The sequence below is a fragment of the Physella acuta genome, unplaced genomic scaffold, assembly GCF_028476545.2.
Source record: "Physella acuta isolate Inbredline_101_S28 unplaced genomic scaffold, ASM2847654v3 ptg000386l, whole genome shotgun sequence".
In the NCBI taxonomy this organism is placed as follows: domain Eukaryota; kingdom Metazoa; phylum Mollusca; class Gastropoda; family Physidae; genus Physella; species Physella acuta.
The window spans coordinates 661,178-786,706 of record NW_026731905.1 but is presented as its reverse complement, the minus strand read 5'-3'; the positions used below and the strand labels follow the sequence as shown (position 1 = coordinate 786,706).

Sequence of the window (125,529 nt, the reverse complement as noted above, 5' to 3'; positions counted from 1 at the left end):
GGAAGCCAGCTTACAGTCAGTGGCGTAGCTAAGGGAGGGCGGATGAGGCGGCCGCACAGGACGCCTACCCTATGGGTGCGCCAAAAGGGGTATACATTTGTTTTTAAAGCTGATGTTTTGAATTACACTCAGTCAAAGTAAGGAAAGTAAACGGCTACAAGGCTTTATACACTGGTTTCTATACCAATTGCGTGGTACTACAATGCAAACCTTTTCGGGATAGTGACTTATAAAAAGCGTCACCGACCTTTCCAACTGGTGTTGTGAAGCGCTTTTTCACCAACTTGAATAACTATAACTATAACTATAAATACACACACACACACACACACATATATATATATATATATATATATATATATATATATATATATATATATATATATATATATATATATTTACCGGGCGCCGTTATAGTTGGTTACGCTTCTGCTTACGTTTTTTTTTTTTTTTTTTTTTTTTTTTTTTTTTTTTTTTTTTTTTTTTTTTTTTGCTTATACATGTAAGTGTAAGACATGGGCGTCTGTGGCCGTTGTTTGACTTCTTGTCATTGATTAGATTGTGAGGACCTCCAGCAATGATCATAGAAACGATATCTCGCGGATGTTGTGGAGCCTGCTCGATGACCTAGATTTTGTAGACGACCTCGCACCTCTCCCACAGCAATCACCATTGCCAAAAGAGATAATGAATCGAGGAACAGATACCGATGGCAGAAGAAGAACTGGAAAATCAAGATCCACATTTATCCAACCAAATGACATAGATCTTAATCTTTCAACTCCAACGAGGAGTCTATTTTTTTAAAAATATAATATAAAGCCGACTTCGATTAGGCCTTGATGGTGACAAAGTTCAGCTATCGGGTGAGTTATGGTTACATGACCAAAAAAAAAAAAAAAACAACCAAAACCTCGACTAACCACTTATTTTAAAATCTCAAAAGTGATCATTTTATTATGTTTTTGTAGTCATTGTTCTCAACTCAATAGTAACAGATAGAGGTAACATCCTTAACTCTATGTTGATAGAGTTCAGACAAGATTTTGGAAAAATATCGTATTTTAAGAAAAATTCAATAGCCATTGTGAGGAGAGTTGTAGGCCGAAGTGTGACTTCATTTTTTTTTTGGGGGGTGGGGGGGGGGGGGGGGGTTCTGGCTTTTTTGTGACGATGTGTGACGGAGGGGATTGGTAAAAATCGTAAAAAAAAGCCTGACATCATTTATGGATGACCCCTAACTGTGACCTAAAATGTAACTTAATTAGATGTTTAGTTAACTTTTTAATTAAAAATTAATCAATGTTTCTTATATAAATTACTAATTTTCCGCGCTATTTTACAGATATTTTATGCGTCATTTGGTGCGCAATCCATTTATGTGTTTACAAAATTAAAAAAATAAAATAAAAACATTTCTATATTTCTATTGCAATGGAACTGATTTTTAAGTCAATGTGGTTGATTTGCTTTGTGATCTCATCAATTGCTAAATATTATATAAGAGTGAGGAATATGATGAATCGATTTTCAACTCGTGTCAGTATTGATACTGTTATACTTTTCTATTGTGACGATGTATGACGAAGAGGGCTGAGATATTGTCACCCCCCCCCCCCCCTTTACTGTCGTTGATTGACTTATCTGTTATTCAACATACTCAACAAGCCTTTATTCCTCTCTAAATTTTGCAGTTAGTGTCACCCCCCCCCCCCCCCCCCGGGTGATAGTTTTTAAGTGTGCACAGCTAATAGTAAAGCTGGTTATCTACAGTCAATTATTAATACATGTGGATTAACTCTTATTAATCTTTAATTGAACTGGCAAAAACATTTTTCTTCTATATATTTTGCAATTTTTTGTCATGGTGCCATCCCCTAAATGGTGTCACCCGGTGCGGTTCGCACAGCAAAAAAAAAAAAAAAACAAGTTAATAAAAAGTCTAGTGACAATTTTGGCGCAATTTCCTTATGTTATCCATAACAATTTTAAATCGAGATAAATCATATATTCAGCAAATAAATAATGCAACACAAGTAGTTTCAATAATTCAAAACAAAATAGAAAAAATCATTTCGAACCTCCGCTCATTCGCTATGGAAAAATCCTTTCGAAAATTTTCTTCGGCAATATTGTTCTAAATTATGGCAGAAATCGATTGGCAAATGTTTCAAGTCGCTAAGTGGTCTGGTTGCCGAGATATGGGCCAAAAACTGCATTTTTTTCAAGGTTTTTTGGCTTTTCCGGGAAATCCAGGAAGGAATTCCGGTAATTTTTTTGGCCTATGTTCATCCTCGGAACTTGCTTAACATATTTGCTCTTGGAATTTATCCTCGATATTGCTTCGTTGAGGAGGAGATACGACTTAAAGACAACTTAAAGCTGCGGACACACATTCCCAGAAATGACGAGTTAATAAACGCAATTCTCCAGAATGGAAATTGCGCTAAAAAAAAAGCGTTACGTCTTTTATGAATCGACCCCTTATAAAAAAATCTTTCCATCCTTATAACTCACTCTGCCATGACTAAAATATCGTGCTTAGTGCTCTGTGAGTAGTATAGTAGGTCGTGTTTGGGTCGTTTTTGTGCAGACATGTTTATATAGTAAAATATTGAGCAGCCAGAGCAGACATGTTATATAGTAAAATACTCCAGCTGGAGCAGGTGTTCCCCCTCCTCCTATTGTCTTCCGTGACGCTCCATTACGGCCGCGACGACAAACAATAGAGTATCGATTTTTTTTTTTTTTTTTTTTTTTTTTTTTGAAAGATATGTTTAAATAGTCATTAAAAATAATTTATTCAGCTAGGCTTGCTTTACAATAGGCCATATTTCTCATACAGTTGATCTATAAATAGCCGTTACTATTTACTATCAGTCTGTTTTTGTCCTCTGTTTTTCGTCTAGTCGTGTTAATTATGTTAAGTGTGATTGCTTTATTTGTTGTGGGTGTTTGATTGGTGGTTTTTTAATATTTAGTATATTAGAAGTATTATATTTAAGTGCTAGGTTGTTGGTTTATTGTACGTTTATGTACATAGTTGAGGCTATGGTGTAATCACGACTTTTTAAGTTTTCCTAGTGACGATTTCTTTCTAAAATAGTGACCAGGGTTAGACATCAAAGAGTATATTAATCAATTATCTTTAAAAAAAAATTTTAAAAATAATTATTTTATTTAGCAAGGCTTGACTATATTCCTTATTTCTCATCCAGTTGATCAATATATAAACGTTACTACCAGTCTGGTTTTTTTTTTTTTTTTTTTGTCCTGTGTTCTTTGTCTAGTCCGAGTCGTGTTAATTAAGTTTAGTGTGAGTGCTTTATGTGTTGTGGTTGTCTTCTCTTGGCTTGTCTGCTTCGTAGAGTTGTTATATTTTGATTTGATAAAAGCTGTTTGAAAAAAGATTATTATTATTTATTTATTTTTTTGTGGTCGGCGGGTTCTTTCTTCTTGAGGAAACATAATATTGACTTGATCAATCATTAATGAAGACATTGAATAATTAGCGTCTTTAGAATAATTAGACCATAGTCTGCGCTATTGCTGTAAGGTCGTGTTAGGTTAGTTCCTTGCCCATTTCAGGATTATCTTTTATAAAGTGATGGTACAGTTAGACCACTAATCCGAAAGTCTAGAGTTCAAATCCTGTTTCAAGATAGTAGCCCTGAGTTCACCCAGCTCTGATGAGTCCCAATTCACGTTAGGAAAAGTAAAGGCGGCTGCGTATAATGCTGACCACACTACCACTTCATATACCATTTGGTCTAAAGAGGAAACTTTTTTTTTTTTTTTTTTTTTTTTTTTTTTTTTAAGAATATTTCATCATCAGTATTTTTATCTTTTTTTAATAATATTTTTATTTCTATTTTTTGTTTTATTTTTAATAGTTATACAACAGCCAACAGAACAAATAGAATTATTTAATAAAGACATCCTTGTATATCAAATTCTCTCCCTTTAAAAATTATGTAACGACTTTTAAAGTAATGACAAAATGGTGAGTTGACACGGTGGTAATCCGATAAAATATATTCAAAACACACTCACGTCATTCACTTTATTGATTTTTTAAGGAACACAATGGCCCTAAAACTCCACCCTTTTGTATTCCGTGAGGACAAAACTATTGTGCGCAATCGTGGCGTGTGAGTATAGAACAATAGCTATACCCCAACGCTCATGGACGGCTAGATAATTAGTGATGCATCTTTTCCGCGAAGCGAGCCGTGAATTGAAAGAAATTAGCTTTTTGACTTTATGTATCAAGCAGGTGACGGGGTATTTTTTCTTTGTAAACCAAGGATGGTAGTGGGGTTCAATGACCTCCAAATCTGCGTGACGCACGCTTGCATAATTAGACCAATTATAGAATGATAGTCAGGATTTTTTTCCCCACGCGTTCATAAAGTATAAATTCAGACGAAGTTTTACTTTAAACACTACTGCTCAGCACTGCAAAACATCTACACGTCCACCTAACTAGCTACACAACCAGCTACCCTGCTACGGACCGAGCTCACTCCAACTTAGACATTCAAATCATCCAGCACTAAGGTAAGGTTAATATTATTTATTTATTTTTTTATTTATAATTTTATTTTTTGCTTTTAAGGGAGTTAACGCCATTAATAAAGATATACCATTTAATTAAATCTTATTGTACACCCGACCCACCCACTAGTCCACTAATAAAAAAAATAAGCTTAGACCCTTTAATTAAGTCTTATTTATTTTTTAAATAAGTAGTCAAATATATTCGCTTTAATTTTTATTGTACAGCCAACCCAATTACTGAACAAGGCATTGAGCTAGCCACCCACCCGACCCAAACACATCCAGCTGCCCAGTCACATACAACTAACCTGCTACGGACCGATCTCACACCTAGTTAGACATTAAAAGGTAAGGTAAATATTTTAATGGATTTAACCCCGCTAATAAAAATACGATTTTACCCTTTAATTATCTTATTTATGTTTTAAATAAGTTTCAAATGTATTTACTTTAATTTGTATTGTACAATCGACCCACCCACTAGACCACTAATAAAAAATACGCTTATACTGCCTTATACCCTTTAATTAAAGCTTATTTATTTTTTAAATAAATAATCAAATGTATTCGTCTTAATTTTTTTTTTTTTGTACAGCAGACCCATCCAGCCGACCCAACCACGTCCAGCTACCCAGCTATGGCCCGATACACATGTGACATATGTGAACGTACATTCAGCCGTAAAAAAAATTTGACACAACATTGCAAGACTGTACACGGCCGAGAAAGGCATCGATGTATAGAATGCTGGCAAGAATTTACAAGAAAATTTAATTTAACGAGACACTATAGGATAGTGCACACCAACCTACTTACACCAACCGATGCCCCATCAGCATCCGACAGACAAACCGAACAACCGACATTAACATCTGACAGACTAACTGAACAACCTACATTAGCAAACGACAGACAAACAGACAACCTACCTATACAATTAAAGAGACAAAGGACCTATGACGACACAACAAACAAACGCCTAAAGACATCTCACAACGACAGTAACGTTAATTTAAACACCGACGCTATACTTGTAGATGACCTAAGGGGAGATGTGGTAGACCTACATTTAGAGGACGTGAACGACTTAGACTTACCGTTAGACGAAATTGACACCCTTTATAACCTAAACAGCGAATTACAAAACATATACATTGACAATTGGCACTCCATACAGACACATACAACTACAGGCAAACATTTATCCAGATTCAATTTTTTTCACAACCCACTACACACTACTCCAATAGATTGGGATACAAAACTTGTAGATACCGTATTTAACACACAAACTAAGCGGTTCAAAATAAATTATAGTCACCATACCATTTTAAAACATAAAGAAACAGGAGAATATAGGTTTTTTCACTCAAGTAACAACAATGCATGCGTCTTAGAGCTTCCTAAATTAATTAACAATAGAGTAGATTTTAAAGATTTTTTAGAACACTTAAACACATCAGACATTCTAAATTACGCACAACACGATAGACCGAATACAAAATACGCTGTTGAGATCATTCCAGCCACCACATTCTATCTCTATCACCTCAATGAATTTCCCATAGGATGACCTCTCACAAACATCCCGATTTTATTAATCCTTAAACCACAACACACTAGACAAATAGTCATTTATACTAGTCCTCACGATAAAGGAACCAGGTGATGTAACAAATACAGGTTTCAGGGCATTCAACACAGGGATTTATACATACACGCAATACAGAAACGCACTTTCTTACATTTATATTAAAAGACAAGTACAGTCAGACAATGTGACAACATCTCCCCTAAACATATAATGCTTTGACATTTATAAATTTAACCATGACTTTAACGACACCTTATACTAATGTAGATATATAAATAACACATTTTTATGACTGTATGTTAATGGGGTTGTTTTTAATAAATAAAATTTAAAATACATTTTAAATCGCCTTTTGTGATTAATTGTGTTTGTTAATTGTGCATGAAGTATAACTTGTATTGAGTATAGATGTATAGTGTTTAATATTTAATGCATGGAACACATGGAAAAAAAAACCATCAGATTTACATCACCGCAACATCCGACATAAGGGTTGGGATGGGTACGGGGAGGGCGGAGGAGAAGAAAAAAAAAACACCATAAAATGTATAACGCTACAAATGTTTGGCTTTATTCAACGACTTAAGAGTAGAAATGTGCTATAATTTTATGTATGTCTTCATTGTAACAGTCACCATAACAAATGATTAAACTTTATGATTTTTTTTGTGTGCGAGAAATGCTACCAGTGTGATTGCACCAAGTCCTGCCACAAACCATTTAATTAATGTTTTAAAAGATGCCCAATCTCTCTGACTTTCAGTGCGGCGTGAATAAAACTCAACCAGACCTTGCTGTAGAAGATAAAAATAAGAGAGACTCAATTTCTTAATTTCTCTATCTTGAAGATGGGTAATCAGTATACTTTAAAGTCATGGGGAGAGGGGTGATAAAAGATGATAGAGATAAAATATAGCTGTAGCATACATAACAATTATCCTAAACGCAATATGCATTCTAATGAAAACACAGCACATAAATTTGAGTTAATCAATATTCTGTTGTTCAAATGTATCAGTTAAAACAAGTCAATATACTGATTTAGATTCTTCTTAACAGGTGATATAAATTTGATATTATGATGTATGCAAATAGAAACTATTCTTACCCATTTATCATTAGACGTCAACCATTCTTGTAAGTTAGTGTCGATATATGAGGTAACCCATTCAACAACATTATCCGCCAAATGGCTTTTATTATGTACGAAACAATATACCACAAAGCATCCAGCGAAGCCTAAAAGCGCTACAATCCTGCCCCAGTTAACACCATCAGAGAAGGTTTCATCAACTATTATTTTAAAAGTATCATAAGCGTTGTTATCAGTAATATTAAGCTGTTCAATCAAATCATTGAATCTATTTCGAAAGCGTTCCTCAAATTCATCACCAAGATTACGCATTGCCGCTTGGACAACATTTGGAGTAACACTACTTTGTCGCCCATCATTTTCCCACTGAAAACCTTCCTTCGCTACTCGATGTTTGATATAATCCATTACTATCGAACGAGTATTATAAGATTCCATGTTTTCAGACAATTCACTCGAACTTAACACATCTGTTTTTAAAAAACCATCTCAAACTTTAAATGAGATTCATTTATATTACACAAAAAAACAAAAATACCTAATTCAGCAAACAAACAAAAAAAAGTGAAGACCTTTTGTTATTCGTAGCAACTAAATCGCCAACCAATCTTACGGCCACCTGCATAATCGATCAAATTATAGAAAGAACGTGGTTTGCATCGCAAATTTAAAAACATGGCGATGTTTACCTATGCTTACAGACCTCAACCAAAAAAGGCAATGAAACTATAAGAAGGAGGAATATATATCTTAGTCATGCAGCAGATTACCTGCCCATGTTCGCTTTAGTATTACAGTTTTCATTTAATTTCTTTTTGACTTGAACTTCTTTAATTTAAGAAGGTTTACTTATACATAATACATTACGTCTAATTACAATTTTTTTTATTTTTACCACTCAATGTAGTTTGTTTTTTCTATATCTTGCATTGTCATCTTAATTTTTGATCACCTTAGTAAAAATTTGCTTAAGATTATAAACTTCAAGTTTTAAAAAACATCAACGTTATAGTACGTCGTGTCAAATGACACACCGTTTAAAATGTCTACATTTAAAGTTCACCAACATAATGACGTAAAAACTAAATATGATATGACGTTAGCATACATATCATTCAATCTAATCACTCTAAAGTACAAATCAATAATTTTTATTGATTAAGGGGCTGGGTGAGTTATTTTTATCACTATTCGCCCTTCCCCTTCCCTTTGTCCGCAACCCCTTTCCCCTTCTCCCATTCCTAACCTCAATACCAACCGTTAGATACACAGACCGTACCACTACCCATTCTATTCCATTTAAGAGACAAAGGATGTATGACAATCTTACAGACAAATATTTATTTAACTAATATCACAACTCCTAGACACTACTCCAACAGACTGGGATATTTAACTTATAGACACCACTCCTCGTTGAATATCTCTTGCAGCCTAGCCACCTATGTCCGCCGCCCTCGCCCCATCCCTAAACACCCGCTAGATAAACAGACCGTACCTCTACCCACACTATTACTTGGACAGACAAAGGACAAAGTAACAGACAAACTTGTATCTGTATTCAACTAATGTTACAAGTGACATCGTTCCCATCCAACTCCGAAACATTCGTGGCCCAATTTCGAAACCAGCCTTGTTTAAAACTCCCCTGACCCTAGTTTAACTTTGCCTCACCGATTCCAAAACAGTCCTGTACCAAACATCCATGTACCAACTTTGAAACCTGTCTTGTTGAAAACAAAGACCGTCCCACTCTAGTGTAAACTCTAACACAACCAATTCCGAAACATCGATGGTCCCAGTTTGAAACCTGTCTTGGTGAAAACGAAATCCATCCCACGGTAGTATAAGCTCTTCCCCGATCACTTCCAAAACATCCATGTACCAAGTTTGAAACACGCCTCTGTGAAACCCAAACTCCCCCGACGCTAGTTTAAACTCTACCCCCATCAATTCCAAATCATACCTGTAACAACTTTGAAACCTACCTAGGTGTTAACAAAACACCTCCGACCTTTGTATAAACTCTGCCCCTCACCTATTCCAAATCATACCTGTAACAACTTTGAAACCTACCTAGGTGAAAACTTCACCGACCCTATTACGGACTCTACACCTACCGATTCCAAAACATGAATGTTCCGAGTTCAAAACCAACCTTCACCGACACTAGCATGAACTCGGCTACCAACAATTCCTAAACATGCATGTACCAACTTTGCAACCTGCCTCGGTGTTAACAAAACTCCCCCGACCCTAGTATGAACTCGACTGACAACAATTCCTAAACATGCATGTCCCAACTTTGTAACCTGCCTCGGTGAAAACTTCACCGACCCTAGTATGGACTCTACACCTACCGATTCCAAAACACGCATGTTCCGAGTTCAAAACCAACCTTAACCGACACTAGTATGAACTCGGTTACCAACAATTCCTAAACATGCATGTACCAACTTCGAAACCACCCTCGGTGTAACCAAAACACCTCCGTCCCTAGTATAAACTCTACCTCATCCAATTCCAAAATATGGATGTCCCAACATTGAAACACGCTTCAGAGAAATACAAACTCCCACGACTCTCCTATAAACTCTCTACCTATCAATTCTAAAACATGGATGTACCAACTTTGCAACCTGCCTAGGTGAAAACTCCCCCGACCCTACTATAGACTCGAACCCTAACAATTCCAAAACATGCATGGTCTAGCTTCGAACCCTGCCTCGGTGAAAACGTCACCGACTCGTGTATAAAAATCTGTCCCAACCAACCCCAAACCTTCCCTGGGCACCCGAATAAAAATAACTCACCCAGCCCCTTAATCAATAAAAATTATTGATTTGTACTTTAGAGTGATTAGATTGAATGATATGTATGCTAACGTCATATCATATTTAGTTTTTACGTCATTATGTTGGTGAACTTTAAATGTAGACATTTTAAACGGTGTGTCATTTGACACGACGTACTATAACGTTGATGTTTTTTAAAACTTGAAGTTTATAATCTTAAGCAAATTTTTACTAAGGTGATCAAAAATTAAGATGACAATGCAAGATATAGAAAAAACAAACTACATTGAGTGGTAAAAATAAAAAAATTGTAATTAGACGTAATGTATTATGTATAAGTAAACCTTCTTAAATTAAAGAAGTTCAAGTCAAAAAGAAATTAAATGAAAACTGTAATACTAAAGCGAACATGGGCAGGTAATCTGCTGCATGACTAAGATATATATTCCTCCTTCTTATAGTTTCATTGCCTTTTTTGGTTGAGGTCTGTAAGCATAGGTAAACATCGCCATGTTTTTAAATTTGCGATGCAAACCACGTTCTTTCTATAATTTGATCGATTATGCAGGTGGCCGTAAGATTGGTTGGCGATTTAGTTGCTACGAATAACAAAAGGTCTTCACTTTTTTTTTTGTTTGCTGAATTAGGTATTTTTGTTTTTTTTGTGTAATATAAATGAATCTCATTTAAAGTTTGAGATGGTTTTTTAAAAACAGATGTGTTAAGTTCGAGTGAATTGTCTGAAAACATGGAATCTTATAATACTCGTTCGATAGTAATGGATTATATCAAACATCGAGTAGCGAAGGAAGGTTTTCAGTGGGAAAATGATGGGCGACAAAGTAGTGTTACTCCAAATGTTGTCCAAGCGGCAATGCGTAATCTTGGTGATGAATTTGAGGAACGCTTTCGAAATAGATTCAATGATTTGATTGAACAGCTTAATATTACTGATAACAACGCTTATGATACTTTTAAAATAATAGTTGATGAAACCTTCTCTGATGGTGTTAACTGGGGCAGGATTGTAGCGCTTTTAGGCTTCGCTGGATGCTTTGTGGTATATTGTTTCGTACATAATAAAAGCCATTTGGCGGATAATGTTGTTGAATGGGTTACCTCATATATCGACACTAACTTACAAGAATGGTTGACGTCTAATGATAAATGGGTAAGAATAGTTTCTATTTGCATACATCATAATATCAAATTTATATCACCTGTTAAGAAGAATCTAAATCAGTATATTGACTTGTTTTAACTGATACATTTGAACAACAGAATATTGATTAACTCAAATTTATGTGCTGTGTTTTCATTAGAATGCATATTGCGTTTAGGATAATTGTTATGTATGCTACAGCTATATTTTATCTCTATCATCTTTTATCACCCCTCTCCCCATGACTTTAAAGTATACTGATTACCCATCTTCAAGATAGAGAAATTAAGAAATTGAGTCTCTCTTATTTTTATCTTCTACAGCAAGGTCTGGTTGAGTTTTATTCACGCCGCACTGAAAGTCAGAGAGATTGGGCATCTTTTAAAACATTAATTAAATGGTTTGTGGCAGGACTTGGTGCAATCACACTGGTAGCATTTCTCGCACACAAAAAAAATCATAAAGTTTAATCATTTGTTATGGTGACTGTTACAATGAAGACATACATAAAATTATAGCACATTTCTACTCTTAAGTCGTTGAATAAAGCCAAACATTTGTAGCGTTATACATTTTATGGTGTTTTTTTTTTCTTCTCCTCCGCCCTCCCCGTACCCATCCCAACCCTTATGTCGGATGTTGCGGTGATGTAAATCTGATGGTTTTTTTTCCATGTGTTCCATGCATTAAATATTAAACACTATACATCTATACTCAATACAAGTTATACTTCATGCACAATTAACAAACACAATTAATCACAAAAGGCGATTTAAAATGTATTTTAAATTTTATTTATTAAAAACAACCCCATTAACATACAGTCATAAAAATGTGTTATTTATATATCTACATTAGTATAAGGTGTCGTTAAAGTCATGGTTAAATTTATAAATGTCAAAGCATTATATGTTTAGGGGAGATGTTGTCACATTGTCTGACTGTACTTGTCTTTTAATATAAATGTAAGAAAGTGCGTTTCTGTATTGCGTGTATGTATAAATCCCTGTGTTGAATGCCCTGAAACCTGTATTTGTTACATCACCTGGTTCCTTTATCGTGAGGACTAGTATAAATGACTATTTGTCTAGTGTGTTGTGGTTTAAGGATTAATAAAATCGGGATGTTTGTGAGAGGTCATCCTATGGGAAATTCATTGAGGTGATAGAGATAGAATGTGGTGGCTGGAATGATCTCAACAGCGTATTTTGTATTCGGTCTATCGTGTTGTGCGTAATTTAGAATGTCTGATGTGTTTAAGTGTTCTAAAAAATCTTTAAAATCTACTCTATTGTTAATTAATTTAGGAAGCTCTAAGACGCATGCATTGTTGTTACTTGAGTGAAAAAAACCTATATTCTCCTGTTTCTTTATGTTTTAAAATGGTATGGTGACTATAATTTATTTTGAACCGCTTAGTTTGTGTGTTAAATACGGTATCTACAAGTTTTGTATCCCAATCTATTGGAGTAGTGTGTAGTGGGTTGTGAAAAAAATTGAATCTGGATAAATGTTTGCCTGTAGTTGTATGTGTCTGTATGGAGTGCCAATTGTCAATGTATATGTTTTGTAATTCGCTGTTTAGGTTATAAAGGGTGTCAATTTCGTCTAACGGTAAGTCTAAGTCGTTCACGTCCTCTAAATGTAGGTCTACCACATCTCCCCTTAGGTCATCTACAAGTATAGCGTCGGTGTTTAAATTAACGTTACTGTCGTTGTGAGATGTCTTTAGGCGTTTGTTTGTTGTGTCGTCATAGGTCCTTTGTCTCTTTAATTGTATAGGTAGGTTGTCTGTTTGTCTGTCGTTTGCTAATGTAGGTTGTTCAGTTAGTCTGTCAGATGTTAATGTCGGTTGTTCGGTTTGTCTGTCGGATGCTGATGGGGCATCGGTTGGTGTAAGTAGGTTGGTGTGCACTATCCTATAGTGTCTCGTTAAATTAAATTTTCTTGTAAATTCTTGCCAGCATTCTATACATCGATGCCTTTCTCGGCCGTGTACAGTCTTGCAATGTTGTGTCAAATTTTTTTTACGGCTGAATGTACGTTCACATATGTCACATGTGTATCGGGCCATAGCTGGGTAGCTGGATGTGGTTGGGTCGGCTGGATGGGTCTGCTGTACAAAAAAAAAAAATTAAGACGAATACATTTGATTATTTATTTAAAAAATAAATAAGCTTTAATTAAAGGGTATAAGGCAGTATAAGCGTATTTTTTATTAGTGGTCTAGTGGGTGGGTCGATTGTACAATACAAATTAAAGTAAATACATTTGAAACTTATTTAAAACATAAATAAGATAATTAAAGGGTAAAATCGTATTTTTATTAGCGGGGTTAAATCCATTAAAATATTTACCTTACCTTTTAATGTCTAACTAGGTGTGAGATCGGTCCGTAGCAGGTTAGTTGTATGTGACTGGGCAGCTGGATGTGTTTGGGTCGGGTGGGTGGCTAGCTCAATGCCTTGTTCAGTAATTGGGTTGGCTGTACAATAAAAATTAAAGCGAATATATTTGACTACTTATTTAAAAAATAAATAAGACTTAATTAAAGGGTCTAAGCTTATTTTTTTTATTAGTGGACTAGTGGGTGGGTCGGGTGTACAATAAGATTTAATTAAATGGTATATCTTTATTAATGGCGTTAACTCCCTTAAAAGCAAAAAATAAAATTATAAATAAAAAAATAAATAAATAATATTAACCTTACCTTAGTGCTGGATGATTTGAATGTCTAAGTTGGAGTGAGCTCGGTCCGTAGCAGGGTAGCTGGTTGTGTAGCTAGTTAGGTGGACGTGTAGATGTTTTGCAGTGCTGAGCAGTAGTGTTTAAAGTAAAACTTCGTCTGAATTTATACTTTATGAACGCGTGGGGAAAAAAATCCTGACTATCATTCTATAATTGGTCTAATTATGCAAGCGTGCGTCACGCAGATTTGGAGGTCATTGAACCCCACTACCATCCTTGGTTTACAAAGAAAAAATACCCCGTCACCTGCTTGATACATAAAGTCAAAAAGCTAATTTCTTTCAATTCACGGCTCGCTTCGCGGAAAAGATGCATCACTAATTATCTAGCCGTCCATGAGCGTTGGGGTATAGCTATTGTTCTATACTCACACGCCACGATTGCGCACAATAGTTTTGTCCTCACGGAATACAAAAGGGTGGAGTTTTAGGGCCATTGTGTTCCTTAAAAAATCAATAAAGTGAATGACGTGAGTGTGTTTTGAATATATTTTATCGGATTACCACCGTGTCAACTCACCATTTTGTCATTACTTTAAAAGTCGTTACATAATTTTTAAAGGGAGAGAATTTGATATACAAGGATGTCTTTATTAAATAATTCTATTTGTTCTGTTGGCTGTTGTATAACTATTAAAAATAAAACAAAAAATAGAAATAAAAATATTATTAAAAAAAGATAAAAATACTGATGATGAAATATTCTTAAAAAAAAAAAAAAAAAAAAAAAAAAAAAAAAAGTTTCCTCTTTAGACCAAATGGTATATGAAGTGGTAGTGTGGTCAGCATTATACGCAGCCGCCTTTACTTTTCCTAACGTGAATTGGGACTCATCAGAGCTGGGTGAACTCAGGGCTACTATCTTGAAACAGGATTTGAACTCTAGACTTTCGGATTAGTGGTCTAACTGTACCATCACTTTATAAAAGATAATCCTGAAATGGGCAAGGAACTAACCTAACACGACCTTACAGCAATAGCGCAGACTATGGTCTAATTATTCTAAAGACGCTAATTATTCAATGTCTTCATTAATGATTGATCAAGTCAATATTATGTTTCCTCAAGAAGAAAGAACCCGCCGACCACAAAAAAATAAATAAATAATAATAATCTTTTTTCAAACAGCTTTTATCAAATCAAAATATAACAACTCTACGAAGCAGACAAGCCAAGAGAAGACAACCACAACACATAAAGCACTCACACTAAACTTAATTAACACGACTCGGACTAGACAAAGAACACAGGACAAAAAAAAAAAAAAAACCAGACTGGTAGTAACGTTTATATATTGATCAACTGGATGAGAAATAAGGAATATAGTCAAGCCTTGCTAAATAAAATAATTATTTTTAAAATTTTTTTTAAAGATAATTGATTAATATACTCTTTGATGTCTAACCCTGGTCACTATTTTAGAAAGAAATCGTCACTAGGAAAACTTAAAAAGTCGTGATTACACCATAGCCTCAACTATGTACATAAACGTACAATAAACCAACAACCTAGCACTTAAATATAATACTTCTAATATACTAAATATTAAAAAACCACCAATCAAACACCCACAACAAATAAAGCAATCACACTTAACATAATTAACACGACTAGACGAAAAACAGAGGACAAAAACAGACTGATAGTAAATAGTAACGGCTATTTATAGATCAACTGTATGAGAAATATGGCCTATTGTAAAGCAAGCCTAGCTGAATAAATTATTTTTAATGACTATTTAAACATATCTTTCAAAAAAAAAAAAAAAAAAAAAAAAAAAAATCGATACTCTATTGTTTGTCGTCGCGGCCGTAATGGAGCGTCACGGAAGACAATAGGAGGAGGGGGAACACCTGCTCCAGCTGGAGTATTTTACTATATAACATGTCTGCTCTGGCTGCTCAATATTTTACTATATAAACATGTCTGCACAAAAACGACCCAAACACGACCTACTATACTACTTCTGTGCCCTAAATGTTGCTAATATTCTATTATAAAAATGTTTATGATAAACGTGTTTTTCTTTTTTCACCTTCTCGTATACGAAGTATATAGAAAGTATTGTAATCGTGCAAAAAAAAATTGAGATTTGTACAAATCTCGATGTTTTACACCTCCCTGAGTCGGAAAAACATAGTTTTGCAATTTTGTCCTTACGTCTGTGTGTGTATGTATGTGTGTCTGTAAACACGATAACTTGAGTACCGTTACAGCTAGGTTGATGAAATTATATATATATATATATATATAGGTATTATATATATAGGCCTATATCAAATTTGTAGTTCTGTATAAACTTTTCAGCAATTCCCGGTAACCGGAAGTGGAACTGTTTCTACTTTCAATTTTTCAAAAGCCTATAACTTGAGTACTATTTCAGATAGATGAGCGAAATTTACATATAAGTAAAAGATCTACTTTTCTGCCTTCTATCAAATTTTGAGTAATTTCCGTTGACCGGAAGTAGTAATTTACGCTATTTCCGGTTTCTCAAAAAACGCATGTGATTTATAAAGTAGGGCCTACTAATAATATTCCGCACTATTATACACAAGACTAAAAATGTTTGCATTAAAAACCCGATAAATTTGCGATTTTTATACGCTAATTAGCGGTCATAGGTTTTGTAAACAAAAGGTTTTAGAGCCTTCACACTTGCTCGCTTGAGTCCTCGCTCATACTTAGATCTAAATCTAGTAGCCTCTCCTTTTCGGGAATAATGATCTTTATATTTTTTATTATATTTTTTTTTCAGGAATATTTTAGTATCTAATTAGATTGGATTGCCAGTTAGACATTATTCCGATAATGGGACGACGTAGCTTAGTGGCAGAGCACTTGATTACTAACCCAGAGGTCTTGAGCTCGGATACAGAGCACGTGCTAACAATAGGCCTTACGTCTAAATAATAAATTCTGAATATACTATATATGTATATATATATATACAGAGTTTCTTCCAGGCATCTCTTCAGGGGGGGGGGGCGAAGCCTCCCCGAAATTTTTTTAGCGCCCCCCGAACGAAATGAAATTTATATAATTTATATAGAAAATATATACTTTTAACTGTATCCGCCCCCCCCCCCTGAAGAAAGTCTACCCCCCCCCCCCCGAAAATTTCAAGTGCCCACCCCCCCCCCCCGGAGAAAAAAGTCTGGAAGAAACACTGTGTATATATATATATATATATATATATATATATATATATATATATATATATATATATATATATATATATATATATATATATATATATATATATATACACACTAGCCGTCCCGGCCAGGCCCTGCTCTGGCTTCTGTTTAAAACCTTTCTGTTAAAGACCAACCATTACCTGTGTGTTAAGTAATCATCATAAATCCGGCATTTCCCATCCAAACCACAACCAACCACAACGTCCACCAGAGAGTGGAGCATGAAGACGTCCACCAGAGAGTGGAGCGTGAAGACGTCCACCAGAGAGTGGAGCATGAAGACGTCCACCAGAGAGTGGAGCATGAAGACGTCCACCAGAGAGTGGAGCGTGAAGACGTCCACCAGAGAGTGGAGCATGAAGACGTCCACCAGAGAGTGGAGCATGAAGACGTCCACCAGAGAGTGGAGCATGAAGACGTCCACCAGAGAGTGGAGCATAAAGACGTCCACCAGAGAGTGGAGCATGAAGACGTCCACCAGAGAGTGGAAAGCGAAGACGTCCACCAGAGAGTGGAGCATGAAGACGTCCATCAGAGAGTGGAGCATGAAGACGTCCACCAGAGAGTGGAGCGTGAAGACGTCCACCAGAGAGTGGAGCGTGAAGACGTCCACCAGAGAGTGGAGCATGAAGACGTCCACCAGAGAGTGGAGCGTGAAGACGTCCACGAGAGAGTGGAGCATGAAGACGTCCACCAGAGAGTGGAGCATGAAGACGTTCACCAGAGAGTTGAGCATATATGTGACGAACAGGATATGCGGGTGCTGATATTAATTCGGGGATCGGCAAAACGATACCCACTTCCATCCAGCTGAAATAGGCTATTTGATCTGACTACTTAGAGGAACTGAAGCTTTGAAAAATAACCATTGAAAGATGTCCTTGACCTGTAGGCCTGCAAGTGGTCTGTAAACCCCCTACTCGAAAGTGATTAAGAAGGAAATCACGATAAGGCTCTATGTGGCTAGTGTACGTTGAAGTTAACCTACGTAACCAGAACTTGAAACTCCAATGATCGCTTATGCCTGGCGCGCCTCGTGGCGCCGGTGTGTGTGTGTTGAGGGGGGGGGGGGGGTGGAAGTTAATATGATCAATTTTTAAATACTAATTTAAAAAAAAATAGAATAGAATCTCGTAGAAAAAGAACTGCGCACCAAGAGAACGGCAAACAATGTGTGTATAATAGTGTAGAACATTAGTATTAATTAGTACTTTATAAAAACATACGCGGTTTTTTTATAATCGTTAATAGCGTAAAATACTAATTCCGGTCACAGGAAATAACGCAAAATTTGACAGAAAAAAGAAAATTAGATCTTTTATATGTGAAATTTCATTTATCTACCAGAAACAGTACTCTACTACTAGGCTTTTGAAAACCCGAAAGTAGAATAAATTATACTTCCGGTGACCGGAAATAGCTGACAAGTTGATAGAGAACACATATTTGATGTAATACATGACATTTCATCAACAGAGCTGAAACGGTACTCAAGTTATCGTTTTCCCAGACACACATACTCACAGACATACGGACAAAAATTGCAAATCTAATTAGTTTTGCAATTTTAAGTTTTTCCGACTCAGTGAGGTGTAAAACGTCGAGATTTGAAAAAAATCTTGATATCGCTTTTTTGCACGATTACAAAACTTCCTCTATACTTCGTATACGAGAAAGTAATTAGATCATTTTAAAAAGTATTATCGAACAGCTTCGAAATCATACATTCTGAAAAACGAGGTTTTTTTTTCTTTTAGGTAGTTGGAGCTTGACATAGTTTATTTGTTTAAACAATGTGCCACTGCCCTGGAATGGTCGCTGACAGAAGCTTCCGAGTGAAGTGGACAGGTCTAGATCTACACATTTTCATTTCATGTTTAATTTGCAATCTTCGGTCAATCTTATATTAACATACAGAGGTTTAGGTAACAAGTTTTAAAAGTAAATTGACAAAAGTACTACAGAACTACCCAAATAATCAAGTGCTAGATGTAGTTCTGTACGCATATTAATTTTTTTTTATTATGCATCTCTCATAACGTAGATCTATCGGCAACTATACAATAGAGAAAATGGGAATTCTAAAAAAAGTTACAAGAGAAGAATGATTATATCATTTTGGTTTCTCTTATCGAGTCTGTATTTTTATGACTATAAAATGTCAAACGATTAACAGTAAACCGACATCTTCCAGCTGTTGATGGGACTCGCATCAGGGGTCTTTGTTTGGCTGCTGAAAATCAGAAAATAGTTATCTATCTATCTATATACTACTAAAAGTCAAGTTTGTTTACATGTTTGAATATTTATTTGTTTGTTTGTTTGTTTGCCTGATCAAGTATCCTGATATGTTCGGCTCTATCTGGAAAGCTGTAAAATAGTATGTAGGTAGAGAATAATTTTTTAATGCAGACAGACTGTTAATCACACATTTATTTAAAGACGTTAATTAATTTATTGATTTATTCATTGTTAAATTAACCGTATTTTTTTAAAAATGTTAATACTTTGAATAAACTTTGTGGGGATAGTGACGTCCCTTGATGTGTTTACTTTTTGGTTCAATAAAATGGCGGACTCCATCATCGACTTTGTGGCCCATTCAAAAGTTTAACGCGTTACAAAGCTAATTTTCTGCCGGCTATAACTTAAACAATACGTCCGTTTGCTGTATTTATTACGTTCCAACACTTATATCAATTTTAAACTGTCTTTTTTCATTTAGTTTTACAATAAATTTCTCTAGATCTAAAGATCAGCTGTCGAAGTAAAGTTATGAATCTAGCCTAGACTCTAGATCTAGCCTAGATCTAGGTCACTACTAGACTCATTGTAAATTCTAGATCTAGACTTAATGTAAATTCTACATCTAGAATCTATTTCAGGCCTTAATATATCTAGAATCTATTTCAGGCCTTAATTATTTTATATAAATCTTTGTTTGGCTAATTTAAGATTAAATTTAATTTGAAAGTTACTACTACTAGCCTAATATCTAGATCTATGCGCGGAGACTCAAAAGTATAGTATAAAAATTCAATTGTGACGTCACGAGTAAATAGCTAAGTTGGTAGCGTAGCCCGCTCTCATGTGGGTGGCACAGGTTCTAGACCAATATGTCAATGATATTTTTTTTCAATTTTTTTTTTAGATGTGAATGATAAAGTTGCCTATCTGAACTTGCCAGGATACAGGGCAGGTGAAGTAGAGTTCATCTGTTTCTTTGTCCTAAGCATATGAAAGGATAGTGTGGTCAGAGACATGCTCGGCTGGAATCGTTTTTTAAACGATAAAAACATGTTGTCTGAGACTTGGCGGGACACTGGGCAGGTGAAGTAGAGTTGAGTAGGTCACATGTGACGTCAGTATATGAAGGGATAGTCCGAAATCGGTGTTTTCGGTGTTTTTAAAAGATAAGAAACATATTTTTGAATGTGGGGTCTGTTTTTTGTGACGATAAGTGACACTGCAGTAGCGTAGCGAGGAGGGGGAGGGGAGGGGAGGGGGGGGGGGGGCGGGAGGGGAGGGGAGGTGGGGGGGAAGGGGAGGGGAGGTGGGGGGGAAGGGGAGGCGGGGGGAGGTGGAGGGGGGAAGGGGGGGGGGACATATGTTGGGGCGCCAAAATGGTTTGGAAAAAAAAATTGAAAGGTTGAGGGGGGTTCAAATCGAAAGTTTGAGTGGGGGGGGGGGGGGGGGGGTGCACATCAAAAGTTTGAGGGGGGGGGTTGAAAATCGAAATCTTGGGGGGGGGGTTAAAATCGAAAAGTTTGTCCCCGGGCGCCGGGAAGGCTCGCTATGCCTCTGAGTGACAGACGTGATGTTTTTTGATGGATGACCCCCCGAAACCCACAGTTATCCAACGGATGACGGGTATTCTAGTATACTACTAAAAGTCAAGTTTGTTTACATGTTTGAATATTTATTTTTTTGTTTTTTTGTTTGTTTTTTTGTTTGCCTGATCAAGTATCCTGATATGTTCGGCTCTATCTGGAGAGCTGTAAAATAGTATGTAGGTAGAGAATAATTTTTTAATGCAGACAGACTGTTAATCACAAATTTATTTAAAGACGTTAATTAATTTATTGATTTATTCATTGTTAAATTAACCGTATTTTTTAAAAAATGTTAATACTTTGAATAAACTTTGTGGGGATAGTGACGTCCCTTGATAGTGACGTCAGAGTTTTTTTGTTGACTCTTTAGTACAATAAAATGGCGGCGTCTATCGAAGAAAATTGTGTTCCCATTCCAAAGTTTAACGCGTTCTAAATCTAATTTTCTGTCGGTCATAACTTTAACAATACGTCCGTTTGCTGTATTTATTACGTTCCAACACTTATATCAATTTTCAACTGTCTTTTTTCATTTAGTTTTACAATAAATTTCTCTAGATCTAAAGATCAGCTGTCGAAGGAAATTTATGAATCTAGCCTAGATCTAGATCACTAAACTCAATGTAAATTCTAAATCTAGACTTAATGTAAATTCTACATCTAGAATCTATTTCAGGCCTTAATACATCTAGAATCTATTTCAGGCCTTAATTATTTTATATAAATCTTTGTTTGGCTAATTTAAGATAAAATTTAATTTGAAAGTTACTACTTCTAGACTAGACGCTCGAAATCAAGTTGCATCAAAGTATAGTATAAAAATTCATTTGTGACGTCACGAGTAAATAGCTAAGTTTGTAGCGTAGTCCGCTCTCATGCGAGTGGTACAGGTTCTAGACCAATATGTCAATGATATTTTTTTCAATTTTTTTTTTTTAGATGTTAATGATAAAAAATGATTTTTTTTTTCAATTTTTTTTTTTAGATGTTAATGATAAAGTTGCCTATCTGAACTTGGCAGGATACAGGGCAGGTGAAGTAGAGTTCATCTGTTTCTTTGTCCTAACCATATGAAAGGATAGTGTGGTCAGAGACATGCTCGGCTGGAATCGTTTTTTAAACGATAAAAACATGTTGTCTGAGACTTGGCGGGACACTGGGCAGGTGAAGTAGAGTTGAGTAGGTCACATGTGACGTCAGTATATGAAGGGATAGTCCGAAATCGGTGTTTTCGGTGTTTTTAAAAGATAAGAAACATATTTTTGAATGTGGGCTCTGTTTTTGTGACGATAAGTGACACTGCAGTAGCGTAGCGAGGAGGGGGGGGGGCGGGTGGGGAGGCGGGGGGGGGGGGGGGGGGAAGGGGAGGCGGGGGGGGGGGGAGGGGGGGTGAAGGGGGGGGGGGGGGGGCGGGGGGACGTATGTTGGGGCGCCAAAATGGTTTGGAATAATAAAATGAAAGGTTGAGGGGGGTTCAAATCGAAAGTTTGAGTGGGGGGGGGGGAGAGGGGGTGCACATCAAAAGTTTGAGGGGGGGGGGGGGGTTGAAAATCGAAATCTTGGGGGGGGGGGTTAAAATCGAAAAGTTTGTCCCCGGGCGCCGGGAAGGCTCGCTATGCCTCTGAGTGACAGACGTGATGTTTTTTGATGGATGACCCCCGAAACCCACAGTTATCCAAGGGATGACGGGTATTCTAGTATACTACTAAAAGTCAACTTTGTTTACATGTTTGAATATTTATTTGTTTGCCTGATCGAAAATTGTGATATGTTCGACTCTATCTGGAAAGCTGTAAAATGGTATGCAGGTAGAGAATAATTTTTTAATGCAGACAGACTGTTGATCACAAATTTATTTAAAGACGTTAATTAATTAATTGATTTATTCATATGCATATTAACCCATTTTTTAAAAAAATATTTGAAAAGCCACTAGACTCGGCGGGACCGTGACGTCACAGGTTTTTGTTTACTCTTTAGTACAATAAAATGGCGGCGTCTATCGAAGAAAATTGTGTTCCCATTCACAAGTTTAACGCGTTCTAAATCTAATTTTCTGTCGGTCATAACTTTAACAATACGTCCGTTTTCTGTATTTATTACGTTCCAACACTTATATCAATGTTCAACTGTCTTTTTCATTTAGTTTTACAATAAATTTCTCTAGATCTAAAGATCAGCTATCGAAGGAAATTTATGAATCTAGCCTAGATCTAGATCTAGCCTAGATGTAGGTCACTAGGTTTCTATGTAAATTCTAGATCTAGACTTAATGTAAATTCTACATCTAGAATCTATTTCAGGCCTTAATTATTTTATATAAATCTTTGTTTGGCTTATTTAAGATAAAATTTAATTTGAAAGTTAGTACTACTAGACTTATTTTTAGATCTAGATCTAGAATCTATACGCCGTAAATCAAGTTGCATAAGGAGATACATACTATAGTATAAAAATTCACTTGTGACGTCACGAGTGAATAGCTAAAATGGTAGCGTAGTCAGCTCTCACGCAGGAGGCACGGGTTCTAGACCAATATGTCAATGAAATTTTTTTTTTCAAATTTTTTTTTTTTAGATGTGAATGATAACGTTGCCTATCTGAACTTGGCAAGATACAGGGCAGGTGAAGTAGAGTTCATCTGTTTCTTTGTCCTAAGCATATGAAAGGATAGTGTGGTCAGATACATGCTCGGCTGGAATTGTTTTTTAAACGATAAAAACATGTTGTCTGAGACTTGGCAGGACACTGGGCAGGTGAAGTAGAGTTGAGTAGGTCACCTGTGACGTCAGTTTATGAAGGGATAGTCCGAAATCGGTGTTTTCGGTGTTTTTAAAAGATAAAAAACATATATTTGAATGTGGGGTCTGTTTTTTGTGACGATAAGTGACACTGCAGTAGCATACCGAGGAGGGGGGGGGGGACGGTAGGGGAGGGAAGGCGGGGGGTGGGGAGGGGAGGCGGGGGGTGGGGAGGGGGAAGGGGGGGGCATATGTTGGGGCGCCAAAATGGTTTGGAAAAATAAATTGATAGGTTGAGGGGGGTTCAAATCGAAAGTTTGAGTGGGGGGGGGGTGCACATCAAAAGTTTGAGGGGGGGGGGGTTCAAATCGAAAACTTTGTCCCCGGGCGCCGGGAAGGGTCGCTATGCCTCTGAGTGACAGACGTGATGTTTTTTGATGGATGACCCCCGAAACCCACAGTTATCCAACGGATGACGGGTATTCTAGTTGACTTTAATGGGCGGGGGTTGTTTTTTTTTCCTCCTCATCATGATAAAGGTTAGATAAGATATTGTGCTTATCGTAACTCCAACAAAGTAACAATGATCCGACAATTGGAGATTTTTTCCATATTGCTAGATAGATGCATAAGTACTTCATTTGTAAATTATAGAACAACTCATTATTAATCAAACCAAAAATACAATCTTAGGCCCTACTATTCACTACATTGTATATTCGGAGATTATTCAGGGCACAACACCGTTAACCTAACACAACTAAGTCATGTGTCTATTAGAAGGAGTCTCATTCGTCGATGAATTAGTATGCCGTGCTATATGTTAGTAATTCTGCAATTCTATTGGTTTGAACTTGACCCGCGAATCCAAAACAAACCAATCAACGCGTTCTTTTTAGGCCACTGCTAGACCGAAAACATTCTGGCGTGGGGTCGATTTTAAGGCTTGGTATAAGGGACTATCATCGTAGCTTGTTAGGTAAGTTATATCATTATTCGCTTTTAATTTCCTACTACATATTAACATGTACTTGTTGAGAAAGAATTAACAAAAATATTATGTGAAATCGACAATCATATTGGAGTAGATTATTCACCTTTTCTTTTTGTGCATTATGTATTCTTTAAATATCAAAGTTGGCATTGCTCGCTCTGCACGAAGCGGGAGTACGCCATGTTTTCCCTACGAGATTTTGTGTTGCAAGATGACGTCCGCTAAAACGTCTTTTTGACTGTGTTTTCGATGGCGCAGTATGTTGCAATTTACTGATATGTTGATCCTTTAATGTTACAAAAGGAATTTGAGATTGTTTTGGAATCTTATCTTATCAACTCGTTACAGGATCGATATTAACGGAGGTACCCACCCCTGTTCACACAGCATTGAGCCTTCCTTACTGGCCAAGCTTCCATTGCGTCTGCTGCAATGAAAGGCAGTAGGGCTGCCGTAAGCTCAATGCTAAAACTGCCTTGCACAGGTCCATTACTATAGCATTGTTTGTATGGGTGTGCGAAAAACTAGTTTTATAGTGTTGGCTCGTATTATTTTCAAAACTCAAAGAATGAAAACTTTAAAATATATGTTTTTAAGCAGTTTTCAGTATAATTTGCGATTATTTGACATTGAAAAGTAGGTTTTGAGGTCGTTGTTCGCCGGGATAAACTTGCCGCCATATCGCCGCTCTTGTAGTCTAGTAAATGTTCATACTTCATACACTAGTCAAGCAGATTGCCGCTTGCTTAGCATAGTAACGCCAGTGTTGGGTTATTTTGTATAACTTTAAAATAGTAATATAATATTAGTATTCTAGATCTACTTTAGTACTTTTGACTGATAGACTCTAAATTCTAAATGAATTCTAAAACTAGTCTAAAACTAGACTACACTACAAAAGAATTTCTATAAAATTCATAGGCTAAAATAGAGAAATCTAGATTATTATTCATTTCATAGGTCTATATTGAATTGATATAGAATCTATATCTAGAATCTATATTATATAATATTATATTCTAGATTCTAGATCTAGGCCAACAAAATAAGACTCTAGATCTAGATAGCCTATCTATCTAGATCTAGAAGATCTTGATCTAGATCTAGATCTATATTAAATAATATTATTATTAGATCTAGTCTAGATCTAGAATCTAATAATAAAAGAATCTTGGCCTAATGTCAATATAATTTAATATATAGAATCTAGCCTAACAGTCTAGATTTGAATGCTAAAACAAAATATACAATTTATAGCCTAATAAAAGTATAATCAATAATCTCTATCAAGTCTTGGCTGATTTTATTTAGATCTAGATCTAAGATTGGTTTTATTTAGGTAGATAGATCTAGATCTATAGGAATCTAGTTCTTCTAGTATGGAAAAATAAAATCTAGATCTAGGCCCCTGCATCTAGAATCTACAATACTTCATGCACCATCATACTCATACACATTTTTAGATTAGATCCAGATTTCTATCTAGATTCCAGATCTAGAAATCTCTATATCCCAAGATCTAACTTGTTTTACAGTGGAATTTGGTGATTTTAGCAGATAAGATGGGTGGGTCTATCCATACTTCCATATCCTATAGTCAATATCTAGTAATCTAGTAGACTGTAGATTTGATTTTTCTCCCTTATAAACTAATAGATTAGTATTAATTAGTCTAGTGGTGAGGAGAAAATAGGAAGTTAATTTTATAGGAATACAAAATGTTGAATCTATATGGTCTGAGACAAAATAGCAAGTCTTAACCCAATTTTCCTTTATAAAAAATAGAATCTTTAACAAGGACTAGATTTACATGGTTTTGGCATGTTAAGAGTAACTTAAGAGTAATGGTTATTTTGAGGCTTTCTGATCAGCCACTTTATAATTATACAAAGTTTATTGCTTGGTTTTTTTTTTCCTTCAGTGTAAGGCTTTACAACAGACAAATTTATTGTGATATATGGCTAGATTATCATTTAAATGATGTAAGCTTTTTGGGATTTTAAGTTTTTGCCTTGTCTGCAACACTGTTATTCATGGCATTATCATAATTACAAATGAACATTTTAAAATTATTGGGTATATCAAATACATACTACAAAGGAGTTCAGCGGAAGGATGTTTAGGTTTAATCTGGTATTTTTGCTATTATGTGTGAACTTAAAAAGATGTACCTCGAACAATTTTTAGTAACCAATATATAGGTTCTATATCTTTAATTTTTAATTAACCATTCTTAAATTAACAAGTGTTAACATTTTACTTTCAGTGCTAAATTCAAAATGGGGAAAAAAGACAGTGAAGGAAAACCAAGAGGACGCATGTCATCTTATGCATTTTTTGTTCAGACCTGCCGTGAAGAACATAAGAAGAAACATCCTAATGATACAGTAGTTTTTACTGAGTTCACAAAGAAATGTGCAGAAAAGTGGAAGGTAAATAATAAATACTTTAATATCTTTAACAAACCTTGATATTAATTTAGGTCTGTTTGGTTAAAAATGCCCTTTTTTTTTTAGGAGATGACTCCTAAAGAGAAAAAAAGATTTGAAGACATGGCTGAGAGGGATAAAGCCAGATATGAAAGAGAAATGTCATCATATGTTCCATCAGGTGGTCAATCAAAAAAGAGAAAGAGGACTAAGGATCCCAATGCGCCAAAAAGAGCTTTGTAAGTAATATTTTAACAATATTCATTTTTAATATTTGAACAGTTGATATTCCTTAAGGTTTTTTTTTTGTCAGTTGTAACATGAGTTAGAATTTTTGTTCTTGCAGGTCAGCCTTTTTCTTTTTCTGTGCTGAGGAGCGACCTAATGTGCGGGCAGCAAATCCTGGTATAGGTGTTGCAGATGTTGCTAAAGAGTTAGGCAAAAAGTGGGAAGTGTGTCCAAATAAGTCCAAATTTGAACAGCAAGCTATTGAAGACAAAGCTAGATATGAAAGAGTGGGTGTTTCTTTTAAACTCATTGTTATAAATTATGATCATTTGATAAAGTCTCAAGGGATATAACTCAAACATTGGTTTTTAAACTTACATGGATTGTTTTCCAAATTATTTTGTATTTACTTATAGCAGACTGATCAGTGACTAGAAGACGACTCAATGACGTATTATTGCTTAAAGTTTAAGCTTCTATTGTGACACCTTTCTTAAATGTGGCTTATATATTTCTGATATGTTAGGAAATGCAAGCATATCGTGGTGGTGGTGGAGGTGGAGGAGCAAGTGCTGTTCCGAGGGCATCACCAAAAAAGGCTAAAGTTGAGGATGATGATGATGAAGATGATGATGACGACGATGATGACGATGAGTAAATTTGTACTGTATTGGTTGTTTTATGATGTAAATTTTATTTCACATGAATCCCATCATGTAAATAGTACATAGAATCATAACTTCATTGGTATCTGTCATTGCTTCATGTTTCCACTTTACTTTTGCTCATTCTTGTTCATTGATTTTGGCAAAACAAACTACATCGCCATTTAATCTCCATTGATTTTGTGACTTAGAGAGTTTCATATATTAGGTAACCCTTAAGGTAAATTTTGGCTACCTATAAATGTTTTCATTTGATATATTTCAACACTAGTTCCATGACACTTGCTTAGTGTAAAAGTGCAAAAAAAAAAAAACTATTTGCATAGAATTTCTAATTAACTATTAAATTATACAAGACTTCAATGTACTGTTTTTTCAATGGCATTAGTTAGTAAAAGTATTGTGTATAGGTTTTATCTGTATACTTTATCTCATCATCAATGGGTATTTACTGTAACATAAGTAGTAAGCCACAGTTATTTCTCAAACTTACGAGTGCAATGAGCACTTGTAGAGGTTTTAAAAATTGTTTGCCATTTTGTTTCTTGTGATGAATAATGTAAATTTATTCTCCATTCAATGAGCTAAGTTTTATCTTACTACACATTTACAGTGATTTGATAGCATTTATTGCTGTTTAAAAAAAGTTTGTAATTATTTTAAATTTTTACTGTTGACATAGAAGTACTTTTTAAAAATTGGTTCAGTTTAATTGCCAGGTAGTTACAGCTTTCGATACCTAAATGAATACTCCTAATTTAAAGGAAAAGAAGTCTTAAAACATTTTCTTTATTGTGATTCTTTGCCTTCATAATGCACGTCATATTTTAACTTCTCACTTCAATGTACATTTTGTTTTATTGGTCAGCATTTGTCTTGATGTTGCAACTTATATAAATCCCTATTGTGTTTATAAACTGGAATCTAGGTATCAATAAGATCACTCTGGCATTTGTGCCCATTTTCACTGATGCCTAATTTTTTTTCAAATTGAAAGTTAATGAGTTGTGTAAACTGTAGGTTATATTTATTTTTCATTCTTGCCAAGCAGCAGAACCATAAAAGGTTTCTGAATGACCAATAGTTTTATGTGTTCAGATTACATCTTTGGGGATTGTAAAATAACATTTGGTCATTCTGAAATCCAACACTGCATGCATTTTTATTTCTTGTAAATTTCTTGACCAAAATAAAGCAAGTTTTAAAATTTTATATCTTGTTTGTTATGCTTAATAAATAACCTTGAAATTAAGTGTGTGATGGTAAATAAATGTTACAAACAAAAGTATAACTCATGTTAGATTACTTTATTTCATGGCTGTTACAAGAAGGCAAAAATGCACAACAATGCAACAACACAACACTTATCACATTCTTCACATAAAATTTAGATTAAGTATTTTGTATTATAAATTAATCATCGTTAATTTTAAATTTAAGCTTAAAAAAAATAAAGGATCGAAGTACACCATCAAGCCTTTGCCATCGTAAGATTTTAAAAGACTGCAAGGAAAATAAAATAACTGGACAAACCTCTCATGTATTTCTAATTAAAACATTTTGATCGACATGAAAAAAAATCTTTGCACATATTATAAAACTTAATTCATAGTACATATTTGACAAATTTTAACTGAAAATACATGAATGTTTAATTGTAGTTTTACAAAATGTGTATATTTTCAAATTGAAACAAAGAGGGATTTTATTTTACCTGGTTCTGAATCTGCTATGAATTGAGTACTACTTTAGAGCATACATATATATTTTGGAAGCCCAGAAAGTGGTAGATCTATGTAGTTTTCATTAGCATCTCTGTATGGTATATGCTTAGACGTGACTACCAGGGTGAAAAATTATTTTGCTTTTTAACAACATATTTTTAGGAATGTTGAATAACTAAAAGAAACAGGAACATTCCTGAAGATACCATAAAAGATGAAAAATATTCCCAGAGTTCCATTCATCACATGAGGCCATACACAGACTTTAAAACAAAAGGAATGGCTGAACTAAATACAATGTGGTCACTTATTCTGAATATGTCAAAATTACTAGTTTCTCTATATTTAAGGAGCTGGAAATCTAACTTGTACATCAAAGTTCCCTTGTAGGTCACTTTCAGGTCCACCCACTCATCTGCACATTAAAGCTCTAGCGAGTTATTCTGGTCACATGAATTTTACAGGGTACTCTTCTGTCAGAAAACATTGGTACTTGTACAGAACACCCCAGGTATCAGTGCCCACATGTGGGCACACCTCCCCCCTGAGTAGAATGGTCTTTTAGATATCTACCCAATGGAGAAGATGCTTATTTCTTAAAATATTTGTCCCCACAAGGGGAGGCAGTGCATTACTGTCACCTAGTTAATCGGGAGATTCATTATTTCATGCTTGTTCAGTACCTGATCAGTATGGATCTTATTAGACAAAGGGGATACCAGGTTAAAACAGTTACCAGTTTTTAGTTCTCACTATTCAGACATTAGTTCTTAAAATTAAAAGGATTTTAACACTTATCAATACATTTAATAAAATCACTGCTTGTTTAACTAAAATTAAAAAATTTAAGATCATTGACATAGCTTTACAAAATAATCTTTTAATGATAAGATCAACTGGAAATTGAAACAGCACACAAATGTAACAATCAAAAACGCTGAGAGATAATTAATTTAAATATATATATATATTACTTTTATAATAACCACAAGAAATTGTGTAATACTTATCTTAGGCCAACACTTGAGAATAAGTGAAATAATGGCCTATTGAGACACATTGATATGGACAACACATAAAACTTTCTAGAAAAAAATAGAGAAAAATTTATTAAAGATCTGACCAGTAATTTAAGTATATGCAGTAAGTAGGAGTTCCAACGCTATTGTAAACTACCAAAGGACAAAAACAAGACAAAAAATGTAATGAAGAGGTAACCTACTGCAATAAATGGTCTGTAACAGGTTTGGAAAAAATGTGTGAAATATTTATAAAAATTTAGGAAAGATTAATGGATAGATGCTGTTTAAGTTAAAAAAGAGATCATATTCTCCTTTAGTCTCTCTCTCAAACACACACTTGTTCAATTTTTAATTGACACAAATTAAGATTATAAAAAATTAATAATATAAGAATCATGGCAAATAATTGAGCATTATTAAAATACTGCAAATTAAAGTTTAGAAAAATAAAGAACACTACATAAATGCATCACATTTCATAAAATTAATATAACTACTAAACATGAGAAATACTTTAAAATGTGTGAAATACAATTCAAATAATACCTTAAAAAAAAGATTTTAAATGTATTAAAATTATAAAAATTCAATTCAATTGATACAAAACTTATACTTCATCTGCAACAAATGGCTTGTATCAAAACAAACACCCATATCATGCTACAGACTGTTTTTAATGTTTGATCTTAGGAAATAAGTTAAATGAAGGTGCCAGACAAAAAAGAAGAGTCTTGGAAGAACAACGCTTTTAGCAGTGTGATAAGCCGTAGGAAAGAAAAGAAAAATAAAGTCACACACAGCACATTGGTTCACAGGATCCTTAGTTCAGTCCAGGCACTCCTTCGTGTATTGCTTTAAATAAAACTTGTTCGTCAGATAAGTATTAAAAAAATTTGATTAAAGAAACAGTTATTTGACTTCACAAAACACTTTTATCAGAGGGTGTAAAATGTGTAGGAGTAGGAGTATCATACTAGGCTTGTTCACGGTTGTTGAGTGTAAAAAGACATAGGTTATCTCCCATGTCTGTCATGCATTTAATTAAATGACTAAAATAAAAATAAAGTAATTAGAATTTCTAATTATATTATTATATAAATCATTGTTGCTGGTTAATTAGAAAAATTCCAACTATTAAAAAAAGATACATTAATAATTAATAAATTTTTTAATGATAAAGGAATTATTTTAGTGTTAAAAAAAAGGGGTCTGACATCAAATTGCAATGACTAGAAAAATCAAGGGGTTAAGTATACACAGCAAAACATACTTTTCACAAGGTTAGCTTTTAATAAATACACGTATTAAAGCAAAGTTCAGGAATGATGAACTAAGTAATAGCAACAAACCATAAACAAAACATCAGTCACAATTGTCTAAAGGGCTTCAACAGTAAGGAGGCTTTACTCTAAAACATTTTGTCCACAAGACCACATAGACACAAGGATATTTCTTCAGGACAGAGAGTAGAGAAGAAAAGAATCAATATAGAATCTTTGGTCCTAGTATCCTTCAGGCTTAGCTTGTCTTGTATCATATGCACGGATGTACTCAGCCTGAAAATATAAAACAGAGTTTCTAAGTTTTTAAGCCTACCTTTTTTGAAAAACTAACAATCTTAAGCTTGAACCTTTATTTACAATTATCTTTTACTTAGTAGTTTTTTTTTTGCACCATCTTAAACTTGAAGTTTAGTTACAACCACTATTTACTTTGGCTATCACTTCACCAGAATCTTTCAGAAATGGATAATGAAAATATTAAAGAAAACAAGACAACTAATTTAACAAAAATTCACCAGCTAAAAATTTTTGATTATTGCCTTTAACAGAGTTTTTAAACTACTATCAAACATGTACCCAATGGTATAAAAGTTATTAACATGATGGTTAGATTGAAAAATGTGTGTCATTAACCTGATTCACTACACCATGTTCTTCTTGGGAGAAAGCAAATCCATCTGGGGAAAACAAATTTTAAAAAGTTATATCAGACACTCAATTTTAGAAATGTAAATTAAAAAAAATATGCAGCTGTCTTCATATTAAAAAATAAAACAATCCTTTTCAGGATTAAATACTGATTTTTAAATTTTAAAACTAGCAAATAATTAATTTTATAATTTGTATCTTATAAAAGTTAACAAAAAATTGGATACAATAACCTTAATAAAGCCACCACTTAATTAGGTTTGGTTTCAAACATAATGTGTACTTATAAACATGTTTATTATGAAGCTTGTGTATGTGATCTTCCTCTTCTGGTTATTTAAACATGCAATTTGATTCCTTTAGGGATATTTGAATATAATTTAAAAAAAAAAAAAGGAATGAAATATAATCAAGCAAAATTTTAAGTATCATTTTAAATAATTATAATAGTTCTTAACTTAGAGATCTGTTAAAGTGCATTTTTGTTTAATTGGGAATAAAAAAGGAAGAAATTGATTTATGCAAGCATAATATAGGTACATACATGTGTGATGAATCAATTTTTTTAAATAGTATAAAAATCAACATTTTTAATTAAAATTCGTTTGACTGAATAGGTATGCATTAGGAAGTGTACACTTAATATTAATACTTTGCTGTTGCTAAACACTTGTAATTCTTGAAAGAATTGTAAACTATTAGAAACTCCACAGGAACCACTTAGCAGCCTTGAGCAGAAGAAGAGCTCCATACACTGCAGTGTATAGAGACTTTAAACACATTAAAAAGTCAATTCAGATGAGAGAGACATTTGATAATCCCAACAACAGTAAGTGTTAAGTCAAAGAGACACACACTTGTTTTTGTGTGAAGGCATGGAAGGTAAAGCAAGATTTTAGCAAATGTAAACCATATCAAATATTTACTAAAACAAGTCCCGCCAAATTTCTGCCGTAGTGATAAGGCATTAAATGTAATATTATAATATTGATTTATGCTTATTACAATAAAAAGTAACAGTATAAAAATATTTTGTGAGTGTACACAAAGGATAACTGTCAAAAGGGTCAAGTTGCAGGCATAAAATATGACCAACCTTAGGAGAAAAGTAAAATGTCTGAGCAGCATTCTCAGTTGATATTTGAAAATAACATCAAAATATAAATGGTTTTATCAATGCAGTAGGCATATACATGTGTGGTTAACCAAAGAGTTACAGGATATTTTATTTAAAAAAAAAATCATTAATGAAGATACATTAGAGGAGAACAAAATTGGCCTAATCCCTATAAAATTAATTGTTGGCCTGTCAATGGTTACATTTTTAAAACTTGAGGCTAATAGAGCTCAATGACTAGAGTACAATTTATAGATTTATTAAACAAATAAATGAATTTAATGAGCTAACTGAAAAGCATGAACATTTATGTCACTTGTGTATACAAATTTAAAGATGTTAAAGTGAAGACATATATGATTGACATTAGAATCTATAACTATAACATTTTATATACTTAATTCTTGTATTCCTTTTAAAACAAAATAAAACAATCTTTTCAAGCAGCCTGGACTCATCAAATTCTTAAAATAATTGACACTTTAAGGTCTCCAAGCGAAGCATTAAATTACAAGCAGGAGGGCAATCAAAATTCTGTTTGTGAAGCAATGAATGAACCCTGCGAGGTACAGCAACAATACTAGGGGCATCTTTCTTCAAGCTATCAGTTAAAGCTGCCTGCTCTCTTTATTTAAACTCAACTGTTGGCAATGTTAGAGACTGCGATAGTGAATTATTTTGCTTAGTCTACAGAAAATTGTTTTAAATATTTATAAATGAGGAAATAAATTAGGTATTTCATTATTTCTTAAGGGTATCCATTCCTAAATATTTAATTTTAAAAAATTTCTGTTTATGAAAAAGGAAAGTAAAATAATTTAAAAAACATATTTTTACATAGGCCTAATCGTATCCGGAAATGGATAATCTGATTTGTGCTGATGCAAATATTAACTTCGTGTAAATATAGGAAAATTTATATTTAAAGTTTTTTTCATGGTTATAGATATTGTTATAAAATTAAAATGCTTCTGTTTAGGAATTAAAAAAGGTATTTTCCCTGGACAAGTAAGGTCTTACCTCGCTAGGCTCTTCTATTTCATCCACAACACACTGAATATTTTTAGCTGTGACAAACCATCAGTTTTAAGATTAGAAACAAAAGAAGAAAAACCTGCTAGACCTATATGAAGGGGCAGTTATTACAACCTGCTAGACAGGCACCTGTTGAACCTACTAGACTTAATAGTTTAGCAGCCAATGGAAAGAACCTGTTAAACCTATATGAAGGGGCAGTTATAAGAACCTGCTTGACAGTAGGTATTCAAAATGAAATTTTTATAATGAAATTAAATAAAATTTAACACTTCCACCTGATAGAGACTGTTTTCATCAGAACAGAAACACCAAATTTATTGATGTATGTCCATTTTTAAAAAAGTTATGAATTTTTTAAAACTCAAAAAATGCGTTCGCTTTTTTAACAGTAAAGGGTCTATTTGAGACCCCTACTAACTTTTAAAATAACTAAGTTAGAACTCTCAAATTTCTTGCACACACAGCCAGTAATACAAATAGCAAACCCAATTTTTTTCAAGGTAGTCAGACAGATATAAATAGAAAATTTATTCACATAAAAATGAGCCAAAGCACAATTTTACCAAAGTACAAAAAGGGAGACAAAAAGTTAATTTACAGTCATTTTTAAAAAATCATAGAAAATCAACTAATTAAGCCACATTAATAATATAAATGTTCTAAGAAAGGAAATTCAAAGCATGTTAATATGAAATAAGCAGGTAAAGAATTAATAAAGAAAGTAATTAGCGAGACCAGATTCAGCAAGGTCAGTTTATAAAAATTAGAAATTTCATCCTTTTTCAAAAAAATGATTAAAAAATATTTAAGTAAGGTATCTCAATAAATTTTACACCAACTTAAAGCACATGATGTTCTTAATATATAATAAACACAGAAACATAAAATAATCATTCTGCAAAACAATACAAGGCATCCTTCCTTAATGCCCAAAATCAAGAATTTTCATTACCTAACATTTTGCAAAAAGTGTTCTTACTTTTAAGAAAGTAATATAAATTGTGTAGGAAACATGTTAGCATTACTTTGTTATGAAAAACTGAATAACTCTACTATTTCTTTACTTATATACTATAAAAAGAAGAAATTCCATGCATTTTAAAAACTGATGAAGTAAGATAACTAAACTAAAATTCTTTTTAAATGACCCTAATAGAGTTGTGATGTTCATCTAGTTTTGTTACTCTGGTTCCTAATCATGACTTGTTTAGCATAAATTTACTTGTTACTAGTATATTTATTTCTTCTAGTTAGTTATTGATCAAAGTCAACTTCTGGAAATGTCTAGGTCCTAACTTATACAATTATCAGAAATCTTAGAGCAGGTTCAAAAAGACAGGTCAATATTCTGATTGGGAAAGTTCTCTATGAGGTTGGGTAGCATTTTAATTAATAGTCAAAATCCTGGTTGAGTTTGTCTTCTTCATGGTTTGGAGTAGCATTGTAATAAATGATTGTGAACTGGCAGCACAGATCAAATTATGGAATCGTAGTAGTAAGGGATCCTTCCATTGGTCCAGAGTATAGAAAATGTCTGTGAATTAAAACAATTAATTATACTGACTTATATAGCAGGCCTGTATATCTTTATACCAACTTAGATATCAATCATGTAACATTACATCATTATAAATAATAAGCAAAGTGCATACAATACTAACATTTGACATATGGTTTCCTTCAAAAGTATTCAGGAGTCCTGTTGTTGCTTACACAACAATACAAATTGTTTGGTAGGCCAATGAGTTTCCCCTTTCTTTTATGCTAATATCTTGCTCTGTAAATAGAATAATAATAATAATAAAAGTAATGCTGCTCAATGCTTTTTAGATATTAAATGTAAGCACTATAGATAGTTCTACTACTAAATATTATTAATATGAAAGCAATAGTGAATCTAACTAATCTAAGTAGATCTAGACTAAATCTAGAAACAACTTTGGACTAAACTATTATGGAAGGGGGGTTACATTTTATTTTAAGTCGTCTGTACAATAAATCTAGAGATAAAAAATGTAAAAGATCGTAATATTCTAAAATTTAATGTAACTGCTGCACATATATAGAATAGTTAACTATTATTAAACTAGGAAAGACAGAAAAGCAATGCTACAATAAATTGAAAGTATGCTGTTAACCGCTGCGGTAATATAATAGTTGAACCCGACACTACGCGAAAGTAAGAAAAAACATGGCGGACAGTCGGCTTGAAATATCGACAAAATATTGATAGTTTAATGGGCCGATGTTATTAACTAACATAATTTACTAAAACAAATTAAATTCTATCATCCTTTTAAACATCTTTTTGATTTAATTGTGCATTCCTTTTTTATTTCAGTGACCATAAATTAAATACAACGGACTTTTAAAAAAGGCTAGATAATTTTTTGGAAAAAATTTTTTTAAGCGTGGAGCAATTACCGATAAGCGGACACTAATATTCAAATGTATTAAAGCAGCAGTTAATCATAAATAAATAGAATATAGCTAGTAATATAATGTGCATTCAACTTACCTGCACGTGCTTTTAAATCCACTGTAATCAACGAATAAACACAAAATCTTGCTCTGAACCGAGGTCGGGTGTTCCGGAATTCAACAAAATCTTGACTCAAGCCGGCGAAATTTAGATGCGGGTCGTCGCGATTTGTATACATTGGTTTCATTTACTGCGGTCCGACCCCATACATGGAGTGTTCATTAAATCGTAACAGTTTTATGGCAAATTGGATGCCCTTTCGGAATATGCAACTTTGGCGGCTGTAAAATTATTTTTTCATGGAAAAAAATCATTTTAAAATTTTAAATTGAACATTTTTAGCATTTAATTATATTATACAGCTGGTAAAGTTATACCATCTTACAGAGCTACCATTCTTCTTTCTAAATCAGTGGTTTCTAATTGCGTATGTGTTATGGGGTCGGACCGCCGCGCGATGCCGCAACGCGACCAAAAATTTAAAAAACCGGCTTAAATTTTTCGGCTCATTTAGAATACCTATTGACAGGCACTCGTTGAACCTACTAGACTTAATAGTTCGGGAGCCAATGGAGCCTGCTACTGCTAGAGCTATGAGATGGGCAGATAAGTTTTAACTATCTTGACATTTCTAGCCGTGGCTAGCAGCACTTCCCTTGCTTTCAAAGAGAAATGCCAAAAATTATAAAAACAGAAAAACCAACATCTTTCAAAAATATAGATTGACAAAACATTACACTACATGAAAATTTTGCACAAGGTCAATTCCTGAAATGTTTTCAAACTACATTCAATGACAATAACCGTCAACAAGAATAACGTACATTTTGTATGAAAAAAAAAAAATCATTCAGGATCATGTTTTGAGTTTTTTTTATGCTTGTATGATATGATTGGGAGGATGTGAATTGTTGAAAAAAATCATTAAAGTATACATTGTAATAATAAAAAATTAATACAGGGAATGTTATTTGTATAAGCCAGGCTAAATGGTTTGGGAGGGTTAATGATAATGTAAAAAAAACAAAAGCAGCAACAACATGAACAGGACATACAAGTCAACAGTTGTGGGTTTGGTCAGATCATTTTTTTTTAAATGAGAAACTACTCCTGTTCTCTCCCCTCATCAAGAAGTTTTAGTTAATGGTAGATAATTAGATGAAATATAAAACCAAGGTGGGATTAGTAACATTACCCCTTCTTGCCCAGATTCACAAGATAATTAAGTTATCTAAGGATGCTAGATGTATTTCAGAAAAAATGCAAATAATTTTTTACTTTATTTTTGAATGATGAAGTAATTTTTGAATGATATAAGGACAAATACTAGGTTGCTAGACATATTCCCCCCCCCCCCCCCCCCGTTAAAAATAAAAGCATTTGTTTAGATTCAGTTGACTGATATGTTGTGAAGTCAGCTAAAATTGTTTAAATTCAGGGTATTTGTGGCTAAAAAATTTGCTAAGATTACATAAGAAGCTCTTATGTTATGTTGAGTGACAAATACATGTGCTAAATGAGCTGCTTGCCTACCAATACAGATATCATCATCACCAGTACACAACTCCAACTACAGATACCATCATCACCAGTACACAACTCCAACTACAGATACCATCAGCACCAGTACACAACTCCAACTCCAGATACCATCAGTATCAGTACACAACTCCAATTACAGATACCATCAGTATCAGCACACAACTCCAACTACAGATACCATCAGCACCAGTACACAACTCCAACTACAGATACCATCAGTACCAGTACACAACTCCAACTACAGATACCATCAGCACCAGTACACAAATCCAACTACAGATACCATCAGCACCAGTACACAACTCCAACTATAGATACCATCAGCACCAGTACACAAATCCAACTACAGATACCATCAGCACCAGTACACAACTCCAACTACAGATACCATCAGCACCAGTACACAACTCCAACTACAGATACCATCAGCACCAGTACACAACTGCTTCCAGACCAGAGCTCATTAGGGCAAGCACATAGCTGAAAACCTTCCACAGTACCAATGCAGACTGTGTGGAATTTATGTGTGCCAGGCATTTGACAGAAAGCCATTTTTCAGAATGGACGTTTGCGCCAATTAAACTATTTCTTAATAGCCGAATTACCAATAAGTAACTAATTTTTACTTCTTTTAATCAACTAATTATGACCCTTCGTTCAATCAACAAATTATGACCCTTCTTTTAATCAACTAATTACGACTTTTCTTTTAATCAACTAATTATCACACTTCTTTAAATCAACTAATTATGACTCTTCTTTTAATCATGAACCCAACATTGTATTCCCTTAAATAATTTAAAAAAAAATTATATTTATTTTAAATATATATATATATATTTCTCATTAGCAATTATTATTTGAATAAGCTTACAAAAATGATGCTACTAAGATGAAAAAAAAATGCTGCATAACTGGTAAATTAAAATGGTTATATGACCACACACAAGCTTACAGCAAGTAGTCCAATCACTGTTAAATTGGTCAGTTGTTGAGGAGAGTATGCACGAAGCACAGTTAAGTAAGAAGCTATTGCTTTATCATGCCAGTTATATTTCAGAGTTTATGAGAGATTACACTTGAGTTAAGCTAACAGTCATTTAAAAACAATGAAAAAGTTTACCATTGTAAATACCAAACAGACCACAGTCCTGGCCTATATGTTGTGCAAGTTCCTGCCCTACAGTAAATGGGGGCTCCTCTAAATCATTGCTATCTATAGTGTAATGTAGAAAGGGAAGTTACTCAGAATGTTTATTTATTATCTTCAACATAGGTGAGGAAGATAATTTTAAATTATTTTATAATAAAATCTTATTAATAAATTAGTGTACATCTGAAAAATAATTTTGAAATTTTTTTTTGTTACTTATCACTTGCAAAGGCTTTTAGCACACAAAAAACATTTTAAAAACAGCAGTAAAACAAACACATTTTACAGTTTTGAATTTTAAAAGTGCAAGTGGAGAAAATTGTCATCTATTCATAAAAAGCCAAATTTTAAACAGTTTATGAGTTTATGCAACAGAGTATTCTAAAACAATTCTACTATGTTCTTAGAACTTTAACAACCGAGAGCTAAAATATTTCAGAACTGAGTGATTATCTCTCACAGAAGTCATGTTTCTTAAAAAAAATGTTTAATTGGGTAACTTATGGTCCCCATCACCACACTACTGAATGCAAGGTACACACGACTAAAAGTAAAAGGGCCACCAAAAATAAATCTCTTCGAGACCTGCAAAAAGGATTTTTACAGTTTATCCAATACTCTCTGGTCACCAATAATCATTAAATTACACCAAACTTGTGTTGCTTTGCTAAGGCTGCTAAAAATTATTATTATAAAAAAATTAACTTACTAAATTTTATATAAAAAAACAAATAAAACGTATTTAAAAAATAAAACTTTGGTTGAGTTATAAAAATAATAATTACAATCAATGTTATATAAAAAATACTCCCAAAAAAATATTTATTGTGCATATATTGTTTTAGCAGGATGTGGTGTGCTAGAATGGGTAATCATTTCACCTGGTTTTGGGCAGGGTTAGTAAAACTTGTGAAACTACGTAAGGCGTTTAGTGGAAAGTTAAAAGTCTGAGGCAGCTATTGTACCAGTTAGAACAACAATGAACCAAAAGCCGTTGTGAAAGGGGTACACACGTTATTTCTGTTGATATATTTATTAGACTGTTAGATTTTAGTGAGACAATTTGAATAGGTCATACATAAATATACAGCATAACAGACAAGGCAATGCAATAATGAGAGACCACCTTTTCCTGTTTGTTAATGTACACTGATGCTAGGTTATATAGGGTACAGTGATTTGGAACCAACACTAAAAACAATGGGTATGGCCATCACTACATTAAGACAAAACTTGCCATCAAGCAAAGCTAAACTTACATGCACGGGCTGTGCCAGTTTCTGGAGCTTTAAAAGAAAAGAAACAAAAAAAAAAACATAGGACATAGCTTTAAGCAGCTGGGTTGGTGAATATTGTGTTCAAGTAGGCAGCACTTTCACTGGTTGTCTCCCTTCTGTGTCTAACAGGAATAACTTACTGTGCCCAAAACAAAAATTAAACTAATGCAGCACAAAGATAAAAAATATGAAAATATTTTTATCTTAATTTTTCTTAACATGACAGTGTCTGTTACTAAATGTTTATTTGATTATTTATGTTTAAGTTTGATATGCTCTATTTTCGTTATTAGATTTTTTGTGAAATAACAGTAACTCAAAAAAAAAAACCATTTAACTAAAATTTCAAAAGTTGCTTTTAGGTTGAAGAGAATCAAATGATTTTATGAATATTAAAACATATCAATAAATCTGCAGAACAGCTGGCATTGTTATCTAATTCATCAGTGAATAGCTGACAGAAGGTTGTGATTCAACAAAACAAGAACTGACTAAATAGGATATCAATACATCAGAGAACAACTGACAAAACAGAATGTCCTGATAGGTGAGAGAACATCTGACAAAACAATGTCCTTATAGATCAGGGAACAACTGACAAAACAGAATGTCCTGCTAGATCAGGGAACAACTGACAAAACAGAATGTCCGGATGCACCAAAGAACAGCTAACAAAATAGAATGTTTGCTGGTGGAGGAGTATAATTTAATTATTTCTTGATGCGCTAAAAAATAATCTAGACTTACAGACATTTTTTTTTTATGTATCTAGGTCTAAGATTCTAAATATCTCCTACCCTTCTGAAACTTACAAATGATACTTTCACTCACAAAACAATTAGATGAGATTTAAGCATGATCAAATTGTTTTTAGCATACAAAATGTGCAACTAATATAGCAAAAAGCCATCAAGAAAAAATGTAAATATATTGAGACATTATTTTAAAATATAGCCAACAGCTAAAAGCTTTGAAGAGGTGCAGTGTTAAAAACTGTATCAACTTATATGCTTACATATACTTGGAAGATTTTTATTAGATATGATTTTTCGCTTTCACAACACTAAATATAAAATGTTTAATATAAAAACACTATAAAAACGTAACACTAACCATACATGCTAATCTAAATATGTTTTTTCTGCCACTGCTAAAGCTACAGTAATGCAAAAATTAAAACACTGAGTTATTAAAATTTCACATCTACACCCAAGATGAGTACGCATTTGAAGAGACTTACAAGCATTGGCCTGGCTCCTACGTGCCCCACCCACAATGCGGTCTCCGAGGTTTATCAAGTTTCTGCTTAACAGTCTTGCTCTCTCAGAGATTGGTCTGAAAAATAATGACATCAATAATTACATCAAATTCCCTAAATCATCTCATTATATTATTATAGCATAACAAAATGTCATTAATTACAATACCATGAACAATAAACATAAAATAAAACAATGAATAATAAAGTTTTTTAAAAAACCTGTTTCAAATATGAAACAAAATATTCTGAGTTCAAATATTTTTAGTATTTAAATCAACAGCTATGTCTATTATTAATCAAATGCTTGAATTTATATGAAATACAGCCCTAGAGTGTGTATTAACTAATATTTGAATGTAATTTGTTTGATTACTGCTAAATAACCCAAACCACAACTATTATTGTACTTATTGGTTCCCAGAAATATGTGCATCTGAAAACCGCGCAAGGAGAAAAATGTGCAAATACAAACTATACTGATACACTTTCAATGAGTAATATTTTGATGAAAAATGTTGTATTATGCTACAATGAATGTTTAGTCATTCTTTGCTAAGGTCTATAAATGATTGAGTTAGAGAAAATAAATTCCCTTGCACACATTGTATCTGCAGTTTTCCATTGCACATTTTTCCGTTAGCGCATCTTTCTGGTCCATCTACAAAACTGATTTTCAGCAACTAAAACAACCACTTTTTTTAAAAACTATAGAAACAAAAAAAGGTATTTAAGTAAAAAAAAAAAACAGCAACAACTCAACAGAAACTATACACAAACAACTTGGAAATGTGGCAAGTGGAGGACATAAATGTAAATAGAACTGTTAGAACAATCTTTGGAACAACTGTTCCCAAATTTCTGTAGGTGTTGTAGGACAACCTATAAAACTATATAAAAAAATAAGGAACCGGCTTTAAAGTGAATTAAAGTAACCATGAAATATGGAGAACCTGCTTTAAAGAAGATAAATAACTGTTAACAGAAGTATCAATCAGTTAATTATTGAAGGTGTCATATTAAGGTTTAAGACCTAATACTGAAAAAAACCTTCAATAATGGAATTGTATTGATAATAACACTTAGTATAAAAATATAATTCATACATAAAAAAAGTAAAATGAACATTTCGTCAATAGTTTTAACATTCCAACAATAATAGCAAAGATATCATTCCGAAAGTTAAAAAAAGTTCTCAAAATTAAAACCATAAAAATGTAATCAAAACAAAATCATGTGAGTAATTTTAATCCAGAAAATTCTTAAAATCAAATATAAAACCAAACTAAAACCACCAAACTGATGTAAGTAATTGTCAACAACTATGCATCACAAGTTAAAGTCAATTCATGCGCAGCAAAGTTTATTCAATATATCTTGGAGTAGCAATCTTTATTCTATGACTGACAATTTAATACTGCAATCTTTATATACATAAAAGTTATCTATTTACAAAGTGCAAAAATTTGCCTTATAAAATGTGTATGAAAAGAAATGGAAGTATACACTTTTAGATGGGTAGAATGTACACGGCAAATATTTTATAGAACTACATGGCACAGTTTGAGGTATCATGGTGAATTTTACTGAAGGAAACAATGACAATGTTTAAATTAACAAGTAGGAAAATGAATCATTGTTTTTTTTATTAACTGTTTTTCTCATTATAGAGATTCATTCATTTCCTTTAAAGCAACAGGCATGATTTATGTAACAGCATTCAGGGGCCTACCATAAATAAAGCCATATACAAGAGGAAGAGAGGAACGAACCTTTGTGATGTAGCATGACTGATGGTTGTATTATAACATTTTTATTACCATATAGTTTTAATAATATCCTAGTTTGGTTTTTTAACAAATAACATCACATGACAATATGCTTATCTGAATCAATTTGCTATTAGCAACTGTTGTGGATAAAATATAAGTGTACATTAAAAAAATTGCAAATAATTTGATTCTGATTATTTTAGAGCCTACATCTATAACTGTTTTCCCCTTAGCTTAACAATGAAGAAGACTAAGCCACTAAAGTATTGTCTATTACATTAAAAACAAGTTAAAAGCATATTAAGTTAGAAAACATTTTATCAGAGAGGGGGGGGGGTCTAGTTTTTTTGTGAGTGAGGGGGTTAAAATCTTCCCAAAAAAGCTTGACGTCATTTATGGATGGCCCTTTTTATTTTATCTTCTATCATATGGATATTGCTCAAGAGCTGAGACCTTTGGAATGTTATGATGTGAAACTCTCTTACCTCAGGAGATTTGCTAATGGTCTGCCACTCTTGGTTGAACCAAGAGTGTTTAGACCACAGCAATTCTGTTGGGATGGGTTGTGAACCTCCTACTGTGGTTAACAAGAGTGTGTCAGTAATTATTTACTTTAACATTGGCTTCACTAACAAAAATGATAAAGAAAACTACTCTTCTTGACTACATTACTTGGAAGGAGTAAGAGAAACCCAACTTAGTACACTGAGCCTGTAAAATATTAGCAAATCTGTGAGCATGATTGAGAAAAGACAGAAGTTTTAGAATTATTGTTTCCCAACAAAAAGAGTTGTTACATTTTTTTTTTAGTTTTGATTTATAAATGCTCTTCATGTGCCCTACCCCAATATCACAGCACTTTAAAACCAGATAACCAGTGTATTACCTTACAAGATGACGTTGTGACGAAGGCTTCCTTTTTTTCTTATGTTGAAAACATTTTTGTAAACTTACTGTTAATTACTTTGAAATTGAAGTGATAATAATATGGAAAAATGACTTAAAATGCTACTTATATTTAAATTTTCTTTTAAATCTTACAAAACAAAGTACCGGCTAAAAATGGATGATAACATAATTGAATGGTCCCCTTTTATTCAAAACATTTACTTAATTTGGTTGTTAAATGCTCTGTAAGCAAGATAGGTGGTATTTCATGATATGACTTATTAAGACAGCCAAAATGGTGACAGAAAAATACTAAAACAATAATCTCTAGAGGTTTTTTACATTGCATAAAATAGGGCTACGTTAAAATTAAAAGCAATAAGTGTCAGATATATGTTGTAAAAAATGAGTAATGATCAGAAATGAAAACTAAAACTATTTTTTTGGTTTATAAACTTCTATGACTTTTTCTTAAATCATGCTCACATATCAGCCAATGTGTTCAGAGTGAAGGTTGGAGATGTACCACTTCACAACAGGGGGTGTGATTCCTACGGTAACGAGACCTCTCAATGCTAATGAGTAAAATAACAGATCTCTTCAATCAGTTTAAACGGAGGTCTCCGTACTTGGAGCACGAATTCGAACTGAACACCTGTTTCTGGAAACACAAAAAAGTCAGTGTCAATGTCTAGAGCTCCACGTGGGTTTACTACTACTTCACAACAACAACACAAAGGAATGCTGGGAAGCTACCAGAGAATGCTGGGATACTACGTTACTGGTTAAGTACTCCATCACCAAATGCCTCTGAGACATTCCTTGAATTTTGTGTTGAACAAATACATTTTAAAACATTTGCCACTGCATATATTATGATGATCTCATTTCCAAAAGAAGCAGATGAAATCTAAATATTTTAATATAATTACAAATGTAATGAACAATAAAACAAACTGTATTTACAAGACCAATTACATCTCAAGAGACAATTTTCTTTTACAATGATTCATTGAAAATTTTTGTTACAAAAATAAAAAATTTAACAAGTATACAAATCTATTTTACATATAACTTACTGACATGACAAAATTTAACCGATGACCTAAAAAAAGGAAGTTTTGTTCAATACTGGATACTATATTTCTGACCACAAATCAAAGGTATTTTTTTATATTTTCAGGGAGTAAATTATAAATTTGAAAGGGAACATTTGATTAAATAAAACCAAAATTGATATATTTAACAAAAATTTCATTCATCAAAACTTGGGGAGGAAAAATTTGTCGAAATGGGATTTCCATTAAAAAAAAAAGACAAGTTACATCTTCAATTACTATACAAGAAACACAAATGAACACAACTAACTTGGTAAATAAAAATATTAATGCAAGAACAATTGTGTATTCAATCAAACTGTAGCATTTAAATTCGTTAGACAACTATGTTATCAGTTGCCTAAGCTTTAGATATTGCTAGCAAAAAATAAAAGTTAGAAAATACAAAGCTGACATCAAAATAGCATAAAAGAAAAACGAAGCACAATACTACATAACAGGTTAACAAATCATGGGCAGATAATTAATAGCAGTCCTTCAATCTAACCTACTAAAGCAATGTTTCATTAATGACCTACTAAGGACCTTCCTTCAACCTTGATCTAAGGCAAATTTTTCATCAGTGACCTACTAAGGATCATCATTCAACCTTGACCTACAAAGAAACTGGAAAACTACTCACTGGATTCTGTTCAAGCTAGAAAGATTTACAATAAAAGTAGTTGAATATTTGTCTAACCTACCAAGGCTGTGGTTCAAGAAAATCAGTTTGGGTAAAGATCATTCAATGAAACAAGTTACTGTAAAGATTAGGAAAATGACCAGGTTATATAATAATTCTTGTTAAAGTAATAATAAAATGTTTCTCTATTTCTTCTTGCTAAGGTAAAAAAAAAGAAGCTTTAACTTTAAGAGAAAAAAAAAGAACCAAATGGCTTTTCTGTCTAGGATAGCCCAAGAGATCAGCTCCCTGGTCACATCATCCTACTATCAAGCTACACAGAACAACACAGGGGCAGGCAAAGGAAAACAGAGGAAGCAACAAAAGGAGAGGCAAACTGGCTCACCTCAATCTTTTCCTAAGTGCCGACTCTATCTTGATTTCTTTGTGGGCCAACTCTAATTCTTGCACTGACTGCCTATGGGTCTTGAAGAACTCTCTCCTAAATCTATGGTTGTGCAACAAAAATAAAACAGAAAATCATTAGCTTTGTCTATTGGGAGGATATATATTTCTTAGATTAATAGCTGAAAGTTGTTTAATGACTAAGTTACAATTCATCCGTCTAATGTACATCTATTATGATTTAGGGACATTTTTAATAGGTAACACAATTTATAGCACAATACATAAATTACAACAAATGCAAACAATGAAGATGGGACAGGGTGGTCATATGGTAGAGCAATTGCCTGTAAACCTGAAAGCCTCATGTTCAGGTCATGGGCTTGAGTATGTAGGACGTCTTTGAGTTTACCCAGCTATGATGGGTACCCTACTCACACAAATAGGCAGATGTCACAGAAACAGTTAAACTCTACTTCACCAGTTCAATAGACAAGTTTCAAAAGGGTAACTTTACTTTTTTTTTGTTTATTTTTTTTTTACAAAAGAAGAAGACTGGGTAAGAGTATTATATTAATCTTAGGGTTTCTTATTTTATTACGGACATCTCATCTTCTGTATCTTTTACACCCCACTTGGCTTGAAATATATGAACTCATCAACAAACCAAGTGAAATCTCCAGGTGAGGTCCTTCAAACCATCTGGTCTCACCACCAACCATCTGGTCTCACCACCAACCATCTGGTCTCACCACCAACCATCTGGTCTCACCACCAACCAACTGGTCTCACCACCATCCATCTGGTCTCACCACCAACCATCTTGTCTCACCACCAACCATCTGGTCTCACCACCAACCATCTGGTCTCACCACCAACCATCTTGTCTCACCACCAACCATCTGGTCTCACCACCAACCATCTGGTCTCACCACCAACCATCTGGTCTCACCACCAACCATCTGGTCTCACCACCAACTAATTACCAGGTCTCACCACCAACCATCTGGTCTCACCACCAACCATCTGGTCTCACCACCAACTAATTACCAGGTCTCACCACCAACCATCTGGTCTCACCACCAACCATCTGGTCTCACCACCAACCATCTGGTCTCACCACCAACCATCTGGTCTCACTACCAACTAATTACCAGGTCTCACCACCAACTACCTTGTCTCACCAGCTACCAACTACCTGGTCTCATCAACTACTACCTCACTGCACAAACACCACACCATTTGTTGTGCATTTAAAAAAAAAAGTTAAATTTTCTTCATAAGAGAGTGACTTAAATCAGCGTACACCATTCAATTTGAGTACTCACACTTTCCATACGATATCTCTCAGCAGTGCTGTAAATGGAATGATTAGAAGACCCAACCAAAATAATGAACAGCCGAGTACATATTGATCCTGGGGGAGAGAAAACATTCAAAGGTCATCAGATGATCAATGGAGTCAATCATTACAACCTTGGTTAAGTCAGCAGAATAACCAAACTAGCATGACTGCTGACTTCTGTTAGTTGACTGCTTTCTGGGGTTTAAAGAACAGGGTGAGTTTTGGGATAGGGAATTTTAAAAATTAAATTCTAGAAGTTTTTTGTATATTTATGTTGGAATTATCACAAAACTAGTGATCTACTAGGTTTCAGATTACAGGCATTAATGTTTTTATACTTTTTCAGTAGGCAATGCACATAAATGTTGACACACAATTTGAACAGGCTTGACCCTACCCTCCTCGGTTAAGTTCAAATGTTTCATCCCCACCCAATTTTAATTCTAGTGAAAATTAAAGTTATGGGTAATTTATTTTTTAAGAAATTTACTACATTACATTTTTTAAATCCACTTTTCAAGTCCCGTCAAAATGACACAAAGTCAAAACAAAAAGCTTTTACTATACACTAAATGTATCATTGATGGATGACCCTATGCCTTTTTAAAACTAAGTACACAAACACTGGTTTGTTCAACAGTTTTTTTAAGTCTTTATACAGCAGCTACATAAGTTTTAAATTTAAAAAACAAATGGTCATTATTTTACTTACTAAGCTTTTGGTTATTATTTTACTAAACTTTTTCCAAATTAAACTAAATTAAAAAACAAGAAGAGAAACAAACCATTCCAATCATTTCTGGAGAGAGGCGCACTATTTCATAAATATGACTGTAGCAGACCAGGAATATAAACCAGCATGCAACGCTCCCCCAGATTGCCAGGTGGGTCAGCTAATTTTAGGAAGACAATCATTAAAATACATTAGATCTAATTTTGGGAAGACAATAATTAAAATACATTAGATCTAATTTTGGGAAGACAATAATTAAAATACATTAGATCTAATTTTGGGAAGACAATAATTAAAATACATTAGATCTAATTTTGGGAAGACAATAATTAAAATACATTAGATCTAATTTTGGGAAGACAATAATTAAAATACATTAGATCTAATTTTGGGAAGACAATAATTAAAATACATTATATCTAATTTTAGGAAGACAATAATTAAAGTACATTAGATCTAATTTTAGGAAGACAATAATTAAAATACATTAGATCTAATTTTGGGAAGACAATAATTAAAGTACTTTAGATCTCCAGTCATATAGAGATGTAACTAACTAAAATAGGGCGGGTTAGATTAATAGAATGTCTCATATTTTATGATGAAACAAGAAAATTTTGAACATTTAAGAGCAGAGGAAAGAACCAGGCAAAAGGGGTTGGTGTGTTTGGGTCAGTAAAGCTCATGGTTGCATAGCTGTAAAGTCCTAAGTTTAAAACCCCGGGCAAATGAAAATTGATAGCTGGGGACAGCAACTCAGTTAGGAGAAAACTCTAAAATAAACAACTGCTGCCTGAAGTTTGTTCTTGGATTGACAAAGGCTATGGAAGCAAACCCAAAAAGAAAAGCAGGCTGAAATTGTATTCAATGGCCTATATGGAGTATAACAGGTTATAATACTCAATCTGTGTTGGAGGAAATCCCATCCAACATTACAATTTAGAACGAAGAAGAAAGAAGATATAAAAGAAAAAGTAAATGATAAATAATTAGCCAAGATATAATTTAATTAATCACACAACAAAAGAGATATAAGAAGTAGGCTTTTATTATTGCCTATATAAGCATAACAGAGATAACGAAGTCAAACATTTCTTTTTTTTTTTTAAACATCAGATGGCTTGTAAAATATGAAGATTTATACACACACACTACTTAAGAAAAAAGAAGTGGAATATAAAATGTTACACAAGAAGATTTAAGGTGCTCATTAGAGTAATTTGCCCACAACGTAATGTAAAAGCTTATGAATCAAAATTGATATGACATACCCAGGTCCAAGCCACTATTTCCAGTCCAGCTTTAATGCTTACTGTGATGACAACATACTGTGAAATATTTGCAAATGGTTTTAGTTGATTAAATCAAGAAACTAGTCTAGTTAAACAGCAAGTCCTGCTCACAACACATATTTATGGTTCAAGGGTTTTATGGCTCTATTTATACATTCAGTATTGTTAAGATGTTTTATTTTGATTATTAAAGATTTGTACTTGCTATTTTGTCATAAACTGAAAAAATCTTAAAGTCTTAAAAAATTTAGACTTACTGTATAGATAAAGTTTCCTAAAAACAAGTAGTCTCCAACTTTGCCATCAGAAAATGCTATATCTAAAACCAGAAAAATTGCCATCAGCTTTTCCACGAGTCATATTTATGATCATGCAATCCACCTTTTTTTACGTCTACAAATAATTTTTTTTTGGTAAAATTACAATTATTTTCCCAAAGCTGGTATTTTCCAGATATTTTAAAAGTTTGGAGAAACTAAATTTATCATGTGTGCCATTGAGCCCCGCCCCCCCCCCTCCCCCCACCAGAAACCATACTAGCAATGGTCAGCTAGCATTACATACCAGTTCTTAGTGTTGCTACAGTCATCCAAAACAGCACCACTGCATGGAAAACAGCATTGAAGATCCAGATCCAAAATGTCTAAGGAAAGAATACAAAATCTGTATTATCAGAAATGACAGTTAACTTGACTGTTTTTTTTATTATTTTACAAATTCTTTGACAGGGGTCCTTTAGTTCTCTCCCATCATGAAGTTAATGATTGTACTTTGGTAACATAGTTCTTGAGTATATGGCTAGCCCCAAAGAGAAAAATGTTCAAACTGCAAACATACCAGAACATTGAAGAGGACGCCATTTTGTGAATCTTTATATAAAATAGGATTTTTCATCATGGTCTCAGCAGAACAGAATCTGTCAAACAAGCCCATGGCTAAAGGTGGTGCAGCAGTGAATATCTAGGCAACCAGATCAAACAAGACATTAGTACACACTTTCCTTAATAGCTGGTTCACTTTTCAACATACAAGTTACTTACATTTATAAAATTTGATTGATGCAAAACTTTCTAGAGCATAACAATTAAGTGTTTTAACTTTCTTGAGTTCAAGTGCAAACTGACCATGCTTTTAACTATCATACTTCAACAGGTTTTCTTTTTTTAAAAGGTATGCAACTTTCCAAGTTAACATTTTAAAAAGACTGCGACTATTATAAATCTAGCATTTCATTCAGAAACACAGAAAGAAAGCATGCAATCGATTGCGTGCAACACTTTAGCATGCAATTATTTGCAATAAAAAACAACTAGAGACTGGTATGAAAAAAAAAGGTCATTTTTTTTTAAAAGGATGGCTTTTTAGGTATGTACTACACATACATCTGAGTAGCATTATATTTGTAATGATTTGGAATTAGCTAGGATTTTTTTTATAAGATTGTGGTTTTTAAGATTCAATATTTATAGGCTACTAAAAATATAATACAGCATAAATAGAAATTTTTATTTTCTCGTGTTAATTAAATTAAAGGGAGCTACTATAATATTTAAATGAACTGAGAGGATGACAATCCAAAGGCATACAAACATGAAATAAACACAACAAATGATGTTTCAACCAAGTCTTTTAGAATAAACAAAGTAAAAAAGATCAATAATAAATAGCTTAAAAAATCTTTATTACAACCTTTTCTAAATTTTTCTTTCAAGTTTGAAATCTCAGATGTTGTGTTTATCTTGTGAGTGTTTAGAACTATATCTTTTTCTCTCTAAATGTCAGATTGTGTTTATTACTGTTTTCAGAGGGGTAGTTAGTCACTATTTAAAAACCAAATAAAGATAAAATAAAGATACATACCACATTATAAAGACCTAGTGACCACCTTTCAAAGAGAATCTGACCTGAATAGCCATTGCTCAGTTGAAACCAAAACTGTCACATGGGATAAGGGGAAATAACCATAAAACAAAAATACACCAAATAAAATTATTTCAAGACAACTAAAAGGTGTTGACTCTTCAACTTAGACAAACAATGGAATCAGCAGAACATCATTGTTATTGCGTAGGCTGTGAAAATATTTAGTTACTATTTTATAAAATCATACATTAGTTGTGTAAGCATTTAAGGAAAAAAAAAGTAAGTATTGTTGTCAGCTGATTAGATTGTAGGCACATAGTAGAGCTCAGCAACACCTTACACTTAAGCTAGAGATAGAGAAACACAGTAATGAACGTCATAGTGGTCACTATCTACACCTGTGATCTTGGCGGTGAACCTCTGGCTTGCTAATGAGAATTAATGGGTCACACAAAAATAAGAACCAGGCTCAAACAAAGAGAACAAAACAACATTGCAACAAAAACGTGCAGTTCTAACACAACTTGTGTTGAAAATAATGTTAAGCTTCAAGTTTGTCTTACCAGTTAATGTACAATTTGTCAATCAGGTAAATTTAGGTTATAGCAAGTCTATTGTACATCTATGTATATGCATGTAGCAAATCTTCATTTAATTGGGTATATTTTGTCTGTACAAAAAGTTTAATACAAGAATAGCTCTGTCTTTGGAACCTAGCTAATATTTATTTGATTTGTTAAATCAAATTTGTGAACATTTAAACTTATTTACTACTGATTTATTTCAAAGATTGATTTCGCAACCTGAAATTCTATGCTATTAAAATAACAGAGGCCTCATATCTACATAAATAACAGCACTGTGAAAATCAAGTGACACAGACTATCAACTAGGAATATAGGAGATGTAAAAAAATAACACACACAAAAGAGAATCTAAGGTACAAGCATGGGGCCCAGTTTTTCTCTTGGGCCACATACCACATTGTATAATCCAAGAGACCATTTTTCAAACAGCGCCTGGCCTGAAAAGCCATTTTCCATTGTGAACCAAAACTGAAAGGAATTTGTTTGGTGTATATTTTGTCAACAAATTAGGGTTAGCATGAACACACATCCTGGCAACAAAGCTGGTTATTCATATGTAACATTTGTATAATAATAGCAAAAATAACTTATAACATGAAATTTATACCATTAAAAATATTTTTTAATAGTAAAATCAAATCAATGAAGTCAATACAATTTATATATATATATAAAAGAAGCAGAATTTTATTACAAATGAAAGAAATGTTAAGTTCAATATTGTACTAATATAACAATTTTAATATTTTATAATACCGATTTTCTCCTGTCTAAACAGCTATGCCTAAACTGGTTGGATATAGTAGTGACATAGTCACCTCCCTTGTATAGTGACCATCACAATAATTAAATAATGTATGTTATACTAATAAGTTAAAAACACATTACCTGTATCACATACAAGCATATGTTCTTATAGAAGCTGTAAAGTATAAGTTTACAAACACGGCTGTAGCTCCACGCTCCGTGAACCAGCAGCAGTTTTTGAAGGAAACGGAACTGTGAGAAGAAAAAGTTAATTTTACTTGAAATTGAATCAACATCAGATGTTATGTTAATTACTTTAAATGTATTGTATCTATTATTTATGTTGTTTACAAATATACCTGGGCTATTGAATAATCTGATGCACATGCTGCCTGCAGACCCTCTTCTCCACTGATGCCAACACCAACATGGGCAGCCTAGAGAGATGAATTTATTAGGAATTGTATGAGGGTGAGTTTGTCAGGAATTGTTGAAGGCGAATTTGTCAGGAATTGTATGTAGGTGAGTTTGTCAGGAATTGTATGTAGGTGAGTTTGTCAGGAATTGTATGAAGGTGAATTTGTCAGGAATTGTATGCGGGTGAATTTGTCAGGAATTGTTTGAAGGTGAGTTTGTCAGGAATTGTATGTAGGTGAGTTTGTCAGGAATTGTATGAAGGTGAATTTGTCAGGAATTGTATGCGGGTGAATTTGTCAGGAATTGTTTGAAGGTGAGTTTGTCAGGAATTGTATGTAGGTGAGTTTGTCAGGAATTGTATGAAGGTGAATTTGTCAGGAATTGTATGCGGGTGAATTTGTCAGGAATTGTTTGAAGGTGAGTTTGTCAGGAATTGTATGAAGGTGAGTTTGTCAAAAATTGTACAATGGTGAATTTGTCAGGAATTGTAAGAGGGAGAATTTGTTAGGAATTGTGTGAAGGTTAATTAATTCATCAGGAATTGTGGTAAGCTGAATTTGTCAGGAATTGTACAATGGTAAATTTGTTAGGAATTGTATGAATGTGAACTGGAACAGGGTTAATAATTGAGCATTTCACTCAACTATGCTATGTAAACTACACACAGAAAAGTGCATTTATCCCACAAACAGCTTCTATGAGGTCTTAGCCAAGCCAAGAAATGCCATAGTTACCTGTATCATGCCAACATCATTAGCACCATCTCCTATGGCCAGTGTTATAGCTTTTTGTGACACTTTGACCAAGTCAACCAGCTCAGCTTTTTGTAGTGGTGACACTCTTTAGAAGAAAATTATTTGAACATTATACATAGTTGAATAACAAAAATGATTGAGAAAAGTTTAATATTGAATTAACAACCTATGATGAATACAAAACAGCAGTTTTGATTGATGGAGCTAACAAGACTTACATATCCACATAGTGTAACAATTATGTATTGGACTGACCTACAACAAATAACAGCTTTACAGCTTAATGCTATTTCAAGGAAGTCTTGCTTGCAATCACAGGTTAGGGCATATTTCAGAGACTTGAAAAGAAAAACAAGTTCCTTATTAGTCAGGCAATTCAAGTACACAAATATGGATATTATACAGAGCATTTGATTATTCTAGAAACAATAGCAGTCTAGTATCAAGCTGATTTTTTTTAACTTTTAGGGTTAGAGTCATGGTTGGACTAGGGTTAGAGACACCGGCAAATAATAACTGATACACACCCAGGTGGCACAAACTTAGAACCAGATTATTTTAATTAATCACACCTATTTTACTACCAATAAATGATATTAGTTCTTTAACTTACTTGGCTCTCATTTCTGGAACTTACTTAGCTATTACTCTTACAATTTAATGTCTATGTTCTATAACTGACATGAAGATCAAGGCTTTAACTTACTTGGCCATCAATTATAAGTCCTACATAATTCTCCTTCCCTAAACTTTCTCCAAACTGGCCCTTGTGGCGAATTAAAGCATCTCGTGTACTCTACAGAACAAAAGCAGGTAACATTAATGTGTTCACAACAAAAACCTTGTAATGTGTGTAAACAGAACAAAAACATGCAGCATCAGCACAGCACATACTCTACTGCATTAAAATAAGTAATTAGTGTGCAGGAGGATAATTTATTATGCATACATTTTAGAACACCTTTATTCCTACAGATATTCTAGCATTATTTAGGTAATGTTTATACACAGGATATTGCGTTCTCAAAAAAATCATAATAAAGTTACATCCTGTAATACCATTTTGTGTTACTCTATACTATATTTCAGAATAACTAAACAAAGAATTACAAATATATATTAAGGCTCAATTGTTTATGAAGCCAAGGGGGTAGCTAACCATTAAATTACCCTTAAGACTTACATCTAATGAGGTCTCATTGACGATGATCAGATCCATATTTTGATTCAGTAGTTTACAAGAGTATCCTGGAATAGTGAAGCAAAATGTTTTATCAATCAAGGGAATAAAATAATAATCATACATTTAAAACTATAACAGAAAAATTTAAAGTGATACATTTATAACCAGGCGTATATATCAAAATAAAATTAAACCAGTCCCCTTGAATTAAATAGTTTTTTAGGACAAGATTTTGGAGCAGTTTTTTTTTCATAAAAAGGAATCATCCCATTCTTACCCAGACCTGCCTTTAATTTTTCAGCTACTGAATAAATAAATAAATCATGCAGGCCATTTGTGGTATGCAGCCAAAGTCCTACCTCTATTGTAGGTAGTGTACAGAACAAAGTCCTACCTGAATTGTAGGTGGTGTACAGGTGTTTATGTATAAAACAATGTCCTACCTATATTGATGGCAGTTTCCTGCTTGTCCCCTGTTAGGACCCAGATCTTGATGTCTGCTTTACTCAGGGTGTCAATAGTTTCAGGCACACCCTGAAATAACAGATTTGTTAATTTATGTTGATGAGGAGAACAAATTAATTATGCTAATGTGCCATGATTACATATTTATTAATGTTTGTATAGCAGATTAGAGACTAAAATTAAAACATGGCAAATACATGACAATACTTGGAATACAGAGCAAAATACATGAACTAAAATAATTAAATATATCAATATATAAGGGGTCATCCATTTATGACGTCCACACTGCGGAGGGGGGGGGGGGGTGGTGGGTTTAGTCGGAAAAAAATTGACTTTTGTGGACGCGTATGGACTTTTATAAGGGAAATAAGTAGATTTTTGTGGACAAGGGGGGGGGGGGGGGGGGGTGGGTGGGTGTGGGGTGGGTGGGTGTGTGTCCAAAATAAAAAAAAATGTGTGGATGTCATAAATGGATGACCCCTAACCAGTGATTCACAGTTTGTAACATCATTCATGTCTTTTCAGGTTACAAAAATTAATTCAGGTAAGAGGTTTCAGATTTTAAAGAGATAGCAAAACAAATGATTAAAACCTATAAATTAACAGCATTTTGTAAACAAACAATTGCTTACATCTTGTAGCCTATCTTCTATAGCTGTTGCCCCGATCAGGCGTAAATCCTAAACAAAACAATAAGAGAAGTTTAGTTAGATTAGCAATAATAACAATAAGGCCTAAGTACAGATAATTTTTTTCACAAGAAAAAAATCCTGTTCTAAAAATAAATACTATTTTAATTTAGTAAAAAAAAAAAAAAAGTAATCAATGTTTCTTTCATTTATAAAAGTAGTCCTACTTTTTCAATAAGTTCAGCAGCTTGTTCTAGCTTCTCTTCCCTGTTTTGTATGGAGGTGCTGGCCTTGTGGAAAGTGTGAGACCAGTCATCATAAAATTCCTCAGTAATTTCAGCCATTGCTATACACAAGGTCCGCAGGCCTGAAACACATGAGAAACCTTTGCTTTTTTTTCCCTTTTTAAAATTTTTTGAAACAATATTCATTACAAAATAAACTTTCAATGTAGCTGTCCCTTTAAAACTTTTACTTTCAATAATTATAATAACGTTAAAAATTGTGTAATTGTTTTTCCAACTTATTTCCATTCTTGACATTTACATAAAATTTTATTTTGAGAATTATTTAAGGAGTCATTTCCCCTTACCAATGCTGGCAAATTGTTCTAAATGATTGAGGGTTTCTTCTGTGAAGTCCTGACTTCCTAGTCTTTCATAGATCACATTGTCCTACAATATAAGACAAAACAATTATGGTAGTCAACAACACAATCTAGAGAACAGACAACAAAATTATGGTAGTCAACAACACAATCTAGAGAACAGACAACAAAATTATGGTAGTCAACAACACAATCTAGAGAACAGACAACACAATTATGGTAGTCAACAACACAATTAAGAGAACAGACAACACAATTATGGTAGTCAACAACAAAAATAAGAGAACACAAGACAATTATGGTGGACAGATAACACAACCAGCTTCCCTCAACCCTTTACCAACATAGCTAAGCCCATTAGGCCACACAAAAATTACTTACCGCGCCTTTACAAAATAAGACAATCTTATTTTCTGGTGTCCTCACTACCACAGACATCCGTTTTCTTTTACTGAAATTAAACAAGCAAATTTGAAACAAGTAAACTAAGTTATTATTTTTAAATGAATTAACTAATTAGTGATATTGCTTTCTATGGTCTTCCCAATCAACTCTCAATATTCTTTTTTGGGTATATCTTTTTATAAGCAACATGACTAGTAAACAAGTTTATGACTTATACATATTTCTATTAGTAGTCCATGAGATAATTGTCTTACCTTGTAAATTCTAGAACACTAAGTATTTTATATGTTTTAGGCTCCCCCATCTGAAAGTAGAGATTTTGTTACATTTGCAGTCAAACCTTATTAAATAAGTAAAGCTGCCATGGCAACACAAGCTTACTGCATATTCTGGTGTTAAGTAGAACAGCTAACACAAACTTACTACATTGACAATGACATTTTCTGGTGTCCGTGTTGTAAAGACATACTGCAAATCTTTAGCTGCTTTCACTAAAGCTGCTTCATCTGCAAGTTTCAAACAATTTGTATTCGTTTAGTTAAAAAAGTTATTTTTTTAAATTTAAAAAATAAGAAAATAGCAGGGATACAAAATTATGTTGAATATCTTTAACAAAAAACTTTATTTTGAAAATAAAACCTAAAAATAAAAAAAATACTTTGAATTGTTTTGTTTAATTAAGTAATTAACACAGATATTTAATTAACACCGTATAGTCTCATCAAAATACTTTTCTAAAACAAAAATCTAAACCTCAAGTTTGACATTTAAAAACACTGAGCTTTGTTTTGCTAAAACATTACTATAAAATACAAATCAAGTAAATATCAGATTATAATAAAAAAATACTGTGCATTGCTTTTGTGATAAACCAATCAGCAGCAAGCTATGTAAGATTGTTGCAATACCTGGTGAGGAGGCCAGGTAATTCACCTCGCCTGTTGTGGCATTCACCTGAGGTACAACGGTGTGACACACAGACAGCAGGGTTAAAAAGTCATTAATTTCTTGAGCTGTAGCCTGTTAAGACATACATTTATAAACTGATTTATGTACATTAAAACTGGAATTATAGCAGTTGACATTTACAATTTTGGACATAAAATTCAAAATATTTTTACATATGCATATAACGTATTGATTAAACTCAAAATTAAACACATCACATTGACATTTATTTAAAAACACAAACAATTTTCTCTCTCTATTCTATTTGAATAATAACATCTCAGAACTGTGCAAACATTAAAAGTTAACTTTCAATTAAACAATCTTAAACCTGTGTAACTATTTTACAATTAATAATGAACTAGGTATATGAAGAAACAAAGCATACATGGCCGGACTTGAGATTCTGCAATATCCTGTCATCTTTGAACTGGACAGAACTCTCAGCATTGTCCCTAGGGATCGATAAAAACCACGTTCAACAAAAGTGATGGTTTATATTAGATAAATGATTAATTCTAATGACCACTAAATTTAACAGATGTGATTCAAATAAGCTGATGATCACACCATTTAATATAGATTTTTGACACAAAACATTTTCTTTTATCAATAGCTTAAACCCCCATGTTCACAAGTTAGAATTAATGCTATGATATGAGGGGTAGCAATGGATTTGAGGGGGGATTAAGTATCCTTATCAATAATGCTAGTTATGCAAAACATAAGCAAAGTTGACTGGTGTATTGTGTCTAGTCACCAACTACCATGGAGTGGTCTAGCTGTGGAAACACATGCTTATAACCCACATTACTCAGAATCTATTCCACCACCAACCCAAATTCCAAAACCAGGAGGCTTGAAACTTGAGGGAGGAAGTTAAAACCTAAGTGGCTGGCAACAGAGATGAAGCTAATATTAGAATCTACATCCTGCTGCACTGTTCTAGCATATATACTTAGTTTAAGAGAGAACTATTCAGACAGGCAATGCTAGATTATCAATGGACACCAAAAAAAAAACAACCAAGATCTATATGGAGGTAGTCCCACCAAGTTCTAGTAAAGTAAATGTAGAGCACTGTACCCGTAACAAACTCCAGCAATGGAACATTTGCTGAACCTCATTATGTTCTGTGTTAAAGTGCCAGTTTTGTCAGAAAATATGAACTTGATCTAAAAGAACAAAACAACACAAATTAAATTATTATTTGGTAATTTAAATTTTTTGTTGTTGAAAATTTAACATTAATTTCTTTACAACATTAAAATCTTATTGAACCCACCTGACCAAGTTCTTCATTTAAATTTGATGTTCTGGCATTGGCATGCGTCTTGGTCTTGGCATAATACATATCTAAATCCTGGATGTCAGAGAAAAAGCCAGCACTTGTATTAGGACTAGTTACATCTTCACTGTTAAAGCCATACACTTTAATGAACACAACAAATATTAAAACAACAAAGATACAAAAAATGAAATGAGTGCATTTTAATCACTATCACATTTAAGATACCAGATGACAGGAGTGATAGAGGCAGCAGTTCACGGCAACAATGGACCAAATCAACAAAGATGGACCAACGAAACAAAGATGGATTATTGCAACAAGATGAACCAACTGACCCAATTGATGAAGATAGCTTGAACAAACTTGACCATTTCTAAGGTGACTTGCAAGCTGATTGGAATTAAATTGTTGTACAGGATGATGAAGGTCAGCAGATTGTAGCCAAAATTGGTTTTTACTAGTTCTGGCAGAAGAAAAAAACAAAAAATACAAGGTAGTATGAAAACAATCATTACTGTCTTAAGCTATTTTTATACCATTTGTTATACTAGGTAATAATTGATGTCAAAAATTAAAATGTTCAAGTCTTTGCTTTAAAATAATTCTGAATACGCATAAGTTATTTATGAGTGGAATCATTCTCTAAACAATAATCAAACATAATGTATGTAACCATAGCTGGTCACCTTATATGTATATGTAGGCAGCTTGGCCACTGTGGATTAGTTTGGGGGGGGGGGGGGGCTCTCTTAACTTGGTCATGTACAGGTTTTTATGTGCTAAATTTTAACTGATTAGGGTTTGGTGCTTTTGTTAACAGTGACAGTTGTGTACCTTATTAATAAAGTGACAGAATTGTCTGCTCTTGTTAACAGTGACAGAGTTGTGTACCCTATTAATAAAGTGACAGAATTGTCTGCTCTTGTTAACAGTGACAGAGTTGTGTACCCTATTAACAAAGTGACAGCATTGTCTGCTCTTGTTAACAGTGACAGAGTTGTATATTCGTGTTAGGAGAGTGGCTGAAATGTGTGCTCATGTTAATGGTTAGAGTCATTACTAAGTGACAAGGTTCTTCTGTTCAGAATACATATCACTGACTTGGTGATAAGATTCCATGGTGAACATACTAACTTCAAGATCAACAAGCAGATGCATTTCTTAGTACACACAAATCTTGCCATAACATTGGAGGAGGGCAGGTTGTATTTTTTTTTCAAACATTTTTTGGCTAGATCAAGTCCAGCCCTATATTTATGCAAACATGGGAAGCAAAATAAGAAGTCTATCCTGTTGAGTTAAGCATCTAGCTACGCCACAAGGAATGTCACCATAGAAAACATGCACTAGCCAAGCAGGTTCATGCAATGATGACAGCTTTGTTAGCATACATTATGTTTTTGTAAATTTAAGTGAAAAATTTTTTTAGCACGACATGTTAACATAGTGGCTTTGTAATGGCCAAGGCAAAAAGAAGTTACAGAAATCAGCTTTGCGAAAAAAATTAAAAAATTCAAACAATAAAGAAAATAAAGCAGGAAGCAAACGTGTAGCAAGGTTTAGATTCTGTGTGTCATTACTATACAAAATGAAATAAAAACAGAAGCTCAAAATATTAGCTTGAAAAATATTAACTGAAAAGTATATATAAACGAAACAAAGATCTGAATAAAGGTGACTGACAATGCATAACAACTCCCTAATCCTCAACACAAACATTTTAAACTCCAAACAACATTTTTTGGGAAACCTTACTATTTGGTGAGTTTTATTTTTGCTAAAGGTGGACATTATTTTAAAATTATTCAAAACAAAATTTTCGTTTCAAATTTTGAAATATAGAAACCTCAGTGTAATTAACTGTACAAAAAAAAAATCATGAAATTTATTAGAATTCAGTGTGTTTAGTTGTCAAGCAAAACTTTATGAAAATCTGTAGCAAAAATTGTGATAATAGCCCAATGATTTGAATCTTCAAATGACTGTTTTGGAAGAGGAATAGAGAGATTGTAGCATTTTATCAAACTTTGTCTCATCTTACCAGTAATATTATCTGTAAAAATTCAGTCTAATCATAAGCAACTAGCTGAATGGATTCTCATAAATATAAGACAAAATAAAATCTACTGACTGATGCCAATGGAAAATTGAAATACAATGTCAAACATGCCATACATTTACTCAGCTTACAACTTACTAGATTGGAAAATACTATTTAAAAACAGCAAGACTAGTGCAAGAATTCAAGAGTGGTTAACAAAGTGTTTAAGGTATTTCTCAAGTATTCTTGTGTTTCAATAAGAAAGAAAGAAAGATTTAGTAGAAAATTTTCACAATTGAAGATTTAAGATTCAGATACTGTCAGAATTTTGATCTAGAACCTAAAGACACCAAGGAGTCCATAAAAAGGTATATGACATAAGAATTAGTGCTCAGACCATCATATAAAAAAAAAATAACTTTATCCAGATTTCAGTTTTGATAAGGCCAATATTAATTTATTGAGCATTTTCAAAATATTTATGCATTTTTATTTATCTTAATTTTAATACAAGCTTAAAGAATAAAAATTTTAACAGTCTTTTCTAATGCCACTCTAGTAAATTGTATTCCAAAAAATGTTGCATGGAGCTAATATTTACAAGCCTTTGTTTTCTAATCATTCTTTTATTTATATATCAAACTATACATTTATTTACAGACAATTTTTATTCTTTTTTGAGGAACTAATTTCGCATCTAAACCTTGCTATGTAACATTCTTTTTCTTTTATTGAATGAAAATATTAGTTTCGGCTAACTGCAGTGTACAATATTTACCATAATAATAATTACGAAGTTTTGCTATAGGGTAAGAATGAAAGAAAGTTTAATTGTTTAAAATGTATTAAAAGAACAAAACAATAGATTAGTAAGTACTGCTTTTATAAAAAATAACTTATAAAAAAAAACTATTTAAAATCACAACATTTTAAAAATTAGTTTTGTTTGAAACATCAAGTGTGATAAAACATTTTTTTTCCATAATGATGAGGACATACTGTCTAACATTTACTTCAAACTAATGAGGACGATTGTCTTACATTTACTTTAGACTAATGAGGACAGACTATTTTACATTTTGTTTAGACTAATGATGACACACTGTTTTACGTTTACTTTAGACTTATGAGGACAGACTGTTTTACATTTACTTCAAACTAATGAGGATGATTGTCTTACATTTACTTTAGTCTGAGGACATATTGTTTTACATTTACTTCAGACTAATGAGGATGATTGTCTTACATTTACTTTAATGAGGACAGACTGTTTTACATTTACTTTAGACTAATGAGGACAGACTGTTTTACATTTACTTCAGACTAATGAGGATGATTGTCTTACATTTACTTTAGTCTGAGGACATATTGTTTTACATTTACTTTAGACTAATGAGGACAAACTCTTTTATGATGGTCTTTTGCCTAATGATGAGGACAGACAGTTTTACATTTACTTTAGACTAATGAGGACAAACTCTTTTATGATGGTCTTTTGCCTAATGATGAGGACAGACAGTTTTACATTTACTTTAGACTAATGAGGACAAACTCTTTTATGATGGTCTTTTGCCTAATGATGAGGACAGACAGTTTTACAGAGACAATCTGAAAACATTTTCCACTTAAAGACCACAACCCAGCAAAGAACTCTGACATACAATTTGATCAAAGAATAAAATTGAGTTCAGGTCACTAACTGAAATGGAGGTACATGATGATCATTGATGAAGGTGACACAAAATGGAACAACATTCAGAATTTTTTTTAAAGTTCAAAGATGTAGATGCAGCATTTGATACATTTATACATCTCATTACTGTTAAAAGGACAATGACTTGAAACTTGAACTGTGGCAAAACTAGGAACAAATGGAACAGGATGACATTAGAACAACTAATACCTTCTAGATGGGATGATAACAGGATAGAACATAAGTAACTATAACAAAAGGGGTAAAGCAGGGGAATAGGCTGAAATATAAGAAAGATAAGTATGAAACAAAGGGGGTGTTAACAAGGCATGAACAAAAAATAAATAAAGTTTCTCTCCAGCATGTAAACTTCTACAAACTGAAACATTCCAAATTGTAAGTGCTACAACATAGACTTAAGAATAATTGGTGATTGATAAGGACAGGTTTAATGATACCCTTGAAGTATATTGTTGTAATACATTTATCATAGCAAAGTGTAGACCAATGCCTGCTCCTTAGTGCATCAAACGATACATTTGTTTGTGTGTGTGACTTACACAGTAAGTCTTTGAAGAAAATATATTACACGGTTATGATCCCACACTTGAGTCTGTAGGATGTTCCTCAGCCAACCCAGCTCAAGTTAGGGAAAACTAAGGTGGCAGAACATAGGTTAGACCACAACTATCCCTCTGAGTGCAGAGGTAATTGAAACAGATGAACTCTACTTCATCTGCACCATGTATCTTGGGAACTACAGGAAAAGTTGATGATTTGTATATTACTGCCTTATGTACTCAATCTGTAGGATAATTTATTCATAGAACAAAGGCCACTGACATCTGTCTCATATTACTGATTGTGCTGAAAATTTTTAAATATAATTTTTAAGACACAGAAATGTTGGATGTAGTCTAAATGCTGTATTACATTGAATTACCTAGATTGGATTATTATTAATTCTAGCTCTAAAATAATTAAGCATTCAATACAGACAACATAGAAAGCATCTAAAACAATCAACAGTAAACTTAGGACTAAATAAAAGTGTTATATACACCTCTCTTAAGTGCAACAAACCACAGTGTTAAGCTTAAGGGACATTGAACCAACATACCATGATAGAAGAGATACCAGTGCTCATTTTCATTTTCTTTTACCCAGATGTGATTAGCCACAGAGCAGACCAATGCCAGGATGACCAACATGAGGAACAGAAGTAATATCTGGAAACAAAATAATAAGAAGTAAAATTAGCATCAGGTGAACATTTAACTGGGTACAGAAATAAAAAAAAAAAGTAAAACTGAATGACCAACATGAGGAACAGAAGCAATATCTGGAAACAAAATAATAAGAAGTAAAATTAGCATCAGGTGAACATTTAACTGGGTACAGAAATAAAAAAAAAAAGTAAAACTGAATGACCAACATGAGGAACAGAAGCAATATCTGGAAACAAAATAATAAGAAGTAAAATTAGCATCAGGTGAACATTTAACTGGGTACAGAAATAAAAAAAAAAAGTAAAACTGAATGACCAACATGAGGAACAGAAGTAATATCTGGAAACAAAATAATAAGAAGTAAAATTAGCATCAGGTGAACATTTAACTGGATACAAAAATAAAAAAAAAGGTAAAACTGAATGACTAACTGGATACAAAAATAAAAAAAAGGTAAAACTGAATGACTAACTTGCATAACAAAAGAGTATCTGGAAACAGATTAAAAAATAGAAACAACTTATAAAATGGTTGCTGACTCCTGGCTGAAGAATGAAATGTGTACCTGTTTATTGGTCATTTTTTCCACATTAGACCTTTTAAGAGGAGTACTTGTGGAGTTGAGCATCAACTTTGACTGGGGTCCAGTGTAGATGACGAGACCTGCCAAACAAAAAAACAAACAACAGCATCATATTTGAGTGCAGTGGTTCTACATGTGTGTTTATCAGATGTTTTCACTTTGTTTCTATATTGATGTAAAAGATTTTGTTTAAATACTAGTGTAGGCTAGCTGTACATTTACAGTTTAATAGTGTATGGGAATTTTTAAGATGTAAACTGGACCTCAGCAAACATGAGTTTACTTATGTATTGAATTTCTAAGTGTAAACTGTCTGACCTCAGTTAAAAGTGGCATGACGACTCACCATAAATCCAGCTGGTGTTTTTTAAACAAGCGCCTCTCAGCAGAATCTGATCTGGGCCCAATGGTACAGGTCTATAAAATTACAACAAAATTAAAAAAAAAAAAATTGTGACATTCATTAACATTGTTCAATGATTTTCTTAATAAAAAAACCCAAGACAGAGTACAATAAAATTAATAGCATTACAAAAGGAGTAGAAAATGATTTTATTTGATTAAATTTAAGATGCTTGAACTATTTTCCCTGCGGATTTTTTAAAAAAGTTATCCATATTATTATAAAACTAGAAATACTAGGAGAGTACTGAATATTTTTAAAATTTGAAATGGGAGAAATCTGCAAAAATAATATACTATGAATGTTTACACAGAGAATAGTATTTTACATGTGATCAGCTATTATTGCACTAAAGTAGAGATTTTCTTAAGATGTGCTTTATTAACTACACAAAATGTTTTTATTTAGATCTTGAAACTTATTTAAAATAAACTAAATCAAAACTAATTAAAACATATTTTAAGAAATAAAACAAATATAGAACTTATAAACCTTTACTAAACAAGCTTTTTAATGCACTAAAAATAAAGAAATTCATTTAAAAATATTTTCTTTTTTAAAATGGTACATTAATGAGATTTCCTGGGTGATGAATGATAAATGGGTTAAAAATTGAGTTCCTAGAATTGAACACAAACAAATGAACTTGGTGATGAGAAAAGCTTGTAAAAACAACCACACTAAATTAAAAAATCAAAACATTCATTACATTACTGCAAAAAAATTATTTTCTATTTATAAAATTTGAAAACCTAAAAAAAAAAAAGCAACTTTTAAAACATTTTTTGGCATTTAAAAACTAAATTCAGTAGAAGAAAAAAAACATGACTAACAAGAACTGTTTATCATAATAAAATATGAACTACTTGAGAACCAACATCTAACTGGAACTGTTTGTAAAGAAACATGAACTGTTTATAAACCAACAAGAATTCAGTCAAGTTTGAACCACTCACTTCATGCTGCTACACATTGCATTATTGTCACGTTTGATGCTCTTACGGGTACGACGCCAAAAACTTGTGTCATTTTTAAGAGAGTTCCTGATTCAATGGGCGATTCATTTACATTTATCAAAGTTAATTTGGATGCCTTCACACGTATCAAAATGGCTTTAAAAGTTTTAGCATGTGTCAAGAAGTGTGAGTGAATTTAATACTAGACCATACATATTCAGTATTGGTCAATTTCACATTTACAGTCTAATAAATCTATAAAAGGAAGTAAAGGAATTTTAAAATTTTGAGGCTTTCTATTATGTATAATTTTTTGTTATGGTATAATTAATGGCAATATTAAAACTAGCCAGGAGGTTAAAACATAATTATTGATGATTCTAGTAATCAAATACAGAGTATGACTAATGGATAAAATAGAATAAAGGAGGCAGGCTTAGAACCTGAGCCTTTAGCTATGCTGAACAAGAACTTTATGGTTAGTATGTTAGTATCAACAATAAATGACTCAATAATTTTCTTTAACTCCAAATAACAGCTACAGTTGAAAAAGAAGACTAGTGATTTTGATACTACATAAGTAATGTTAGTTGTATTAGTGTTTGACTGAAGTGGTGACACCTACTTTTTGCTGCCAATGCGAATGTTCCCCACAAACTCATACAGGAACCTGTTTGGCTGCTCACACTCCACCATCCCTCGGAGTTCTGTTAGCTGTTCCCCTGTCACGATGTTGGAGGTAGCCGGAGAACCCTGCGCACATTGGGAGCGGTTCAATTTTTACATTATATGCTATTTAGTTCCTGCATTAAATAGCCACTAAAATAATCAAGACCTTTGCCAGAGAGCTCTGTGCCTAAAAATAAGTCCTTATCATTAATAGCTTTGAAGTCAATAAATAATTTCTGATTTAAACTTAAATAACTAGCTCCCATTTAAAAATACAAAGTTTCCTTCAAACACACTTAACCTACTATTATGTTGGGAGTCAGAATTTAAAACAAGAGACCAGTTGAGAATTTTTTTAACTAGGTCAGCTTGCCCCATTTTGAATTAAGAATCACTGGCCATGTTATTTTGTGACTACTACAGTAAATCCAAGTTAGAGGTGTATGAACAGCGATCAGTCATGTGATAAAACAACTAACCTGCCGCAATTTGAGATTTGTTTCTCCATCAAGGTTAGAAGTTTCTATATAGCACATAGCTTGAGGCTCGCTGATCATTCAAGACAAAAAACATTGCATAAATTTATAAATTTTAACATGAACTCATTTTTATTAGTATACATAAAAAAAAACATTTATAAGTTCTGACATACTGTTTTAAAAATTAAAAAAAATAAACACCTGTGATTTTTAAAAATTATAATAAAATGTATTGTTTTTATCACAGGGCTGTTACTTTAGGCATGTATAAATAGATTAAAAATGATTACAAACAGATAAAAATAATATTAGAAATAATTAAGACAATCTCGTCACATTAAAAATTATATTTTTTGAGCATGGCGTAAAAATAAATCCCCATTTAAAGATATAACTGAGCAAAATGTTTTTCCTGTTTCATGACTTCTAAATAATGCTGAAGCACTAGAGGTTTCTGATTTAAGGTGGACAGTACAAATACTGCAGGTACCCACCTAGAAGACAACAAGATAAGGTCGGCAGGAAAATGTTCACCATCATCTATTTTCACAATGTCTCCCACAATGACATTTTTCCACTTCACCTCCATCCATTTGTTACTTCTATGAACTAAAAATAAAATATTCAAGCAAAGGTGTAAAAATAAAAATAACAATTGTTCAAATTAATTATAAGAGTATTAGAGAAAAGGCAGACGTAAGTGATAGTGAAAGTGGTTTACCATGTGTTGCTCTGTTATTAAGACTCCCATCCGCTCTGTGTCTTTTCTGTTGATAAAATTTGTCATTATATCATAGAAATTATAAAATATCTCTACCAAATCAATCACAACACAAGGTTTTTATCTATAAGAGAAAAGTTTAATTGGTACATATATGAATTTCAGCAGGGAAGCTTTTATCCCCTAGTAGCTCTACTCTAACCCTTCCCAAAAAACAACTAGTATTCTTAGTGTAATACTGTACTGTTGCCCATTTGGAAACATTTGGTAAAATAAAGTGAAATGAAAAGACTCACAATGTCCTCAACAATTTCCTTGATGGCTGACACAGAGAGGATGAGCATAAGAGGTACTGCGGTTGTATATCTCCCCGTAGGTGATACATTAGGAATTTGCTGAAAGTATTACATCCATTTTTAACATAGTAACAGATAACAGATAGGCTAAAATATTCAATCAATAGTACAGTCTACATCAGCTGTATACTAACTGGGAGATGTGATTCCTTAGGGAGGAGTGCTCTAGTGCTAGCAGGGGCTTGAGAGGTTTCACAGAAAGGTAAATGTAAATAGTTAAAAATATACAGCTAGAAATAATTAACAGCTAATATAGTCAAAATAATGACATGTCTCCAGAGACACAATTTTCAATAAAGTTTGCAATGACTATCTCATAGTTGAACCTTGTTATTCCTTTCTTAGTTTTAGACATGTTTGAACATGGATGGTTATCTCCTTTGAAGTATAAACCAGTAAGGATTATCGTTATTTCAATAGCTTGCATTTAATTGGGTAAAAAGGCACCTATGAGGTGAGAGCGGACAGGAGATACGCCAAGGTTTTTTGTTTTTTCAAGGGTGACGCAGTGACAAAATGTTTGCACACGGCTGTGATAAATTAGGAAATAGTTGAAAATACTGCATCATTTTTTTCATCAATATCTATGAACAGCAAAATACAAGAAATACATTTTTGTCAAGGTAGAATTTAATTAAGAAAAAACTTCCACTAGATCTAATCTTCAAATAACATTTTAATTTAAAAATAAAAGCTAGTCACCTGCATAAGAGCAATAAAGAGGAAAAAGATGTTGGCATATTTTCGGAACTGTTCAAACAAAAACTTGGGTAAAAATGTGAATACGTTGTACTTGGCAGTGCTGTGTGGAGAAAAAGTTAAGCATGGTACATAAGTATTGAATGGTAGAAGTAAAGACGGCACATTCAGCAATAGAAAATTTATTACAAATCCCACATTCTTAATTAAGACATGGGGGGGGGGCTGCTGATGTTAAGATCTTGTTTTTATAATCTACAGCTACAAGAAAGAAATCTATGGTAGGAAATAACTAGACATCAATAAATCTTTTAACTAAACAAAATTACTTATTTGTTTTGTTGATGTTTTTTTTAGACAGAAAATAATTAATGAAATAAAAAGGCATTAAAAAAAAGGTACAGAGAATTTAAAAAATTACCTGATTTCATTTGAGCAAAATTTCTGACATTCTGCATTGATGAAAATTTGACGGTTTTGGGCGGAGGCAGGGTAGGACTGGGTGGAACTGGTCCTGGAGAGTACAGTGCTCAAATCTGGATCATGTAGAGGCTGGTAGTCTGCGCAAATAAACAAACAAACACATCTGTTCAAAAGTTAACTGGATAAGGTTTCCACACAATTATTTGCATGACTAAAACATAAGGGATAAACTCCAGCCAGACCGTATGACCTAATATAAATTTCTCTCAATGATTCCATTGAAAAGGAATTAATTAAACTTATTTTAGATTTATTTTATCAAGCATCAATGCTCCAGTAAACAGAGCCATTCTGTTTTATAGAGCAAAGCATTGGAGAAGGGTGCTGTACAAAACCAAGTCTATAGTGCCATCTTGACAAAAATATGAAAAATATGCAATGTCAGTCACCAGACATGTCATGTGTAACTTCACACCAACTGTGATGTGTCATGACACAAGTGAGCTAGTGAAAAACTAATGTAAATTGTAATCAAGATCTGTACAGTGAGACGGCAGGTACAACATGTGTAATAAATGTGTATTTACTGCAACAAGATCTGTAATATGAAATAACACAGGCAATAAATAATGTCAGAAGTGTTTCTTTACATTAGCTGTGCCCCCACCCCTCCTCCCACTAGATGCCTGTGTTTATGCAATTGAGTTCATTTATTGAAGCCCATGCACCTAAAGCATGTTACCTTCCCATTTCCCTCTATCACACAAAACCAGGCCATCAGACTATAATATCTCCGAACCCTCCCACCCCCACCCAACTGTCAGTACTGTGAAATGTCATTAACACGTTCGTTATCGGCACTGCACTCTTAAGATTGCAGAAGAAGAAAATACTATTAGAAAGAGCTTCTTAAAAAGGCTGAAATTGGCAGAAAATTGAGGCTCGTGCTGATCACATTAAGTCTAGAGGAGCTCATGTTCGGAAAGCGTAAAGTTACTCCAAATGTCATTCCGCCATTCTGACGTCCCATTTATTTATGGTGCATAATCCTCCTGACGTCATTCATGACAGATTTATCGCTAGCCTTGTGTAATCGTAATGGATGGTCGATGCAAAGTTTTTAAAATGTTAAGACTTCTCAGTATTACATGCTCTTTTTCGCCTTTGAAAATGGGAATAAGACTAAATAATTCATTTCTAATTACAGCTTAAAGCAAAAGGAACGGGAATTTCAAACTTTAAAAATTTCGGCAAAAGAAACTTAGCATTGGCCTACGTCAGCAAGTATGGCGGACAAAGAAAAAATAACTCTAAATTACTGTCGTTTGTTTACACAATGATTGAACGATTTGTGAGGGAGTTTGCATTGAACAAAAACCACGACGGCTAGAAACCGTAGAGCATTAAGCGACAGACGCCTGCACTAATATCAATAGCACAAGTTTCAATAAAACGGGGTTTTTATGCACGTCTTAATGGTGGATTGTGTAAATAATGGCGTGAGCAGTGGGTGGGGCTTGAGCAGGGGGTGGAGCTTGAGATTATAGGAGGATGTGTACAGGTTGTGGTAAAGAGTAATGTCACGTGAAACGGAGAAGCGATAACGTGAGACGGTAAAGAGAAATGGCAAGTGAAACTGAAGAGAGAAAATGTGAAAAGTCACGATCTATCATGAATAAAAAAAAAAAAAAGCTTTCAACTAAATCTTCTCATCATCTATTATAATCAGGCTAAAAAATTCCACCGCAGCCCTTATATTTTGATACGGTGGCCCGTACAATGCTGACAGGAATCAATAATGTATAGCGGTTTTTATGGGACATTTTGCCTCCATTATTCGAGAGATTATTTTTTGTACCAAAGTCTGCTTAGGAGGAAACTAGACGGTTTAATGAAGAGCAGTAGAATAAATGATGTCAAGACTGTGAACTATACACGAAATCCCTTTTTGCTTCAACTAAAATAACGAACCATCGAACGAATCCTATCATATGGCAAGTAGTTTCATTAAAACTGTACCATAAATCATGCCGTGCCAACCAGGCAGACGTTACCAATCAGTCTAGTTGTATCATTAACCAGACTGTACCAATCATGCCAGTTGTACACTTTGCCAGAGTGTGCCAATCATGCACAATTAACCAGACTGTACCAAACATGCCAGTTGTACACTTAACCAAACTGTACCAATCATGCCAGTTGTACACTTAACCAGACTGTACCAATCATGCCAGTTGTACACTTAACCAGACTACCAATCATGCCAGTTGTACACTTAACCAGACTGTACGAATCATGCCAGTTGTACACTTAACCAGACTACCAATCATGCCAGTTGTACACTTAACCAGACTGTACCAATCATGCCAGTTGTACATTAACCAGACTGTACGAATCATGTCAGCTGCACCATGGGACAAAATTTACAACGTCCTGTGATCACGCTGCTCGTAATGTCAACAATAGACACAGCTGTGACCCCCCGATGTTATCAGCCACCACAACATAAACAATCAACTGACCCAAATCGTGGGGCTCAAGATTAAACACACACACACCCTACACATGTACAGAAATGTCCACTAGCTACCAGAATACTGGGTGCTTTGTGAGGGCGGTAATAAATGAAAGCTAATAAAGTATAAGCCCTACTGGCAATACGTTTATCTTTGGTGGGAAAGTTTTTAAAACGCCTCGCGCGTGAAACTTTTTCTCAATTCATACTTCCGGTTCACCTATTATCTAGGCCTACCAGTTTAACATAATTTAACGGCTTGAGGGTTTAGCAGCTGTTAGAGCATAACATCTACCCGTAGAGAAGTGTAATTTTCTTAGTGTTGTACTGCATTTTTTTCAGCTTTAATTTTTATAGCGGCCACTCACAAGACGAAATTGACAAAAACATGTTTTAGCTCATGTCAAATAACGGTCGGGTTTCTCTAAGCACTCAACAAACAAAATCAGAGCTTAGAAAATGCTTTTTAAAATAGGCATTTGTTGTTAAATGGCTACCGATTTAAACCTCTGTTCTTTTGTGATGCAATGCTCGCTTTTTGCCCACCTCCTCATCCCCCCCCCCTTTATTAAAAAAAAAGACAAATTAAGCCTTAGTTCCCAAGCTTTCTGTATTTCGTCCCGTTTAAATAGCCTATATGTCGAGCTATATGTCTGAGATGACCGTCGTCTTGTCCAAGTTAGTACAATCTTTCTTCAATGTATTCCACTATAGTATCTTTTTAATGTACGGAAGAAGTTAGGTATAACGTGACAATGTTTTGGTGGGACATAAACGATTTTATGTTATATCTAACGTGTAATTTTATCTCTGCTCTAGTAGATATGACACATATAAACTACAAATGGCGGCCGTTTCAATAGGTATCCCAGTTTTGTTTCAATTCATTTATCTAAGTTAAAACCTAATGATCTATGAAGCTATTTTACAGTGCTTTAAAATTCTTTAAAAAAAAAATGAAAATAATTCATTATCAAACAAAAAAATAGGATGAGAAAGACTACTTGCTGTAGTGGTATATTTTCATGCTGAGTGTTTAGGTTTGTGTCGGACGTGAGCTGTGTGTTAAAGTTCACGGGAAACAGCTGGTGAGTAGCGAGCTAGATAGGACTGATCAAACGGCAATGATTGATTCTCTAGTGCAAACTACGGTAGGCGGAGCTAATCGAAATATTTCATCTGTCACTGTAGAAATAGATGGGGCTCGACCTACCAGTGTAGTCTATGGGGTGACACGTAATGTAAGTATATCCCTATGCATGTAGATGGTGTATGTGTATTTACCCAATTAGTGGCTTAGGCAGGAACTTGTCATGGGTGGGGGGGGGGGGGTTATTTCAACAAAATGTTCATCCATCCATCTACCTATTATATTGATTTAAACTATGTAAAATTATTTTTCTTTGTTTCATTTTGGAGGTCCATTGGGAGGGGGGGGGGGGGTAGCCCTCTGCCAACGCCACTGTGCTGTATCACAGCTTATACACTAGAGGTTAGAACCACCGTACCAGTGCTGTTACAATGAAGACAGATCCGCCTATGGACCCAGATGTTATGGTAGAGATAAACAAGCTGACACATGGTAAAGGGTTTCTGATGCATAGAGCAAACACTCCACGTAATTAGTTGTGTATTGATTGTCTAGACGGTGTAATAGATGATGACACAACAATCAAGAAGATAGAAAACGATGATTCCGTGTTTTTAAACCAATTAAGAACATTAAACACTAAACATAGGACAATGTTGGACCAAGTCTAGATAGATCTATTCTGATTTTGCTCACATCTTTGTAAGAAGATGGAACATTTCTTTCAACAAAACTCGCATCCCCGATAAGCGATCTAATTCAGTAAACACTCCTGGGACAGTGAAGATAACAAATTTGAATTGGCATAAAACGTAATAAATTCGTCTCTACCCTCTCTACAGTATTATATGCCAGTAAATAGGTTGAAAAGACCAGAGACTACTGTAAACGTGTTAAAAGACCAGACACTACTGTAAACATGTTAAAAGACCAGACACTAAATATGTTAAAAGACCAGACACTACTGTAAACGTGTTAAAAGACCAGACACTAAATATGTTAAAAGACCAGACACTACTGTAAACGGGTTAAAAGACCAGACACTAAATATGTTAAAAGACCAGGCACTACTGTAAACGTGTTAAAAGTCCAGACGCTACTGGACCAGTCACGAGGACGGAAGTCTGGAAACTTCTTTTCCACATGACCAACACGATCAATCGATACCCGCAGATTACAGATCGATCGAATGATGAAATATTCAAGGCATTATTTGTTTGAATACCGATCGCACCGATCTCCGACTGGCCGAGTACTGTCAAGACGTGCGAGAAACGGCGAGACGCGACGAGAGACCGGCACAGCTTACCGGAGCCGGCATAATGAGCAAATAGTTCCAACAGGAACCTGGTCCACATCAGCTAACAAGATTAGGTGAGCAAGGTCTGTCCTTAGATTAGTTGAGGAAGGTCTGTCCTTAGATTAGTTGAGGAAGGTCTGTCCTTAGATTAGTTGAGCAAGGTCTGTCCTAGATTAGGTGAGCAAGGTCTGTCCTAGATTAGGTGAGCAAGGTCTGTCCTAGATTAGGTGAGCAAGGTCTGTCCTAGATTAGGTGAGCAAGGTCTGTCCTTAGATTAGGTGAGCAATGTCTGTCCTAGATTAGGTGAGCAAGGTCTGTCCTAGATTATGTGAGCAAGGTCTGTCCTAGATTAGGTGAACAAGGTCTGTCCTAGATTAGGTGAGCAAGGTACGTCCATCAGTTTTGTAATACAAGATTTGGCGAGGAAGGTCCGTTGAAGCAAATATTTTAAATTTAAAATTATTTCTTTTTCATTGGGAAGGGGCTGGAAGGCGGACGTGCTCCGGCCCGGGCTAGGGACAACGCCCCCCCCCCCCAGAAGCATAAAAGATTCATTGGTGAGTTAAGGAAAAAGACGTTAAAATGTAAGAGGATAAAATATCTTTTTTTAAAAAGTGGGGGGGGGGGGGATATGAATAGAAAAACGATAAGATATTCATGAGTTAGGAAGATGATGTAGATCTAATTGGTATTGGGAACTACAAGAGAATAGACTACTGTAACACAAGCATTCGTCCAAAACAGTTGCAAGAACATAATAGAAATTACAATGTTGGGACATAATGGAACATATTATGTTGGGACATGATGGAACATATCATGTTGGGACATGATGGAACATAATGATACAGTTGGGACATAATGGAACACTATGGAACACACAAAACATGTATAAAAGTGTCGACATAAAATGTATAACAAGACTAGCATCAAGACACAAATGACACGATGTAGTGTTGAATGAAATAATGAGAGTAAGCTAAGAAGGTGACACAAAAAACAACAAGCACAAGTTGGTATACGATCGATACCTATGCCAGGGAGGGCAGGCCAGATGCCAGAGAGATGAGAGGTATAGAGTCACGTGACCAGCATTTAATCAGTTCCTCATGTGTACTGTACAAAATGGGGGTGGGGAGGTTGTGTGGGTGGGTGAGGCTGGTGTGCTGCATTAAGTAAACCATAGATGTTGTCGATATTCGAGAACTTTCTCCTTCAAACAAAGGTATGTACAAACGTACACTCTATACACAGTCAAAAATTACAGTACCATGATATATCAAGCATGTCATTTGCTTACAAATCTCCAACCTTCATCGTGCATTGTAACTTATTACCAAGGATCCAAATATCAGTCACTGATTTAGGCTGATAATTCATAGTTAGCAAATAGGGTGCTTTTTAAACCAGTGACAAGAAGTAATCAAGTATATTTAATTTGTTGCTATTATCGCTAACCTTACCCTAACCCCAGTCCCAAGACCTAAATTTAACAGTAGCCCTTACAGTTACAGCGGTTGAAAAATGCCGTAAACTGATACAGCAAGCTAAGTCCCCGCTGGTAAACTAATATTCAGAGGTAAAGTCAGAGCTGTGTATCCGGTATATTTATGACATAACCCATTGCTAGTCCTATCATTGCTAGGTGAATATAGACATATACACATGGACATGTAGCATACAGCTATGAAACTCAACGAGCTTAATGAGCTAACTGAGTCTGGTAGGAAACTTGATACATAAAGGAGGCTAAACACTGTAATAGACCTGCAGACATTGAAAGATTCAATAGGACAAGGTAATATCACATGACAGGGCGGATTAGCATTTCAAATGGTAGGCAACAGCCGTAGGGCTTGTAGTTTAAAGCCATCTCATTTTATCAAGGGAGGAGTCTTATTTGCTGTCAGTAACACAACCCGATTAAACCTAACACTAAGCCGCGTTCATCTGCTCGTAAGACAGAGATTATTATCTCGTCTTGTAAATGACAAGAGAACAGTTATACATCTACTTTTGTTGGGTGTGTAGGACTTTGAAGAGTTGTGTTGTAATTCATTGGTACTAATCAAGTATGGTGGTACATTTACACGCTATGTAACTCAACGTGGTGATACAAACAAGCTATAGGTAAGATGTGGTTATCTTTTCGAACCTCGCGGTCGATGGAGCAGATGAAGTAGAGTTCACCTGTTTCTGTGACCTCGGCCTATAAAGCGATAGTGCAGCCAGCACGATGCCCAGCCGCCTTAACGTTCCCTATTAGTTAGGTACCCATTACAGATGAGTTAGCTCAGGGACATCCTACGAACACAATTCCGGGATCTGAACTCTAGATTTTCTGGCTAGCAGTCTAACACTCTACCACCCAACCACCAGCTAAGGTGGTATAAAAATGGCACAACCAATTAGTATAGTGGTACATCTACAAATGGTGCAATTAAATATGGTATCACAGCTACGTGCATTTCACAAATGCTACAACTAAAGCTGGTATAGTTACAAAGGGTAAAAACTATTTTTTAAACATAAAACGAAGTTGTATCTGACGGCTGGACAGCTTTGATGTATGTCGGACAGCTGTGATTTATGTCGGACAGCTGTGATATATGTCGGACAGCTGTGATGTAAGTCGGACAGCTGTGCTGTATGTCGGACAGCTGTGATTTATGTCGGACAGCTGTGATATATGTCGGACAGCTGTGATGTATGTCGGACAGCTGTGATGTATGTCCCCCACATGTGCCTGACTGCTCGACTCGTGACGACAGCCTGGTCACGTGATAGGATGCGCCCGCTGGCCAAGGGGATTAGATCGATACTCCACTGCCAGTTTCCTTAATATCACATTCAATGTCTGCCCCAGTCTCTGTTTCACGAAAACACCAAGTATTTATGGCTGACTTCACCACAACACCAAGTAGGCCTATCTATGGCGGACAACACCAAGTATCTATGGCTGACAACACCAAGTATCTATGGCTGACAACACCAAGTATATATGGCTGACTTCACCACAACACCAAGTGTCTATGGCTAACAACACGTAGGAACTTTGGCTGACAACACCAAGTATCTATGGCTGACTTCAACACAACACAACACGAGCATCAAAACTTAACTACTGCCTATTTCAAGTATCTACACATATTTCCTCACTTCACCTTAACATAAACATATTTGAGTTTCTTAAAATGATTATCCCAGCTTATTTACCAATAATCGATGGCTTGCTTTAAGACTTTAAAATTACTTTAATACAACACACTGACCAAGGAACAAATATTATAAAGCTATCGTTAAACTTGGAGCATTTCCACCACTACTGTAGGGGGGAGTGGACCCCTTGCCAGTACCTCTCTAATTCAGGACAGTTAGATAGCGAAACATCTAACACACCTGAACACCACTTCCGTAAATGAGAGATCAAGTATACACTGTATCTCTGCTTTATGAGAAATCAGAAATCAAGCATAAACCATATCCCTGCTTTAAAAAGGACGACCCGGCATAACTACTCACCAACGCTTCTAACAAAAACGGCCAACATTAAAAAGCAAAAAGTAAACAACAAAAAATAAAAGACTCTACATCCCCTATCTATCACAGACGACATCTGTAGAGGCCTGCTCTAGCTACAAACCACACGAAGCTCAATACACCATTTGCATGGCTTAAGGGATCCAGAAGGAAATTGAGAGCTCTGAAAGAAGATCTCATTCGATAAACTTGCAGTGGAAGTGTCGCAACCACGTCATCTCGACGGTACTATCATTCAGAGGGTACTAGCAACACGGTGCGTAACGGGACTTGGGAAAACAAACAACCCACTTCAAAAGGTACATGCTAAAATCTTTCCCGTGGGGGGGGGGTGGGGGGGGGGGGGGGGGTGGGGTGGGGGTAGCAAGATGTTTATGTTCAAAGGGGGAAGGGTTATAAACATTTTTTTCTTCTTCTGACGGCAGCCGCATACAATGGCAGCACAAAATTTTAAGATTAAAGAGACTGAAAGTCTACGGTCTCGAAATCTACTAGCTGGCAAGTACTAGAACGAGAAGTTGTGACCTACTTACAGGCCCTATTGCTGACCAGATAATGTGAATTTGAATGGGAATACAAATGAAGCGATCACAGGATTCCAAGGGGATCATGAAATAAAGTTAGTTTTTTTTACTTGCAGCTATTGTCGTCTTTTCGTGTGTCTCTTTAAACAGTTTAAACTAAGCTCGATTTTCATACTAATTGAAATGGTATGTTTTATCACATCAATAAAACTATAATCAACTGGGGTTTTAATCGATTTTATAACGCACATTCATTTCACGAGTTTATTTCATACTGTAGAACATTTTAAATATTATAATTTCTATTTTAATGTCAGATATGTTACCTTTGCAATTTAAATGGAAAAAAACATATTTTTAAACTATTAAAATTTAATTAAACTTTAAATTTAAAAAAAAAATGGTATCGTTTAAAAAAAAATTAAAATGAAAGTTATAATAAAAAAATTACTTTAAAATGATTTGTAATACATGTGGTTATGTTTTAGTAGCATAGGCATAGACACAAAGAGGTTAAGTTAGCAATAGTGTAAAGGTTAGCACAGAGGTCATATGTGGGTTAGATTGTAAGCATCTTTATCGTAAGCCTGAGTGACATTAGGCAGTAGTAGTACACCGTGATACGCTCTGGACTGACAACAGCAATTAGAAAACATTTTAGAACATAAAATCTAAAGTATTTTAGGTTTTTTTCTGGTGGCAACTTAACAGTTGAAGGAAATGTTTCTGTAAATAAAACCTGATATAGATCTAGATATTAAAAAAAAAAATAATTCACATCATTTAGGTTACAAAATTTCCACTTAGGGGAAAATATTATTTCCTTTAATTTACTTTAAACAAAAGGAAAAATGAAATCTCTAATGACCAATTGCGTGTTTTCTCACCTATTTTGCTATGCCAAGGTCACATTGTTGTTCTCACCAGTGTTCTAGATAGACAGTGGATACATTCACACACATACATATTATATATCATGGCGTGTGAGATTTTAAAAGATGCCACGGAGTCATAAAATTTCCACAATTCAGGTTAGAGAAATAGGGTCAAGGTTATCACCCTGACCACCGACGTCCATCCTGAAAGGCGATGACGTCATACTGGCTTACTGGGTCAGCTGTACTATAAACAAACACCCAACCCACATACTCAGTGGGACGTTAAAGCCTGTTATTGTGAAACGCTGTAATCAACTTTGAAAAATATTAAAAAAAAACAACAACAAAAGACAGCCTCTGGGGGCGGATCGATAATCGATGAGAATCGTACAAGAAAAGAGCGCCATGAATATGCGCTGGATCAAACCAATCCAGGGTTCCACGGGTAGGGTGAGGTAAACACGGCAGGATTTGTAGAGGCTAACTACGGGTGGATGCCAGCACGCCTTGAGACCAGCTCTACGAGAACCCCAGGGAAAACTGGGATGAATTATACATGACACGGTGCAAGTGTTGGTGTGAGAGCTAAGCACACCCACACACTTTGTGTATGTGTTCATGTGTGTAGTGAGTACTCCACCCACGCTTATATCTGAATGTGTTGGTGTGAGAGCTAAGCACACCCACACACTTTGTGTATGTGTTCATGTGTGTAGTGAGTACTCCACCCACGCTTATATCTGAATGTGTTGGTGTGAGAGCTAAGCACACCCACACACTTTGTGTATGTGTTCATGTGTGTAGTGAGTACTCCACCCACGCTTATATCTGAATGTGTTGGTGTGAGAGCTAAGCACACCCACACACATTGTGTATGTGTTCATGTGTGTAGTAAGTACTCCACCCACGCTTATATCTGAATGTGTTGGTGTGAGAGCTAAGCACACCCACACACATTGTGTATGTGTTCATGTGTGTAGTGAGTACTACACCCACGCTTATATCTGAATGTGTTGGTGTGAGAGCTAAGCACACCCACACACATTGTGTATGTGTTCATGTGTGTAGTGAGTACTACACCCACGCTTATATCTGAATGTGTTGATGTGAGAGCTAAGCACACCCACACACATTGTGTATGTGTTCATGTGTGTAGTGAGTACTACACCCACGCGTATATCTGAATGTGTTGGTGTGTAATGTGTGTGTATGTCATGCATTTATCCCCTTGTTCTAAATAACCCAGACGGTTTGTTGATTATAATTCGAATTACCTCGGGCAGATGAGCAAACAACAATAGACTTCCTACGGCTTAACCAATATCGATTGAAGTAAAACTAAAATACGTCAGCTGACATGTATATTTGTTCTAATACATCATTCAATTAAATACAATTGTAATAAGAAAAAAAAAATCATATTATCAGTAATACCAACATCTAACTGGGTTAATTAATTGTCTGATTCTCATTGTAATAACAAAGGTCAACAAACTTGGGTTAAAAAAAATGCATGTTCTCTACAATTAAGCAGCGGTTAACATCAGACTCATCAGCATCGCGTTAGAAAACATACAGCACCACACAACGCATCAATCCTTTAGTGCCTGGAAGTACTCAACTCAGCCCGGGCTTGTAGGGTTTCTTTTAGGCATTTTTTCCTGGGGGGGGGGGACACGATGATGATGACATTGGTTAAAGTATATTATTTTCTATATGTTATAAAATATACTTGTAGAATCTAGTCTAGGGAGGGGGTGCTCCAATTTTTATTCTGTGTGTCGGGGGAGGGTTCTAACGGCCAGGGTTCCATCAAACATAAGGTCCCATCTCCACCCATCCCAATCCCATCTCCACCCATCACTATGCCATCTCCACCCATCCCAATCCCATCTCCACCCATCCCAATCCCATCTCCACCCATCCCAATCCCATCTCCACCCATCCCAATCCCATCTCCACCCATCACAATCCCATTTCCACCCATCCCAATCCCATCTCCACCCATCCCAATCCCATCTCCACCCATCACAATCCCATCTCCACCCATCACAATCCCATCTCCACCCATCCCAATCCCATCTCCACCCATCCCAATGCCATCTCCACCCATCCCAATGCCATCTCCACCCATCACAATACCATCTCCACCCATCACAATACCATCTCCCCCCATCACAATGCCATCTCCACCCATCCCAATGCCATCTCCACCCATCCCAATCCCATCTCCACCCATCCCAATCCCATCTCCACCCATCCCAATCCCATCTCCACCCATCCCAATCCCATCTCCACCCATCACAATCCCATCTCCACCCATCACAATCCCATCTCCACCAGCCCAGATGTACCCAGTCACCAGTAGGATCGTGACGTCCGTCTCCACTCTACGGCCTGGTATGATGATGACACATGACGGTCGATGAGGCGATGCGTCTTCGTCATACTGGTCGACCACAGTCTAGCCCGCACAGCAAAGCTTAATTGACAAGTAGAGATCTAAAGTAGGAAGATGGCCCACAAGTACAGATCTAAAGTAGGAAGTAGAACGATGTCCCACAAGTAGAGATCTAAAGTAGGAAGTAGAACGATGGCCCACAAGTACAGATCTAAAGTAGGAAGTAGAACGATGTCCCACAAGTAGAGATCTAAAGTAGGAAGTAGAACGATGGCCCACAAGTACAGATCTAAAGTAGGAAGTAGATCGATGTCCCACAAGTAGAGATCTAAAGTAGGAAGTAGAACGATGGCCCACAAGTACAGATCTAAAGTAGGAAGTAGAACGATGTCCCACAAGTACAGATCTAAAGTAGGAAGTAGATCGATGTCCCACAAGTAGAGATCTAAAGTAGGAAGTAGAACGATGGCCCACAAGTACAGATCTAAAGTAGGAAGTAGAACGATGTCCCACAAGTAGAGATCTAAAGTAGGAAGTAGAACGATGTCCCACAAGTAGAGATCTAAAGTAGGAAGTAGAACGATGTCCCACAAGTAGAGATCTAAAGTAGGAAGTAGAACGATGTCCCACAAGTAGAGATCTAAAGTAGGAAGTAGAACGATGTCCCACAAGTAGAGATCTAAAGTAGGAAGTAGATCGATGTCCCACAAGTAGAGATCTAAAGTAGGAAGTAGAACGATGTCCCACAAGTAGAGATCTAAAGTAGGAAGTAGATCGATGTCCCACAAGTAGAGATCTAAAGTAGGAAGTAGAACGATGTCCCACAAGTAGAGATCTAAAGTAGGAAGTAGATCGATGTCCCACAAGTAGAGATCTAAAGTAGGAAGTAGAACGATGTCCCACAAGTAGAGATCTAAAGTAGGAAGTAGAACGATGTCCCACAAGTAGAGATCTAAAGTAGGAAGTAGAACGATGGCCCACAAGTAGAGATCTAAAGTAGGAAGTAGAACGATGTCCCACAAGTAGAGATCTAAAGTAGGAAGTAGAACGATGGCCCACAAGTAGAGATCTAAAGTAGGAAGTAGATCGATGGCCCACAAGTAGAGATCTAAAGTAGGAAGTAGAACGATGTCCCACAAGTAGAGATCTAAAGTAGGGCAAGCGACATCAGTAGTTCCATTTTAGAACCTGACGGTCAAAGTGGCAAGTGAAGTAGAGTTCACCTGTTTCTGTGACCACGGCAAAAGAATCCCGTCTCCCTCCCTAAAAAAAAGTACATCAACATCATCTCGGGGAAAAACTCACCTTTAAAGTGGAACAGCGACTATGGGAAGTGACCTATCTAATATTGTTTTGTGACATTTCTAAAGAAAACAAGCATGCACTGAAGAAAATAAAAAGCTGGAACAGAAAGTTTTCTTACATCGAGGTATTTCTGAACCCAGTACAAATACTTAGTGACACGTATGACTTCAGTAGGGAAATGACACATCTTGCAAGAATATACGAAATTATGAAACGACCATTATACGATTACTTGGGGACAAGTAGATCTAAATCAAGTAGCAAACCGACCCTGTCATGGCGAGTAAGCTTGAGTAGACATCTCCCGTCAATGGATATATTCACTGCCCCGATACTTGTACAACCAGGTACAGGGAAGGGGAGGGGGGAGAACAGCTGTACCAGAATGCATCAGCATGAGGTTAGCTCGCGACCAAGTGCGGTGTAACGCATTAGCTAATAATTGAAAGCGGTAATTAATTCAAACCCAAACGGGTGACACGTGGGCTGTCAACGGCCTTGAACTTCAAGTGTTACTTTTTTTTCGGTAGCTTGGTCACGTGACGTAATAGGGTAACCTTTTTAAAATTTCCCAATACACGCAGTCTGTAAACAGAAATCCGAGCCTTAGTAAATAAACCAAGATTCGATTTATTAAATTCTATTAATTTTTCTCTTAAGTTTCAAAGAAACACGGAGTTTTTTAAACGTCATTTCTCGGTCGTGTTTATAGATTTAAATCGCCAGGTGTTTCGAGTTCGAGTGTTAATTTCAAGAAAGAAAAAATCTATATTTTCATCCTTAGAGCTGTGACTTTATGAAGCGGAACGAGACTGGGTAACTAAAGCGTGCTGCTTCATTACGTGCCTAATGCGGCAACAGCTACCGTCAGCATTAGTCTACACTCAGCAAAATTTATCTGGCTAGGATGTGGTTTGACTCAGTTTTGTTGTAAAGAGAAACACCAGTTCTTAATATCGTGTTTAATAATGCTGTTGAAAGCGTTTGGGCATTTTATCAAGCACACCCACACCCCTGCAAAAACCACACCATATAATAAAACAACATTCTGCAACATGTAAAACAACACCATATCATAAAACAACATTCTATCACACAAATGCAGGGTTATATATATTGTAAAAATCCCACCAATCCGCCGCCATCTATAATTAGTCCTAATTACTGCCGTCTATTGGGTAATTTTCCTGCAGACACACAGGCCGACAATAATATATAAATAAATAACACAGCCGATTGATTTAGGACTAGAGCAATGAGCGGGGCGCATAGTAAACATATGACTACACACCCACTGCGACACACCGTGTGTGTTTTGAGCACACAGTAAACATAAACACACGACAACACACCCATCACGACACACCAAGTGTGTTTTGAGCACACAGTAAACATAAAAACACGACAACACACCCATCACGACACAACGAGTGTGTCTTTAACAAGGATTTAAAACAAAACAAATGAGTACTGTAAATAGTGTCAGTAGTTGTCCATTGAGAGTTACCATAAACCTAGTGCCCCCCCCCCCCCCCGAATTTCAGCGGTTAACCACCTAGAAAGACACAGGATGGAATATTCTTGAACCGGCGATATTTCAACACCCACACCAGCCTATGCAAGCAGTACTCAGCTACAAACAGACGTGGACTTTGCGGGCAGGCATCAACAACGAATGGTTTGTTTGGCTTCTATCTGCTAAACAGTAAAAATTAAAACTAGTTTTGGCTACGTTTATAATTATACTAATTATTTAATCATCAATCATAATTAGGCGCTTAAAATATTAACGGGTCCCTAAAAGTTTGAGGAAATTTCTCTGCTATTGTGATGCGGACGTTGTGTTAACCATCATAAAGTGTGTTAAACATCACAAACATGTGTCTGACATCACATAGGTGTGTCTCACAAAGGTGCGTTCAACATTACAAAGTGTGTTAAACATCACAAGGATGTGTCAAATATCACAAAGGTGTGTTCAACATCACAAAGTGTATAAAACATTATAAAAGTGTGTCAGACATCACATAGGTGTATATGACGTCAAAAAGATGTATATGACGTCACAACGGTGTGCCTGACGTCACAACGGTGTGCCTGACGTCACAACGGTGTGTCTGACGTCACAACGGTGTGTCTGACGTCACAACGGTGTGTCTGCCGTGACAAATGTATCTGACGTGACAATGGTGTGTCTTAACAAGCCGCCTCTCTAGACACAGTACGCTAACCACAAGACCAATATGAGACCACGCGTCTCTTCTCCTCCTACCCACTGCCGCCATGGTTACCTAACAAAGCTTAACGAATCAATACTTCAAAACAATTTACCTCAACAACAACAAAAACACGACATCAGATAACAATTCCATATGGGGTTAAAAGGGAAATTACTCATAAGTCCCAGTCTTATGTAGATATACAAATTTGATTTGTATCAAAAGAAGTATCTAAATGTGTTTAAAATAATAAAATCTTAGACTTATATCAAAGTATATATTATCAACAGCTAACTTTTTTTTTCGTAGTAAAAATAAATTCTAAATAATAAAATGGGAGATAACTAATAAGTCTGTTCATATTAATGAGATCGCTATTTCTCATAACTTAGCCATCCCCAGTTCACTCCTATAAGAAAGACCTAGAGGCTACTATTGTCATTTATGACATAATGACAAGAGCGGAGATCACGTTAATGTCACGAGGTCAAGCCTAAGATCACGACCAAGTTAAAGTGATCTATCACGGTGGTTGTGAAAAACAAAGGGAGAGAACAACCCATTAGATCAACTTGCTAATGTGAACAGGATGGCAATAGCTACGACGGTCGAATCAATGGAAGACATTAAAAAACAACACACAGTTCATTGCAGTGGTGGGCCGTTGAATAGTTTATACAGAGCAGGCTCCATACACAAACTAGTGTTGGATTATTTTATACCCAACATGTTGGAGGTTAATGTTCGATTTATTTATACCCAACAAGTTGGGGGCTAGTGTTGGATGTATTTATACCCAACATGTTGGAGGTTAATGTTGGATTATTTTATACCCAACATGTTGGATGTATTTATACCCAACATATTGGATGTATTTATATACCCAACAAGTTGGATGTATTTATACCCAACATATTGGATGTATTTATACCCAACAAGTTGGATGTATTTATACCCAACAAGTTGGATGTATTTATACCCAACATATTGGATGTATTTATACTTAACATATTGAATGTATTTATACCCAACAAGTTGGATGTATTTATACCCAACAAGTTGGATGTATTTATACCCAACATATTGGATGTATTTATACTTAACATATTGAATGTATTTATACTCAACATATTGAACGTAATTATACTCAACATATTGGATGTATTTATACCCAACATATTGGATGTATTTATACCCAACATATTGGAGGCTAATGTTGGACGTATTTATACCAACATGTTGGATGTATTTGTACCCAACATATTAGATGTATTTATTCCCAACAAGTTGGAGATGTTTATATCTAACGTGTTGGAGGCTAATGTTGGATGAATTTATACCGAATGTGTTGGATGTATTTGTACCCAACATGTTGGATGTATTTATTCCCAAAAGGTTAGAAGAGAAATACACGCCAACATTATTAATAATTTCAGACATTATTAACAAATGTTTGCCACAACAGAAGGATCAGAATATTTCTACAATATGGCTTTCTATAAAGCCATCATTATATTTTTGTGGCAATTAAAATCGTTCAGACTTTATTATATGCCACCATGCGACAGATGGAGCTACGTTTAAGCAGGTTCACGATTTGATAGATTTGTGAACAAACCTATTTAATGATAAACTATATGCATGTTTACAATAATATATGTATATACGTATAACTTCTGTGTGTATATGGTGAATATGCTTACTTTCATACATACATACATACATACATACATACATACATACATACATACATACATACATACATACATACATACATAAATACATACATACATACATACATACATACATACATACATACTTACATACATGCACGCACGCACGCACTTAATGCACGCGCGCACACACAAATACACCAACACACATACATACATACGTACATACATACACAGAAATAGTACTAATGCATATTACGTTTGGTATTACACTATACAGTAGTCTCCAAAACGTGTCATAAAACCTTGTTTAGTTTGATAGCTACCTCACAGTGAATGAGATAATCCTATGTAAATCATTATGCTAATAAGAAAGAAAAAAGAACAAAACAGCTTTAGCTGGTGATGGCGAGTGAAAGCGACTCAAGTTTATTCATGCCGGCTAATCAAGGGGATCAAGCGGCAATAAAATGTCACGTGCGTCTGGTGGGGGGGGGGGGGGGGATGAAATCAGCAGGATGACTTGACACGCGGGGATGAAGAGAATGAAAGTAGGTGACGGGTCACTCAGGCGGTGTAAACCAGACGGTAATTGCCGTCCAGGTTGACGTATCACTCACACCACCCACACGTCTTGTAGAACGATCTTCACGTTCGTCCCAATTGTCCGGCAAATATCACTCACACCACCCACACGTTTTGTGGAACCATCTTCACGTTCGTCCCAATTGTCCGGCAAATATCACTCACACCACCCACACGTCTTGTGGAACCGTCTTCACGTTCGTCCCAATTATCCGGCAAATACCACTCACACCATCCACACGTTTTGTAGAACCATCTTCACGTTCGTCCTAACCGCCCGGCACACGTAGTAATTTACTCACCAATAAATGACGTCACCGCCGCGTTCGCTGGCTGCATTGTGTTGGTCACGTGATTCACGCTTCACTAAACCTGCTGTTTATTTCTTTAAAACATAGTTTATAATCCAACACTTCAGTACACTGTATCATAACACAGGTACACAAGTTGTATGGTGTGTACGTGTACACACCACCAGCATCAGCAGCGATCAAGGTGTACGTACAAGCGATCGCATGAAAACAAATCAATCAGAGAGTATCCGTGCTCAGCTAGAAGGTAAGGTTGGGAGAGGGAGAAAAGCGTATCCACTGTAACTATCGATTTGGGTGGCGATCGGGCAACGATTCGATATGCTCACACTGACGTTATCACTACACATGGGTCACGTGATGTGGTCACACTCCAGCAGACGGCAACAATAACCGACAGCAATACGGCACATGTATGGTTAAATAAACGACAACAATACGGCACATATATGGTTCAATTTCAGACAACAACACGATACATATATGGTTAAATAACCGACAGCAATACGGCACATATATAATTAAAATAACCCACAACAATACGGCAAATATATGGTTTAAATAACCGAGAACACGACACATACATGATGGGGCTAGATAGCTGAAGACAGTAACCCATCTAGGAGAAAAAAAATTCCAAAATCAAACTACTGCTGCCTTGTAGTTTGTTCTGGGATAAATAAAGGCTATGGAAGCAAATCTAAAAAGAAAATCAGGCTGAAATCGGAGTCAACCGCCTATATTGTGGCGCATAACAAGTTGACACGTAAAACTTAATTGTGTTGGAAGAAATCCCGTCCAAAATTTTAATTAATAATGAAGAAGAAGGAGAAGAAGTTTAAAAATAACCGACCCGATAGCACACACATGGTTAAAATAACCTCTCCAGCAAACGACAATACACCACACTGACCGTGCAAACAATGGTAACGGAAAGCTCTGGAATATAAGGACTCCAAACCATAGCAACACAATTCAATGAGCGAGAAATAATTGGCACATAGACCGGATAATATTATGTTCCCCTAAACAACACACACGCCCCCGGTATTGCATACATTATGGGGTGGCTGTGTTAACTATCAGGGGACCAATCCACAAGAGCTGCCACACCAAGTTAGATGCTGGAGAATGGCTACTCTTATACAGATCTTGTCATTCGGCAGGGGAATCAAAAAGATATTAAAGATAGAGACGTTTTTAAAAAGGGAAAACAGACATCATAAAAAAGTAAAACAGTCGAAGTTGCGACATTAGGCCTACCAAAATGAACCGTAATACATAACATATTTATTAAATCTTAAATATATGTGAGCTTTCCTATTATGACAAAGATCCAAAAGTAAAAGTTGGTAGCTGTAAAAATGTTTTCACTTAGGTTTGATGGAGTTTGTATACAATATCTGACTAAACCTTGTCCAGAATCTCCGGCCTGAAGAGCGACAACGCCCAAGGAAGTAGTTCTGCCAAAGGTTGGCCTAAAGAGTACACAGTTAAAAGTGCGGCCAACACGTACTGTTAATGATAATTTCAAACGGCACAACACCAGGAAATTATTTTATTTAAAAAAATGTATTTTATGTATCACTCTATACTGGTGTAAGTTTAGACGGCAGTTAGAGCAATCCCTTCCCCGTGCATGGTCATTGGATGTATTAGGTTGATACTAGGGCAATCGTTACATCACAAACAGTATCGATGTATGGCCATTGCATGTTGTAGTCTATACTGATATATGGTTACTACATCTAGTGCAAACACTACACCTTATACTGTATTAATGTATCAGTGTTGTCACTGTATTATCTAGTAATACATTACTACAGCTAGCGCACCCACTCCAACATACACGTATCAATGCATGATCATAATTACTCTCTAAAACGCACACTTGATATTCAAATACCCCCCCCCCCCCTTACATACGTTGAGCCCAACCTTGCTCCGCAGTGTGACTTTTACGATTAAAAAGAGACAATTAACCACCCCCTACCTGCCCCCCCCCCCCCCCTGTGCGACATTGACTGGAGAAAAGCCTCTAGGGGATCAAACTGCAACCACCAGAAACGGATCCATAGTTGAGCTCTTCCGGAAATGTTTCACTCTTCCGCGAAGCTTGTCATAACACTCCGTCTGCTTCAACGAACGGAAATATTTTTCCCTTTCAGAATCAGGGTTAACTAGGTTTAGTTTAATATGGTTTAGTTTACAATGGTTTAGAAGACAGGTTTAGAAGGCAGGTTTAGGTTTAACTAGGTTTAGTTTACAATGGTTTAGAAGACAGGTTTAGAAGGCAGGTTTAGGTTTAACTAGGTTTAGTTTACAATGGTTTAGAAGACAGGTTTAGAAGGCAGGTTTAGGTTTAACTAGGTTTAGTTTAATATGGTTTAGAAGACAGGTTTAGAAGGCAGGTTTAGGTTTAACTAGGTTTAGTTTAATATGGTTTAGAAGACAGGTTAAGGGTTAACTAGGTTTAGTTTAATATGGTTAAGAAGACAGGTTAAGGGTTAACTAGTTTCAGTTTAACATGGTTTAGAAGTTAAGGGTTAACCAGGTTAACATCGCGTTTACACTAGCGATATGTATATTATACCTGTCTAGAAAAAAACAACTCGCAACAAGTTAATATTATATTAAAAAATTTTCCCTACGGGACATGTATACTTACTTGTTTACGCGTTTTTTTTTCTCTAGAAATGTAAAGTATACATGTCGCAAGTGTAAACGCGGGGGAAGAATATCAAAATATGGGAAAGAACAAGCGAAATCCCAGTAAAGCATGACATATTCGGGAAAAAAAAGCGGAGATGGATATGTCGTACGTTAAGGAAACCGGCTACATGTATTACCAGACAAGGGATATCATGAAATTGATTAAGATAAAAAAAAGAGGGGAGAACAAAAACACAGTGTGCGGGGAAATAATAAAATATTTGAACATAATTAGAAAGACTAGGATAGAAATGGAAAAAAATACGAAACTTGAAAAAAAAACCGAAGAAAACGTACCATTTCATCACATCATAGTATTGCAGAATCCGATTATTTAAATCGTACTTAATCGTGAAATCGATACTGACGGTTCGATTATGCGGAGACAGCCCATTTTGGCGCCGAGACGCAATTTCAGGAGAGGGAAAGGGTAAACTATAAACAGATACACGCATGTAGCAAATTTGACCCATCTCCCCTACCCTTGTCATCGTTACAAAAAGTCAGTCACTCTTCGGCATTACTGATGGCACAAAGTTCGACCGACGCCCCTCTTAAAATATTTATAACGAGCCGACCCGCGGCGTATCATACGCCGCTATTTAGTTGTTTTATTTTCTACTTTTCAGTAATTCATAATTTGTGAATTCGACAGTACCAATGCTGCCACTGAAAATATTTGCTTTAAAATACTAACCACTCCCCCCTTTCCCCTAACCCCGACCCTAGCCCCCCCCCCCCCCCCCCCTACGAAAGCAGCCTCCTCTTAGTTACCTCCTGTAAGTTTAAACTTGTTTCAAACTAAATTATCTGCCCCTAATAGCCGTCACTAAACCCGGCTCTACGATTTGTAAACATTTAGTTTGACTACAGCTCACCAGACCATGAGGGGGTGGGGTGGGGGTGGTAGTGAAAGTGATAGAGAGAAAGAGAGGGGACTGTAAGGCGCGCTTGCAGCTTGTTTTCTAGCGTCTCCCAGAAGAGAATTATATATATAGATTCTAATGAGAATCAAAGGGTTTTTAAATTATTTTCTCAACACCACCCTCCATCAGGTTGAAAATTATCAACAACAAACATGACAGCCACCACTTCCCCTCTCAACCTAGGTGTAAAACGTCTTCCAAATAGTTGTCTTGATTCACAATTTATAAAAACATATTTTCTAGATGAAAAGGGTAACGCAACTTCGGGCGATGCAGGACAACGGCCTTTTGTTCTATAATGTCCGTCCCGACGCCCCTTTAATTAACTAGCAATCAGTTTCTAATTACACATTACACAATAAGGGGGAAAATGTCAAGGACGTCGTTGTGTCTGGGGATGAGCTATCATTAGAGCCGGGCATTTTGAAGTGTTGAAATTGTAACAAGAGAAGTAATCTAAAGGCAACAAGAGAGGGGGGGGGGGCGATGTTTTGGGCAGAGATGAGCTAATCTTTGGGCAAAGGGTAAGACACTTTATGCAACGGGTGAAACACTTTGGGCAAAGGGTGAAACACTTTGGGCAAAGGGTGAAACACTTTGGGCAATGGGTGAAACACTTTGGGCAAAGGGTGAATCACTTTTGGCAATGGGGGAGACACTTCGGTTGGGCAACGGGATAGACATTGTATGTAACAGGTAAGACACTTTAGGCAAAGGGTGATACACTATAGGTAACAGGTGAGATGTTTTGGGCAATGGGTAAGATGCTTTGGGCAACAGTAAGACACTTTAGGCAAAGGGTGAGACACTTGGCATGGGTGAGACACTTTGGGCAAAGGGTGAGTCACTACGGGTAACAGGAGAGATGTTTTGGGCAATGGGTAAGATGCTTTGGGCAACAGTAAGACACTTTAGGCAAAGGTTGAGACACTTTGGGAAATGGGTGAGACACTTTGGGCAAAGGGTGAGACTTTTTGGACAATGGATGAGACACTTTGGACAATGGATGAGACTCTTTGGGCAATGGATGAGACACTTTGGGCAATGGATGAGACACTTTGTGCAAAGGGTGAGACACTTTGGGCAAAGGGTGAGACACTTTGGGCAAAGGGTGAGACACTTTGGGCAAAGGGTGAGACACTATGGGTAACAGGAGAGATGTTTTGGGCAATGGGTAAGATGCTTTGGGCAATAGGTGAGATGTTTTGGGCAACAGCAGAGATGCTTTATGCAACGGGTGAAATGCTTTGGGCAGTGATGAGCTAAACTTGCGGTGAGGGTTTAGTTAGTGTTTGATCACACTTTTGATAATCTTAACAAGCAGTTTTCAAAATTTAAACTTTAGGAGTTAGTTTTAATTTTTTTAGGAAAACTTTATGAACATTGTTAAACAAATCCACCCAGCTTATGTTTTATTTAAGAAAGAAATCACAGTTTTAAAAGACAGAAATAGCAGCTTGGAGTGGGTGGAGGTACGACAGGTGTGGTGTCATACTCTGTGGGGGAGGGGGGGGGGTCTGAATTTTTATGGTGATGATGGCAGGATGAAGAGAGCAGGATGAAGAGAGTAGGGTGTGGAAGATGACACCTAAGAAATTATAAAAGTATACAAGAATTATTGGTTATTACTATTGTAAAAACTGGTTGTAACTGCAATAAGAAGTAAAGTATTTTCAACACACAGTTTATAAGAAAACTGACTGCTGAAACCCCATGGCTAATATGTTAAGATACAGTAATTTTAACTTACTTTGGTTAGCTTATTTCATTTTGAAGCAGATAACAAGTCAGCTAAAATAAGTATATTTCAGGTAAGTAATAATGATACAAAAGTTTGCAGTTATACAGTTACAGGGATGTGAATAGGAAAAACTATATTATAGGGTGGTGTGGGGGGGGGGGGGGTAAGAGTGGGAGAAATTGAAATATTTTTAGCATTTTATCAAATTATGTAACAAATGGTCAAACGCTATGTATAAGATTTTTAGAGAAGACAAGTAAAGAATGTGATTTTTAATAATACTTTCTAAGAAGTCTATATATTATAGCAGGCATGGAGAATGGCAAATCAATTTTGCCAAAGGAGGTTAATAAGCTATTTTTCCCCCCAACCCTTTTCCTTTAAACTTATATATTGATGTAAAGCAGGGGTCTCCAAACTACGGCCCGCGGGCCGGATGCGGCCCGCGAGGTCCTCTCATCCGGCCCGCGGAGATCTTTTTGTCCACGGAAAAAACGTTTGTTGGGGATGGCTGAGGAACTTTGCCCAGAAAAATCACGACATGCCTGGAAGAAACTGGCCCCCGAACTGAAATTTAATAGTTAATGCGGCCCTCGGACTGAAAAGTTTGGAGACCCCTGATGTAAAGGAATGAATAAACAATAAAAATAAAAAGATAGCAAAATGTTTCTCAAAAGAAAAAAAAACAACAAAATCAAACATTTATAAATGAGGGTAAAAAGACATGTAATTAAAATTAAATGCTCATACTAATTTAAAAAAAGAAAAAAAACTAATTCACAGAAATATAGAAGCCACTTACCAGGACCACTGCTTTGCATAAAACTCTTTAGTCCATCAATTTCATCTGATTTATCATCGATGCTTTCAAGTGTATTACATTGTGAACTCTCTGGTTGGCCAGCTGACAACACTGAACTTCGGGGTCCAGCATTACCCGGAACAACTGTTTTCTCAATATGGTCCGACATTTAGAAGGTGAGCAACCTAAACAAAAGACCAACACATTGCCCAAAATGTTTTGTTAACCCCCTGTACATATTTATTTGCTTTATTGTAAAAAATGTAAGTAAACAGAATGAAGTACATTATTTTTTTTTTTACTTCAGACTAATGTAGTGATTAATTAGAGAACTTATTACATAAAATTTATCTTATACTTGTAGAGAAAAAACAATTCTCATTCATATTATAGATGAACAAGTATTTTATAATAACTAATTATCTAATTTACAAGGAGCAAATGTAGGAATGGAAATTTATTTACAAAGGCCTAATACATAGAATATTCATTACAGTAGCCTATTTATTTTGGCCTACTGTTTCAGAAATTGTATGCCAAAGAAGACATGATTTAGGGCTTATATAACTAAGATATGCCAGAATTGTCAAAACACTAGTGCTGAAATATAAAAATGAATAATGTTTTAAGTTTCAGTTAGATCTATGTGATAATTTTTTTACTTTATTTGAAGTAAAGTAATAGGCCTAAAATAAATTGTTTTAAATTTATTAAAGTTACATTAGACCTAGTTTTATTTCAAATAAAAAAAAACAACCTTAGTTCTCAGAAAAAGAATAGTGTAATTATCCTACTATTTCAATTTAAGTATTTCCATTTGAACAGTGTTGTACTGACTACACTCTGACTAGTACTATTATTAGTAACAGGTTAAAGATACCCCATGGTTAGAGTAATAAACCCATTCATTATTCATTTCATGATAAAATTTTAGGCCTATCTTAATTGATACTTGTTCCACCACAGTAGCAAAGAAGAAGTATGTTAATCAAGATTCTGGATCTAAATCTAGCTGATTGCTAGCCTAGCAGAAAGAAATGATGGAGTTTTTAATACCATAGTCCAATAATGAGATGATAATAATAAAAGCTTCTTTTAAAAAAGGTGTTAGATTAGTCTATGTGGTGGTTCACTAAAGCAAATTAAATACACATGACTTTCTAATGTCAAGGCTAACCCTAACTTAAGTCCTACCATAATCATATGCCTTACCCTAAGCCCTTACCCTAATTTCAAATTTCTAACCATAAAACTAACCCCAAACCCTAATTTCAAATTTCTAACCATAAACTACTTTTGAGATTACAATACTACCAACAACCTAACATACCTATTTTTGGAAGAATCTATTGGTATTATCAGACACGGTATCCTTAATCATTGAAAGAATTGAAATACAATAAAAACATTAAACACAATGTCACTAGTGTGACAATAGGCCTTGTTCACACTTGAAACAACTAGTTTCAGTACGGTAATCTCAAGATATAGCATTGGTTATTATTCCATAAGGTACAGCAGATTTTACTAAGCCTAGATCCAGTTGTAGCAAATATCTGCAAGTTTTTATTTCTGTTTCTTAAAAAAAGAACATTAATTACTACACTCGACTTTATTAATATAATTTAGAATTTAGATCTAAATTTACTAACTGTTGCTAAATTTCTGTCAATTAAACTTGAAACATTAATTTAATAGACTCAACTTTATATTTCTTTACAGTTTACAGTAATGAATGTTTACGAATAATCTCAACAAACATTACGGGATAATTTCCGACGCTATATCGTTAAATTAGAGATTACACTAGCATTAGTTTTATTTAGCATGTTGGTTGGTAGTTGGTAATAGATCTAGACTAGATCTAGTAGTTGACTGGTAGTAGAGTAGTGGTAGGATTAGTTGTTACTAACTTAACTAAATACTAGAATGATACTGATAGAATCTAAAATTTCTAAAAAATTTGATTTAGTTCTAGAATCTTGATCTAGCTCTACACTACACAGTTAACACAGAACTGCTCAGAGTAAGTTTTATAGTTATATCTTCTAGATCCCCCAATGGGCCCCAAGGAGACAACTTATATAACTGAAGTTACCCAACAAGACCCGTGATCTGGGTGTCCAATGACAAGCACAAAAATCTGAAAATCAGTTACCGCTAGCTACGCATTTGTTATTATTTTTTTAATAATAAACATTAAAGAACAGGAAAACAATTTAATTTACAGTTGAACCTACTCCAACAACGTTCATATAAAAAGTACATTAAAGCTGTAATCAATAGGTTCACCAATTAGAGCATTTTTAAATTCGTGCTTTTTATCCATTGAAACGCATTACTACAAGTACAAACTACAATGATTACGATGATGATACCAGGAAGTTGCCGTTATCAACTATCCAGTCACAGGGGCGCTAGCTGTGCTATTTACATTGACGTATCAAAACCATTTTGGTTTTTTGTTTTGTAAATAAGTTTTTAATTGTTGGCGTCGTCCGCATTACACTAAGATTTGTAATTTATTTCCATTAACCTGATAATAAATGCGTTTTCAACTTCTTATTAACAGACAATACTTAGATCTCACATTAAAAAATATATCCAGTTATGGAAACATTATCAAAACTATGTGTGTTCTAATAAGTTACTAGCAGACTGAATAATCTAAATTTTACAATTAGATCTAGATCTAGTTAGTTTGGATGTTTGTAATGCTGTGAGAAATGAGTTTAATTACTTTAGCATTCATTCTTTTCAAAGCTAAACTAGCAAACGAAATTTTAAAGTTCCCAGCATATACTTTAAAAATAAATCTATAGTATTGGCGGAGCCCCTTCCCCCGAAGAAGTCTACCCCACCCGAACGAGATGGAATTTATATAGCAAACATACACTTTTACTAGTGTCCACCCCCCCCCCCCCCCCGAATAATGTTGACCGCCCCCCCGAAAATATCGAGTGCCCCCCCCCCCCCCCCCAGGAGAAAAAAGTCTGGAAGAAACACTGATGCATATACTTCTATAATATTAGTATTAGGTCTTATCCCTACCTAAGCTAATGTTAAACTATCAGGTCAGTGCAAGCCTGTTACCGAAGAACCCGGACTGATTAAAACCCTAACCACAGTTTCTTCCAGCATCTCTTCGCCCTCCCCCCCCCCCCGAATGAAATTGAATTTATATAGAAAACATATACTTTTATTTGTCCGCCCCCGGAAAATGGTTGTCCGCCTCCCCCTGAAATTATCAAGTCTCCCCCCCCCCCCCCCCCGGAGAAAAAAGTCGCAAGAAACACTGAACCTAACCTTAAACTAACTAAAATAAGACAGAAAAAATAAACCGGTAGTGATCTCCCCTAAACTTTCTCGAATATTCTTATATAAAACAACAGGGGATGGTAACTGGGGATATAGTTATGATCTTTAATCCATTTTAAATACTGAAACTTTTAAAAATAGAATAGAATCTCAGTAAAAAACAATTGCGCACCAAGCGAACGCCTAATAAAGGTGTGTATAATAGTGCGCAATAGTATTAGTACTTTATAAATTTACATTAGTTTTTTGAGAAATCGGAAGTAGCGTAAAGTACTACTTCCGGTCAACGGAAATTACTCAAAATTTAACAGAAGGTAGAGAATTAGATCTTTTACTTACATGTGAAATTTCATTTATCTATCTGAAATAGTACTCAAGTTATAGGCTTTTGAAAAATTCAAAGTAGAAAAAGTACCACTTCCGGTTATCCGAAATCGCTCAAAAGTTGATACGGATCTACGATTTTGATATAATACTTGCATATGAAATTTCATCAACCTAGCTGTAACGGTACTCAAGTTATCGTGTTTACACACGGACACACACACACACACACACACGGACACACAGACATACGGACAAGATTGCAAAATTATGTTTTTCCGTATCAGTGAGATGTAAAACGTCGAGATTTGCAAAAATCTCGATTTTTTTTTTTGCACGATTACAAGACTTTCTCTATACTTCGTATATACGAGAAAGTAAAAAAGCTTAACAATTTTTACTTTCTCGTATATACGAAGTATAGAGAAAGTATTGTAATCGTGCAAAAAAAAAAAATCGAAATTTTTACAGATCTCGACGTTTTACACCTCACTGATACGGAAAAACATAATTTTGCAATCTTGTCCGTATGTCTGTGTGTGTGTCTGTGTGTCTGTGTGTCTGTGTGTCCGTGTGTAAACACGATAACTTGAGTACCGTTACAGCTAGGTTGATGAAATTTCATATATAAGTATTTTATCAAAATCGTAGATCCGTATTAACTTTTGAGCGATTTCCGATAACCGGAAGTGGTACTTTTCCTACTTTGAATTTTTCAAAAGCCTATCTTCTTCTTCTTCTTCGTTCTTAATTATTAGTGTTGAAGAGGATCGAGATTTATCTGCCAGTGGGTTTGAACTCGAGACTTTGTTCGAATTTATCAACCATGAGCTTTTTTTGCCGACTCGACCACGCCTCCAACACAATTAAGCGTTACGTGTCAACTGGTTATGCGCCATTGAGGCTATTGACTCCGATTTCAGCCTGCTTTTCTTTTTGGATTTGCTTCCATAGCCTTTGTCCAACCAAGAACAAACTACAAGGCAGCAGTTGTTTAATTTTGGAGTTGTCTCTCCTAGAAGAGTGGCTGTCCCCAGCTAACGAGCCTCATCTGCCCGAGGGTTCGAACTCGAGACTCTTCGGTTTAGCAACCATGAGCTTTACCGACTCGACCACGCCGACCCCTCAAAAGCCTATAACTTGAGTACTATTTCAGATAGATAAATGAAATTTCACATGTAAGTAAAAGATCTAATTCTCTACCTTCTGTAAAATTTTGAGTAATTTCCGTTGACTGGAAGTAGTAATTTACGCTACTTCCGATTTCTCAAAAACCTAATGTAAATTTTAAAAGTACTAATAATATTGCGCACTATTATGCGCTTTTTTATTTGGCGTTCACTTGGTGTGCAATTAATTTGTCTACGAGATTTTATTCTATTTTTAAAACTTTAAGTATTTAAAATGGATTAAAAATCATGTCTATAGCCCGAGTTCCCATCCCCTGTTATTTTATATAAGAATATTCGAGAAAGTTTAGGGGAGATCACTCCCGGTTTATTTTAAATTTATTATATGAAAAATAGGAACCAAAGTTAGCAAAAAATGTAGGCCTAAAGAAAAAACTAAAAGTGACAAAACATCCAATCAAACAATAACAAATCTGAATAGGTAAAAACATAAGTGAAACGGATAATACAAACAAAAAAGTATTTACAAGGCATAATTAATAACTTTAAGTCCTGTGTGGACTACTTACAAATCTTATGATACGATTGCAAAAATGTTATAATTTGATCTGGCAATAATTTGATCATTCAACATTTAAAACGAAAGTAGACGCAACACAGGTGTGTGGTATAACTAGATTCTATTCTATAGCCCTTCAAAGTAAAGTTACTAAACTATTAACTATTAGATTCTATATTATGTTAAATTACATAGATCTACACAATTAGTGACAATTAAGATTTTATAAAATGAGATTGGTGAATGAATTCAATAATTGATTGACAACATACAAAATACGACCTGCAATACATGACTACAACTACAACTTCAACTACACATACTACTTAGATCTAGTACTTAGTATTATACTACCATCTAGTTTACTACATACACATGGACATGACAGTTGCAGTGGGAATGATTTGATTTAAAATTTATGTTAATCCGAATGGTCCATGTTTTATTTTAATATTTTTTACTTAGTAAAGTTATCCCCACCACTAATCATAATCAATCAGTACAAAAAGCCAGTCAGTTCATAGATCTAGTAAACTCTCAAATTTCCACTTACTCTTAAAAGTAGTTAAAAGTATTACTTTTAGGTTTAGCTTACTTTTAAAGTAAGCTAAAAGATAATCATAGTTCCTAGGATAATTAATTAGTCAGTAGGCCTCGATCTAGATCTGTTATTTAAAAGTTATTTTTATATTCAATAAATGTAAAACGTAAAGAATAGTTAGATCTACTGAAATCTACTCAGTTCAATCAGTAGCTGTGGTGCATTTCTTATAGAATACCCTACAGTTTCTTCCCCCAGCCTTTTAGTGCACCATAACCAAGCTCACCATAACCAAGCTCCCTAGCTAGGATACCACTCACACTTAGAACCCATTTTTTGTAAAAAGATGAATATAGTTAAACATTAGCATGAAACTTAGTAAATAAATGAAAAAAAAGTGACTTCATCTTTTTCTGTGGAGGTATGTACAATTATGATGGGAAAATGTAGAACAATCTCACCCTGTTGATACATTATTATTCTATTTTCAGCTTCAAGACTTGTAACAAAATAAATATGCGTGAGACTCCTCTTTCACAGTGTGAGAGGGAATTTATCTTAAACAATATAGCCCTCAAAAGAGTAAGTATATTAAGTATTTACAATATATCAGAAATTGCATGCATAGATTATATTAAACAGACGTAAGTATATTTTAGATAATTAGAAAAGAATTTTCTTAAGTGCTTGGCCATTTATTAAGAGATTAGCATACTTATCAATTTTTTAGCAATTAGCACGTTAATGATGTATTATATCTTAAAATATGTGAAATTTAATTTCCCCAGAGATTAGACGGTAGGAATTCTTATGATTATCGTGACATCAGAATATCCTTTGGTGTGAGTTTAGGCTGTTGTCATGTGGAACTGGGAAAAACTAGGTCTGGTAGAAATTTAACGTTTTATTGCTCATTATTTTAGATGGTGTAGACACTAAACATATTAATTTTAAAACAGTTTTGTTTTTAAAATAGCTCATATTTGTGCATAATTTTAAGTATTATCTTTCTTCTAATACTTCATTATTTAAATTTCTATAAGTACTTTTTTCTTAAAAAGTTTTAAGTAATTTTTTATATTATTATTTTTCTGACTGAGCTGTGACATATTGTTGTGTGATGTATTGTTGAAACATCATTTTTTGCAGAGTTTTAGCCCAAGTCTCCTGTGAAGTGGGCCAGCCTAAACAGACCCGCCCACATGACGGTGTTTTATTTGTCAATGTTGAACTATCTCCCATGGCCAGTCCAGCTTTTGAGGCAGGAAGGTAAAATATTTACAAACTTATAATTTATAAAGGATCGTTTTTGGTTTTGAAGATAATCCAGTTAAAATTGTTATATTTAAAATATGCCTTACTGAACTGTTACCAATCTGTTATACCAAATATAAAAAAAAATGAACCAAATAAAATATTTGATAAGGATTTGGTATATAAATTTTCGTTTCTTATAGGCCATCAGAGGAAAGTGTGGAACTCTCCCGGCTAATGGAACGGTGTTTAAAAGAATCTCGATGCATGGATTTGGAGTCTCTGTGTATAGTGTCTGGAGAGAAGGTGAGATTGACCTTGTTTAATTGCTTTCTGTGGGGAGCGGGAAAACTTTTTAAAAAATCCTAAGACCAGTTTAAGGTATGGGTTACAGCTGAGTGAAAGATGTATCTGGATTATGTTGTTTTAAAATAAAGAAATAATTTACTTTATGCTTAATATAAAAAAAATATAATGCCTATAACAGAAAACCTCAATATACTAAAGTAAAACAAACCAATAACATGCTGCTTAACTCACTGTATTTCTCAAGTAATTGAAAATATTATTTTTAAAAAATCTTTAATTTTGAAAATTTATTTTCTCATTTTGTTAATTTCTTGAGGTTTTGAATTAATCTGTTACTTGATTTTTTCTCAGGATTTTTTGGTGTGAAGTTGATTTTTTAATGAGGGGGCAGCTACATTGGCTACATTATTAACTTTTTAAATAAAAGACAACTATATAATTAACTTAAAAATTTTTTTTTTTTCCAGGCATGGCATGTTAGAGTTGACATTCATGTACTCAATCATGAGGGCAACATTTTAGACTGTTCAAGTATAGCTGCCATATCTGCATTAGCACATTTTAGGTAGTTTTATAAATTTAATATTTCTTAGCACAATTTAGGTAATTTTATAAATTTAAAAATCTGCATTAGCAGGTTTTAGGTTGTTTTTTAAACCTAATGTTTTCCATTATAATTATATTTTATATTATATGAGCAGATGGAATGACTATGTATTTAGCTTTGATAATATTAGCTTTACAATTCCGCTTCTATGTACATTTTTATTCTAGGCGACCAGATGTTAGTGTGCATGGAGAAGAAATCACAATAGTTAGTATTTTTTTTCTTTACCTTTGTAATAAATCCAGCTTTATCGTCTTTATGTTAATCAAGTAATTATAAATTAATTAATTTTCTGACGACAGAATATTATATATAATGTGCTTCAGCTTGTGTTTATTTGTTCAAAGCAAAATATTGAATTATTTTTCTCTATTGAAGCTGAACATGCAATGTTATATAATCAAAGCATGAAAGAGACTAAGTTATGAGTTGTACTTCAGTTTTGTTTTTAAGTTGTTTTTTTTTTTAAATTAAATTTCAGCACTCACTAGAAGAAAGGAATCCAGTACCTTTGAGTATCCACCACATGCCACTTCTAGTTTCATTTACATTTTTCTCTCAAGGGTAACCTCCCTTTCACTACATTGATCTGCACTGAACATCCTTGTTGTTGTGTGGCTAAGATTGTTATTTTCTTATTTAACAAAAATTATTTAAAAAACCTTACATGTTGTATAATGTCTTAAGGTTGCTTATATTTTTTAAAATTTATAACTACAGGAAATTCATGCTCCTGGATCCCTCAGAGAAAGAAGAGAAAGTGATGGAGGGAAAGATGGTCATAGGAATAAATAAACACAGAGAAATTTGTACACTCCAGGTTACTGGGGATATGTTACTTCACAAAGATCAGGTAAGTTTTGGGTTATAACTCATTCTTAAAGATCAAGGGAGTTAATGGTTGTCCCTTAGGGGGAGGGGAATGTGTCTTCACGAAGAGATCAAGTGAGTTTAGGGCTTACTTGTCATTACTTTACAAAGACTAATTAGTTCAGGGCTAAACTTCTAGTTACTGTGGGGATGAGGAGAATGATGCTACTACACAATTATTAGGTATAGACCATAACTTCTAATTAATTTAAGTGGGGGGGGGGGGGGAAGTGTTATGTTATTTCACAAAAATCAAGAAAGTTCAAGACTGAATCTTCTACTTTCCAGGGATATGTTACTGGCAAAAATAATTGTATATTTTTAAAAAATGTTTTATGTTAAAAAAATACTTGCTAAAATTGTTCAGTATAAAATATTAATTTTTATTTTTAGGTGTATCCGTTTGGTGTGATATTTACATTTTATGTTTGCATGTTAAGATCATTATTGTATTTTGGGCATTCAGGTTCTACGATGTACCAGCATAGCAGTGACTGAAGTCACTAAAATAACAGAGCTCATCCATAAGGCATTAGAGAATGATAAAGAAGCCAGGCAAGTTCATTAAGCACCTTCAAGCACATTACACTTTCTGTTATATAAAATTTATAATTAATAAAAAAAAACAGTGTCCCTTTTCCAAACCTTGGCATAAAGGAATTATTGCAGTAATTAATGTTCATATTGTCAAGTTTATTAAGCTTTGTTAATCTTTTTTAAAGTGTGTTGTATGTAGATAGTTTATAGAATTACCATTAATTGTAGATAAGCTTTATTTCTGACTGTTTTGTTTAGATTGAGGGGTGAGAAACATGGTTTTGCTGAGCTGGTGTCAAGGCAGAAAGTCACTTCTAATCAACAGCCAGTGAAAGAGATAGCCTTAAAGGAAAAGATGGACACAGATGATGAAAGCACTTCGGACAGTGACCTCAGTAGCTCAGGGGAGCCAACCATGGAAACTGAAGACAAAAGGTATTTGTAGCATTCTCCAATAGTAATAAAACTATTGATTATAAGGAAAATATTGTAGTAAAATTCAGCTTTTAAAAGTAACAATAGACAATTGGTTTGATACAATTGTTTTCCATCTAAGCATGTTAAAGAATGTAGCACAGTGTGAATTATCAAGAATATTTGTAACCAGCAAACTGAGAATTTCTGGCATTTGAAGAAAAGTGGTGTTTGTAGAAAAGCATGCAATATCTTTTATTAGACACTTTCCCTTTAGGGTTAGTGTGTTGGTTCAGATTTAGGGATTTATTGAAATTTCTGCATGTTTAGCCCTTTAAATGCTGTTGCATTAAGCTTTGATATGGTGTGAATTCTGGCTAGTAAAAAATTTTTAAAAGAATTATGCAGCTACCTATAATTTTAGTACTTTTGGTCTTGTTAGAGCATTGCTATGTTTGTTTTTTTTAGAATAAGCTTTCTAAACTTAGCTGTTTGGAATTCAATAAAGTCTAGGCAAGGTGCCTGATAAAATATATTCTGTACTTTGCCTAGATATTGTATAGAATGGCATATTTTGCACTGTACCAGTAACATATTGAACATGTGCATTTAATAATTGTCCCTTGAAATACAAAATGGACAAAATTCAGAAAATTGTTTTGGAATGTACATTTTCATATAACTATGTAGAATATGTCATAAAAATACCTAGTTTAGCTAACAGCTGGCTTAATATAATTTTTATGTTAATTATGTTTTCAACCAAATAAAAAATATAAAGTTTGTTTGTTACTTCTATCCACAGTAATATCCATATTTTGGTAAGTTTTACGTTTACTTTCTTTAAGGTTGATAATGATAATGGTTTACAAATTACAAACTGAAAAATTTCCAAACCTTTGTAATTATTCTTTTTTGAAATATTGAAAGATATAATCATAGCACATTGCTCAACTTTAATTTTTCCAACAGACCAAAGGTGTAGGAATGATAGGTGAAGGAGGAGCCAGTAAATGGTTGCCAGACACCCCTTCATTGCGAGGGAAGGAAAAAGTTTTAACCAAATCAAAACAAGAGCCCATGGAAGATGGTAATTGTATATTTTTAAGTCTATTGAAACAGCAGATCTTATTGCCTTTTGTTTTAGATTATCTGTTAAGATTTTTTTTCATTTTTTCATATATTTTCACTCCTGACAAGCACAAATACTGGTAACAATCAATTGCTTATCATAATGAAGAACAAAAAAATATTAAATATTAGAAGTCATGCAACAAAAACTAACTAGTTTTAGATAGCTCACTATCACACCTTTTCTCACTGTAGTTTTTGTTTCATCAATCTTTTTTTTCCCCTTTCATACATTTTCGGTACTAACTAAAGTGAGCTGGGTGAAAAGTAGTATTTTGTGACCTTGAAAGAAATGCTTTAATTTAGTATTTGTATTTGTAATGTCTAACTGCACTTGTACAATATTATTTTCAGATGGGGAAAGCAGTGAAGAAGAATCTCAAGTCACGCTACAACCCTTGTTGTGAACAAACTTGAATTATGTTAAATAAACCTTTTCACTACTATTCACGTGTTTTTCTGTTTAATTCCACGCTTTTGAAGAGAAATTGTAAAGATCTATGTAGTCCAAGTAAGAAATTGTTTGGTGAAATTGTTTCATTTGGTATCAACACTGGGTCAACTTGACCTGGACAAAGTTGTTTGAAGGGTTTTTAATTTACTGTAACTAGCAAGTACTAATGGAAAAGTATTACTTATATCAGGATAACTTTTCAGTTCTAATACAGACTTCCAGCACTCATTGAAGTATGTTTAATGATGATCTTTTGCTAATTTTTCCTAATCTCCCCTAGCCTTGAATACAAAGCAGTATTTAAAAGATACTACAGCAATCTTTGGTATATCCAAATAATTGGGCGACAGAAAACATGCCCATATTAATTTGTTGTGGGCTGTAGATTTGGATACAGAAACTAGCCTAAGCTTCCTTAACTTAAATCTGACAAATGTAATTTGTAGTATACTAGTTTGGTGCAATACAAGTCTAAATTATAAATTCAGTTTCACAAATGTTTCTCTTAAAATTGGATATCTGTTAAAAGAATATGCTAAATGTTTTTTGTAGAATGCATAGTGCAAATAAGGTCATGACAAACTGAATAAATTCAACTGATCTTTATTAGTACAAAAGTTTAAAATGTACAATGCTTTCAATAGAATACATCTTCAGAAAATAAAGTGATAAAATTATACAGATCTGAAATAATATTCTATGAAATATCATTGACAAACAATATTAGCCGGAGGCTAAAATCTATCAACAATCATATTTGTCACTAGACAAATAAATGGCCTTTTAAAAGATTCGTAAAGAATTTAGTAACAAACAGGTGGGGGGAAAACAGCTAAATTAGCTGTAGTTGAAAAACAACTTTTAAAATAAATATAAATTCATTAAAAAAAATTTGTGAGGTTTGTAAAAAAAATGTGCATCATCGTGAACTAGGTATCAGGCCATTTATCAGACTGTAAGAGATGAACAGTCTGTTATGTGGCAAAAAGTTGTGGTAGATCAGCAGATAGCTTGATAATGATTGGGAGTACAAGTGAAGCAAAAAAATTTATACAACAAAGTCAGATCTAATGAGGCAGTTATGGGAGCATATAATTAGCACCTGAAATAGTAGTAGTTACAGATCTTGAAGTTACAGATCTAAAGAAAGCAGATTAGTATACTGGACTTATCTTTGTACTAAATGGCATACAAGGTTATACACGGTTACAAAAACCAGAGACTTCTCACCACACTGCAGACTGTCCACTCTGTAGAATAGTCTATACAATTCTTTAACTCATGTCTGACTATGTATGGCCACTCAAACTTGCCTTTACTCTCCCTAATTTGTTCAGGATTTAAGTTTGTTCGATTTAGCATTAAGTGACACTAGCATTAAGTACAGAGCCAACTTTGGGGTGGTGTGGCACAGGTTTGAACAGCCACACACAGCAAACTGAGCACCTGTACAATTTGCTTGGATAATCAAGTCTTGCAGTGACAGAAAGAAATGCATTGGGTAAAACAATCAAGATTTCTGCAATATCTTAACTGCATGCAACTGTTAGTGATTATCCATCTTTCAAGTTAATGAATTATGATACAATAGCCAAATAAATACTTTAGATAATTTAACTTCAGAAAGTAGGGATAGACAGAAAAGTCTAGACAAATAATTTAATTTGCAATAGTTAAGAATAGAGATAACACATTCTTTTAAAGATAAAAGGATAGACAGAATGAACAAACGAAAACAGGAAATGGATGAGAGGAATGTTCTGAGTGAGCTGTGTTAAACAGAAAAGAATGACTGACCAGTAGATTTAAGGATAGAATAAACATACAAAAACAGGAAGAGAATGAATAGAAATGGTAGAAAGAGAAAGGCAGATCAGTTTGATGAGAATGAAGGCTTGCTAGTAAGTAGTTACGCCATTTGAGTTTAGTTAAGTCGTCGTGTCACATTTTGGTTACAGTTGTGGTTGTCTGATTCACCATATACAAATAAGGCTGCCTATGGTATTGAACACTATGGTATGGTAAGGCTAGGAATAACAGTAACAATAGTTAAGGCACTAATTGGTATAAACAATGCAAATGTAACAAACTTTTAAAATTAAAAAAAACTGAAACTAAAAGTTTAACATTCAACAATGCTAGCTTATAAAGCTAATTAATGCTGCAGTAATTTACACAGGTGAGTAAGCTTGTCTTGCTTACCTGCTTTTCATGAAGGGCTTTCATTAAAATGATAGTGAAATATAAACAGCATTAAAAATCTACATTAAAGATAAAATTAAGGTTACAAAAATTAAAATGTAAACTAAAATGAAAGTTTAAAAATGTTAAAAAAAAATTCAGGAAAAAATGACAAACATTTACAGGCAAGCTGCCAGAAATTATGAGGTACCGGTAATAAAAGCATTTTAAGTAATTAACATGTAAAACTTTAACCAACAGTAACACAATTTGCAAGTTTTGTTCTAAAAAAATAACTGAAATAGTTTTAACTTCAGGAAAATCTAAATGGAAAGAATTATTACAGAAACAACTTTCTTAGTATTCTTAAAAATTTAATAAAAAGAATTAAAGTAGGAAGCAGGTACATCCAGCAACTTTGCTGAATGATACAAGCATTTCACAAAAAAAGTTGTAATTGTATAAAAATTACAAAGTTACAGTGATATAATTTATTCGCAAAAATATACTAGTGCTACGGGCTCAGTATGTCTATTTTATGGGGTTTAAAAAAATTAAGACTGATCGCATGGATCCTGAGTACGCATATTGACAAAATCAGCTAGTTAGCGGAAATGTCTCTTTACACAAGTTATTTACAGAGAAAATGTACATTCAATCAACAAGATGGGATAAGTCAATCCTGGCTTCTCTGCCCTTGAAATACTATTCCTATACTAACAACTGCACTGCAAACTAAAAACCGTGACAGTAGATGATAACAGAAGCTATACTAGTTTAAAACTAACATTAAAAAAAAAATGGGGACATACTTAGCCCGTGTGTAAAAAAACAAGTAAGAAAGACAAGCAACCGCAGTAAAGTAGACCCCAAAAAAGAGTCGGTAAAGACTGCATTATCTTGCACACAGATATACTCTTTCAACAAACTTTTAATATGGAGCTTTTGGTAAAAATAGCAATAAAAATCTAGATAAAAATTTGAAAATTCTCAAACGGCATACATTTATTCTTCCTATAGGCATATAGCCAGACTTCGAGCACTGCAAAAGTTCTCTCATCTAGTTAAGTGACGCAAGGAGAACACAAAGAAACCACGAATAATTCATCACATATTGCACTTTAAATCCAATCCAGATCTACATCTACATATTAACCAACCGCACGCACGTATGTACACAACATGCCAACTTTTTTTTTTAATTTTCTTAATTTTGATTATGATAGTAAAAAATGTACACCAAAAAATGTTCCATGCATTGAAGTTTTAAAATACATGAATGAATGTCTGAAGACAAACCTGAACACAATCTCAAGTTAATGTGGTTATAAAATTAGATTGTAGTTGTAGACCAGTGCCGTAACTATCAAGACTGTGGAGATGTCAGTTAATGGATGGCCAAAACTGCTGGAGGATCAACAAGTGACACACAGTGGAACCTAAGACAGAAAAAAAACAAACAATTACACATTTGCTAACAAATAGCTTTAAAGATAATGCACAACACAGGAAGATATTTCAAACTACAGTGTTGTATTCTGAGTGTCCAAAGAGTTAAATTTTTTACCATTTCAGGTTTTTTAAATATAAAGTTTTAATACCATCAGATCTAGGCCCTGATAGATCATGTAACCAAATCATACTGAGCAAATTTTGTAGGAAAAGTATAATGAGAACAGCATTTCTCTGTACATTAGTTTCTTTTATTACATAAAATTATAAATTAATGGTCCTTCAAATCAATTTGCATTTGATTTATGTAAATTCCATGTTTTTAAGTAAAACTACTAGCCAATTACTAAAATGGGAAAAAAAGGAAAATTGAAAGATAAAAATCTGCCAGGTTGGTAGTTGTATATATATTTCACATACTATAGGCTGTTCATAAATAATTGAGCTTTAAGAATTTCACCAGCAACCCACATTGTCAGTAATATCAAAACAGCTAAACCACAAAAAAAAAAAAATCACACCCCTCTCTAATAAAAATTTCTTTCAGGACTGCCTGCAGCTTCTGAATAGCTTTATGACTTGTCTATCAGTCCATTTGTAAGTCCAAATTACACTTTTCTAAATTCAAGACTTTCCACCAACCCTAGTCCAACATAAATACCTTCCAGATAGTTCACCTTTGGCAAAACTAAAATTGGAGGCAGATTATTTCAGACTACTGGAAAAATTAGTCCAGCCAAAAATTTGATGTTTTGATCAAAAGGTAGATTTCCAGAAAATATATAATATGCATTACGTTTTAAAATGGGAAACATAAAAAGGTCAAAATAGGGTTTTAAAACAAGACTGAATAGGATGCTCATACTAAAGGGGTGAATGGACTTGTGCTTAAAAACAAAGTTTCATTGGTTTGAAAAAAAGTAGGTAACTCACTTTTCATGTTTGTATTTCTCAATTACAGCTTGCTGAGGCATGGTTGCTTTCCTTGAGTAAAGTCTGAACAAGCACTGTACACAGTCTTTCAAGTCATTCAACGAGTATCCACTGTGCTTTTCAATATTTGAAGGCTGAGGGTACAAATTCACGATAAATTACCAAGAAACAAAAGCATGTAGCATGTTATGTATTTAAAAACTCATGGCATAATAATAGAACAGAAGGTACAAAAACAGAACGAATGACGACTAGGCTAATTTTTCAGCAGACAACTCACCCATGGTTCTCCAATTTTGAGAGTGCTGCGAGCAAGAATGATAGCACATGCAGCGATCATGCTGGGACGGTAATCCAGAAACTCTTCCACTTCAATCAAGGACAGCTCTGTGAGGAACTAAAGAGAAAATTTTAAAGTTAATTTAAAGACAAGCAAGCAACAAGATTATAAACTAAGTAGGTTAACAATACAAGAAACTCACAAATGCAAGAGACTTTGCTTTGTCTGGCATGTCTACTAGGCTGAGAAATCTTTCACAAAACCAGTTGATGGTTGGCACAGCAACCTTAAAGTCCAGCAACTTCAGGATAACACTTTCCATTTTCAGAACCTGAACAAAGATATTTAAATTGTCTAAGTTAAAGTCTGAAAATACTATCTGCTTATTAGGAAACAATTGTTAAGAATTCTTAATATAAAAGTTTGGTACCCATTCACACAACTTAGTACTAGGGTAATGAGGTAAGATATGTTTTCCAATTTAACCCCCCCCCCCTAAAAGACTATGATCCATCACTTCCCCATGCTTCTATTAACAAAGTTACGTCTGAATGGCTCTAATCCACTAATCAACCACTCCCTTTCATCACTCATTGTAATATTTTTAGTAGATCTGAGTTCAGAATAGTGCAACTATTTACCTGAGCACGAGTGTAGGTGTCATCAGTAATATAAACGAACTCGGCAACATCAGGAGGATAGATTTCCTCGTATTTTCTGAGGAGTATTAGGTTGTCATAAGTGCATGCTACAACGTTTTAACTTTTAAGATAACCAAATTAGTTTATTAACACAAAGCACAAACAAAGCTTACGCGGCTATGAACATGCTGGCTGTCCCAACTAGCTGGAGCTTAGGTCTGTGAACTCCAACCAACGAAAGAAATCTGTCAATGTAGTTGATGGCCAGAAACAAAGTCTCTCTCTGCAGTTTGTATTCCTCTCCAACCTTGAAATATTTCATTAGGTTTTTATGACCACACGATTGGGTCAAATTTTTACAAAAACAGTTTATTAGAAATAAAATTGAGCTTTATTTATAGGCAGTTAACACACAAGTTTGGTAGCCATGCTTAAGATTACATACCTCAACCAACCAATCCACTAAAATGTTTCTCATTGATGTAGAGACGTCTGTTTGCCTATTCATGTAATCCCTCTGTGGTCGACTTGCAGGCTGTATATAAAAACATTAAGTGTTAATTTACTGAAGAACAATTAATGTTTATAAAAAGATATGTTAAATGTAGTGTTTACCTCAACAGCTTTTAGATAGTTGTAAATATCACTGAAGTAAGGCTCCAATCCGAACTCATCCTGTTTGATTTCAGATGTATCCCGATCCTTCACAGTATCAATCAGCATGGGGGATCCTTAAATATGTAGTAAAATTCAATTCACTATCATGTAAGTTAAGTTAAAAGTTTCACTATGTCATAAGAATAATGGTAATATATCCTCCAAATTCAATCAACTTCATGGTTGGGTCAGTATAGCTCGTTTCTAAACCAAAATATGTCTGGAGTTCAAAACACCGGGCAGTTTAGAAATTGCCACCATGTAGTTTGTTCTTGGGTGGATAAAGGCTATGGAAGTAAATCCAGAAAGACAATGAGGCTGAAATCTAAGTCAACTGCATTTATGGCACATAAAGTTGACGAAATCCAATAAAGAACCAAGAAGAAACAACTGAATTTAGTTCTTTCCTAAGCTGTAGGGTTACCAGAACAAATGCACAGTGAACAAGGCGTAAGGAAAGGCTTTACTAAACTTTTGATGCGCACATGGCTAAACCTGGAATGTGAGTCTTAAGTGCAAATGCTCATTTAAAAACTATAGTTATGTTATAACGATTAACTAAATACAAGTCTGGTATCATTTCACGATTAGTTTAGTATTTACTTCTTTCAATGTATTGAAATTTTTTGGGACTACCAAGATCAAGCCTTCCCAATCAAGGGTACTTGAGTCTATTATTAACTTATTTTATGGCAATCCTTAAAAAGGTGTTGCCTTTAAGGTTTGGGAACCCATGCTTTAAAAAACAATAGCTATGAGCTCAGACCAGTAAACGCGCAATATAAAAAAACTTACCAGTTACTTCCAGGCTTCGCTGAGCCAACGCAGGAAAATGTGATCCATTTTTATTTAATCCAGTGACCATATCCCTCAGTACTAAGCTGTGTTCTGGGATTAAATTTTCCTGATCATGCATTGGTTCATGGACCTGAAGATTCTGACTGCTCACTCGTGTTGGCTGTGGTATTACATCCTCAAATATCGTGAAACCAGATGATTTTTGTGGATTTGATGGTCCTGCATTCTCTTGACCCCCAAAGCCTGGCTTTGTCCCATGGAGAACAGTGTGCTATAAGATTTTATATTTACATCATTAATTTTGCTAATCCATGACAAGCACAATTAAAACCCTTGAAAGGAAATTATAGATACGGGTGTCTGATAATAGACTTCCATAAAATAGGTGTGCTGGGCTGTTAGTATTGTAATCTCCACAAATTTTATGGTTAGAAATTAGGGTTAGGCTTATGGTAGGACCAGGGTTGGGGTTAGGGACAGGGTTAGCATTGACACTAGCCAGCCATATGTGTAGTTAATTAACTACCATTAACCTAACACCCCTTTTAAAAGAAGATTCCATTATTGGACACCAGTGTACAGATTCTCCCGGAAATAATATATACCTTGTCTTTGGCAATACGCTGTGGTTGTCTCCTCACTTGATTTGTCACATTACCCAGTGCAGGCCGCCTTGTGTTTGCTGTCCTCTGGTTCTGCAATGGTTTTGGACGAGCCTGATTCTCTTTCAAGTTTATATCTCTCAATGTGTTGCTCCTGAGTGGTAGAGACATTTTCTTTTCTTTGATAACTCAGAAGTCTTACTGAAATTGGAACAGGTCATTGGTTTTAGAAAAATGTGCCATTGGATGTGCAGCTACTTCCAGCAACAAATCACTTCACAAATATGGGTAAGAATGAAGATTAAAATATTTAATGAACATACATCTGTTTAACCCATCATGATCATTACACTTTATATTAATTCACAAATGCATCACATTTTATATGTACATACAAGCTAGATTGACAATTACAGCAGAGAACTAGAGCTGCAACATGCAACTTTGAAAAAGTAGCTGTAATACTTTATATCTAGTTATTACACAACTATTAGTAATACAAATTGGCATGTACGCTACAGCTGATAACTGAATTCCTAACAACTAACAAGTCAGGCCTAATAATCTGACCTGCAAATTCACTAAAACACAAGTTTAATTTTGGCCAAATGATAGATCTTATTGAACTAGAGATACATTTTTAACTAAATCATACAATATAAATCTAAAAGTAGTTTTGGTAGCCTATTTAATTTATTAAGTTTTAGCCATAAGCAATATCCTTTCAAATTAAAAACCTAATTAGTAATTACTAAGTAATAAGGTTATTGTAGCGGCACTAACAGCTTAATGTCTGGAATAGTGTGGAGCATTAAAATTGAAATAAAACATTTTGATTCTGATCCAGTTCATCCAGAATAGAAAGCATTAGGCCTTTGCATAATTTTATCGCATAAGAGTGCCTAAGACTATTATTCATATATTACATAATATATATCTATCTTATGTTTTTCTAGCAAGGCTCGATCTAGACTGGATTATGATCTTACTGATAGATTCCAGACAGCTGATTTTAGGCCATGGCAAGTCTTATTTTACATTGGGCTCTTTTGAATTACATTACATTAGCTCTTTAGAATTAGCATATCTAGATAAATCAAGATCCAAGATCACAGGTAGAAAATCTAGATCTAATACTCTAAACTACTAAATCTAGATCTACACTTAGAATTTTACTTTTAACACAATGATTGTTACATTTCTAGAATCTAGATCACGATTCACTACAGAGTTAAAGAGTACACACGCGCCGAACTGCTACTTTTCACTGCTTTACAATGCAACAAAGATTTAATAAAATATCCAGGGTTATTTTTTAAATGAATCTAGATCTAGATTCTAGATCCAATCGCCAGTAATACCTACTAGATTCTAGATCTGATACAAGTGGCAATTAACGACCTTTCTCTAGTCTTTACATTAAACTAATAAACTATAAACTAAGGATAAGACTCAACGCGACGGATGTGTTGTCTAGAGAAACTTTAAGGTCCCAGTATAAAGAAAACTCAACTACTCCACACGACTGAACTGTGTTTAAAACTTATTGCAATGAACATACTAGAAACGAATAGGTTTATCTTCAAGAAATGTATAATCCAACTCCTATTCACGCTTGCGACACGACTGAACACAACCTGGAAGACATTGGCTTTATACTTACGGTTCGTGTTCAGAGAAAGAAGTGAAAATAATAGATCTCTCTATGGACTGAATTTGCCTCTGTTTATAGTCGAAACGAGGCAGCCAGTCAAATGACCCGCTCCGCTCAAAACAACCAATCAGAATTCAGTCGCTCCTAGAAACATCAATTAGTTCACGTGAATAGATTTTTCCGTGCTTTGTGAGTTGAAAATTTGCGTCATTAGTCTTGGAGACCACAAAATTTAATTAAAATTAAAAACAATACGTAAAATCATTAAAGGAGACAATAAAACAAATTGTTATTAAATAAATTCGACTCCACCCTATTTCAAGTTATTATTTCCCCTCTTATTTTTAAAAAATGCTACTTTTTTCCACGAAAACAAAACTCTTTCAAATTCCTTACAACATTTATCCAACAAGGCGTTTTAGAAAATAAAATTTTTAGATCTACATTTTTTAAATTTGTAAATTTCGTACGTAGATTCTAAAGCGAAATTACCTATTTAAAAAAGTATTCCTTTCATTTAGACTAGTAGACTATTACAAAATAAAGACTATACTTAGTTAAATTGACGGTAAGCTTAGGCTACCATTAATACTACTAAATGCCTTAAAATTTGGGCCTACTAAACTTAAGTTCAGTTGCATAAAAAATTATTTATTTTATATATTGTTATCATTCTGTATATATATCATCAAGCACATTTAGGGCCTCGTTGTGTAGGGGTGGAATGGCGGTGGATGAAGATGAGAATCTTGAAAAAACCTAAGCATTTTTTCTTTTAATAATCAGGCTGATTTTGATGACTAAATTATTAGTTACTACTATTACGTAATGATTTGCAAACGTACTTCTTTTAATTTGTAACTGTCATGCATAGGCTTACTTTGTAGAAATAATGGGGTTTTTTCCATAAATGACGTCACACTCGTAGTTTTGAGGGGGGGGGGAGTAATTTTGTGACGATGTGCGATGAGGAGGAGGGGGTTCAGAAAGTGTGACGTCACACTTACTTTTATCTTATTTTTAGTCTTTTCTATTGCCAGTTGGAACGGCTGGACAATATAGATACAAGTGCAAATACTTCAGCGTTCAATTTTTATTTCTTTTGAACACGATTTAGGCTTTAGGCCTATACAACTGTGATTCCCACAGAAAATGTGATGTCTATAATTTATTTGCAAAACCCCCGTGTTTTATAGTAGCTACCATGTGTGTGAGTGTTTGGAGAAGGGGGAGGAGGGGGGGGGCTTGTTTTATAAATGTTATATAAATTATTAGTAGATCTCAATGTGTCAGTAGATCTCAATATGTCAGTAGATCTCAATGTGTCAGTAGATCTCAACGTATCAGTAGATCTCAATGTGTCAGTAGATAGTGATGTGTCAGTAGATCTCAATATGTCAGTAGATCTCAATGTGTAAGTAGATAGTGATGTGTCAGTAGATCTCAATGTGTCAGTAGATAGTGGTGTGTAAGTAGATCTCAATGTGTCAGTAGATCTCAATGTGTCAGTAGATCTCAATGTGTCAGTATATCTTAATGTGTCACTAGTTCTCAATATGTCAGTCAATGTGTCAGTAGATCTCAATATGTCAGTAGATCTCAATGTGTCAGTAGATCTCAGTGTGTCATTAGAGTAGATCTTAATGTGTCAGCAGATCTTGATATGTCAGTTGATCTCAATATGTCAGTAGATCTTGTTGTGTCAGTATATCTTGATGTCTCTGAGTTATATGTGAGAGTGTCAATGCCATTGAGATTCAATATTCCCTTAACACGTCATTATGATTAGACTTTGCTTTGTTAGTTTTAATTTTTCCTAACTATGCAATCTTTCACAAAAGTGTAGTTATAAACTGAATACCAAGTGTCGGCATAGATATAAGACATACACACACACTCATAAAGAAACTCATACACGCACACACACACACATATATATATATATACATATATATATACATATATATATATATATATCAGGGGCGTAGCGAGGGGGGCGGGGGGTGCGGACCGCACCGGGTGACACCATTTAGGGGGGTGACACCAAGGCAAAAAATAGCAAAATATATATAGAAAAACTTGAGGGGGGGTGCAAATCGAAAGTTTGAGGGGGGGGGGGGGTGCAAATCGAAAACCTGAAAGTTCGTCCCTGGGAAGGGTCGCAACGCCTCTGGGGGGGGGGGGGGGGTAACACCATTAAGTGCCGCACCGGGTGACACCCGACCTCGCTACGCCACTGATATATATATATATATATATATATATATATATATATATATATATATATATATATATATATATATATATATATATATATATATATATATATATATATATATATATATATATATATATATATATATATATGGCTGAGTATACTCCCCCGCACGCACCAAGACTAAGGTGGTGGTGGCTGGGAGCTATGACGCGCCCATGTAAATCTATCACATTGAGCTCATGCAAGTTCCCACTTCAATAGTGGCGCGGCAATCATTGCCAGACAAGAAATGCGTGCAAATGCTTCTCCCATTGAATCCTAAGCAGCCGTCGATTCAAAAATATCCCTCGAGATCACTCCTCTGTCCTGGGGGTCGCCGACAGCATCAAAGAACGACAATCCTAGACTGACCGCGAGTTACGCAACTTTGCGCGGTGAAAGCGCTTGAGTTTTTCGTACTAGATTCTAGTAGAAAACACGGCCGACAATGAACAGGGGAGGCTACTGTTACTCAAGTTGGCTATAATTAGTAACGTGACTTTTCACTTCTTGGTGATGCAATTGCCTGATATATTGGCTGTGAATACTAGCTTTAAGATGTGTGAATTGCTACTTTGTGTTGAGGCTTACGTTTACAATATATCAAAGGAGTTTTATGGGTATAATGATTGCGGCACCGACTGTTATTCAGATAAGCAAAAAGATAAGCAAAAAAAAAAAAACCAAAAAGAACATTGTTATTCTCCAATGTCAAATTGATCTGTTAAATTAATTTTGCATTTTTGCATTAAAAATGAAAACAGGCTTCTAATAAAAAAAAAATTTCTCGATGTGCTAGTTTTTAATTAAGAAAACAAATTAACTTCAAACACAAACAGATAAATAACGAAACGCATCTAAAGAAATACAGAAATACCAGAGAATAGTTGTCATATTTTATAATACGTTTTTTTTTTCTTTTGACACTTAATTAAACTTACAATACATACGTAGGCCTACTTAAAAAGACAAACACACACACAGACTTATAAACGCACAAACACATTTGTTTTTATTGCACACAAAAGTAATTGGTTTAAACTAAGCCGATGACGTAATGTAATCAGTTTATCTAAAGGCATTAATCTACGGCAGATAAATTTGTTTAGAGTTATCGGACCCTAGGGACAATTAACAAGACACGTCACAATAAATCTCCCTTAATCTGGTCTCCTGTAGGATCAGCTGATTCGTCAGTGGAGCGTGACCTAGTCTTTTTAAAACACGTTTTTAGGGCGAAGTTTTAAATTGGAATTCTAAAATAATTTTAAAAAATTTATGGACGTTTTGTCTTAACGCTCAAAACTGGTTAGACGTGATTAGATTTTAGAGCCGACGTTCAACCCTTGACCTATGAGCCTGTATCTATGTGTAACTTAGGCTTTGAAACTATCTAACTAGGGCTTTGAAAGTATATAATTTGGGCATATAACTTGTCTTTTGAATCAATGTAACCTTGGCTTTGAGATTGTAGGAAAAAAAGTCACAGGAAAAAAAAAACACAGGAAAAAAAAACACAGAAAAAAAGTCACAGGAAATAAAGTCACAGGAAAAAAAGTCACAGGAAAAAAAGTCACAAATATATATTTGCATGATATTTGTTAATACTGTTATGTATTAAATATTTAGAGAGTGCAAATTAACTTAGGATAATTAAATGTAATGTGTGTAGGCTGTATACGCACAGGAATTTTTATAATTCATCTAAAAATATTTATTATGAAGTATGTAGATTGTAATTATTTTAAACTTAAGTAGCATTTAATAGAATGCTCTAAAGTCCACGTTTTTTATCGTGCTTTTTTTAAAAAATACCAATATTAAATTACCGCGAAATGGTAAGTTCATCTGACTTGCTGCCCTCAACTCATGGCAACACTAGTTATGTTTAGTTCGACCACCTTTACTTCCCACATTTATCACGCTCATTACATAACAAAACTTAGGATAAAAACAGAAAGCCGAAAAGGTTCAAAGGCTGTCGATGACGCATAACGTCAACAACACAAAATATGTTCAGACAATGCCTACTGAGGAGAGGCCGACCAGAGAATAGCCTACGGCAAAATTTGCCTAAATTTCTTTTATAATTAAATTTTCTACCGCGTTTTTAACTAAATACGTAACAAAAGTTGAGATTGTTGTGTAAATTATATTAGAGTATTTTTACTTACAATTGTTATAAACCATAAAGCTTTTAACGTCTATAAATAATTTATGCTATAAAAAAAAATACAACCCACAACAATAAACATACAAAATTTTACAATTCTAAACAAATTAAAAAAAAATATTTCTAAAAAGATTTTTGTGACTTTTTTTCTGTGACTTTATTTCTGTGACTTTTTTTCCGAAATTTTTTTTCCACTGTGACTTTTTTTCTGTGACTTTTTTTCCGTTTTCCGGCTTTGAAACTATCAAAAGTGGGCTTTGAAACTAACTAGGACTTTGAAAGTATATAACTTGGCCTTTGAATCAATGTAACTTAGGTTTTGAAACTATATAACTTGGGCTTAAAAACTATATAACTTAGGACAAAGGCGTTATGCCGCACAGTCCTTCTCATGGCTGGTCAACACAAATTGTTCTATGTAATAGCTGTGAAACTCATTACACTGGACCTGAATGTGTAGGCCTATCCCACTAATTAACATTGAGATACTCTGGGTATGTCTAGCATGTCTAGTTTTCACCAGTTCGTGGTAAAGTTGAACACAGCACCATTGTAGACAAATGATGTTAAGTTCATTACAACTACCGTGATAATTAGTCATGCTCAGTTTTTACACAAAGTAATGAACTAATCGCCCACCACCATTTATTTTAATTAACCCTCCCCCACCCCTTCCTCTCTCAACTTTCTGAATTAAAGTAATCCAGAAGAATATGGTCAGGAAGAAATCAACAAGTTAACAAATTCAGTAAGGTATTCAGTGTGAGAACGATACGATTACAGCTACTTCGCATACAAGCTCTGCGAAAGACAGACAACGCCATATTTCTTCTCGGCAGATATCCCAGATTAATGTTAATGGATTAAGACAGAACTGTAATCTTCCTAATCCTCGTTCGACCTGTGTGCGTCAAGGTGTTGAACAAGTGTGTATTGTTGCAGGTGACACCAGGTACATTAGGCTCATCTGGCAGGTTGTGTACAATATACCTTGGGTCTCGCTTAGACTGGTTGCTGTGTTTACGATCTCACATCAACCTAGGCGAATAGGTGTGTGTGTGTGGTGGGGGAGGGGGGGTGTCAGGGTAATATTAGCATTTCAAAACTTGTCATCAACGAAATTTGAAAGAATTGGGGACAAACGTCACTGCTTTCTCTCCCCCCACCCCTTCTCTCCAGGCACTCAAAAACCAACTCAACGCAAGCAGGTACCTAGGAGAATGGCTGGACAACAACCCGAAGAATGGTTGGTCAACAACCCGTGCCAATTAACAAACAAGGCGATATTTGTTTATTTGATAAAAGGCTTTTGGTTGAGTTGCCCACGACCTCTGCGTGAATGACTTTCGTGGTTGAAGTCATAGTGTGCTGGCTTCATGCTCGGTCGGTTCAGGATCGAATCTGGTCAAAACAGACCCCCCCCCCTCCCAAATATTAACATTCGCATGTAAAAAATCACAACCTCGCTTCTTTTCGTACGCAGCCTAGAGCTGTCCTACTCGTCCTTATTAGTCTAATTGCTATTAGTCTAATCATTATTAGACCGATTGTTGTTAGTCAAATCATTTTTAGGTTAATCATTGTTAGTTAAATAATTTCTAACCACATATTTATTAGTCTAATCCCTTTCAGTTTAAACCCCGCGTAACTAATAATTATTAACGCAAGTCACCTGTTGTTAAACCAAGTATATCCTTGTTCAACCAAGCGAAGATAAACTCATTCAAACGCTGTCAAACCAAAAATAGTTAAAGCATCATAGGACAATTCAGCGAATCGTTTTACTTTTACTATGAATTTGTACGTTTGTAAAAAAAAAAACCACACACATTTTATCATGTGAACACCAAACTGAGTCGTCTGCACGCATATTGGGCTAGTGCCACTTAAAACACGAGCAACATTTTACGTAACACAACAGCATTAAACACCCACATCTCACCTTACTTCAACAATATTTATTTTTAGAAACAAGGGAGGCCACGCTAGTAGACTTATTAATTGGAATTAGCACGACAAGCAGGTGGATCTGAAGAAGACGAGAGAAGATCAAAGTCGGCCCCCAAGATAAACATTTTGTTGTTAGCTCACGCAGACGTCGGAGTTGTTTCAAGACGGAGCTAACAGGCAGACAGCTTAGCAAAGGCGTGGCGACGGGGGGGGGGGGGGGGGGGGGACATATGTCCACGGGCGCCGACCATAGGGGCGCCAAAATAAGCTCATTTTAGCTGCTATTTTGACTAATAAATATAAAAAAAATTTATGGGGTGGGGGCGCCAAATTGAAAGTTTGTCCCCGGGCGCCGGGAGGGGTCGCTACGCCTCAGGAGCTTAGACTTTGGGCGTAGTTATAGAGCTATTATCTCAGCTATAAATGAAATAAAATATCATTGGGTGTAGATATACATAACGCTGAATTATTTATACTTTTGACAAATTTTTAAAAATAAATAATGACATCTGGAGACTAAATTGTGCTTTATAAATCTAAACTTAGTATGGATAAACCACAAACAAAAAAACAAAAACAAAACCAAGTTTTGTTGAGTGTAATTATCACATGAAATTATTTTTGAATTGGACTACAGCTAATTAGATCTATATTGCTGTACATAAGTAGACTATTAGTCTTTTAAAAGACTTTCTATAAGTGTAGGTATTCCATTACAGTGTCTCTTCCAGACTTTTTTCTCCGGGGGGGGGGGGGGGGGGGACAGACACTGTTCAAAGTATATATTTTCTATATTAATTCCATTTCGTTGGGGGGGGGCGGTAGACTCCCCCTCCTCCTCCCCCCCCCCCCGAAGAGATGCCTGGAAGAAACTCTGGCTATTTGCACTGTCATCTTGGTAAGATCAATCTTCAGATAACCTGTGACATGAAAGTGTTTAACACGAAATGTTTTAGTGAACCAATTCTTCCTTAAACACACTGAGACTTTCCATTATTTTGTCTTACAAAATGACGTCATTCACATCATCATGCGCCATTTTTATTTACCGGAAGGAAATATCTATTTTGTTGCGTTTCTAAAAATAGTTCGAAGGATGCCCCATTCATTTCATCGTATATTTAGATACATAAGAAAACAATGTCTGAAAGTAAGAAAACAAAGCCCAGAGTTATTTATCTTGGTCGTCGAGTTGGTTCGGGCATTTCCATTGCTAGACGCACCGGATCGCCCCCACCCCTCCCCCAGCCGTGTCCCCCGGGGTGTGGACAAACACTCTCTCCTCTTTAAGCCTAGTTTCACTTCTGGACATGGTTGACCAGGCCCCACCAAGATGTCAACACCAGAGGGTCCCTCCCACATCCACCCCCACCCCTTCCTGTCTCCCCCCCCCCACATCACATGATAGGCCAACACGTGTTATCGAGATACGACAGACACTGGAGTTGTCTACTTCAGATATCGACTCCAGGTTCAAACAACTAGACACACAATGTATCCCTCCTTTAGTCCTTATCTCATTATCTCTTCAACAAATACTAGTCCAACAGATAACGGGTTGCTAAACTTGAGATGATTATATATATATATATATATATATATATATATATATATATATATATATATATATATATATATATATATATATATATATATATATATATATATATATATATATATATAATATATATATATATATTATACACGATTAAATATACTTACATAGGCCCATATGTGAACGGAAAAAAGTCACAGGAAAAAAATAAACACAGAAAAAAGTCACAGTTTTTGCTAAGAAAAAAAGTCACAGAAAAAAGTCACAATGGAAAAATTTTATCGGAAATAAAGTCACAGAAATAAAGTCACAGAAAAAAAGTCACAAAAATCTTTTTAGAAATATTTTGATTTATTTGTTAAGAATTGTAAAGTTTTTGTGTGTTAATTGTTGTGGGTTGTATTTTTTTTGATAAATTCGAAAAAGTCTCGAGTTCAAACCCTCTGGCAGATATGGCTCGATCCCCTCCAACACTAAAAAGTAAGAACGAAGAAGAAGAAGAATTTACGCATTTAGTTAAATACGCGGTAGAGAAGTTAATTATAAAAGAAATTTAGGCACATTATTGTGTTTTGCATATGTTTTGCCGTAGGCTATTCTATGGTCGGTCTCTCCTCAGTAGGCATTGTCCGAACATATTGTGGGTTGTTGACGTTTTGTGTCAATGACAGCCTTTGAACCTTGTCGGCTTTCTGTTTTGATCCTAAGTTTTGTTATGTAATGAGCGTGATAAATGTGGGCAGTAAAGGTGGTTGAACTAAGCATAATTATTGTTGCGATGAGTTGAGGGCAGTAAGTCAGATGTTGGTATTTTTAAAAAAACACAATGAAAACCGCGGACTTTGGAACATTCTATTAAATGCTATTAATATTATGTTTAACATAATTACAATCACACACTTCATACTAAATATTATTAGATGAATTATACAAATTACTATGCGTATACAACCTACACACATTACATTACATTTAATTAATCATAAGTTAATTTGCACTCTCTGAATATTTAATACATAAAAGTATTAACAAATTCCATGTAAATATATATTTGTGACTTTTTCCTGTGACTTTTTTTCCTGTGACTTTTTCTTCTACAATCATATATACATACACACATACATGATTGCCTGTTTTAAAATATATGCTTTAAAAGCGCTAATAATTTATTAATGGCAAAACGAAGTAGAATGCATTTTTTTTTTCATATCTAAAAAAAAAGAACAAAGCTAGTAAAGATTTACTTGAACACATGCGAGTTACACCCAAGGGCAGATAATTAGGATTATATCTAATTCCTCTTGTTAATACATTTTCGCGGGGGAGATGATTGATACGTATTTCACGTTCGTTTTAATTGTTCGCAGGATTGAAGATTGGTGGATGGTCATCCAGGAGTTTTCTTTGACTTCCGAGTCCGTGAAGTTCCCATTGTGGGAGAGTTGGGTCACACAGAATAGGGTTACATGGGAAGTATGTAAATTGGAAGGTTGGAGAAAGGTTCTCTCGTTTATTGCAGCTCTTCAACATCTTGG

At 34.6% G+C, this 125,529-nt stretch overlaps 5 protein-coding genes and 1 long non-coding RNA gene across 23 annotated transcripts; 3 read left to right on the top strand and 3 right to left on the bottom strand.

Annotated features, from left to right (window-relative positions):
* The first annotated feature begins 16,762 nt into the window (after positions 1 to 16,762).
* LOC131942079 (high mobility group nucleosome-binding domain-containing protein 5-like) lies at positions 16,763 to 17,965 on the top strand. Its single transcript, XM_059301786.1, has 2 exons — positions 16,763 to 16,834; positions 17,363 to 17,965. The coding sequence occupies exons 1-2, from the start codon at positions 16,763 to 16,765 to the stop codon at positions 17,963 to 17,965; spliced, it is 675 nt and encodes a 224-aa protein (XP_059157769.1).
* A 6,592-nt stretch (positions 17,966 to 24,557) lies between these two features.
* LOC131942067 (high mobility group protein B1) lies at positions 24,558 to 29,251 on the top strand. Of its 3 annotated transcripts, none has more exons than XM_059301774.1 (5): positions 24,558 to 24,704; positions 26,986 to 27,151; positions 27,236 to 27,387; positions 27,495 to 27,663; positions 27,903 to 29,251. In XM_059301774.1, the coding sequence occupies exons 2-5, from the start codon at positions 26,999 to 27,001 to the stop codon at positions 28,032 to 28,034; spliced, it is 606 nt and encodes a 201-aa protein (XP_059157757.1). In that variant the 5' UTR covers positions 24,558 to 24,704; positions 26,986 to 26,998; the 3' UTR covers positions 28,035 to 29,251. The 3 variants fall into 3 exon arrangements, with proteins under 3 accessions (XP_059157757.1, XP_059157756.1, XP_059157758.1); XM_059301773.1 differs by lacking the exon at positions 24,558 to 24,704 and adding an exon at positions 24,954 to 24,976; XM_059301775.1 differs by lacking the exon at positions 24,558 to 24,704 and adding an exon at positions 25,182 to 25,203.
* An 82-nt stretch (positions 29,252 to 29,333) lies between these two features.
* LOC131942062 (putative phospholipid-transporting ATPase IA) lies at positions 29,334 to 97,813 on the bottom strand. Of its 15 annotated transcripts, XM_059301757.1 has the most exons (46): positions 97,654 to 97,813; positions 95,414 to 95,598; positions 70,890 to 71,028; positions 70,472 to 70,571; positions 69,710 to 69,808; positions 69,414 to 69,459; positions 69,187 to 69,301; positions 68,693 to 68,762; positions 68,170 to 68,297; positions 67,545 to 67,631; positions 66,532 to 66,602; positions 66,168 to 66,265; positions 65,494 to 65,602; positions 63,459 to 63,482; positions 60,975 to 61,102; positions 60,634 to 60,711; positions 60,435 to 60,523; positions 59,737 to 59,803; positions 59,309 to 59,420; positions 58,824 to 58,906; positions 58,655 to 58,704; positions 58,377 to 58,446; positions 57,981 to 58,062; positions 57,616 to 57,755; positions 57,392 to 57,439; positions 56,735 to 56,825; positions 56,292 to 56,356; positions 55,815 to 55,904; positions 55,364 to 55,446; positions 55,088 to 55,193; positions 54,296 to 54,373; positions 54,078 to 54,188; positions 52,600 to 52,674; positions 51,577 to 51,699; positions 51,304 to 51,382; positions 50,997 to 51,058; positions 50,719 to 50,775; positions 49,500 to 49,607; positions 48,698 to 48,786; positions 47,371 to 47,472; positions 42,568 to 42,662; positions 41,310 to 41,336; positions 40,021 to 40,113; positions 34,856 to 34,902; positions 32,704 to 32,747; positions 29,334 to 32,343 (listed from the first exon to the last, which is right to left on the bottom strand). In XM_059301757.1, the coding sequence occupies exons 2-45, from the start codon at positions 95,580 to 95,582 to the stop codon at positions 32,712 to 32,714; spliced, it is 3,819 nt and encodes a 1,272-aa protein (XP_059157740.1). In that variant the 5' UTR covers positions 95,583 to 95,598; positions 97,654 to 97,813; the 3' UTR covers positions 29,334 to 32,343; positions 32,704 to 32,711. The 15 variants fall into 15 exon arrangements, 14 of the variants coding, with proteins under 14 accessions (XP_059157740.1, XP_059157734.1, XP_059157739.1 ...); XM_059301751.1 differs by lacking the exon at positions 34,856 to 34,902 and having other exon boundaries at positions 97,642 to 97,813; XM_059301756.1 differs by lacking the exons at positions 34,856 to 34,902; positions 52,600 to 52,674 and adding an exon at positions 53,583 to 53,657.
* Positions 35,097 to 37,615, bottom strand: LOC131942071 (uncharacterized). Its single transcript, XR_009386705.1, has 3 exons — positions 37,392 to 37,615; positions 36,535 to 36,650; positions 35,097 to 36,407 (listed from the first exon to the last, which is right to left on the bottom strand). It is a non-coding gene; the product is annotated as an uncharacterized LOC131942071 (long non-coding RNA).
* A 3,941-nt stretch (positions 97,814 to 101,754) lies between the features above and the next one.
* LOC131942065 (exosome complex component RRP45) lies at positions 101,755 to 106,853 on the top strand. Its single transcript, XM_059301771.1, has 13 exons — positions 101,755 to 101,867; positions 102,074 to 102,168; positions 102,435 to 102,554; positions 102,743 to 102,845; positions 103,316 to 103,413; positions 103,623 to 103,662; positions 103,937 to 104,019; positions 104,176 to 104,308; positions 104,792 to 104,880; positions 105,121 to 105,297; positions 106,082 to 106,097; positions 106,249 to 106,366; positions 106,762 to 106,853. The coding sequence occupies exons 1-13, from the start codon at positions 101,802 to 101,804 to the stop codon at positions 106,812 to 106,814; spliced, it is 1,191 nt and encodes a 396-aa protein (XP_059157754.1). The 5' UTR covers positions 101,755 to 101,801; the 3' UTR covers positions 106,815 to 106,853.
* Positions 106,854 to 109,395: 2,542 nt separating this feature from the next.
* On the bottom strand, positions 109,396 to 116,168 carry LOC131942060 (G2/mitotic-specific cyclin-A). 2 transcript variants are annotated; one of them, XM_059301749.1, is made up of 11 exons: positions 116,069 to 116,168; positions 114,409 to 114,606; positions 113,801 to 114,074; positions 112,964 to 113,079; positions 112,794 to 112,883; positions 112,522 to 112,655; positions 112,349 to 112,424; positions 111,910 to 112,038; positions 111,708 to 111,824; positions 111,428 to 111,561; positions 109,396 to 110,481 (listed from the first exon to the last, which is right to left on the bottom strand). In XM_059301749.1, the coding sequence occupies exons 2-11, from the start codon at positions 114,574 to 114,576 to the stop codon at positions 110,430 to 110,432; spliced, it is 1,290 nt and encodes a 429-aa protein (XP_059157732.1). In that variant the 5' UTR covers positions 114,577 to 114,606; positions 116,069 to 116,168; the 3' UTR covers positions 109,396 to 110,429. The 2 variants fall into 2 exon arrangements, with proteins under 2 accessions (XP_059157732.1, XP_059157731.1); XM_059301748.1 differs by lacking the exon at positions 116,069 to 116,168 and adding an exon at positions 115,967 to 116,055.
* Positions 116,169 to 125,529: the final 9,361 nt, after the last annotated feature.

Excerpts from the sequence above, each read along its gene's own strand:
- LOC131942067 (XM_059301773.1), top strand. Across the intron at positions 27,388-27,494 it reads AATGCGCCAAAAAGAGCTTT|GTCAGCCTTTTTCTTTTTCT; the intron begins GTAAGTAATATT and ends TTGTTCTTGCAG. Across the intron at positions 27,664-27,902 it reads ACAAAGCTAGATATGAAAGA|GAAATGCAAGCATATCGTGG; the intron begins GTGGGTGTTTCT and ends CTGATATGTTAG.
- LOC131942060 (XM_059301749.1), bottom strand. The coding sequence starts at position 114,576 with ATGTCTCTACCACTCAGGAGCAACACATTGAGAGATATAAACTTGAAA. Across the intron at positions 111,825-111,909 it reads AAGCAAAGTCTCTTGCATTT|TTCCTCACAGAGCTGTCCTT; the intron begins GTGAGTTTCTTG and ends TTTTCTCTTTAG. Across the intron at positions 110,482-111,427 it reads GAGAAATACAAACATGAAAA|GTTCCACTGTGTGTCACTTG; the intron begins GTGAGTTACCTA and ends TTTCTGTCTTAG.
- LOC131942065 (XM_059301771.1), top strand. The coding sequence starts at position 101,802 with ATGCGTGAGACTCCTCTTTCACAGTGTGAGAGGGAATTTATCTTAAAC. Across the intron at positions 101,868-102,073 it reads ACAATATAGCCCTCAAAAGA|AGATTAGACGGTAGGAATTC; the intron begins GTAAGTATATTA and ends TAATTTCCCCAG. Across the intron at positions 104,309-104,791 it reads TGTTACTTCACAAAGATCAG|GTTCTACGATGTACCAGCAT; the intron begins GTAAGTTTTGGG and ends TTGGGCATTCAG.
- LOC131942062 (XM_059301751.1), bottom strand. The coding sequence starts at position 95,582 with ATGTCGGACCATATTGAGAAAACAGTTGTTCCGGGTAATGCTGGACCC. Across the intron at positions 60,524-60,633 it reads TAAATGAAGAACTTGGTCAG|ATCAAGTTCATATTTTCTGA; the intron begins GTGGGTTCAATA and ends TTGTTCTTTTAG. Across the intron at positions 41,337-42,567 it reads TAGGAGCCAGGCCAATGCTT|CTCCAGAAACTGGCACAGCC; the intron begins GTAAGTCTCTTC and ends TTTCTTTTAAAG.
- LOC131942079 (XM_059301786.1), top strand. The coding sequence starts at position 16,763 with ATGGGACGACGTAGCTTAGTGGCAGAGCACTTGATTACTAACCCAGAG. Across the intron at positions 16,835-17,362 it reads TGAGCTCGGATACAGAGCAC|AGAGTGGAGCATGAAGACGT; the intron begins GTGCTAACAATA and ends AACGTCCACCAG.